At 35.6% G+C, this 144,179-nt stretch overlaps 4 protein-coding genes and 1 non-coding gene across 6 annotated transcripts; 2 read left to right on the forward strand and 3 right to left on the reverse strand.

Moving 5' to 3' along the window:
• The first annotated feature begins 14,977 nt into the window (after positions 1–14,977).
• Positions 14,978–31,326, forward strand: LOC120332728 (E3 ubiquitin-protein ligase Midline-1-like). Its single transcript, XM_039400039.2, has 11 exons — positions 14,978–15,327; positions 15,988–16,116; positions 18,756–18,854; positions 19,657–19,814; positions 20,908–21,026; positions 22,151–22,334; positions 22,772–22,911; positions 23,859–24,030; positions 26,052–26,190; positions 28,553–28,649; positions 29,769–31,326. Exons 1-11 carry the CDS (start codon positions 15,043–15,045, stop codon positions 29,930–29,932), a joined length of 1,686 nt encoding a protein of 561 aa, XP_039255973.2. The 5' UTR covers positions 14,978–15,042; the 3' UTR covers positions 29,933–31,326.
• Positions 31,327–32,317: 991 nt separating this feature from the next.
• LOC120332612 (uncharacterized) lies at positions 32,318–45,342 on the reverse strand. The gene is made up of 13 exons (XM_039399893.2): positions 45,202–45,342; positions 43,932–44,063; positions 42,067–42,558; positions 40,750–40,915; positions 39,989–40,152; positions 39,185–39,297; positions 38,599–38,732; positions 37,985–38,135; positions 37,275–37,475; positions 36,349–36,456; positions 34,911–35,068; positions 34,313–34,489; positions 32,318–33,412 (listed from the first exon to the last, which is right to left on the reverse strand). Exons 1-13 carry the CDS (start codon positions 45,225–45,227, stop codon positions 33,239–33,241), a joined length of 2,196 nt encoding a protein of 731 aa, XP_039255827.2. The 5' UTR covers positions 45,228–45,342; the 3' UTR covers positions 32,318–33,238.
• Trnay-gua (transfer RNA tyrosine (anticodon GUA)) lies at positions 42,976–43,064 on the forward strand. Its single transcript is given in 2 exon segments — positions 42,976–43,012; positions 43,029–43,064. It is a non-coding gene; the product is annotated as a tRNA-Tyr (tRNA).
• Positions 45,343–58,850: 13,508 nt separating the features above from the next.
• LOC120332346 (uncharacterized) lies at positions 58,851–78,858 on the reverse strand. 2 transcript variants are annotated; one of them, XM_039399572.2, is made up of 12 exons: positions 78,246–78,858; positions 77,306–77,710; positions 76,854–77,017; positions 76,287–76,394; positions 75,505–75,676; positions 74,194–74,340; positions 72,637–72,698; positions 66,437–66,669; positions 63,209–63,438; positions 62,287–62,401; positions 61,234–61,326; positions 58,851–60,629 (listed from the first exon to the last, which is right to left on the reverse strand). In XM_039399572.2, exons 1-12 carry the CDS (start codon positions 78,714–78,716, stop codon positions 60,094–60,096), a joined length of 2,736 nt encoding a protein of 911 aa, XP_039255506.2. In that variant the 5' UTR covers positions 78,717–78,858; the 3' UTR covers positions 58,851–60,093. The 2 variants fall into 2 exon arrangements, with proteins under 2 accessions (XP_039255506.2, XP_039255505.2); XM_039399571.2 differs by having other exon boundaries at positions 63,209–63,483; positions 78,246–78,853.
• A 20,702-nt stretch (positions 78,859–99,560) lies between these two features.
• Positions 99,561–123,637, reverse strand: LOC120332949 (growth/differentiation factor 8-like). Its single transcript, XM_039400298.2, has 3 exons — positions 122,719–123,637; positions 107,724–108,082; positions 99,561–102,709 (listed from the first exon to the last, which is right to left on the reverse strand). The coding sequence occupies exons 1-3, from the start codon at positions 123,455–123,457 to the stop codon at positions 102,314–102,316; spliced, it is 1,494 nt and encodes a 497-aa protein (XP_039256232.2). The 5' UTR covers positions 123,458–123,637; the 3' UTR covers positions 99,561–102,313.
• Between the last annotated feature and the right edge of the window lie 20,542 nt (positions 123,638–144,179).

Here is a 144,179-nt window from a genome sequence, read left to right on the forward strand (position 1 = left end):
CACATGGTTAGGGTACCATCTTAATATTGCCCCACCACACAGTAACGTAGCCTTACTTGGCCCAATCTTGACTAAAATAAACTGAATTGAAAAAAAAATATCTCAAACAGGTGTTTATTTAAAGCTGGTGCGCCACGCCTAAGTCTCTGAACCGTTATTTGTTCCTCTTAGTTTAGAGCAGTGTTTCTTATAGCCTGGGTCACTTGTTCTTTCAACAAAAACCTAAGAGTTAATGATTTTATTTTTAAGTAAATTTTATCGTTTATTTTGTATTTTTTAGAGCAAAAGGCACGAATTAGCGTCGTATTACGTCATTATTCAAAAAAATCCTCCCCCCCCCCCCCAAAAAAAAAATTGCGGACTGGTTACGCTCTCGCTCATCACATATCAAAAGCTGCTTTTACAGAGTCTTGTTCAAAGTCAATAGGCATATAAGTACTTCCTATTTACTCTCGAAGTAATTTGGATCAAATTAACTCTTTTGTCACAACCAAAAAGCTTAAATAAGCATCCTTTCATTCCGAATTTCCGTTGAAATCAACTATTATGACTAAATAAACACGTGTCGCGCTAAATAAACTTGTCAATACCATAAAAGAGAAGAGAAAAGTTTTGAACTTGTCCAACTTTGGGATTTCTATCGAAATCAAGTATTATTTGACTAAATAAACTTGTCAAAATGATAATGGAAAAAATCTTGAACTTGTCAAAGATCCCTTTCATTTGGGTTATGCGAGACTAACTTTTGGATTATGCTTGTCTGAAGAAGTCTGTACACGTTCAGATGCAGCGTTACTGGAAGTTAATTTTTGTTACCGTGCAGCACGAATCCTGAGTCTTCAGTTTCTATACGTAACTATATTGTACTTAGTTCTGACTCCTAGAGCAGGGCTACTCAACTATTTTCACCAAAGGTCCGTTTAGAAAACTTCGGACATTACAGAAAATTTATTTCATTAAATAAACAAAACTTCAAATGCAATATTAAACTAGAGCTGCGTGCAGCTTTAACAGGCTTCCCGCGTAAAAAAAATTTGCGCGTAAAAAAAAATTTGCATTTTATTGCTAGCTGAGAACTTCTGCACATTTGAGGTGAATTTCAAGTTTGTAGGACCAATTTGAAAAAATAATAATAATAAATAATAATAATAATAAAACACAGGAATACAATAGGTTCCCTGCTGACAAGCAGCGGGAAGCCTAATTAAATACAAGAGCAATGAATGGCTCACAAATATGGACACAGATATCTCACATCGGTAGCTTTGTATTTAAATTGTATCAAAATCATCTAAAACTTTAAAACAATGCTTATAATGCCAAAATATACAAGCAGACGCGGTTCAAATTAAATTGTCGAAAGGTCCGGATTCGGACCGCGGTCCGCCAGTTGAGTAGCCTTGTCCTTGCTAGAGTATGAATGTGTTGTGAAAAATATCTGATGAAAAGAGATGTCTGTCAAACTAAACCAAAAGAGCAATGCTCAAAAATATGGACACAAAAGTCATCAAGAAGCAGTACAGGCTCCAACCATTCACAGACTTTGTCTTCTAGACCTTGACAGATCACTCGAAAGCAATGATCGCGAACGCGAACTGTCACAAAGTGTGCAATTTTCAATATTGAGTCACACAAAAAATTGCTCAAAGCAAGGTCACACGCACTTACTTAGAAGTGAAGGAGATTAATATCTGGGCAAAGTTACAGACATTCACAGAAGTGCCAAGAGCTACTAAGATTTATAGAAATATAGCATAAAAGCTCAAACTAGTTTTCCATTTCTTGTTCAATCTTTATTGAATATTAAGCTGTGAAGCGCACAACTCGCGCTAGATTTTGGTACAGTTCGAACGTTTATATTTTTACTTATTCTGTATTACAGTATTGCTAAGTAAATAATATAAGTGATTAAATACAACATCGAGCCATGCTCAGATGCAGCGTTACAGAAATTCATTTGTGTTAGTGTGCAGCAAAACTTATGAATGACATACCGGTATAATTGAAGGTTCCATTACATTTGAACCCACGTACATTTGAACCCATGACAATTGCACCTGCATACTATTGCACCTATGGAAATTTTGTTGTTGTACGGATAGTTGAACCCATACTAACCCTAGTTAGTACCCAAAAAGTTGAAAACATATAGTGTTAAACTGTTTCACTCGAGTTTGGCGGGTCATATTAAATCGTTACGTAATTGGCCCGCGGGCCCCGGTTTGGGGACCCCTGCTGTGGACATTGATGAAATTTCTCTGATTTTAAACTTCATAGGAAAGTCTTGATGGCAATTTCCATCTCCACGTTTTATATTGCTGTGTATTACAGTGTTTTCAAAATATTCCAAGTATGTATTTTGTCATGGCCGTTTTTTTTAAGTTGCTTATGTTATGTCTAGGTACGTTTCATTTTTAAATGAATGTTTTTTGAGTCACAGATGGTAAATATAGAGTGCGATATTATAATATGCTTAAAATACAGCAAATTTGATACATGTTATATTTTTGAACAGTGATTTCAAAGTACGACTGAAAAAAGTTCTATGTATTCACATGTTTTTAGTTTGGATGTGATTTGCTTGATTCCTTGTAAATTGATGAGCAGGCCCATGAGATGTCTCGCGTTTTGTACTTCGGTTATAAGTCTTGCTTGTAGTCCAGTGTTTTGTTTTTATGTTAGTGTGTGTGTTTCGGAGTTTTCAAAATAATCTACCTATGTACATAGCACATAGCCCCCCCCCCCGCAAAAAAATCCTACATATTATAAATGCAATTTTGCGGCATTCGCAGAAGTAAGAAGACAAGTAAGTCTGTAGAGAGATTTGCTCCCTCCTTAAAAATTGCGGCTCGATACGCTCTTGTGTATGTATATTTTATCATCGCGGGAGTTTTCTGGGTACGTTTCACTAATAAAAGAATCTGTTCCCGTTGTATTTCTAGTACGATATGAAATTGCGCCTAAAATAGAGAGAAATATATATATATAAATAATGTTTGTTTAGCGAGATTTCTCGCGCTATTAAACTTTATTTGAAGTCTTGCTCGCTCCCCCGAATTTATATAAAAGTGTGTATTCCAGGGTTTTCAAAATAAACTGTGGATGTATATTTCTATTATTGCCAGTATTTTGCCTCCATAACCGTGAATTTACTGTTTTGGTATGTTTCGCAATCAAAAGAATGTCTTTCGAGCCCCAGAATATACATAGAACTATATTGAAGCACAATATTATTTGCTATGTTTTCACGGCACCGGCTAATCTGATTAGAATCCAAAATAGTACAGAAGTCAGACAAGAGCGCGTGGGTGAAAGTATATGTCAAAATAAATTGTGATTCATCCAGGTGTCGAAATATATGAAAAATGTTGGCGTTCCAGAAGTGTGCGTACCAATATGGAGGTAACTAATTTTGTTCGCCTGCTTTTCATCAAGTTGTGTGAATGGACTAAAACCTACGGGCAGGGGGTATATTCACCTGGCTAACACAGACAGTCCCCGAACTCGTAGTAGAACTAAAAAAGGGAAAATCGGAATGGAATAGCCCTAACCTCAACCTGGTACACACACTACGGGAGTACCAAAATTTTAAAGCAGTGGTTCCCAAACTGTGCGTTGCAAGATATTTCGAAAATGTCGCGAAATTTTAATGCTTTGCTTAAAAACTTATTTCTTATTTTTCCACATTCAGAACTTATGATAATCAAAACGTTTCAACTTATCGTTGACGGGAAAGTACAACTCGCGGTGTTAGAAATAAATTGAATTGTATGAAAAATTTAGTATGGATATGGGGATTTATAGTAGACGATTATAAGACCTTTTTGTAGAAATGTATAAGACTTGAGAGAATAATTTAGTCTAGCTTCTGAACTGTTACTGCTGGTTAATTTCGTGTGCGTTGCGAAAAATCAATCCTATGCCTAAAAGACCTATTTCTTATTTATTCAAATTCTGAACTTCAGAAAATGATTAAGATTGTTAAAATTAACGTTGAGATAGAAGTATGAGTGGCAGTATCGAATATTCACGTGCGTTATGACAGTGATTTGCAGCCAGGTTTCTGCGCACCCAGGGGTTCCTGTTCAAAAATTCAAGAGTCTATATTACTATGTATATTGGGGGCTCCCGAAGTATGCGAACCAAGATGGCGGACATCGGAATGTAATATGTGTACTAGGTTAGGGTTAGGCTATAATTTTAGATATAAATACTACGGGAGGCTCTTGGCTAGTAATAATAACTAACTAAAATAAGGAAAATTGGAAAGAAATTATCGCCTAACCCTAACCTGTTACCCATGTTACGTTCCGATGTCCGCCATCTTGGTCCGCATACTTCGGGAGCACCCAATGGTCTTTGGATTAAACTTTAAACATAATTTAAACATAATCAAATATATATTGGGGGATCTGTGAACAAGCCGACGTGTATGTTGTGCGTAATACTTACCAAGGGTCCCCAGAAATATTGAAAACGGCGTTTTTATAGAAAAAGGAGAAAGGAATAAAAAGATCCAAACAGGCAAAGTGAGGAAGATATAAAAAAAAAAAAATTTAATCTTCTGTACAAAACCTTCGTCACTACTACAGAAATGAAAGATTTGGAAAAAACCTTTTTTTTTACTATTACGGGGAAATCCAATGCCTTTGAACGACTTAATGAATTTTTATTGCTTTCCAAGTATCCATTTAAATGTCGATCAGAAAATACACAATAAAGCCTGACTGGATCTTATCTTTGTTTTTCTCTTATTGGGCACGAAATGTACATATGAATCGTTTTTATTCAAAAACATTTTCTGTGTGATGACGTCATTAAATTAAAAATTGCGCACCCTGTGGCGGCTCCGCCTTCGCGTTAGCGATCTTCTGGTCCGGTGAAGTCGTGAACATTGAGGTACCGTGTCGATAGGCTACCGTGACAGACTGTATAACCGTACTACTTTGTGTACATATATTTGAGCATAGCTCTCTTGTATTCATGTATTTTTGCAATCTCAAATCTAGATTAGAAATAATCGCGTGTATTTTCACTTGTATTCATGTGTTATCACTCGTATCCATGTAAAACCTCGTTTGAAAAGTATCACATTGAGTTTTACAATAATATTCCATCTCACAATGTGAGTTCGTCCATAAGCTAGTTTCATGACTAATACTCAAACCTTATTTGGTGTTTTGGCAATTTTATTATTTTTTGTACCGCACCGTGGTACAGACCAAAATAAATTATCATATCTATCTATTTTTTATGAAATAACGAGTTTTTAATCATTTTTCGTTCGGAACAGGATTAAGGCAATAATTATTATCAAATCCCAAGTCAGTTATCAGTCCCTCAATGACGTCACAGAGCTCTTTTGTGACCTTGCAATTGACGTTTGAAAGTAATCAAGAAAATGCTTATTAAATCAATAATACGTTGGGTTATCATATCGCCATGTTTGGACGAGCTTGAAAATGTTTTTTTATGCCCTTCATCCGTCGCAAACGATTACTTGATAGGTTAATCGATTTTTCTTTGAGCTTCGGGAATTGCATGTTTTAGATGGATTGGCTTTTAAGAAAATGCAGAGAGCAGGAGAGTCCAACTCATCAGAATACTGAATGCACGTTAGGTGTTGCTGCGCTCATTTCGAATGTTTATTCTACCGGGTTTTCGCGGTACTCTAGGACAGGGCTACTCAACCAGCGGACCGCGGTCCAGATCCGGACCTTTTGAGTAGTCGATTTGGACCGCACCTGATTCTTTCTTTTAGATTGAGCAATAGCGCTATTATATTTTGATATGTTAAAGTTTCCCTTCATTGAATAACTTTTATTTATAGTTTTAAAATTAGTTTAACCATTTTCTCATATTTGCATCAAACTATATATAGGAAAAGAACTGTGATCTGGTGATGACTTGTGGTTACTCAATTTCACATGAATTTTTTTCGTTGCCTCTCTGATCTTAATTCAGACTTACTGTAAAATATATTTTTTTAAAAAACTGGACCCCGCAAGTTTTGGAGTTTTGTACACGAACTTTTAGTAAAAATAGTTGAATAGTGCTGCTCTAGGCTCTGACAGTGCAGACCAGAGGTTTCAGAAGTTTTGATTCAAATCTGAGTGTCAATGGTATTATATGTATATTGTTTAAATATAACCAAACACATATAAGGTTTTCCATTATTATTGAACATGCTATACTTTTATAATTTAGTTTTGCCTGCTTTTATATATATTTATATTTCATACAAATGCAGGCAATGAAAGACAGTTAAAATATTCCTCAAGGGTTTCTCTTCCCTCTGGAATGTTTCATTTGGAGTTTCGCTTCTCCAAATAGGTTGAAAGCTACTGTTTTAACCTTATAGATAAGAGAACCGACCCAAGCATTTCAGCTCGGGTTCTCCGTGTACAACTGTTAAGCACACTTTTAAGTACTCCTGAAGTGTGCGCACCAAGATATCGCACAACCTGAACCTTAACCTGGTACACAACCTGAGTTCAGGCTGTGCGCCATCTTGGTGCGCATACTTCAGGAGGTCCCACTTTTAGATAGATTACGCAGATAAGAATAGATAGTAAGATATCCATTCCATTCGCTTCCCTTCAAATCCGAGAGCCTGTATTATTAAACTGTATACTTTAAATACTATCATACTTTAAAGCAGGGGTTCCCAAACCAGGGGACGCGACCCCAAATTGGGTCGGAGTGATAAGTAGGTAGGGTTGCAAACAGGTCATGGGGTCGCTGAGGTATAGTGGAAGATGAATGTACAAAACATCCATGATAAATTTAGCAGTTTGTAGCATGGCTTACTGTAAAACAGGCCCATAGGCATCGCTCTATGCTTATGCTATAGGAAATGTAGGTGCTTATTGCGACATCACTGATTGGTTTTAGCTCATTTTACTCAATATCACCACATGACCAAACTCAAACGTTCAGTGAAAGAAGCTCTAAAGTTTCATTAAAAATATATATATTGACCTGGGGTCGCACTGGTCACTTAAAATTTGTCTTTGGGATCGTCCTGAAAAGAGCTTGGGAACCCCTGCTTTGAAGCAGGGGTGTGCAACCTTTTTTATTGGCGGGCCAAATACACGTAAATGGGTGAAGCCGCGGGCCGCACCTTTTTTTAATTTTGGCTTTCTGGTAGTTGCAAGCACAAAAATTGCCTATATTTGCTATTGATCTTACGGCATTATTAGGGGTTCTTGCAGAAATAGTAGATTTAAAACGCATAAACTTCTGAAGAAACTGCTATTTAACTTTTTTTTCACACCGACTTCAAACGAATGCAGTGAGAAACACGTTTTTGTAATATAAATCGTGTATTTTGCAACAGAATTTTGCTAGCTTGTTTTGCTAATATGACTGGTATGGGCTTTGCGACGAAAAAGAATACATACTTGTTTTGCGGGTACACCATTCGAAATTGTTATTTCTCCGCGGGCCGCACAATTTCTTCTTGCGGGCCGCATTTGGCCCGGGGGCCGCAGTTTGCACACCCCTGCTTTAAAGCATTGATACTTAAACTGCGGGGCGTACCCCCCTCGTGGGGCGTAGACAATTTTTTGAGGGGGCGTGAAGCTAATTAAAAATAAAAATATTAGCTAGATTTGATCTTGCCGCGTTATTTTGGATATTTAAACATTTCTATATTTTGTATATTTACGTTCCATTCATGTCTTTTCAACGAGTTTCGAATAAAACATACTTTCGCTTTCTGTTATTTGTGGCTTAACGTTAGCTAGTTATTTTTGAGGTGAGACGCGAGAGAGATAAGTTTGGTCCCGTTACAACCGTTAAGCATCACAGATAGTAAGATATCAGAGCCTACATTGTTATTTTGACGCTTTGGTCTGGTTTTAGATAGTTTATGTTGATAAGTATAGGTTCTATATATCATTGTATGTATATCATGGTTTCCATTCCCAATCAACAGAAACCTTGCAGCACACCGACATATATATAGGAAATATAAGGCCTTACTTTCATAGCAAAATATCAGCAAGTATAGCCTAATCGTGTTAGGAATACCTTTACCTAGATTCGTAAATAATAAAAAAAAAAAGATGGTACTATTGAACGTATATTGTGTTGTATATTTATATTCATCACCTTTATAATAACGTGTATATGTAATATGAAATGCTAGCAAAGTCCTGAGCCATTCTTTAAATGCTTATTTAGGCTGGCTGGCTTTTGCCTCAGATTTTGGCATTGCTGATAACTTGGGGAAAATCACTAAAATCATTCACTATTGTAAAACAAATAATAATAATAAATCCCCTATGGAATATAACTGAGTTGTCAAATAGATTGGACTTCTATAGCAAGTATTCGTGCAATACTTTTAAACTGATAGTATACTGGTGAATGAGATCTGCGGCGAATAAAGGTAGCATTGCGGTCGTTTGAGAGGGTGACCATACATTTGAATCCACGTACATTTGAACCCATGTGTATATCCGCGGGTTCAATCTAAATGCATGTGCAATTGTCGTGGGTTCAAATGTACGGGAACCGTTTGAGAGACTAAACAACCAAATTCATATATTTGACGCGGCAGACATTTTTTCCACTATGTATCAAGACTATTTACCACAATATGATATCCGTTTTCATTTAGTCTTGTTTGCGCATCCTTGAGAATGTCGGATACGCTGAAATTAGAGAATATTTCCCGTAATCCTAATTGGCAATGAATTCCAGAATTTGACTGATTATAACCAAATTCATACCGGCATGGCTTTGTCACACCGTGAAAGATAATTAAATTACCTAATTGATTGAGTTTTCAATTTTTCAGTCTTTAGGAGAATCCAAAAACGCATTTTCGGCCCCGGGCTTAATCTTAAACTATGCAAGCAGGCCATTTCAGGCAAGTTTTAAAATTTGAATCGAAAGTTTCTGACTCGACGTGGTTTTATAACAGTTGGCGCAGTTATGATCCAGAATCAATAAGATACAATAGTGAAAAAGTTAGCGCTGTGACTGTTTGACGTGAAACGAGATTAAACAAACCGAAGTTAAGAGACGCCGGTGCGAGAGGATTGCTGGACTCCTCACCGCGGTAGGGTGGTTCACGTAACCGCTGGTAGGTTACGGCTTTCTCCACCATCAATCAAGATCATGCATCTGAAGACAAATAACTGGCTTACCAATCACATACCAGGCATGAACTGGTATCCGGATGAGAGGCCGTGCTTCGCCATATGATTAATATGTGGAAATAGTGTGACGCTCGCTTGCGCCAGCGCCTACACGACGTTACCGCTAAATTCATAGAACTGTTTTCAAAGCTCCCGACTCATTTCCCAATAGACGACCAACGAAAACCGCATCGAGACGACAAGGCACCGCATTCCCATTCCAAGAAAAAACGATTCTGAATTCAGCCGTTTTGTTTAAAATTCAGATTTGCCTTTGCCACTAGACAGCCGCTTTGGATCAATTATTCGTCGGGAGCATTTGGCTTTGCTACGGCGAAATGTTAGAATGTGTGTAATATTAGAGAGCAGTACACCCGTGGAAGATTTGCGATAACGGATTTGAAGTAAGTGCTTGCAAGGATTCAGTGATAAGTTCTGGGTTGAGAGAGATATGAAACTTTGAGAAAATGGTCAGAGTAAGCATATGAAGTGGGATTGATGTTCTGGGCTAGGAAATATATGAAACTGAAAACAAGTAAACACCGACCCTCAACTTGAACGCTCAATATAGTTAGATTTAGGCGAAACTTTTACCTCACGGTATCCAATCGTTTTATTCATAAAAATATATGAAAACATAAGCGGAATAGACATAAATGTTTCAATCAAACATTTATATATCTAAGCGGACACTCGAATGTCAGCGGCACCTGCATGTGAATTGATAATTGCGCTGCCGCTGCCAGGCTTATTCAGCGTACAAAAGTAACCAACTTTGAAATAAGCTATATTCAGGGATTCCATACCGACCTTATTTCTAAGATTTGTCCTTATTTTTGGCATATTTTTAGCTTGCATCCTTATTTTTGGCTTGCGCGTCCTTATTTTGTCATATTTGGACTTCATAAAGGAAGCTTTGTGTAGTTTGTCTTATAGCCAAAGCTTTATTGTGGCATCGTATAAGCAGCATAATCTTATTTGGAACACAAAGAAGCAAGGCACAGATAGACATGAAGCGTTGTTAGTGTGGCAATCCTTAGATTTTGTCGTGGTGGTGGTTATTTTAGCCTAAATTTAAAAATGAGCAAACGTAAAACGTTTTTCGTGGTGAGTACGGGAAAGAATTTTAAAAGTTAAACGAAGTGCTTCGCACACTGTGACGTCTGTAATTGTGACATTAACCTGGAGGCCATAGGAAAGCCAGCTATTTCTGCTCACAATGCAGAAATATTTCCAGTCGTCCCTATTTTGGGTTCCAGGTCGATGGAATCCCTGGCTATATTATTTGTTTCTTATCATCTGGGCATGTTTGGAATAGTTAATACCTCATAATTTACGAATCAGATTCGGGAATATTCAAGCCGAGCTATAGCACGTGATGTTGAATGGCTTGGTATTGCTTTTTGGACACAAAGTGGGCCTATAGATCGTTTTGTTATTGTGTTGCTGTTGTTGATTGGTCGCTATGGGGAAATTATTTATTTCAAAAGTTTTCGTGGGCTCTATGAAATTCGTTTCACACTATGAACTTTTGCGTGATGACGTCATCGAATTAAAAAATGCGCAACTTATGCTGCGCACTGGTACAGTAAAATATTAGATACCCGTACTTCTCAGTTTTAGCTTTCGTGTCCATTTATTTGAGCATTGATCTCTTTGCACGAAGGATATGAAATTGGACATGCAAAGCTTGTGGACCATATTATCCTAGCAAGCTGACGATTAAGCCGTTTCGTCGATCAGTAGCAGGCTACGTAGTATTGAATTTTAATGCAATCACCGAGTTTAATGTTCAATTTCCGTATTGATTATTTTGGTAAAAAGTGAGCTATCTGACAATAATAACATATGATGATAATCCGTATATTTCATACAACTTCCAAAGACTGTTGAGATTCCTTAGAACTGAACATAACATTCCTCTCATAAGGCATTTAATACATGTTACATTTAATACATAGCGATTCCGAGAGAATACATAAGATCAGAGGAACGGAGCACTTGCGGAACAATGGCGACTTAACAGGGTGTGTTAAAAATTTAATATATTGCAAGGGGTTGCGAGCTTAAAGTTTGGGAAGATTTGACTCCTACAATTTTATCAGAGTGTTCAGATTCATAACGGCTGATACTGTTTGAGTAGTTGTATATTGTTCAGATGTACTAATGGAGAACAAGGCAAAAATAGTTAGACATGATGTAATACAGAAGTATGCTAACTCGATGTTGATTGAAAATGCCATTTTGTTTTTGATATCAGTAATCCATGGCGATTAAGCGTTTTCGGCGATCAGAAGCAGGCTGCGGTATATTGGTTTTTAATACATTCATCGGTTTTCCTGACCAGATTACGGGTTCCATTCTTCAATCAATACACGAACCTCAATTTAGGATGTAATTTCTTCTAGCGAATATCGATTAATCGGCGATAAGCCTATATGAGCGGCAGAGCAAAAGGCTGTTAAAATGTTAGTTAAATTATTTGAATTATTAAGTAACTGATTTACGAGAAATAAATATCAGACTTGAGATACACACGGGCCACGCGTAATTGAATGTTATATCTTTGTACAAGCTTGAATAATTTATACAGCGAGGTCACCGCTGTTTATTTCTTAACTTTAATGACGATGTGTTTTTACTAATTTTGTTTTATTTTTCAGCAGTATTTGAATGGCGATTGGAAGCTGGTATTATAGCTGTCAATAATAGCTATTAGTCTCCAGCTCTGGTCGCAGATTATGGCGTCAGGGACTTAATTGAGAAGCGCTTTAAGTAATGTGTTAGTGTCAGATTGAATTGAAGGGAAGCAGCAACCAATTGATTGAATTTTGTAATGCGGAATAGTTCAGACTTTGGTGCAGGGTTTCCTAAACTTTTAAGCTCGCGACCACTTCCAATATATTGGAATTTTCAGCGACCCTTGTTAAGTCGGCATTGTTATGCAAGCAGCTTTCCTGATCCTATGTGTTCTCTCGAAATCGTAAGATTTATGTTTTGCACTAGTTTTATGTTTCGAATCAAAAGTCTAAAAATGTAGATAGTACTTTGTGTGGAACTGGTGTACTCTTTGCGACCCCTAACCCCACCCTCCTTCGGGGTTGCGACCCCACTGGATCTAGGCCAGTGGTTTCCAAACGATGTTCCGCGGCACCTTAGAGTTTCGTCAGCACAGTGCATAAGTTCCGAAAGTTTCCTGTCAAGCTAAGCATTCATAATATTATATGTATATTATTTAAATATAGCGAACTGCCTCTTCGGTTTGCCACTATTATTAAGCTTGCTCCACCCTAAAGATCATATTGTTTTGCCAGTTTAGGTTTGTTTTTATATACATTTATAGTCTATAAAATACAGGTGAGCAACTACACAGGATTTCTTTGAGCCTATGAAATGTTTCTTTGAGGTTCCACTCCGCCGAAAGAGTTGTCGACCACTCATTTAAAAAAGCATTGTTTTGAATCAGTTTTTTCAGTCTCAGAAGTTAAAAGAAGTCTATTCTATGTATAGCCATTAGAAGGTAAAAATCTACAACGTCGCACCAATTGTGATGCCACTTTGGCATGCGTTTAATCTCATAGAGACATTCTCATAGACTTCAGTTCCTAACCCTAACTAAAATCACCCAGATCTGCAACCTATACGATCGCATACCAAAGTAGCACCTTAATATCTGCCAAAGCAGGATAAGAGTCAGTTTTAAATGGTGGCGATGATAAAAGACTATAAAAGTGTCACCACATGTTCGAATTTCCGGATATTGTAGTCTAAAATGATATTGGAGTATGCTCTGTTGATCAATAAACTTCGAAGGTTTCTCGCAGTGATTTGTTTGGCAATTAATCATACTAATTAACCGTTAATCATGTCTAATCAATTCACTGATATATTTCGAAAAAGCTTTTTAATGGCGAAAATACTGTCTGAATGCTGTCAGATTTCATTGCTGTTGTCCATTTAAAGAATGACTTAAATAATGTAAATTTTACTTATTGTCGTATTTATCAAAAGCTTCACAATACAATACCAAACGCTTTCTTCGACAATATACAGAGTGTCCATTAAGATGGACACATAGCATATTCGGTTCCATTACATTTGAACCCACGTACATTTGAACCCATGACAATTGCACCTGTATGCTATTGCACCTATGGATTTTTTTTTGTTTTTCGGATAGTTGAACCCATACTAACCCTAACCCATGGGTTTTAACACCCGCATATAGATTGAACCCGTGGATATGATATGCACATGGGTTCAAATGTACGGTCACCAGCATAATCATATATTTTTAGTAAAATTAATGATAATTGGTGGAATAAGGGTGAAAAAAATACTAGTTTCAATTACATACTAAAAATTATCTAAATATTCTATGTGTCCAGACCCGGTACAGTGTATATGGTGTCTCCTTCAAGAAAATCTCTTACGCAACCCGTTAGTTAATAGTACTGCAGTACTAAGGCACATTTTTTCGGCGCAATGAATAGAAGCAGGGATGAAACATTAAATGCAACCAGTATGCTCCCAAGCTTTTCCTTTTAGGGAGAAGGGTTCCACTTTTGGGGGTGATAAATATTTTGATATTAGTGATGAAACTATTCGTAACTCATAAATATGTGTCATGTATTTGACTGAACATCTGCATCAGATATGCTCCAATTTCTGAATATTTAAATACAATTATATTCAAGTTAGGAATTTAAAATGTGGTGTCACACCTCACAATTAGAATGAGGGTGTAGGAAAATCATTGTGTGCAAATAAATCAAAAGACCTATACATATCTTGCCAGCTCATTATTTCTACCATGGTGAAGTATGTATGGTAAGCAGCATAAAATACAGTTTAGCAACATTTCGATGTTTATACAGAGAAACTTCTATTATTTTTTATATAGATTGTCCTGATGAAGTTTGTCAATATAAACATTCGAATCATTGACTAAACTTAATTATATCGTTTTTTTTCGTACTTACATAACCTCGACTCTCATATTCGATTAAACCAATCCGTTACTGACGAATATTGAGAGAGGATAATCTTTGTTCCCGATTAGCTTTTTAGTCATTTCATGCATAATTGAACAAGCTCTAGCGTTCAGCGATTCATTGAGGCAGACGCAAACGAAATCATATTTAAAATTAAAGTTTTTCGATTTAATAAGGCAGACGTACACGAAATGATATTTTAAATTAAGATTTAGCGATCCAATAAGGCAGACGCAAACGAAATGATTTTTAATCCTAAGGTTTTTGCGACCAATAAGGATGCAAACGAAATGGTATTATAAAATCAAGGTTTTAACCATTTTCAACAAGGCAGATGCAAAAGAAATGATATTTAAAACTAATGTTGAGCGATTCAATGTGGCAGACGCAAACGAAAATGTTTTTGAAATTGAGGTTTAGCGAATCAAGAAAGCAGACGCAAACGAAATGATATTTAAAATTTAGGTTTAGCGATTCAATAAGACAGACGCAAAAGAAATGATATTCAAAACTAAGGTTTGGGTTTAAGCAATCCAACAAGGCAGATATATATTCAAAGGAATTGATTTTCGAAAACTAAGGTTTTAGCTGATCAAAAGAGCTGGACACAAACGATATTTAAAATTGAGGCTTTCTAGAGTGTTCACATAGTCCTGTTGCAATTTCGGTTTTGTTATGAAGTCAGTTCTCAATATATCTTGAACACGTTAGTTTTATTTTAACCTGTGTTTGTTTGTATCGATGTAATATGTTCTTAGTTATTTAAAAAAATCTGGGATATATCTCGGCAGTTTTGTTGTAAATTTATGTTATTCATCTATTTTCAACAGATTTTAGCATAATTATCTTTTTCTATTACTCATTTACAAAGCAAACAATGACTGAGAACTACTGACAAAATGTCGAATTCAGATCGTGACGTCATACCGAGTGTGACATCATCAAATTACGTCAAAACAGACTTTCTTCCTTCACCTCGACGAAAAAGTACCGAAGCAAAAAGTCCCGGTCGTGCATCAACTTGCTCTGCAATGTCGGCAAGTTCAGAGGACACTTCCGATTCCGGGTTTTATCAGTTGGCCCCAGAAGTAAACACGGAAGTAACAGGACTGAGCCCAAGACCTTCTCCGCGGGCCATAAGAAGATTGTCAGGAATGACTGAATCTAACGACGGTGAAGATATAGTAAGTTTATAAGATTTCAGTGCATTATTATACTGATTATTTGAATCAGGGTGTTGATATGATAATTATATGACGTCATGAACGATTACGACATTGCTATGGGCAATTACTTTTCCGAGTGGGCCAGTTACAGATAATTACTGGTTACTGGGCCGCAGGCTTAAAACTGAATATGGACAACTATGAATAAGAACAGTTTATTTACAACACCTGGCCCAACAGCTAGGCTAACGTTTGTATAATAATAGAAGCACAGTGGTCAACAATCGGGTTATTATGACGTTATTTTGATTGATATTTTCAGTGGAAATTTATATCCATGAAAACTATAGTCGTAATTTCAGAAGACACAAGTATGCCGAATGAAACACTTTGATGAGTCGGATCCGGCCCGCGGGTCGTAATTTTCCCACCTGGCTGGTGCTCACATCTGGGTTCAACCATACCCACCACCTCTCTCAGGGTGCAATGAATTGGGCAGGTTGTGCCGAACCGGAAAGATATTTACAAAATTGGACCTCCTGATATATGCAAACCAAAATGGCGCACAACCTGAACCCAGGTTATTTACTAGGTTAGGGTTCAGGTTATGTGACATCTTGGTGCGCATACCTCAGGAGTACCACAAAATCTCTACAAAAATAACTTTCATGTTTTCAGGATTTCTTTCTTAAAGTTGTGAGCGAGTTCCGGGATTACGTGACTGAGAAGATCGAAGGACTCGAAGAACAAAACGTCGTCAACGAAAATCGTCTTCATGACCTACAACAATTGTTAAAAGAATCGGAGGTTTGTTACGTCATCATTATTTTTTAATTTTTCCATAACTTTTAGAATCAGGTCAAGGTTATTATTGAGCGACAAAGAAGTGCAGAAGTTTTGGTATTCCAGAAGTATGTGCACCAAGATGGCGGACACCGAAACGTAGTATGTGTACCAGGTTAGGGTTAGGCCATAATTTTATTCCAATTTTCCTTATTTTAGTTCTATTACAAGTTCGGGGACTAGCCAAGTTACTCCCGTAGTATTTGTACCTGATATTGTGGCCTAACCCTAACCTGGTACACATACTACGTTCGAGTGTCCGCCATCTTGGTTCACATACTTCTGGAATACCAAAGTTTTACTATTAGACGTAGTAGGTTAAAATCATCTGCATGTCATAGCAAAATCATGACAACTTGTGCGCCAAAGATGAGCGAATTTTATCATTTAATCTAAATCAAAATCATCCACATAACTTGCTAACATGTGTTACAAAAATCGGAGGTTTGTTACGTCACAATTTTTTCAATCAATATTTGTATGACCTTCAAAGTTGGTTCAAGGACAAATTAGATGTTAGTGAATTATTATACTGAGTAACAGTAAAATATAGATGTTGATTTAGGGTGTGGATTTGATAATTTCTTAAAAATAAAATATTTTAGAATTTTTTAATCCTCTCTTACTGTGTATAAAAAGTACTTTAATTATTCAATCTTTAGTGGATTCTTAACTAGTGTTACGCGCAAGTCGCACTCCAGATTTAGTACAATTTAAGCAGTTTATAGTATGTACATTAGTATTATCAGTAAACCTACAGCAAATACAAAGCAAACTTCCTCCTCAATATCAACAAAAATCCTCCCTGGGGACGAATTTCTCCCGATTGGGAAACGTTACCTTTAGCTTAATCAATGCAAGGTAACCTAATTAGAATTTACATTTTGTAGTTGACCTTTACTTTATAGAAGGAATCAATAATACGAGTGAATCGGACGTTTTTTCTAATATTAAACTCTATTTGTTGGCGAAACGAAATGGAGAAGCTTGTTATTTTAATCCCGCTTCATTATTTCGGCGGGAAAACAAAATTCGCGCTAATTTTGGACCCATTGTTAATCCATTGTTACGTAACTATCGATTTCTGCTTACGTCAATGAGCGCGGGAAAACACAATTGTGATAAAATAATGAGATTTTCAGATTGTTGTTCTATAAAACCAGACTGAAATCACACACCTGTCGGTTCCATGTCCCGGCTTTTTTTAGTTATTTTTGGAAACACGCTGATCAGGATGTTAGTCATTGTACAGAATGCAAAGTAGGTCTGTGACTCGAATTTGGAATCCAGGAATAATAACTAATTTCAAAACGTTGTAATATATCGCAAATGTTTAGTAATTAATAGTAAATTCATAACGGATAAGAGGCAAATGAAATAGTTTGTCGACATTTCGGATGCATATAACAGCGGTTCCTAACTGGAGCACAGAGAGAAGCCATAAAAATTTTCATTCGACTATCAAGACACATCTTTCAAACTTTGTCGATATTTTTTCATGAGAACGCTCTTCACTTAATTTTTTGATAAAAGTTTGCATGAAAAAAGTACCGGCCCTTCAACTAAATTTAAGAAACCGTAATGGCAGATAAGTGGCAATCGATAACTGATGTATCGATAACTACATATATATATATATATATCTGTAGTCAACACATATGTCAGTATGTTTTCAGAAGATTTATTTGAATTTAAGACTCGCTCAAAGACCTGAAAAAAAAAACAGGTTTGAACCGGTTCGAGTCGGTATTTTCAAGTTCAAGCAGGGTTGTGCTTCTAAAATTAAACCCATGAACTGGTCAAATGGAAATCAATTTTTCTATTGGACGCGCAACTAAGCTGACTTATGTATAATTGATTTGGCGTTTTAATGGATTCAATTGACGTAAGATTAACTTCATAATTATAACGCGATATATCGAAAACTAATCGAAATGTCATTCCGGCGATTTAATAATATGGTCAAATATTGCATTAATATGTGATCCGCATTGGAGAATTTGTCTTATTTCGTAAGCAAGGATTTCGCACTTTATTTCATTTAATTCGTTTACATGTTTCGTCTACACTACAGTCTACACCAAGTCCATGTCGTCTGAAACAAATAACTGGCTAACTATTCCCATGCCCGACATAGACTGGTAACAAGACGAGGTGCCGTTGTTCAGCATAAGATTAAACCGTCCTCTTTGTCTCATTTCGTAAGTGAGAATTTCGCACTTTATTTTATTTACATGTTTCGCAGGTACCAAGAACATGTGTCAAATAACTGGAAAGAGAATTCCATGCCCGTGGTGTGGTCTGGACCAATTGCTTTTCTTTTTATTTATTTCGAAAATATCTGTGGTCTCTATGCGATTTGTTTTTCTCTTCGAAGTTTTGTGTGATGACGTCATCAAATTAAAAATTGTGTGCCCGTGGTTTCGTGATCACATCTCAGTGATCTGGTGGTTAGACTGGAAAACTAGTGCAGTCCATGTACCGTTACCCTGATACAGTAACTAGTAAGTTACCGCATATCATTTTCGGGGAATTGATGATAAAATATTTCGTTTTGCCCTCCGTATCCACATATTTGAGCATAACTCTATTGTTCTTTTTAGGATTCCTGGACAGAATATGAAGTCACCCTTACGAAGGACATCAATCACGTAGTGGCTCTACTGCACAGGCAACAAGGCATCTTTATGGAGAATATTAAGGTATTTTATTTCGTAAATTAGTTTGAGAATGTAGCGGAATTTTTGGTTACGAAATTAATTTATGGACCATTTTAAAAAATTGATGTTGCTGTTATATTTCTGACTTGGGTAAACTACTGCCCGCGGGCCGAATCCGGCTCATTGGGTAGATCAATCTGGCCGCCTGATGCTGCGACAACCAAACTCTAAAACTAAATTTTTGATCCTTTAGCTGGAAAATAGCACAAAAAATTGTTGAGTTCCGATTAAATATTGGTTTGGCACAAAGGTTATTGTTTGCTACTTCTGCTTTTGTGACACTGTAAATATTGTTCCTGAAATGTAACTTTTTACATCACACCTACATGGCCTGTCATTCTAAGTGGGCGAAATTGTTGGCTCCTGGTTCAAAAACCTTGCTCACCTCTGGTCTAGTTTGAAGGTCTACCGGGAAATATCTAGTTGAAATTTCGGGCCAATTCGTAATTTTGCTATAGCTTGATGTTGCACCAGTCTGTAGACGTGATAGCTATTTTCTTGACGAATTATACTAAATAGTATTTCTTAAAGATCTTGTGCGTACCATAGCCAGTACTCAATATACAGGGAGTCCACAATTTCCCTTTACAATTTCAATTTTGTTAGTCAGTTTTCAATATATCCTAACCGGGTTTGTTGTTTTTTTTAATCAGTAATTGTTCAAGTATTTCTACTTCATTTAATACATCTGTGAAGGCCAAAACAATATATGGTATCGATAAATTCCCTTCGCAATTTTAAAAACTTTTAAGACTTGATGAACATCCTACGTTTATATTGTTAGAAACATCGAGCAAAAGGAACTGATTTCCTGCGAGAAAAGATGGACGTTTGTCGGCGGAACATGAAAATTATTGCCGGTGTTTTAAGTTTTGCAAGAAGAGTGAAAAATGAAAAAGACGATACAATAAGGGAACAAACTTTAAAGGAATTGAAACAAAGGTAAATTTAGTTTTGCGCAGATATCAATAACCCTCATTTTTGTACGTGCAACTACTAGAAAGACTGTGTTAAATAATGGAGCGGCCCGCGGTGTTAGCCAGTTTTTTGTATCTTGCTCTCCTGTATTAAAAGTTGCACACTGCTGATTTACACCATTTTTTAAAAAAATTATTCCCCTAGACCAGTCTATTACGACCCAAAGCGGTTACTGAAATTAATGTCGGAAATCGGGATTCGCAATAAAAATGCCATTATAATAAATAGTGCTTCTTTATTATGTGTTTTCACGCATACACTTCGAGCCAGACTCCAAAAATCAACTACCTTTACGGAAGTTGTTAGTGTTTTGGAAAAAAACGATATTTTCCTGAATTAACACTGCTAATCAATTTTATTTATTTATTGAAACCTCGTTCAAATTCCGGGAAGGGAATACGGAGGTAGAAAGTCGATGTAAACAACACATTGTGAATTGTGAAAAAACGGCAAATAACAGCTATTATCATGTTCAATAATTTAGTTATCTTTTTTAGCTATTTGAGTAGACCTTTGCAGGGGAATAAGGATGAAGTGTAATACCGACATTTGCAGTTATTTGAAACAACATGTTTTGCATTATACTGTTAGCTGGTACTTTTTATCCATTACTTTGTATTCACAGTTGGATTTCTTCAAACAAAATGTTGTACCAGCATAATAAAGTTAGCACTGTAACCTTTAGAACAGTGGTTTCCAACCATTTTGGTGACCGGAACCCGAATGAAGTATTCCAGATGCTCGAGGAACCCTTGTGCAACAGTTGAATTGTATAACTGATAAATATAAATAAACGCAAACCTAATGAGAAAGAAACAAAATGATCTTTAAAGTGTCAAGTTTAATTATAGTGGAAAGTATTCGATCATATTTGAACAATATACATATATAGGTATATAAATAAACTATAATATGAACTCTCGAATTTGAGAGGAAACTTGTGTATGAAAACCCTTTCTGGTTGAAACCACTGGACTATGCTCTATCTATGTTACCGCGCCCACAAATTGTAAACCGTGATGCGAACAGTCCAATTAACCATTCGTCTCATTTGCAGATTCACGATGGCAAGCGAAAGAACGTTGCCAGAAATTGAAGGAATGGATGTGACCAAGGAACGTCTAGGATTAGATAAACTAGACGAGATGACAAGGATATTAGAAAACATGATGTCAGGTAAAAAATATTTATATGTATGTTATGGGGTCACCGCGGGACTCACTACTTTATCCTTCTATGCTTTTGCACGGTGGATTCGTATGCATATAATGCGAGGATACAGAGGCAAGATTGAAGATAACTAACTATTATTAACGAGTCTTAAAAATAAATCAAGATTATAGTCTTTCTTGCAAAGATCGCCTACCTTGTTTATTGTACCCAAATAACCTTGTTGATGCGATGAAGGCTGATATCAGAAAAGTATATATTTGCCTTGCATAAACGATCACTGGTTTGTAAGAATGTATATTTTTAAGCGCATCAATTTGAAGCGGATTACATTGAATTTTTATTATTTTTATTATTATACCTCTTTGGTACCTTATTATACCTTTTTGGTAATGCGCTTTACATTTAAATAAAAAAACTTGTACATGTATGCCGACATTTGTGTCATAGCTAGGATTGCGGGAAGCAATGGCTCTAGATATGTAACTGCCTATAACAGTTACGTGCAGTGTTCCCTCTAAAGTGTGCGCGTGTGCGCGCGCACACAGCTTTCAGAGGCTGCGCACACGCATAGATTTACTGCGCACAGACGTATTTCGATGTAATGTAACAATGTTCTCGGTTGGCAGGTTGAGAAAGTTTGTTGTTGGCCCACCCATTACCCGGTTAGAACGCCAAAATTTCTTCATTAGTTTTTACACAAATATTAATCATTACGCACACACCAAAATTTCTGCGCACACATACTACAAAAAATTAGAGGGAACATTGGTTACATGTGTCAATTCCACGTCATAAACTTCTGGTTTTCCAGTGAGGCGCCTTGTACGGTTTTCACCCCGAGCAAATCTGTCGTTTATCTGTCAATTTTCAATCCCCAAATCACTGAAATTAGGCGTACTGTGAGATATATTTTCTTTAATGTGTGTGTGTGTGGTATGAAAGTATATGGCGCTTTAAACAAATTAAGTCTTTTGCGCCAGACAATTTAAATCAAACTTTGTATATGCCTATAGTACTCTCTTGGTAGATGATCCGCCCCCCATAATTCTGAAGCTCTGCAATAAATTCTTTGGTAAGAATGTAGTTGAATTTTTCTGTTGTAAACCATATAACTAAATTCTTTCTAGATGAACCCAATGGGAGTTCAAAAAATACTCCCCGAAATATCGCGCCAGTTATTCTTGCCCAAGCCTCTCGTAACGACATAACTAAGAATAACGTACTGGTTCGATGGACTGGTGATGACGACACAGATGACGTCACATACGAAGTTTTTTGGGAGTTTGTTAGTGATGGAAAAGTCGTGAAAAGGTACGTATTTTTACCTTTTGTGTATATATACTAATCATTTAGCCTCGCCCAGGCTAAATATCCTGTACTCCTGTAGTGTGTGTGCCAGGTTAGAGTTAAGTCTTATCTTATTTTAGTTCTATTACGAGTTCGGGAACTAGTCAAGTGACTCCCGTAGTATATGTCCCTGGAATTATGGCCCAACTCTAACCTGGTACACATACTACGTTCCGGTGTCCGCCATCTTGGTTTACATACTACGGGAGTACCGAATATCCCATATTCAAACTTCATTACACCACCAGCACGGTTATAATAAGTTTTATGGGCTTCCTTTTAATTTTCCTCAAGTTATGTTCTGGTGTCTCTGCTTTTTATATGCTTTTTGTGCTGTTTCGATTTATGTCACACTCACAGGACCGTGATAAAAAACATGATTGGTTGATTTTTCTTCTCAGAAATGCGTACGGAATTACAGAAACTTTCTACATCATCAAAGATTTGAGTCCTAATCATGACATCACAGTACAAATACAGAAACATCATCCGGAATTTTCAACTCAGCTTAGCCAATCAGCAATCTTTAAAACATTGCCACGTGAGTAGAAAATGAATGTCTGCAGACATACAATTTCAACGAGATGGAGAAATGGAAATTTTTGGGAAATAACTCTCTCTTGTGTAATAACTGAAACTTTGAAAGCAATTGGATCAGTTGTTAAATAAAATTTTATGTCTCAACAAAGACAACAATGGTGGCAGACGCGAAAGCCTAATTTTTAGAGCGTTGGATGTAACCTTTTTGTAAGGTTGTAAGGTTTTGTAAGGTTAGAGGTCGCGCCTCCGAATTCCGCGTCGGGCTAACGCTTTACCTAGGGATGTAGTAATTGGGCAGGCATTGAACTGAAATAATTCTGGCCTTTTTTAAAATAAGAGCATACTTTACATACGAAGCTCCAGAAGTGCGTGTACCAATATGGATGTAACTAATTTTGTTCGCCTACTTTACATCAAGTTGTGACTAGCACAGACAGTCCCGGAACTCATAATAGAACTAAAATATGGAAAAATGGAATAAAATTATGGGCTAACCCAAACCTGGTACGCACACTACGGTAGTACCTCACGTACTATTAAATATTACGCGATCTGTAATTGTTAGTGCAGAGACTTAATCGGAGTTCCGAAACTCAGCATCTATGTGTCGCTGAGCAATTTCCAACTATTCGTCATGCGTCACGGTACGTCACATTGCGTTGTTAATACCGTCACGTTGTCGTAGTGACGCAGTCAAAACTGCAGGATAATAAACACATTTTCCTATAAAATTCGGAAGGCTCATCCCAAAATCGCTGCAAAGTGTACATAGAAAAGATATTCAAATCCTCTAGATATATTGTCAATTTCACATTAGGTTATTTCCGTTGCAAAACGAAGTATTTTGGTATTCAATAGTTGTTTCAATTTAAACGTGTATATTCTAGTAAATTTTCTCTTCCTCTTCAACAGCATTTTATATAACAATGTTCATTTTACTTTTCTTAGAACCAGCAAAGTTCAAGTTAGACTCAGACACCGCAAATTCCAAACTTCAGATTTCTCCTGACCAATATAGTGTTCACTTTCCCGGAGAAGACAAAGGTGTAATACAAAAGTCACCTACGAGATTCACCTTCGCTCTAAACGTCTTGGGGAACATTTCTTTTTATACCGGGAGGTATGGTTTTATTATCTTAATTGGGTGAATAAATGCGTGTGGTAATTTCTTGTTTTGATTCTGTCCTTTTTCGGTTTATAATATTCAAATTTAGGAATTTGTTATAACAATAAATTAAAGTAGATGGCCGAATATAGTAAAGTGATCGAATCTTTACTTCTTTCCCTCCGCCTATGTTAACCCAAGGTTGTACAACATTTTTTATCGGGAGGCCATATAACCAGTTCCAGACATCTAACTGGGCCGCACAAAACATTAAGAGAGAAAGACAATGCGGCTATCGTTTAGCCTTACAGTAATAACGAGAATATCGCTCAGAGACCGAAGACTTATCGATCTAAAGTTAGGGAATCCCCCAAAACAGCGCTCTTACTCCATAGTGACACCTTGTGTCCCATCACTAATTAATTAATAACTCGCTAATTATACGACATAATTCATCCAAAATCAATAGGCTTCTGGTACGACATATGATGAATGCACATGCAAAATGCAGCAGATTCAATCTCGCTTTCATGAGATATCGCGTACATCTAACGGACAGACAAACAGACAGACAAACAGACAGACAAACAGACAGACATAGAGACAGACAAACAGACAGACAAACAGACAGACATAGAGACAGACAAACAGACAGACAAACAGACAGACAAACAGACAGACAAACAGACAGACAAAGAGACAGACAAACAGACAGACAAACAGACAGACAAACAGACAGACAAACAGACAGACAAACAGACAGACAAACAGACAGACAAACAGACCGACAAATACCTATCAACATACTTACCAATTAAAATCGATAACTAATTACACTGAGCAAAACAGCGGAAGATTCAACGCAGCAATAACGGAAAAACATTATGTATTATTACACCTTTTTAAACATAAACTGTCCGATTAGGATTTTTTTCTTGGTGGGGAAAAATCTGAGTGTTGACAAGGGCCACACCAAATGAATTGGCGGGCCAGTTGTGGGCCTCGGGCCACTTGTTGCACACCCCTGTATTAGAGGATCCGTATTCGCTGACTGAAGGATAGTGTAGCAAGAATTAAAAGGGCTATATCGAGTGTTTCATACGTCTTGCATCTAACTTTCGTCAATTTTACTCTGTTGCGTTTCTTCTGCAGTAAGTTAGACTTCAACAGACAAGCGATCTTACTTTGCTTAGAGAAAACGTTACAGAATCTAATTTATAATAGAGTGACGAAAGATTATTGAAAGCCTCGTAATAAATTTGGTATATGTTGAAATGAAAAGATTTTTCTCATTCGGAAAATGTAGTATCCCCCTCACATGTCAGCTATCGTTGTTTGTCTATATCAGGGGTCGGCAACCTTTTGTCGCTCGCGGGCCAAAATTAAAGGTTGCAAGTCATTGGCGGGCCGCACATATTTTTAGAATGTTAAAAATCGAATGGATGACCGATGAATCACATTTTATCACACAGTTCAGAAGTTAAATTTTAAGCAGCGCGCGAAGACTGACCATTTGAATATTTTTTGCGCCATTAAACCATTTGCACTTAGCATCAACTTTTCTGCGTTTTGTTGTCATTTGTCTAAATTATATTTAAATTATAGGCTTATTAAACGAGTAACTGTGAATTATATACTTGTTACGTTATAATACTATTTAGTCTATGCGTAAATTTTTTTGCGTTAAGTATATAATCGACAAGACAGCTATAATTTGTTACTACAATTCAGTGAAACGTCGCGGGCCGGATTATATTGCTCCGTGGGCCGTGGGTTGTCGACCGCTGGTCTATATGTTACTGTTCAGAGTCGAGCCATATATCCATTCCTGTATTCCTATCTATAAGGCAGCCCAACATTTCTCTGCAGAGCAAGCCATTCAAACTTTGGACATCTGGTTACTTATTATTCTACAAGACCTAGACTAGCAGCGATTCAAGTTTATCTAGGCCTACAACATAATTAGAAGATATTAACGGATTTCCTCTTTCCATTGATAAAAACAAAATTTGCAGCTGTAATTATAATCATTTCAGGCATTACTGGGAAGTACTTGTCAACAAAGATGGCTGGGCAGTCGGAGTAGCGTATCGTAACGTACCGAGGAACAGCTGGTTAGGAAGTAACGACTCTTCATGGATTCTTCATTACAATCCGACCAAGCGAGAATACAAGGTTCTTATTGTTTTACTTTTTTATACACATATAGGGTGAACATAAGTATTTTTTTTTTAATTGTAAAGGGAATTTGTCAATACCATATGTTGCTTTGGTCCTCACATGTGTATTAAATAAAGTAAAAATACTTGCACAATTACACAAAGTTCAAAAATTCGCCCCCTTGGTTGTCAGTTGATAATTTTTTTTAAACTGTTGTTGTTGAAATGGCATCCTTGTACTTTTTTCGAGTACAAATAATAGTTTCTATTACTTCCAATTTAAAATTATTTCATTGGAACATTTGACTTATAAAACTTTTCGGTCATTTTGCGCCCATAACACGAGCCCTGGCTAACATACGCTTTGATACTTACATAAGCAGATCCCAATTAGTTTCCGGATCGGCATTGCCCACACAATTTATTGTGAGTTGGAGAGCATGGGATTTGAACCAAAGAAGAAGTTATAATACGATGCCAAAAAGTCCAACACTCTAACCTTAAAGCCGTCTCACCCACTATAACTTAATTTACAGAGTCCCATCGAAAAGACGACCATTAATTTTTTTTGCCTTGTCTAATTGCTTAGACCAAATGATTCTCAGTTTTATCATCTTGCCTACACTTTCGGGAAATTCTGTAAACGTAAAATTTCGTAAACGTAAAATTCACTCAGGATATAAAATGCGACAATAAAATGAATGAATGTTCGAAATGCGTTCTCCCATGGCAGAGTTTAAAAATGCTGCATCTTGACAGCTGACTGACAATTATTAACGACTGCTGTTGAAATTAGATACTTTTACCTTATTATTTGAGTAAAAAAAACCGATTTTAATATTCCCAATTTGAAAACATTCTACGATTTAGCTTTTTTGCGTCCCAATCCACACGGTTGTCACACCCTGGATACGCCACTGGTTACGGGAAGAGTTACTATCGCGCAAAGTAAACGACTAAAAATCACTGTCACAAAAGCTATTTTGTGGCGTAAACACAAAAATGTTTTCTTTTACGTAAACTGAATATTTCATCACGCCGTGTGTTTGTTTACAATGCAATCAGCGTAAGTGAAACTGGCGTATGAATAAATCATAACCAATTATCTGATTTAAAACTTTTTGGCAATGTTTACGAAACTTTTACGTTTGAGAAGACAAAAACGTAATTGGTATTTTAGAGTTAATTGTGCAGCGTATCTTGGCTTCTTTAGGGAAATTTAGTAACTCTTTTATACGGCATAATATAACGGCGCACTTAAATTGGCGCTTCTTCATCTGTTGGCCACTTCTTTAGCGGGATTCACTAGATCAAAATATATTACACCGTTTTTACGACTTCACTCCGACTAATGTCATGTACGAACAGTCAACATATATAAATATAGAGCTACTCAGGGGCGTAGCCAAGGGAGATGAGAGACAAACCTAATATAAAAATGCATTTTCTAAATCATAGCTTCATCATTTCATAGCTGAAAACGTATTTTAGACCCTCAATGCTCCGGAATTCCCACGTTTTCCCGGACCCTCTAGTTACGTTTTTACATGGCAATTCGAAAATTCAGATCCCCCCAACTTTATAAAACATTCTGGATTGGTCCAAAATTGAAGACAATTATTCGCACCGACGTAACGTAGAACCGTATAACTGCTACATCTGGATTGGTGCTTCTGCGACAAATTTGAACTTCTTTTAGTCAGAACTTAATTTCTCGGAATTAAGCATCTGGTGTTTTATGTTTTCATGTCTCCATGCTATACGAACATCCACTTATCTGTAAAGGGTTACTTGCATAGGCAAAACAAACTTATGGACAAAACATTTCGCCGACGAAACGTTGACCATTTATTCTGTTTTGCAGTTTTTAAAAATTATAACGGCCTCCGTGCGTCTGAAATTTTCGCTGTCAAATATGCGTACAAGACAATCAACTAAACTTTTAATAAACTTCTTTTAAGTATTTTTGAAATATTAAACCTTTGAGCATGACCCTAAGGGCGCATTTGTGATTATTAGCAAAACATCGAAACCCCGAAGTTTTATTTACCAAACGAAAAATTGTTTGACACCGGTAGAAAATTAAAAAAAAAAGTTTTAATGGCACGCGGTCACAGATGTTCAATAAATCATGATACCAGAACAGGAGAAGTAAGTAAAATATTTATTTCATATTTATGTACGTTTCAGGAAGTTATCTCATTGTGGTTGATGGGATAAGATTTACATATTTATCCCGGGGGAGAGGAAAGCCGATAAGACGGCTTAATCATATGGCGAACCACGGCCTCTCGTCCGGTTACCAGTCAATGTCGGGTATGGGATTAGTTAATATGCAAAATGTGATTAATATTGACTTGATTATAATATGTTTTCAGGCAAGGCACGCAGGAGAATCAGCTGATGTTAAATTACCAAGGAAAAAAATTGGAGAAGACATCGCCAGAGTAGGAATATTTATTGATTACGAAGCAGGTAAATCCGGATACGAGAATATTCACATCCTAGTTACTTCGAAGTGTCATTTTATATTTAGTAAGAGTGCGATGCTCAAATACACGGACACAAAAACCAAAGAGAAGCAGTAATCTACTTTACCTTTTACAGTACGGTAATCCGGTACCGTCAAAAAACTTCCGCAGAGAGTTCGAAGTACCCCCACAAATAATCTGTATTAATTTTCAAAGGGTCGTCACACAAAATTTCGAAGTGAAAAACGATTACACAAAACAGAAAGTTTTGAAATAAATAAAACTAATAGCCTTTTAGAAAAATGCAATCTTCAACCACTTAAAATTTCAAAGCAATTGATCCAGTAGTTAATGAGAAAACCGATTATTGTCATGCGGTAATAACAAGAAGAAAAACACCAACAAGAACAAAAAATTACTAACAAAACGATCTATAGGTCCATTTTGGGTCCAATAAATGAATGTGCCATTCATACTATAGCCCTCGACACATCTGTTTTTGTTCTTGATCCCTCTTTGTATTTGTATGAGAATGCGAGTAAACATGTAATCAGGGCATCGAAACATCTATTATTCATCAAACCAACTCACCCTGTGAATAACAAAAAATTCGACAGGGACAAAACGTCTAAAGCAAGAATGTAGATGAAATAAAAAATATATTTTTATATAGGAAAAAGTGTAACACTTATTTTTTTTCCAATAGCGTGATAGCAATATTTTATATTTCAAATATTTTTGCGAAGATTACATTATTGTAGGGTTGCCACACCGTCCGGAAAATTCCGGACATGTCCGGAATCTAGGGTTAAATTTTGCGTCCGGGAAGAATTAAAAAAATGCTCAAATGTCCGGAATCCGGAATTTTACTGCATCTGCAATCGTACTGTGCACACTGCTAATACAGAACATTGTTATTTCGTACCGTGCACATATTTTTTACTACGAGGTCATGAAAATAGTCACGCATTGTCCGGAATTTTGCTTTTTCAAAAATGGTGACCCTACATTATTAGTCGTTTTCTTTTACATTTAGTAGGCCCGGGCAAGACCCGGGCAATGTCAGATTGTCTTGGTCGTTTGTCTTCCATGTATTTGAGCGTTCCTATATTCTGCATTCCAGGTATCATTTCCTTTATCGACTGCCATATGCGAGACGTTCTTTATACTTATCACACAGCAGGATTTGAAGAACCGATCTGCGCTGCCGTCAACCCATTTTATCATGGAGGAGTTCTAACTGTGATCACGGGACTGGAGATACCAAACATTGACTTCAACGTTTAAGCTTTACTTAACTACTGACATTCAAAAGAGGACGCTGTTCTTGTGGTGGTCGGATACGCTGTAGAGCAAAAACTTATTCAAATCATTTTAGTTATTAGCGTATGTTTACAAAACTAAATTTAGCGCTAAATTTACAAGGTTACCGAAATTCGGATGCGTTTTTATCGTTATCGGTTTTACAAAATCACGGATCGTGTAGAGTGTTTGACTCTCTGCACTACCAATATTGTTCAACGCACCTCAATGTCATCACAATTGTTTCACGGTACCCATTTATGCATCACAATTACAATACTCTACACTAGCCATGTTAAGGTCATTAAGGAACAGCGTTTGGGACTTGAAGTCTGTTTTTCAAATATTTTGTCTATGGTACTATCGCTAAATTGAATCGATTTATGGAAGCGTTTGGTATAGTAAACTGCATTAGTCTGTTATTGGTCAGCCACTAATTTTTTGATCTATTTTCTAGGATTGTCTTTATCTTAGGCTAGGACAATTAAGGTTACCGTTAGGTTATAATCTCACTACTAATTTTGGGTATTATGTAGTTTCCCGTGATGTGACGTCGTAGTGACGTAATATTTGAATGGCGCAGTCTGTTAGGAATGGTTAGGAATAACATATGCAAAAATGGTTATGACAAGTCCGCGAGAAGTACTTGTGGTACCAAACTACACTATACCCTACTACTGTTTTTCATATCTTTGTTTCTGTTTACCTTCGATTAGATGGCGATGAATAAGTTCAGTACGATATCACCACAATCTAACACAAGAAGACGAGAGCTCAAAATAGCCTTTCCGGCACTTGCCCGTTTATTAGATTATTCAGACAGTACAGTCTTCAGTTTTTCCTGGTGGCGTGAAGCATTCGGATGGTAACTTATAGAAAAGGGGACTAAAGAGCAAGTGGTCATTTCTCTGATATATGAACTTATTACACGCTTGGCGCTCATAACTTATTTTACTTGTGTATCTTTGTGCAATTTGTGATATATATTCTTTTATTGTATCGTTTGTATTTTATTTTTGTTATCTAAAATGCAGTTTTGTTAGTTTGCACGGTTGGGTAGATTGCTAGGTACGTTTCTGCATCATTTTTATGTTTTCTCCGGTATTTTTACTCGAGTACAAAGACATCAGGCATGTGAGTATTATTATTATTATTAGTCTAGTCCACTTGAATTCGATGATGCGTGTTGGGCAGCATATTCTCATCTAGATATAGAAGTTCTGATTCTGTATATTATGCTCGAATTGTTTTAAGGTAGATTAGACCGCTTTGATCTGTTTGTTGGATCTATTATTTTCGAATTTTTATTACGATAATACAATCCTTCTGTGGTGAACTATACAATTATGGCGTGCGAATATAGAGGTTAAATTAGTGTGTATGAATGGAAATATCGTTAAAAGGTGCTGGGCCGCCGTCAAGCAGTTCAATAGTTTTTCTAAGCATCATTTCATTATCGGTTACGTTACTGTAAAGCGGGGATGTACAGCATATGTCGGTAGGTCGTATAACCAACTTCAGACATCTGGGCCGCACAAAATATTTAGTTTTTTCATACACACAACGAATTTTTAAAAAATACCACAATGTAAGACAAGATTAAAAAAATCATTATGTATTCCTACCCATGTGAGCGCCTTTTAAACATAAACTGTCGGATTAGGATTTTATATTTGATGGAGAAAAATCTGAGAGTTGACAAGGGCCACACTAAATGGCCTAGCGGGTCGGGTCGTGACCCGCGGGCTGCCTGCTGGATCTTAATTACTACCTACAATACAATCCAGAAGTGTGTGTACCAATACCTATGGGCAGGGGGTATATTCACTTGGCTAACACAAACAGTTCCCGAACTCGTAATAGAACGAAAATCGGAATAAAATTATGGTCTAACCCTAACCCGTCACACACACACTACGGGAATACCGAATAATCACCTCTCAACAACCTAATAGCTGATACCGATGGGCGATGTAATCCAGTAATTAAACTCGGGCTGCGCATTTTCGATACAGTCTCATATTTACTTCGAATAATCCTGTTTCTCAAGACAAAAATCTTACTCAATTTACCTAGTAATTAATTTAGTCGTATTATCGGCATTGAACTCTCTTAGGGTAAATCAGAAGTATGTGAACAAAGTTGGCGGACACCGGAACGTAGATGTGTTTCAGGGTAGGGTTAGGCCATAATTTCAAGTACAAATACTATGAAAGTCACTTGACTAGTCCCCGAACTCGTGATAAAACTAAAATAGGGGAAATTGGAACAAAATCATGGCCTAACCCTAACCTGGTACACATACTACGTTTAGGTGTCCGCCATCTTGGTTCACATACTTCGAGAGTACCAAATATGCACAAAAAAAGACCTGTTGCGAATAAGTTATAAAATTATATTCGACTTCAACGCAGATATAATAAGAACACTATGTAAAAGTGAACTTGTAAGTACAAATACCTGAACACGCATTTATACTGACAAAAACAATGCAAAAATCGTATATTATGCAAATATAAATATTAGGAATAGGAATTTCCCCGCTTCTGTAGCGGGCATGCGGGCTATACCTAAAAAAGCTGGGACAGTCCGAGTACCGTTTCCAGGTACCCCGATACAGGTTCTGGTGAGTTACCGTATATATAATTTTAGGGAATTTATGGTAAAATATTTCGTTTTGGTCTTTGTGTCCATGAATTTGAGTATAGTTTCCTTCTATCTCGAATGGCACGAAATATCAAATTGGATAGGAAATTTAAAAAAAACGACTAGATGACAGTAACGGCATAATTGCCATCAATTATTGCCTTCGTTAACTTTTATGCATTTTGTGACTCGATATGAAATATCGAATTTTAGACCTTTGCTATTATGTGTATTCAGAGAGAATTCTCAAAACTCTAATTTGATACACCTATTGATATGAAGTTGCTTAGTGATTATTAACATTAACAAGTACCTCAAAAAGAGTGCTAAGTACTTTTCTATGTGTATTACGGCTTTGAGAAGAATAACTGTCCTGAAGTTGTGGAAGAATGAGTTGCGAAGTCCTCAATGTATAACTTTAATATGTTCAAACATGGATAAATTCCATCTTCCAAATATAAAAATAATTTTACGCTAATGGATTGAATGCGGCGAGTTTAAATGAATAGTTTCAAGTTAAGATCAAAAATGCAATGTTCCGTAATTTTTGTCCGGTTGGTTAATTAGAGATAGTTTCGAACCATAAATGTATATCACTTCCATTCATTTGCACGCGGATAAATGTCGTGTTCCCCAAATATATAATCATGCAAATGATATTGGATGTGGAAGTGTCTGTATTTTGCTAACTCGAGCAATTTTGATCATTCCTGCCAGTCTATTTTCTTTGTCAGATTGTCTGTGCATTTCGATCTCTGCGTCTTTCCCTTCCAGTAGTTCCCTCAAATGGGCATTTTCTCTCATCTGCTTGTTTACTCGCTTTAAAAAAAATTCAATGACGTCATATTGTGAATTGGAATTCAAAAAGTGATTCAGGAAGCCAATTTATTCGATCAAATTTGAAATTAGATAACTTATCCTATAAAGCGGGGGTGTGCAACCTTTTTTATTGGCGGGCCAAATACAAGTAACTGGGTGAAGCCGCAGGCCGCACCTTTATTTAATTCAGGCTTTCTGGTAGTTGCAAGCAAAAAAATTGCCAACTATATTGCTATTGCTAAATTGCTATTGATCTTACGGCTTTATTAGGGGTTCTTGCAGAAATAGTAGATTTAAAACGCATAAACTTCTGAAGAAACTGCTATTTAAAATTTTTTTGTCACACCGACTTCAAACGAATGCAGTGAGAAACACGTTTTTGTAATATAAATCGTGTATTTTGCAACAGAATTTTGCTAGCTTGTTTTGCTAATATGACTGGTATGGGCTTTGCGACGAAAAAGAATAAATACTCGTTTTGCGGGTACACCATTCGAAATTGTTATTTCTCCGCGGGCCGCACAACTTCTTCTTGCGGGCCGCATTTGGCCCGCGGGCCGCAATTTGCACACCCCTGCTATAAAGTTAAAGCATTAGTTTAACATCGATTTGGGTGAACATCATATTCAACTTCCACATGCCGCACTTGCCCTGCTTGAAGAAAACTTGTTCAAAAATAAAAGTAGGCGTTTCAAAACATTTATCAGAGAAAACGTTGTTACATTGTTGCTAGGATTAACTATACCTTCATTATTCATTCATTTCTACTCATGTTGATATTGAGATAACTATGAAAACGGATTTGAGTTTATATGGGTTGATATGAATTGTATATAGCATAGATAACATTTAGTTGTCTTTTTGAATTCCATTCTCAAAATTGGTATAACAAATACCCACCTTTAATAAATGTTCGTTTGTTTGACTAATTTGCTGTGCTTTGGTTTCGACTCTCATTTCCATGGATTTGATTTCTTTCTGCGCCTTCTGAACGTAACTCTGACTTGCGTTTAAATCTCGAGTCTTTTCACGAAGATCCTTCTTCAAGGCTGATATCATTCTATGTAGCTTTTGGATCTGATAAAGCATAGAATGTTCTTATTTTCAATTCTGACTAACTCTGAAGAAGAAACAAACATATCAAGCAATATTTCATATTGTGGTTACGGCGACCTAGTGGTTATACTTTAAGTCTAACCATGTTTTCGCAGCACGCTAAGGTTGTCAAATTCAAGGCGTAATAAAGCTTTTTTCATTGATCTATTAGTTTTCCACGCAATTATGAGATTTACCCTGCACGAAGGAGCGAAAACACCCCATAAATATGTTTGAAGTGTACATGCATATTATCCGTCTAAAAGAGAGAGGAAACAGATAGAATAATTAAAACACCACTGGTGACCAGATATCCCGATTCCTTGATTCGATTGAAACAAAACTGATACTATTTCAATGTGATTGGAAATCAAAAGCCTCCACTAAGAAATTACCAAGTTACCTGGTCCAATAGCACAGTTACAAGTTCTTCATTTTCCGGTTTAGTCAGTTTCGTCAAAGTATCTCGGGCTAGTCGGACTCTGCGTTCAAACTTCGCTTCATTCGGGTCGATCTGAGGGAGAAGTGACGGATCTTCTCTCTTGTATTCGCCGAAATCAACTGTAAATTCATTTAGATATTGTACAAGCTGAAATCTAACGTTAAGTAACCATTTCGCAGTTTCCCATTTTCTTAAAACAAAATCATACAAACCGTCAACAAAAATATAAAAACTTGCCTTTGGGTGCTCCAGAAGTGTATGTACCAATATCGAGGTACCTAAATTTGTTCGCCTTCTTTACATCAAGTCGTGTAAAGGGACTGAAACCTATGGGCAGGGGGTATATTCACTTGGCCAACACAGACAGTTCCCGAATTCGTAATATAAATAAAATAAAGAAAATCGGAATGAAAATATGTCCTAACCTTATCCTGGTACATACACTACGGGAGTACCTGCATTTGTTTCAAACTATCTACATGACGTAACGTTACATTATTATTGCCACAGATTTAATTCTGTAATTTAATTCTTAAGAAATTATAGAATATATTACTAAGCAATTTGAGTATATAAATCGGTTCTAGTACGATTTACTTTACACAAACCCGTATACGCTTCATATGCAAGGGCACAGGTTTAAATTTATTAGTAATTAACTAATTTATTTCAAAACTGGTAAACTACTCGGACTACCCTGTTTGAAATAATACTCATTTAAATGGTATTATTTTGCTGATTTATCAAGTACACTGGACAGATTTCTGTCTTTACAAAAAGATTGAGTCGTGAGTTGTAAGGCAGTGCTTAAAAAAGACTTGTTCGTGGTAAAGTTGTGGAACGTCTCGCGAAACAAAATAGTTAGATTTTAAAGTTTTGAGCACAATTACTCAAGACTCAATTCGAGTCATGGGTTATTCGTGTCTCGAGTTGGGGGTTAGGCGATTCCAGGCTGGAAAGACTTCTGTTTTTACAAAAAGATTGAGTAGAAAGCTATAGAGCATTGCCTGAAAAGGGTTGTTCTGAGTAAAGATGTAAAACGGCTCACGGAAAAATACACTAGAATATTTGAGTTTGGGGTACTCATGAACTATGTGAACCAAGATGGCGGACACCGGAATGTAGTATGTGTACCTGATTAGAGTTGGGTCATAATTTCAGGTACATATACTACGGGAGTCATTTGGCTAGTCTTTGAACTTGTAATAGAACCAAAATAGGGGAAATTAGAATATAATTAGGGCCTAACCCTAACCTGGTACACATACTACGTTCCGGTGTTCACCATCTTGGTTCCCATACTTCCGGAGTACCGAGTTTTGAGTTTAATTATTCAAGCCTGACAATTGTCTCTCTGTGTGTAACTTTACCATATTCAAATATATTCCATAAAACCAACCTCGAGGAAACACATGTTCTTCGTCTTCCTCTGTAATAATTTCCTTTTCAAGGTGTTTGGACTGACTCGGAGTTCGTCGCTGTATAATTGGTGTTGATATTATTTCCGCTGTAATGTGAGATAGGTAGGATATTATCAGACGATCTATTAGTGCAATGAAAGAAAGACAATTCGATTGGCATCGACATTGCATTGATATTAATGACTCAATGTGTGATCCGGACGAAGAAAATTGTGCGGGTCTCCTTCTACGATCTTTTCAGATATGTAGATTTTAATATTCGTGTTCTTCTGATTGTATTGACAAATTGTATTTGCGTTAAGTCTCGCATCAATTAGTATTTAACTGACGCGGCAGCACAGGAGCGTAGCCAGGAATTTCCAAAAGTTTTTTTTTTGAAATTTCTAACTTAGCCAAGTTAGATGCTCTGGTCCATACGGGGTGTTTAAGAGCCTTGAAGGTCTAAATGCGTTTGGAGCTACGAAAATTGCTATGTTTGATACAGAAAAATGCTCTTTCTTTTGATTTACAGTTTAAAAGGAAGGAGAAATTTCGACCCTGGCTACGGCCATGCGGTACCATAATTGCAGTGCCATCTACATAAGCCCTGGCAATCGGCCTTGTCCTTTTTCGAAGGCCCCACCCTTATTCTAGATATAAAAAATTAAATTTACCCAGGCTTGCATGACTATTTTAGTGAGATTACTTCAATCTTTATTTTGTATAGTTGGAAGGCAATAAAAAAAATTATTTTCGTTCAATAACCTCATTTCTACTCGGACTGGGCCCCGGGCAATTCGTTCCGCAGGCCGTCTTTGCATAATTCTATTCTGGACAATAAATTATTGGAACGAGGCCGGATCATAAATTGAAATTTTACACGGATCCATAAAATAGACTTATTGTCTCTAAAATTTCAACTTACTGTGTTGCGCCATAGACGTGTGTGGTAATCTTCTTTGTGATTTTTGTTTTCTTGTAAGTGGGGGGAGGGTTGGGCCCGCAGGTGCTGTTCTAGCACTTCTAGTGGCAGCTTCTCGCAACTCTGCTTCTCCTGTTTGTGTTTCGGCGGGTACTTTATCCTGCAAGTATCCCATACTTTGTGTATACTTGAGTCCGTCAGACCCTGAAAATACATTAGGTGTAAGCGAATTCATTATGATCTGAAAAGTCTTAGTACATGTCAATAAAGTGTTTCTGAGCAAAAAAAGGAACATATCAAAAATCGTTTTACCGACTGTATCTTAGGATAAGGTAACCTCGTGTAAATGTAGACCAGACTCCGTAATTTTTTGTTTTAGAATTAAAATCCCAATATAGAAATGGACGCGTTTGTCTAAGTTAAATTACAGCTCTCGCATTTGCATTTGCTCACAAATATCGGATTCCCGTTCTAATAAGTTAATCCCCCCCCCCCTCCCCATTCCACCATGGATCCCGCGGGCCGTAAGTTGCCGACCACTGTCATACAGTAACCCACCATGTCTACGGCTGCCTGAATTATAATTGAATTCAGTCCTTGCCAGTCAGTTGTCTTCAATCCCAGTCGATTATAATAAACTAGATAGTATCATACCGGGTCGGAAAGTCTTCCTCTCAGACATAGTCTCAGTTCTTAGCATTTGCACTCATTACCTGTTATTTGTACACCTTTGAGACCAAGTGACATTAGTACGGGATGGTTTCGTCGAGCGCTATTCACAATCTTCTTTGATACGATGCAGGGCATTTGCATCACTGTGACGTAACCATCATTATTTGCCGATACTTTTGCGAGATATGTAATCTTAAAATAAAAATTTAGTTCAAGTGAATTATAAGAGTTATGCGGGTAGAAGGCGGACATTTTTTGACCGGGCATTTCTATATGTGCATATCACCCTTTTTAGTGAATTACCCATACCCTCAAGTTGAAATTTATCATTTCATAACTTTTTTTCAAAGCTCACACAAAAGACTCATATATGAGCAAAGTTACGAGCCACCGTTGAAATATCCGTAAAAATTTAATAGCACATAAACCAGGGTGGTCCAAGGTTGCGAGATTGAAAGGCCGCAAAAATTTTCGAGGAGGTCTCGCGGGCCGCATTGGGAGAAAATGGTTCTGCGGGTCGCATGGAATGTGTTTGCGGGCAGCATGCGGCCCGTGTGCCAGGGTTTTGACCACCTGACATAGACTATTCAGCCCATTAACATTGAGACGAAATTGAATTTGTTCGAAGCGCTATTTTCTTTGAAAATTATTCTACTTGTGTTGGATGAATGGCCAGTAATCTTGCCAGGTCTTCTTTAACACAAGCTAGTCTCGCTCTTCCAAAGCAGTAAACATCTCCATAATGGGAAAAACTGATGGTTGTGTACGTTCCTGTAGCTTCTTCGGAACCTGCAAAAATGTAAAATAATTGTCTTTGTTAACTCTCAAGTTTTTTGAATATGTTCGCGACCCTCAAGATAAGTTGCTCAATAAACAGTGAAGTGAAATAGTCGCATACAAAAGTCGAAACTAAGTATAATACTGTGAGTATAATACTGCTACTCTCTTCTGTGATAGAATATTCGAATGTAGGGATGAGATTACCCGAATTAGAGTTTCAAATGACTGTGTAATTTAACTTGTATTATGTGGGCAATGTGCATAAATCTTATCCAGTGACAATCTCTGATGTTTTCTATGTTTTTTTTTTAAATTTAACTTCCGCGCGACCATGATCTGGTCCCGCACGTAGACCAAGTTTTCCTATCATCAAGGTTGTATTCCGGTATGAATCTGAAGCATCGCTGTGTGAATTATATTTCTCGTGCTAATGCGAATGACATAAATCAAATTATACATACCTTGTAGAAGATTGTGTAGTGTGGCAATAATCGTTGTGACGTCACGTTCTGATGACGCTGGCATGACGTCATAGTTAACGGTAGTTTTGTACTTGGCAACCTCTGGCGCAAACCTTGAAAATGAATCATAGTATGTAACTCAAAGTACTGTATTTCCCATCGTATTATATAAGCAATCAGTAGTTTATTTTCCACAATACTGAAAGCGCACTAAATATACAAATTACAATACATTATATTAAAGCATTTCAGGGTGAGGCGACCCGCGGGAAACCAGATTGGTTATCGAGCAGCGGCACCCATTTATATAACTTGGTTTGTTTTTGGCTGGGGCTACTGGGGCTAACTGGCACCAATGGGAGACTTGGAGCGTATTGGGTTAGAAGTATCTTACACATCCTGACTCCAAAATATTCAATTTGCTTGCCCTTGCATAAGCAAATTTTGGGAACATACGCTGTTGGTATAAAACTAAATGCAATGAAAGCCCTCAGATGGCTATTCTAAAATTCAGTTCAATTTCCTATTTTTTGTGTTTCGCATTTTCGCTCCGTAAATGCTTTTCACAGGTGGCCACAAAATGAGCTATTATCTTCCCCAGTAGGACCAGGATCCCTCATATATAGAATTGTGATACTCCTGAGTGAGGTGACCACTGAACCATGGCACCTATATGGCACGAAATGAACTCCATTCATGCATTTAAGACAACTCAACAAACGATTACTAAGGATATATTTCCAATGACGTCAGCAATATTCAAATAACCCGCTCCGCATCCAAAATCCCATATGTGACACTTACTTTTCTAGGAGTCCAATCTTCTGCAGTAAATGTTCCAATAAGTCTAAATCCATTCTATTAATTTTCCACAGCATTGACAATTCTTCCAATATGCTTTGTAATGAACTGAGATCCTCAATTACTTCTCTTGCAACATGAGAAGCCATTCCAATTGCTACTTTGACCTATTTAAGTAAAGCATTATTTGGATTAACAACAAAAATATACAGTCAAAACACTCATTTATTAAGCACTCGTGTGGACCGTTTCCAATTATTGAAAAGTATATACACGGTCACCATGTAAATGATCACGCCTCAACGACTGTACAATTGCTTGTGCTTAAATGTTATTTATATATGCACATTCATTCCAAAAAGCGAGCTTCTTTTTCGAAAACACTGGAATCTTGCCCGTTTGACATTTTCTACACGATTTATCACATTCTGTATGTGGGATGGTTTGTTAGTCGCTCCGTCACACGCCTATCAGAATAAGTATGCGCACGGCAATACAAGTTGTTTTTACACGAGACTTTTCCACATCTTTCACTCCAAACAATAAAAACCCTTCATAAGCAGCTACTGGCATGTATCAAAAAACCGCTTCTGGAAGTAGCGAAATCTTTACTTTTAGCATTACATACTCAATTTGCTACTCTCTGGACATTCAGTTTGAAACCGCGACGTAAATATTGTTCACTAACTCAAACTATCTAACCATTTGGCCACACATTAAACCGAACCTCAAATTTTTGAGACATAATCACGATAGAACTATACCTCTAACATTTGTTTGAAAGTTAGATTTGTCGTTTCCTTCCCGATGGCATCAAGTAATTCCCTAAGTGCGGCCATTCCTGTTGGTGATCCTCTCGTTTTATCTTCTGCATCGTGATTATCCGCTTGTTTATCCTTGATTCTGACTTTCTTTGTTCCGTGCTTTTCTCTGAAAATTATGTATAGGGTGTCCAAAGAGTCTTCTAAACATTTTTTATAATGGCAAAGGAAATTTATCAACACCACATACTAAATTAGACATTAAATGAAGTAAAAATATTGAACAATTACTGATTAAAAAACAACAAACCTGGTGAAGATATATTCAGAACTGACTTCATAACAAAATTAAAATTGCAAAGGGACTTTATAGATCACAAATTAAATATTCCCGATATTTGATATAGATTCTTAAATGGAGAAATAATTTACAACAGTGCAATTCGAAAAAATAATCATTCTAAACAATTGAAGTCTTAAAATAAAGACCTTCAATAAATTCTGTGAACTGCAATAAATTTGATATTTTATTTTTGATCAACTGATGCTTATTAAATTAAAGGCAAAATCAGTATGCCATTATATAAATCTATGCCGATCTAAGATGGATATATAGGGTGTACATAAAGTTCCTTTTCAATTTAAATTTCGTTATGTAGTCAGTTCTCAATATATCTTGACCAGATTTGTTATTTTTAATCAGTAATTGTTCAAGTATTTCTACTTAATTCAATACATCTGTGAGGGCCAAAACAATATATTGCATCGATAGATTCCCTTTGCAATAGAGAAAAAATTATGACTTTATGGACAACCAATATGTATCAGAAATAATTCAGGCATAGCATGATCATTTCAACTTTAGACCGACAGCTATCTCGGAATGTGATAAATTGAAATTGCTTTTTCTAATTTGAACTAATTATTCCTATTCTCACAACGTCGGAGATTTACGATCTCGAGCACATATCCAACCCATGCTTGTCAGAGCAGCATTAAATAGGCAATGGATTTTTGAATTACCTTCTCTCGTGTCAGCGACGGCTTGGTTAGAGACTTGTTCGAAGCGGAATTGTTTAAAATCCCTATGCAAATATTTACGTTCGAGAAGTGTGTGTACCAATATCGGGGTAACTAATTTTGTTTGCATACTTTACACCAAGCTGTGTAAAGGAACGGAAGTCTATGGGCAGGGGGTATATTCACTTGGCTAACAAAGACAGTCCCTGAACTCGTAATAGAGTTAAAAGGAAAATCAGGTTAAAATTATGGCCTAACTCTAACCTGGTACACACACTACCCAAGTACTCAAAAACTTACCGCTTTCCCATGATAGGTGCTGTAGATGGTAGTTTGTGTACTTGTCGTAGTTTTGGTGTAGGCTCCGGAATTGCTGTCGCGTTTTGGCGCTTGTAAGGCTTTAGGGGGCTGTCTATGTTACCCCGAAGTGGGGTTATAAGTGTCACAGCTGTATTAGCGGGGGTAAAGATCACTCGTTTTTCTATTTCGTTATCTCGTGTTGTTGTAGCGGGTGTTAACAAGTCTGTTCGTTGAACTGTAATAACAGTTTTCGGTTTAACTTCCGGTTCAGGGGGTGAAATTAGTTCCGGTTCAGGTTGTATAGTTACTTCCGGTTCAGATGACGGGGTCACTTCTGGTTTCTTGACCTCTCGTGCTCGAAGAAGTTTGCTTATCTTGGGCACTCCATCTCTTTTAAGGTTTGCTTTTCCGTCGACGTTAACGACACTCGCACCAGATATTATGCTCCCAGCTGGACCAAGAACGGAATTATACGGGCTTCTGTGGCCGGTTCTGGAATCAAGTAGAAGTGATTAGGATATACAGGGTTTTCATATAGTCCTTTACAATTTCAATTTGGTTATGAGGTCAGTTCTCAATATATCCTAACCAGGTTTGTTGTTTTTTAATCGGTAATTGTTTAAGTACTTTTACTTTATTTAAATCATCTGTGAAGGCCAAAACAATATATGGTATCGATAAATGGACACCCTATATATATTTAATATTTGCTTCTGGGGTCACAGAGACAGAATCGACTTTAAAATGTAATAAAGTAATTCAAAAATGTTCCAACACTGTCATTTCAGCAACTGCAAATATCATAATTATCGATCGACGTGAGTTTGTTTGTCTAGCGTGACGAATTAATTCGTCAAAGTCGTGACAGTCGAGTATTATGGTATCCTGTTACATACAAACACTCGTCTTCCTTCGATAGCTCAGTTGGTAGAGCGGTGGACTGTAGAGGTGGTTGCTCGGTTATCCATAGGTCGCTGGTTCGAATCCGGCTCGAAGGATATTTTTACGATACCCAGAATTTTTTTTTAATATAAGAAGTATATTTTATAACTCCATAATCAGTATGAAGACGATAAATAAATAATAAAAATAGGGATATGTACAGAATTGGCATTTAAAAATAAGTATTTTGGGGAAACACTTTCGAATTTTCTAAGATGTATCGAGGGCAAATGCATGTTTAAGTCGTGACACTTATAATAAGATGAAAATAATTTTTTATGTTTGTGACGCAATTGCTAGCATATTAATCATCGTCGCTTATAAAAAATTGAAATGTTTAAATGTTTTATTTTACGAAGCCCCACATGCTATCTCATAAAATATAATTTGGAAGTGTCTGCCAGTATACATATAGTGTAGAGCAGGGGTCGGCAACCTTTTTGTCGCTCGCGGTCCAAAAATAAGGGTTGCAAGTCATTGGCGGGCCGCACTTATTTTTTTAGAAAGTTGAAAACCGAACAGATGATACTTTTTAGAATGAAAATCAAGCGGTGATACATCTCTCGAATATAATATAAATTTATTTCCTCATTGCATTGTATCACAAAAAATTCAGTTCGAATATTTTAGGCGCCATTGAATCCTTTGCACTTAGCATCAACTTTTCTGTGTTTTGTTGCCTTTTGTAATTATAATTAAATTATAGACTCATCAAGCGAGTAATTGTGAATTACGTACTTGTTAAATTATAATATAATTTAGTCTGGAATTCTGGAATTCAATATACAGTAGTTATAATCTTAAATAAACCCAATACACGAAAAAAATCTAGTCATTACTGTCCTTGAGGTTCAACCTGATTCATCTATTAGTAATAGCCCTCAGATACGTACCGGAATAAATAGCATAAAAGGAGTATTTACTTGACTGACGATTCCGCTCTCGAAGTTCTTCCTCTGTTGCTTCCTACTCGGAAGACGATATCCCCAGATTTTCTCGGATTCTTCCGAACTGGTGGCGACGGAGATTGTGGAAGAGAATCTCCCAAGTCGATTCTAAATAATAAAAAAATTCGGGTTTGTTTTTACAAAAAAATTTGTATTAAAATTGGGATCTGCGCGACTTTGTATATATTTCAATCATTGTTGTAAAGATTTTGTGTAATCGTTGTACTAGATGATAATTAACTAATATTATAACAAATATTCTTAGTGGTGCTAAATGTGATAAGAATAATTTTTATTTGAATCAATATTCAACATTAAAATTCTTTCGTAGTTCATTTTTCACTGAGTATTTTGTGGTAGTTTCCGACTTCTCGCGATTTTAAATGGGTCTAGATACTCTTAGGGTGTGACTTTCTTCACCTTATATTCCTAACGAGATATTAGATTTTAGCTTGCCATATTTACCGCTTTTAATATGCACGTATTGATGTATCTACTCAGCATAACCCAACATATTGATATTCAATACATCATCAGTGCTATCAGTCTTATATTGAAAAGACACATTTAAACAATGTACCCTGTGCCTCGCCATAGTAGCATATATCATATGCCGGTATCTTATTACATAGGCCATAGTATTTAGACATAAATATGCGTCGCTGAGATTTCGAACACGGTTTTTGATACATTGTGTTTCAACCGTATCTCGTAAGGCCATAAAACAGATGTCGCGGACTAATCTATAAGTGCTATATCAGAAATAACGCACAGCAAAGAGTATGGAAATACTTTTGAATGCAAAAAAAAACAGCATCATTATTCATTGCGACTACAATCAAATTAAACTAATTTATCAATACCTCTAGCAATTTTTAATAGGTTTGTGGCCCAAATGAAAATGTTTCAATGATCCAGCAGTGGGCCAAGTCCCACCGGTCGAGAACCGGTTCCCTAGTTCTTCCAAAATCAGTAGCATAAATTTAGCTGCAACTGTCTCATAAACCTTAGAAATTGACATAATTTTTATGTGTTTTTACATCACCGCACCTATAGAATGCTGAAAAGCCGGAATATTCTTCCTTCAGCACATTACCTAATTTACCATATCTTAGATGAGATAATGAACTCGATATTTTACATTGTGACTCAAACATAGCTAAATAAACATTAGAAGCACTATGCCATCGCAATCCACAAATCATGACTCAACAAATCAGTTCTGAAAATTATTTTGAAAACGAACCTGAGTTCAAGCTTTCTCGTCGTCATTCTATAATCACGGTTCAATGCGATTCACGTCAATCTCATGACATTCGTGTGAGGGTTGAAAGTAATTATAAACAGCTTTGCTAATATGACAATAGTGTACAGCTTAACATGTATATAGATTTATATGTATTGTACAACCTGTCTCAATAAAGTCTATACAGTTCGATAGATATAGGAAAATGTACGCAAATATAAAACTAAGATACTGTTGGATAGATATTTCTGACTTTTTTTTTATCTTTGTGCAACGTCAGTGGAGATTTTATTCTCATAGATTTTCATTTGAGATCATTAGTTGACTCAAAATGAATACCCAATTAACGAGTAATGATTTGGTAATAATATTTGTATCATAAAATTACTCTTATAGAGTAAAGTATGTATTACTCAATTTGCAATCCTGCAAACGCAAGCAGAGTTTGTATGAAGAAAACTAACACTGAAAAAATTATCAAGTTACGAGCATCGTACTAAATTTCATGCAGGAATCTCATGGAAGAGCTTCACGTGTGCCTAAGGGACAACACTTTGGTAACTATTGAATTAGATCAGATGTACCATCTTTATATACTTCCGGGAAAAATAAATCTACGCATTTCCGGTAGCGTGCGGGCTGCATTGAATTCCGCATATAAACGATCGCAACAATATACTTTAAATGATGCTGCACTCGTTCCGTGTTTTGTTATCATAGTTACATGTTAATTTTTGCAAACATCTCAAATGTAACTCGTTCGCAACTCAACTATAAATTTAACCACCAGTTACAACAGATCTACTAAATCGCCCGTAACATTACTCAGAGAGGGGCATCCTTCCCTTTAGTGTGTGTGAGTGAGACCTCACTCTGAGCACATTCTCTTGAAATGTATTTGGACTCACAGTTTTATCCAGACTAGACCGGCACCTAGCATTACTCTAAATCGCGCCCGCTTCTTGGAATTTGTCAAGTTTTGCGCCCCACCTCTAAAATAACTAGATAATAATAAGCTACAGATAACAGATAGCAAGGCGAAAGTATGCTTTATTTGAAAAAAACATTAAAAATACGTGGATGGGACGTAAATATTGGAATAAATGAAAAGTTTTAAAACAAATAAGGCGGGCAAGATCAAATGTAACAAATATTTCTGTTTTGCTCCACGCCATTCATAAAATTGTCTACACCCCGTTGTGGGGCGCGCCCAACCGTTTGAGACTCACTGCTCTAAATTCATTTAATTTCACGGCAAGTATTTTATTGCAGCTCAACTATTAAACCTTTCACCTTAAAGTTCGATGCCTCAACTCATACTTATTTATTTGCATTGTCACGACAATGAAGGGTTTAAAAGCGTCAGTCACACCTTACAATGTTTACTCTAAGTACATGATTGTGTAGTTTGCGCGATTCCTAATCCAATAAATATGAAGTGCCTGACCTCGTGATTGTCAATCGTTACTCCATAGCAGGCGATCTATAATAAATGATTTTCAAGGTTGGGTCAGCGATTTTTTTCCTATCTTCCTATTCCTATCAAAGACTTGCAACCTGCCATATATTTTCCTTAATCGCGGAATACCCCATGCCAAAACATCAGCCAATAAGACCTGAGATCATCAACCTGGTTGGCATAATTAATACGGGTAAATTAAATATCAAATACGCCTATCGAATAATAAACACTATCATATTCTTGAAGTGGGGCAATATGTCAATTCTTTCGTGTTTTGCGAAGTATCTCATACAACGATCCCAGAAGTTGACTTGGAACCAAGTTTTTCAAGATAAAAAGGCTATCAGAGTATTCAATGAATAGTTTTTCTTACTGCCTATACTTTTAAAGTCGCGTATTTTATCAAATCTTTCTTATTTTGCAAAGTATCTCATACACAGACCCTTTGCTATGAATCGAACTGAGGTTTTGCGACCAGCTCGTGTTTGTAACCAAAGAGGGCGGTACATACGATGGTAACCATTGTGTATTCATAAAGAAAAACAAGATTGTATTGTTTGTGTTTTATTCGGCAACAATGCTAGCGTTGAGACGCTTTATAATGTAATAATCGAGGATAAGTACGTCAATACACAACACTTAGACGAGAATGTTTAGGGAACGTGCCGTTTTACTAGTTAAATTCACATAAATATTAAAAATAGGATTCGCATTTTCATTACGAAACCATCCTACGGGGTTATGTATTTTAGGTAATGAGCGTTTCGCTCTTCACGCGGCTGTGGGCAAGTAGGAAATGTCCTTGAGCGAGTGTATATGCCATCTGTATGCTTAATATTTTTTACAGAATATTGAAGTACTAGTAGTATTGAAGCAAGATTCGAATTTTTGTTACGGATCCATCCTCTCGGTTTATATACGAATTAATCTCAAAGTAATCTTCTGATTCCAGCGATGAACGATTTTTAAAGGTGCTTTATAAATCGAGTTACCCAGCTCTGCCTCCGATTATCATAACAACGACAGTAAATATGAAAACATGTATTAAATACTGTATATTTCACCTCTAACATGGCACTGAGATAGTAGAAAATACGCAACACATTTACATAGTTTTTCGGCTCAGAAACTCGAAACGTCGGGAAATTTTACATTGTTTTATCTAACAACGGTTGTGATTTATTTATTCTTACCACCCCTCAATCCTATATATTAATTATAAATCACGTTATCACATTCATAGTTACTGTCTGACCATCTTAAAGTATGAATACTCTTCATATTGATATCAAACAGGCTATACATAGGCGACTATAAACAGATATATATATATATACATTTCTAAGTTCCCCTCAGTAATGGTACGACAATAAAACAATTCTGAATATAACTTACCACGTTCTCGGCTTTGATTTCACTGGACAGTGAAGTTATGTGTCTTTCTTCTGGTAACAAATTAGGTTTACAATATAATGTTTAGTGTCTGTTATAGAAATAGGGGGGAAAAAAGGTTATGAATGGAAACAAAATCTGTGCTTCGTGAAGGTTTTAACCACTAGTTGCCCTATTAAATAGATACATGGGACCGTATTACTGCTTTATTGAATGTAATCTTATTCATACATCATACATAAGTAATGCACGATATGCTATAATATGCGAAGACACATTCGCAGCTTAACAATGAAATGGCCCACTTTTCTCACGGCTTTTCCTGTAAGAATATCATTATGAATATAGGTGAGCAACGACTACATGAAATAGGCTTGATTGTGAAGATGCTGATATTTTTAGAAGTCCATTAGCTTGATACATATCAGTAGGTGCTTACATAAAGACTTGCAGCAAAGGTCGAAGCCGTAATCTGTTTGAGGGTTGCCTGACAATAATTTTATATTCTGATCTTAGCAAACAATTTGATTCATCGACTCGTTTCTGGTTCCTCATGTGACAATACAGCTGTGGATAGAGGTATAGGCAACGACCACACGGAGCTGGAAACAAATTGTTTTACACTTGAATGCTGCCCTTGTTGTCGCCTTTATGAATGTTTTTAACAACTTTGCGGTTTACTAAACAAACATAGAAACGTCTCTTTGAACATGTCGTACATAACTATAAAGTTTAACTATGCCATGGAAAGAAAAGGTCGGCAATAAAGCGAGCCATTAAATTTTTATCAGAGAATTTGCTATCAGTAAGGTTACGAGCACTCGCTTAAAAGTGAAGGGCTTCAGTCTTGGGCGAGTTTAAGGGCAGACACTTAAATCCTATATGCTATTCGCACTTACGTAAAAATAAAAAAAATCTCATTTTTTAGTTAAGTCGAGAGCGATTACCGAAATGTCGTCCAGGGGCTGATTTAGGGCTTGACCATATGAAATGTAACTGTATCATTCATCTCAAGTTTTCGTTCCGCGAGCTGTTAGGGTCCAACTCGGCTATTATAAATTAATGGTTCCATTACATTTGAACCCGTGCACATTTGAACCACGTACATCTGAACCCACGACAATTGCATCTGCATACTATTGCACCTATGGAATTTTTTTTTGTTTTACGGATATTTGAACCCATACTAACCCTAACCCATGGGTTTTAGCATCCGTATATAGATTGAACCCGCGGGTATACACATGGGTTCAAATGTACATGTTTCAAATGTACGGTCACCTAAATGAATACCCAATGGTAAATACCTGGCTACGCTTAATCGCAATGCAAAAAGCGTCGCCGGGTCCAGTTACCAGATTTTCTATGGAATAGGAACCCATGTTTTGTGTGTCAGGGATGCGACGGCGAACATTCTAATAATAAACGACGCATGACACAATGAGTAATATATGAGCCAATAAATAAAAGCCTTGAGTTAGTGGCTATAAAATACAATTAATATATTTATTCCTGTTTTCATTTATTATTCAATCATGTTACGATACGGCAGTGGCCGACAAAATTTTTCAAATGAGGCCCAAATAGTGAAATGGACAACAATTCCGTTGGAAATTTTAATTTAACCACATTTGTAAGATAAAATGAACCTAATGCATGATCGTTTCATAAATGAACAAAAACAATTTGGCAAACAAATTATATAATGTTGGAATATTTTTTTTTTCACTGTCGTAATTTAAATTTATTGGAGGCCCACTAAGATATGCTCGGCGACAGTGCCGATACTGTATGCGGTTAAACCTTTTTTGAATGATTCTAATTTGAATAATTCAGAATCTAACATCTAATTAATAATACACCCCTGGTCATTGAGCGGCGAAAATTGACATCATAAGATTACGTATATCCAATATGCTAATTTATGAAATTATTGCGCACGTATTTCTGTGCATCGTCTCTGTAATGCAGCCTCGTACATACACGTTATATTGGCGAATCGTTAGCTTCGGTAACAGTCAAATTAAGATGGAAACACAAAGGAGTTTTAATTTTTCTTTTATCGTATTCATTTAATTGTTAAAAAGCGATGTCTTGTACAAGAACTCCGCCACTAATGCAAAAATGTGATATTTGAATAACAAATTGGTAATTATCCAGTTGGGGTTGGAAATGATTTAAAAATTGAATTTTCAGCCCAATCTGCATTCCTAAAGCAACCCCTTACTGCAGGGGTCGACAACCTTTTGTCGCTCGCTGGTCAAAATTAGGGTTGCAAGTCATTGGCGCGCGGCACATATTTTTAGGAGGTTGAAAAATCGAACGGATGGTACTTTTTATAATGAAAATCAAGCAGTGATACATCTCTCGAATAGATTATAGATTTATTTCCTCATTGCATCTCATAAAACTCCATTTGAATATTTTCAGCGCCATTGAACCCTTTGCACTTAGCATCAATTTTTCTGCGTTTTGTTGCCATTTGCTTAATTATAATTAAATTATATGCTCATTAAACGAGTAATTGTGAAATATATAATTTTTAGGTTATATTATAATTTAGTCTAAAGAATATATTCGTCAAAACGGATGTGTTGTTACTATAATTTAGTGGAGCGTCGCGGGCCGGATGATAGTGCTCCGCGGGCCGGATCCGGCCCGCGGGTTACCGACCCCAGCCTTACTGGATAATTACTTATTTTGAGCGTTGGCGGGGACTTTGTACAAAAGATCCGTAAAATGTACTAAAGTTCAGATGTATCACAACAAATCGTCCAAGTAAGCAACAAACGATATCGAAATATAAGTTCGCGTTCGCGATCTTATGTACTTTGAATCAGCGAATGATTGCTCTCACGTTATACCTGGTCTACAAGACTGTCTTACTGAATTAAATAAACTTTTGTAAGTACATTTATGTATATTCCCGTACTGACATGCTTCATATGCTTGCTCTTACTTATGGTACAACTTAGGGGTGGGTAAGATTTTTGGACCAGGGGGCTTTCATTTCTCTCTCAAAATGTAAAAATTACATTGAACTATGTCCATAAAAGAGCTTTTGTTGGAACGAAACGTCACTAAACGTTTGAAATTTATCAACATCAATTTGACGAACAGAATTCTAGAATCAAGAATACTAAAGTACTAGAGTATGACAACATTACCACTGACCCTACATATTATTCTCAGTTACATTATATCGAACGGAATCCATAGCGATGCTGGAATATGAGCTTAAAATCCCGCCCCTTTCTTTTTATTTCTCCTTCTTGTTTTGGTAAAATGTGATCCCGTGTTCTGTGTACATAGCAAACAAGATTCTTTAAGAATCGATCCCTTTAATCTTCTTTTGTGTCGTGTGCCCTAAATCAGATCGGCCATTCGGAATGTTGCGAATTTTGATTCCACTATATGAATTTGTTATTGCGATAGGCTATCCGTCGATCAACTATATTTGCGTCGCGTCGCACAGTATCTTAACCAACTTTTTAATTCTAGTGTGTGACGAGGGTATTTCCAACTATAGGGGTTGATAAATATTTTGCTATCAGCGATATAACTATTTCAAACTCATAATATTGTGTTATGCACAACCTGGACACAGACAGCAAAATTTCATCAACCGTTCCATAGGTCCACATCGTGCCTAAAAAAACGATTAAAAAATACTTGAAAAAATAGTAACAACCTGGTCTATACCCTCCATTTGTACCCTCTCCTGGTTGCCCAGAAAAAATATTTTTTACAATAACAGCAATAACTACGCACGGAAGAAAAAAAATGCGAAATTTTTCATATAATTCTACCTGAAATTTGAGTTTATAATATTCTAAACTGGAGGTATGGCAGACAAAAGTCGTCTTAGTGATGAGTAGCCGCATAAGCCGCTTATACGATATCCTTATAGGTTGGAGACGTCGGCGTATAAAACAGAACACTGTCAATGGCGTCGACAAAGCAAACATATACGACAATCTACTGTTGGTATTGAAGTGCTAATCCTCGAATAATGAAAAGTTTTATATCTTCAAGAGGGTTTAAATGACTTTACGTCAGTTCTGCCCTTTTTGTGGGGTTGGTAAATGTATAATCTGGCGTCTGTCCTTGAATATGTTTTATTTCTAACGTAGTCTCACAACTACATGTTAAGCCTAATTTCAAGTTTTAGCAAAGTGTCAAGTCTTGTTGTATTGTCACAATGCTTACAAGCCCAAAATCTAATTATCTATAATCAAGGGATTTGATCGGTTTTCGTATTGACTGTTCTCTGTTTAAAGCCCTGTGGTTTGTGATAAATCAATAACCCGACTTTTTCTCATAATGTAACAGAACGATAGACGTGATGAATTGCTATGGCAATACTACGATAGGAAAATTCAAAGTATTTCCGGTTTAGCATCGGCTACTTCATTTATTACACCATGGATCGTCAACTTCAATATAGTTAGGGTTTAGCCACCATGTTGAAGGTCGGGCCCCCCTCCTTCTTGTATTCAAATGAACACAAGAGAGCAACGCTCAAATATATGGACACGTGGACTAGAGCGAAGCAGGGTTTACCTTTGATGTTACCGGTACCGTACCCTCAAAAAGTTGCGGGTTTTCAGTCGCAAGAATTTTCACACTCAGCCGCCACGCTTGGCGGATTAAAAACCGTGTTCCCATAATTAAAAATTAACACAACGCAATTTTGAATGAAATATTAGATTTCATAAGATTCATAGAAAATTCAGGAACAAATGAAAGTAATAGCCTTCTGGCAAAAAAATCAAACTTGGACCACTGAAAATTCCAAAGAAATTGGTCCAGTATTCGAAGAGAAAAGCGATTTTTAATGATAATGACGAAAGAAAATAACAATAACAACAAAATTTTGAAACGATCGTTATGGCCACTAAACGTGTCCAATAATTTAAAGCGTTTTTTAGACCCTAAAGACTATTGAAAACCCGGACCCGCTAGCTGTTGAGGTTTAACTTGGCAATTAGATTTTTTCCACTCGTGGTTCCGCGGAACAAGCTCAGCTAGAATGCTGCAGGGATTCCGAGGAGTTGACATTTAAATTCGATAGTCTGTATTATTACATGTATATTGTTTAAATATAATAAAATACTGCCATCGCATCCACGAAGTTGCCATATCGGTATTTAATATTTGAAGCCATTATAAACTGACACATCTTAGATTAATGATAACACCTTATAATTTTAAATCCTTCGATTGTCCCCATGAAATCAGATACTGTTTGGATTAATGTCTGGCGCTTCGTGCAATTTATTCCATGTTTAGTAAATAAAACTAAACAAAACGGAATCGATCCCGAATAAGACATTTAAATTACATTGTATTGATTCCTGTTCGACTTTTCTGTTATTGATATGAGACGAAGCGACCTAATAAAACGCTTGTAGTATCAGATTGTGATCCTATTTGAAGTAACTAGGTGTTGGTATCGTTATATCTTTAAAGTCTTTTCTACGATGACGTTCTACTTCGATCTACTCCGAGCAAGTCTCCATACAAGCATCCCGACCTAAGAAGCTACTGATTTAAAGAACCCAAAACTGGGTCGCGACTCATGGGTTAAAAGACACTGCACTTTACACCCTCCCTGTTATTATTTTCTTTGATTGATTCAGCCGAACCAAGGCACGAAGTTGTCGCGTGCAACGTTTTGGCTAGGACCAGGGACAGCCGATTTTGCGCGAAGCACATCTGTTTGGGTTATTGTTTGCGACTTTCATGTATGTAACTATAAGCTGATTTTATCTTGTTCGATTAAAAGTAAAGTCGCAGTCGAACATTGACATCTTCCGATTTTAGCGTAGTAATGGCGTTTAGGTTCAACGTTTTATTCACATTCGCGCCCACTGAATTGTTGTTACATTTATGGACTCGCATAAACACAATACCGACATATCTTTAATTTAAACCCCTTTGATTAATGTTTCCATGAAATCAGATACTATTTTGGTTGATATCTCACGCTTCGTGCTATTTATTCCCTGTTTAGTAAATAAAATCAAACAAAACGAAATTTATCCGAATAAGACATTTAAATTGTACTGTATTGATTCTTCCTGTTATTCATATAACGCTAACTGACCTAATAAAACGCTTGTAGCCTCAGGTTTTGTTCACATTTAACTAGTATGGCCGTAGATAGGTTGGTTTTATTATGTATGGCCTGGTGTATGAGCTATATAATAGGAGATCAAATATCGAGTTCTGAGTTTTGTGACACGTGTATATAAGAAAGGTTGCAAGACATGATACGCGTGTCACATTGTTCCGTACTTATATTGTACACAGAATTTTTTTATAATGATACTTCAATATGAATACTAACAACAAAACTATCTGAAGGCTTCACCTGGGATATGTTGTCTCATACACATCCTTCTCATGCTGATGTACGCTTTATCATGCCATGCCCGGATGAAATCTTTTGAAAAGCGATTCGGCGAATTACGTAATTTTGCTTGCACCGACTGTGATAGTACACAGTCGGTGCAAGCAAAATTAATGGTTCCCAATGGTTCCTAACAATTTTTTTAGGCGACCCAAATTTAAAAATAATTACATTCAGTAAAATCTCGCGATCCAAGAACATGCTCAAATACGAAACGACTTGTAGTGCTTTTGTGACCGCAAAATTGAATGAATAATATAAAACAATCATTTTACATAGATTAAACCAGATATAACCTTAAAGTGAAAACCCTGCCATCAGCGAGTTTTTGAAAACGTGGCTTTATTCAAGCAAAATAGATGCTGCCTAGTACTGTGATATTTCCTACATATACAATTACTATTAAAAAACACTTCAATACCAAATATAAAATGAACAATAAAATTTACTAGGAAGTAAAATCAAAAACTTTCAGTTTTTTTATGAGTTGGGTTGCGCGAGACTGACTGCCTATCCTTCCTCTATGCCCTCATGCTAGGGGATCCGTGTGCGTATACTGCAAGGGTTCTGAGGCAGGAATGAACGTGACTGTGCTGGGATATTCAAGAGTCCTGCTGCACACAAATATATTTTTGTAACGGCCGTAACATTGTGTTAGTGTTCAATAGAACTCTAAATAGCATGATTTTAGATTTTTGTTTGAAAATACAAGCGACCCAAAAAAATTCTAATGTGACACATAGATTAACACTGCACTATACACCCTCAACATGTTGTTTTATCATTACGATACTATGATATACCCATACCACAACAACTACAAATTCGTCGAAATGATATTTAAAAAATGAAGATAACTATTTTGCCTAATGAAAACTCTCGGAGACTGTACTCCAACTCAAAAGCAAGTAACACCCAGAATTGTAAAAATAACTTACAACTAAAATTTACCTTGAATAGGCTCAAAGTATAACAGATGAATCTTTTGTAGAAACCCATCGCCAAAGATAACACCCCGCCACCGCTAACGTGGTAAGCGAAATCCGCAGTGCTTAACACGCGGCGGGGGTGTTTCCCTCAAATATCACTTCTTTACATCACTGGCGGGGTTTTCTACAAATGATCCCAACAAATACCGAGTTGATCTGACGGTGCTCTTGTAGTATGCGAACCAAGATGGCGGACACCGGAACGTAGTATGTGTACCAGGTTATGGTTTGGCCATAATTTTATTCTAATTTTCCTCATTTTAGTTCTATTGCAAGTTCGGGGACTAGCCAAGTGACTCCCGTAGTATTTGTACCTGAAATTATGGCCTAACCCTAACCTGGTACACATACTACGTTTCGGTGTCCGCCATATTGGTTCACATACTACGGGAAAACCGACCTGACTATACTTAATAACTAGAAATGAAGATTACTTACAATTACATTAGGTCGTTCTGAAATCCTGCATTACTCCCACGCAAATTTTATTCTGTTGAGCATACCGAGATTAGGCTTCTTCAGACAAGCAGTTCACAATGATTATAATTAATAGATAATGATAATTAGAAAAACACGACTTGTCTGATGAAGTCTGGCTTTTGTCAAACAGAACTTTGAAGAATATTCTTCTTGAAAGCTGACGCAAGATTTTTGAAATACTCAAAACAGTTTTGACGTTTGAATCCAGGATTTGTGGGCGATGTTCTGATTCAATGGTTTTCAACCTTTTTGATTGGTCGTAACTAGGGCTGGGCTATTCGGGACACTGTTTCGATACCTTTCGAAACACTGATATGTCGAAACGGCGCTGTATCGACTTCCGAAACGGATATTATGACGTCATAGCAAATGCAACCTGAAATCAGTCAAGGTATCGTTCAGCGATATCCAATTCGAATTTAATATCCGAATTTATTCGAATATCGTGACTCTCAAATATCGTTTTTAGTGTTTATAAGAATATTGAATATCGCGCACAAGTCCTGGCGTCGCCGTCCACGTTTCGAATGAAAACATTTCACAATTATTTCATTTTTATGTTTTATCGTAATCGAAGACACTCTTTGCGACGCGCAATAAATTACTGCCGACATGAGATGATTTAAGTCAGCGCCGACTTGCAGTATTTATAACAGTCAAGAAAGTTTTTGAATGAAAATATTTTACAATTATTATCGTATATTGCAACATCGTCGAGATCACCGCGGCAATAAATCTAAATTCAAATTTTGTCGTAATTAATCTTTTTCATCTTTAGTTTCGATAGTGAGCGAGCATTTCTTGCATTTACCCCGTATGAAATAGCTCTTATATTATTTAGTATCTATCGCAGATTTTGTTGTTAGAATGGCGTCGTTAATAATAATATCGTTCAGTTCAAGGTTGCGGTATTAATTTAAAACAATAATAAAAGCATAACAGTCGACATGTAATATTTAAATCAGAGCTGACTTGAAGAAAAATAAAACACGATTTTTAGTCTTAATTCTCCGTCATTGGCAGATCGAAATTTGTGAATCGGGTCCACTCATTTGATTATGATGATGATCGCGTTAAAGGCAAAATAAAAATTAAGTCCCCTCAGTAGCACAACAGTCAATATCTGTGGGGAGGGATAATTGTGGCGGAATTTAGCTCAACGATGTCGATGTCACGCTGACGATAAACAGTCAGAAATTAGCCGTGTCAAAAATCTGATTTAATGTTAATTTTACTGTATAAATTAAAAACATTTCTCTGGGCGCCTAGTTGTTCTTTTTTCTGAGCTTGTCAAGATACACCACAATTCATACCTACTGTAATGTTTATTAAGTCCATTTTCCTAGAGCCCAAAATAACTAATTTCAATCAATGATCAAAAATATTTTTTAGAATGTACTGAATCACGAGGATCTGTGGCATCGGATAAAGCAAACCCAATTAATACTGGCAAAACAAAAAGGAGCTTCAGAAGTATATGCACCAAGATGGCGCACAACCTGAACATAGTATGTGTACCAGGTTATTTTTCAGGTTGCGCGCCATCTTGGTACACATACTTCGGAGCGCCAACAAAAATGATCTTCAAGTGCAGCAGGTTTATTAATAGTGGCAAACTAAATATTTAGGTAAAATTTACAATTTAAATGTATCAATATGGACTATCGGACTTGCATGGAAACCTGCGGAACCACTGGACTGCGCTGGCTCCAAAACTCTGGCTACGCCCTTGTCCACTGAATGTCGTTTGAAGTTAGACTCAAAATAATTCGAGTCAAAATTCGAAAATTTAGAACCCGAGATATCATACAGGCAGTGATGGGATTCAAATTTACAATTTAAATGTATCAATATGAACTATCGGACTTGCATGGAAACCTGCGGAACCACTAGACTGAGCCGGCTCCAAAACTCTGGCTACGCCCTTGTCCACTGAATGTCGTTTGACGTTAGACTCAAAATAATTCGAGTCAAAATTCGAAAATTCAGAACCCGAGATATCATACAGGCAGTGATGGAATTCAAATTATTAGTCAGCCGGTTCTTTCACAAAGGTCATATTTTTCAGCCGGTATTGTTACAAACAGAACATTCACAGTAACCAGTAATGCTAACCGGTTCGCTGATCTCATAAAATTCCGTGAGACGGTTCTATAGAACCGGTGCGAATCGGCTGAATCCCATCACTGCATACAGGTATATGCACGTACATTTACCTTTATGTAAATGCTTCAAATTCTGCCCAGCGTACAGAAAGAAGCCTTTAGGTACAAGACTTTGGTATCCAACACCTTTCCGTACCACTGACTTATATATGTGAATGATTTTTTTCCCTTGTTGCATCCTCACTTGTTTTTCGACACGATGTTTTAACTTACTGCACCCAATCTATAGTGCGTTACCGGTATCGGAATATTTCCAGCACGAGTTCTCGAATCAAGTGCGTTGCGACTGTGGTTGCGAAATAGGACCATCAATTCGAAATACAATTAATTCCAGTGTCCCGTCATTTGATAATTGATAGCGGTCCAAGCAGACTTTTTCTAAGTCCTCGCACACGAGTGAAACAGACTGTTTCGTCATTTCCTTTGAGCGAGTTGTGATTCAGGTTTCATTTTCTATTTATAGGGTGTGTCCATAAAGGCTTAAAAATGTTTAAAATTGCAAAGGGAATTTATCGATACTATATATTATTTTGACACTCACAGATGTATTAAATGAAGTAAGGATACTTGAACAATTCCCGATTTAAAAACAAAAAAACCTGGTTAAGTTATGTTGAGAACAGACTTCAAATTGAATTTGTAAAAGAACTTTATGGGCATGAACTTAATAAACGCTGCGCATGAAGAACTTATGTGGCATGGTAATTGCAGGGGTTGCCTCATAACGGTAAATCAATACCAGCAAATATATAGTAAACATTTATTGCAAAAAATGGCGATGTACCTCTTATGTTATAGAAAATAAAAGATAAAACCTAACAATGACGGGATAGAAACACGACAAATAGCTCACTATAAGCTATAAATATAACCAATTAAAATATAATATAAAACACATATTGAAACTATGAGAACGTATTTTTGCGTAAAAATGATAAAATGAACAATTAAATATACTCACGCCAATATTTCCACGAAAAACCAATTTTATCGAAATAAAGCTTTTTGTTACTCAAGTATCTGTATGTTTGTTTAGGTATGGACCAAGTTAGTAGAGGAGATGAATATATTATTACTGGCTGCCATTTAAACAACATAATTTGCTATATTATAATAAACATTTTCAGATAAAATAGTGCAAACAAAATCGAAACTCAGGCTTCGAAATCGAAATTTGGAAAATTACATTTCAAGAACTTGCTTAAAATCACCTACACCTAATATTACTTCCACGAAAAATCAAATTTGCGAAGTTTTACTAAACTATTCTTTCGTTATAATAATTTGTGTACAAAGTTAGAAATGGTGAATATACAGTTTCTAATTATTATTTAAAAAGGCCTCTTTGAAAGGGATACAGGACTGGCATGTAGACAACAGGATTTGATATATTTTAACGAGCGTCTTCAGATAAAATAGTTTGAACAAAATCGAAATCCAGGTCATTTGGAAAAATTGCATTTCAATATTTCAAATTAATAAAATTATAATTTCAGTTGAGAAAATCGTAATATTATTTGTGAAAAACTTTGCAACTCTATTTTCTACCCGAAGTAATATCACCGCAAAGAACGTTAAAATCGAAATTGACTCCATTAGGAGATAAATCACAACCATGCTTTGGGAATAACGTAACACGATAACTATGTCACTACGAAACCAAGGGTAATTTTGATATAAAAAAAATTGTCTTGTAAAATCTTTACACACAAAATTATAACATAAACAGATGCAAACTCTGGTAGCACGAACGCTTGGCATGAAATTTGAAGTTTATTCCTGTACTGATCGATGATATAAAAAATAATAATTGTTGGATTACACTTATACATGTTGTTTGAGATAGGGCGGATATAATAAAATACGAGAAAAACTTAGTTAAAGAACAATAGGGGTAGGTTGTTGGCTTGGGATATAAAAATATATTGATCGTTTGAAACATTAAAATAAGAACTTAGTGGAAGGGCGTATTAATGTAGAAAATTATTGTTATTTCTGTTCAACGAAAAAATTATGACTCGGCAAAAACTGTTGATTTTGAGGGTTAAAAATATCACAAGCATTCAGTAACGACGTTTCGTCACTTCCTCCAAATACGTCATCATCAATGTCGTCATCAAAAGAACACTTCCGTTTATTTCCCGACATCATATCGTTTATATCCGCGTCCAAAAATTGTTGCAATGCGTTCGGTGAAAGAGTTGGCAGTGGGCAAGGATTAAATTGCGTCATCGATTCGGGTGATGACGCAGACGGCGCTGGTGACGTCATTATTTTTTTTGTAGCGTCTGTAATGTCATCTTTTACAATTGGTGATGTAGAAAATGCATTTGTAGCGTTAAAAGCAGCGCTTAAAATGTCCGCCTTTTCTATATTGGGTATAGGCATCACATGTGAAGCAGTCCCTGGGGACTCCCCCATTCTGCCGGGGATTGGTGACGACTCGCCGGACGAACTTGACGGCGTTGAGGTAATTGTGGTTGTTGATTTAGGAATGTAGATAACGGGTAGACTTGAATTTGAATCTGTGAAGTAGAAAGATTTATTTAATATTGTTTTAATTAAAATATATTTTCGGTAGTTTCGTTGTGTTGCAGCATGATATAAATATTAAAGTAGCCTATATAATTTGATTCAATAGTCTTGCTGCACACTAACACAAAAGTATTTCTGTATAGTTTTGTCTGAACGGGAACAAACTTCTTCAGAGGAAACGTTACAGAAATACATGCGTGTTAGCGTGCAGCAAGACTCTTGAATTAAATAGTATAGTCAACTTTATTCTTGCCATAGCATCCTTGTGTTACACGCACACGAATCCTTTCCAATAAAGTTTAATATGGCCAACTGATGGTTACGATAGCCCATAAATATGCTTAAATATTGGATTTGTTTACCAACATCTAATACAGGTTGTGTGACATTTTGGGCAATATATTAGATTTTATTCAATTGTTATAAACATAATTAAGGTTTAGCAATTGCATTATATCGCATTTCATGATTGTATAACAGTGTAATTCAATATATATATAAAAATTTGTCGCTAAAATTCACAGGTTGTGTGACTTTTATATGGCGAAGCATAGGCGTTACGGAAAAAGTAAAAAAAAATCATATAAAACGAACCTTTATTTTGCGTAGATGTGTTAGCTTGCTGGGCTGCTTGTTCTTGGTAGTAACTGCACCTGAAGAAAGTCGGTAGTTGGGTATTGGCACCGCCTGTAGATAGAAGAAATATTTGTTGATATAACTATCCTGTTTAGCTTGTACAAGTTTGGTTGTAGCGAAGTCATTAGCCCTCAAATGAAAGTGGATATACCAAAGGTACTTTAAATAACTCTAACATGGCTTGGAAAATAGCTAAATGGTAGGGGAGGCCCCATAGTGCATTATTCGGACACATTTTTTCATAGCAAGTTCACGAGTTTTCGACTTAAGATGGGAGCAAGATATTTCAAACAATGAGTTAACACCACCCACTGAACAGCTAACTAGAAAGGAATGTACAATGTAAATACCTTAACCCAAAACATACCATCAATTCTTATTTTAATTAATACTCTTAGTCTCTGTCGCAAATTTAATAGCTTATAACGCGCTAATGTTCGCTATCGACTGTGCCGTCAGTAATATTTACCATTTAGTTGACGGCTTGGGACGTTAAATTGAGACTTGCGAATACGAATGCAAAGATACAGTACGTCACTTCTATCAAATATCTTTTCACTTTTAGTTTAGGGCTCAGAACATTACTTTGAGCGAACATGTATTGTATACAAATATAAATCTCATAGCACGAAAGCTATTAGATCAGTGGTCCTCAAACGGTGAGGCGCGTCCCACAGGGGGCGTAGACAATTTTCTTAAGGGGCCTGAAGCTAATTACAAATAAAAATAATTGTTAGATTTGATCTTGCCTGCCGTATTACGAATATTTACATTTTTTATTGTTTACATTTCTTTATTGTTAAGATATTGCGATTCCATCCACATATTTTCAACGTGTTTTTTGAATAAAACATACTTTCGTCTTATTATCTGTTATTTGTAGCTTATTGTTAGCTAGTTATTTTAGAGGTGGGGCGCGAGACCCAACTAAAAAGGGGGCATAGCTGGTCTGTGGCTGTTTCCACTAAAGAAAACTTGCAAAAATAGAACTATAACTACCACCGTACGTACCTTTACTTAAAGCTTCCGTCTTCACCCGGGCCAGGTCAAAAGGTAACGTGTTGCTCAAAGGTGCAATAGCATTAGGAGGAAAGCACCGATCCACGTTTAATAATTCGTATTTGTCCTGAAATATGTAAATATGATTGTAATTGATTTATTGATTAATGAGATAGTAAAGTTTACATTTTTACATTTGAAAGTTTTCGTGAATTAAGCGTGGATTTCAAAGTAAATGCATATTGGAACTATTACAGGGTGTCCAGAAAATCGCCGATTTTATAATAATGATTAATTATAATTAAAAATTTCTCTTTATTTTATAGTGATAACAATAAAAAAAAATTGTCTGATTTTATAGTACTAACAATTGTAAGTTTAAACAAATTTTATTGTATGATAAATGGGAACTACAAGCACGACAAGAACTATTAATAAACAAAGACAAAGAAATTTTCAATTGTCATTACTGTAAAATCGGGTGACTTTTTTTGGGTAATAATGACACTGCGTAGTTGATTGATCAGAGCCGTGTGCAGAGTGACGATGGGAAAAATAAAATATCTCTTAAGAAACTCGGCTGGCACATGTCTGTATGTAGCATTTCGGTAGAATTGATCAACTTCATTTATCATAACGACTGTCGTTATGAAGCAAAATTACATTAGAATATTTTAAATCATGGCCCCAAAACTCTATTTTAAAAACGACATTTCATCCCAAAAACTTTTTGAGCCCACGAAGACAATTTTCCTATGTTACCTAGGAATAATGATCTTTTTGAAATTTATGATATAAAAGGGGAAAGCGCTGACTGCTACTTTACTCATGTATATGGATCTACTATTTATGTAGAATCTCAAGAGGCGAGAGAAAAAATATTCATCACACCAATTTTTTACAAAGTAATAAAAAAGGGCTTAAAGTCACCAACCAGTGGATTTCCATTATTAGTCTTCAATCTTTTAGCGCTCGGTGTCTTGATTATATCACTGGATACACTTGGGCCAAAATGATGAACAGTTTTCTTTGACGGATCAGAATGTTGTGTAGTTGTATCTTTTCCCTCTGACATATTGCTGAGTAATCCTTCCAATTCACGGTCAAAATCGACGTTAGCTAGACTGTTGTTTTCTTCAGTTTTCACATCAATACCCGCTGTATCTATGGTAGGAATTGTAGTTGAAGATTGGTTTGTGGATAACGCGTCTAGAAGTTTCAAGGAATATGATATAAAGTTAGTAGTGAGAGGTGAAAAGTATTCGTTTACGTTGCAAGAAGCAACTGTATTAAAGTTTATTGAATTTAAAAATCTTGCTGCACACTAACACGAATATATTTTTGTAACGTTTCATATGACCGAGGTCAGACTACTTCAGACAAGCATTTTCGAACTATGACAGAAAAGCGATAGCATGCATATAAATAACCGTTATTAATTGTCAGAATTCGTGAGTATCTTTTGTTCATCTCATAGTGGGTCATTTGTCCTCGCTTTGGGTCATTTAGTCAAAATGTCTCTGCTACGGGCGAACATACTTACAAAAACGCAACCTCCACACACAGTCGGTAGTTGAATTATGTATGTCTGAAGAAGTCTGACCTTGGTCAGACGAAACGTTACAGAAATATATTTGTGTTAGTGTGCAGCAAGACTCTTGAATTACTCCACACACAACGCGTATTTCTATCAATTTCCTTCCGGTAGCTGACTTTGCTGAATTAGGTTGACAATTATATAATGTGTGACATTTGGACTAGCTTTGCGATTGATATTAGACTGTAAGTCTACAGACATTTTACTATATTTAGCGCTTCCTGCATGACCATGTTCCACAATTTCTGATTTGAAAATATTGGTTATTTCAGCAGATTATATAAGGTGTCCATAAAGGCCTGAATATTTTTTTTTTATTGCAACAGCAATTTATCGATACCGTATATTGTTTTGACCCTCACAGCTGTATTAAATGAAGTAAAAATACCTAACAATTACTGATTGAAAAACAACAAATCTGGTTAAGATATATTGAGACGGGACTTCATAACAAAATTGAAAATGTAAAGGAACTTTATGGACATCCTATATATTTACTTACTTCAGCTTTTTAACATCCAAAGTATTCCATTCAGAAATCTTTTATTTTGTTTTAATTAGCGTGCACACGACTGTTCAGTAAAACTTTGCGCTTATATTTTTCTCAAAGTTTCTGTACGCTTTTAAAAATAAACTTACAAAATATCTGATATAAGATTTTCCTACTTTTTTTACATGTACTGTGCCTACGCCTGTTTAGTTAAACTATACGTTTATACTTTTTCTCGTAAATTATATGCGGCTGTTGTGCGCTGGTTTCAAAAATAAATTTGGCTTGTCATACACGACATTATGACTTTGAACTACAATTTATCAATTCGAGTCAAGGAGAAAAAATACGTGGAAATTATCGAAAACTGAAACTAAATAAAAAATTTCATCAATCGAGATTTGAATGTGATTTGCGTACAAGGTTTGAAAAATTGGAGATTTGCAAAAAATTGTGAATTTCATTCGAAGATAAGTTCGAAATTTCTGGAAATGTATAAAAACTGAAACTAAATAAAAATTCATCAATTGAAAATAGGATTTGCAATTTTGAGTGCGATTCGCATATAAGGTTTGAAAAATTAGGAAATTGCGGAAAAAAAAAGGTAATTTGAAATTGACCTTGAATGTCATCTATCAATTCGAGTGTTATAGTCATTAAGTGTGAATAAAGATCTTGAAATACCCGAAAATTGACAAAACTGAAACTAAAAAAAGAATTCGAGAATGAGATCTGCAATTTTGAATGCGATTCGCATATAAGGTTTGAAAAATTAGGAAATTGACAAAAAAATTTGAAGTATAAGAGACAAAATGGCGGCGAAAATCGAGCAATTTACTGAAATGAATGGTGGACAGAAAAAATTTTAACATTTTAATCGAGTTTTTCTATTTAATTCTTTCAAAATCCTTTTCATTCAAAATTTTCATAATGACTTTTAAAAGATTTTTCTCGAAATGGATAAAAACTGAAACTAAATAAAAATTCATCAATTGAGAATGAGATTTGCAATTTTGAGTGCGATCTGCATAAAGGTTTGAAAAATTGGGAATTTGCGAAAAAAAAAGTTAATTCGAAATTGACCTTGAATGTCATCTATCAATTTGAGTGTTATAGTCATTAAGTGTGAATAAAGATCTTGAAATACCCGAAAATTGACAAAACTGAAACTAAAAAAAGAATTCATAATTCGAGAATGAGATTTGCAATTTTGAATGCGTTTCACATATGAGGTTTGAGAAATTAGGAATTTGGCAAAAAAAATCTGAAATATAGGAGACAAAATGGCGGCGAAAATCGAGCAAGTTACTGAAATGAATATGGTGGACAAAAAAGATTTTAACATTTTAATCGAGTTTTTGTATTTAATTCTTTCAAAATCCTTTTCATTCAAAATTTACATAAGTGACTTTCAGCAGATTTTGGTGTTACTAATATTATATCAGAATACCGTCATTCTTGCCAATAACATTTGTATATTAATGCAAACTAAGCAAATGTGGCTAGCCTATGATGACGAGAAACATTCTCTCCAAGACACAGGCAAAAATATCTCTGTACATATCTGCGGCTGGCTGGATACAGTCTTGTTTTGAGCATATGATTAAAAACTTCTTTAGTTTTGAGGTAAAATCTTTTCAACTTTTTGGGGACAAAACTTACACAGAAGGTGGTATTTTAACAAATTCTGACATTACTAATATTATTCCATAGTGTTAGTCTTGCCTATATGTACATTTGCCCGTTTTGTAAAAAGAGAGAGAGAGAATTTATCATTTCGCCAACCATGAAACCAATACTATAAAAAGATTAATAACAAAATAAGCGAATCAAAATTTTCGGTAATGACTGGGAGATAACGTAGCTTCGGTAATGACTGGGAGATAACGTAGCGGTCATCGAGTCAGTTACCACCTCCGACTATATGACTGAAAGCAGAATTGGGCAAAACCCTTACAGGCCAGAAAAATTTAGTTCTTTCAAGAACATAGTAGCTCTTCCCATTACAGTGGACGTGGCTGTTTGTCTTGAGCTCTGCTCTGAGCAAAAGTCTAAATATCATAAAATAATCCTACCTTGAGCTCTCACGAGTTGTGTCATCGTATTTAATTGTTGTTGCATAAAGTGCTTTGCTCTTTGTAATTCCGTATCTTTAACTGGGTTTTCAACTTTGACTATAGCTTGAGGTTCATTCGCTATTGTTGCGTCATTATTTTGTTGATTCCATGGAGAGGTGACGTCATCAAGTCGTGACGAATCTGGTTCGTTTTTATCCGATGGCGACGGTGCACTTTCTACTGATCTAGGGCTTTTAAATATAGGAGAGATAATTGGTAAAACGTGACACATTGTTATGTCACAAATATAATTAGGCTCGCAGACGAACTGTCTGTCTCAGATTCGTCTGGTCTGTTTTGGATATTTATTTCTGTCAAGTCATTGACGTGTTATATTAGATTTTATAACGAAACTAAACACTGATCTTGGCACATTTATTGCCATTTTTCATATATACTACTTATATTTGAATACTTTTACATAGCACACCATAATTAATTGATAATACAGTTTTGCATGGCTGTCATGAAAATCCCACTATTTGAAGTCAAATAACCCCCTACTACTAATGTTCTTAAACTTTTTAAGCCGCGCCCCCTTTTTCGAATTTGTCAAGTCTCGCGACCCAACTCAAAAATAACTAGCTAACAATGAGCTACGAATAACAGATAGTAAGGCGAAAGTATGTTCTATTCGAAAAAATGCGTGAATGGAAAGTAAATAATGAAAAAGTTTCGAAACGTAAATATCCGAAATAGGGCGGACAAGGTTAAATCTAACAACTATTTTTATTTTCAATTAGCCTAACGCCCCCTCAAAAATTGTCTACGACCTCTTGTGGGAGAGGAGACCATCCAAATTACGACTGGAGGCAATACACCCATCTTAACATCTGCTCTTACTATACGAAAGACGCTGCTAGATATGCGTGAGATTTTGATAGAAATTCGGCTTATATACAGAGTGTCCCAAAATAAATGAAACTCGTTAATTAATTCATTTACCAATTTTGCGGGTTTCATTTATTTTGGGATACTTTTTTTCATGACGTCACACCGTAATTATTACTGCACAAAAGCTTGTATATATGTGTCATCGTTGGACAATTTCGTGTTGTCCAAAACACATCTTTTAAAGTCCATTTGGTAAAGTATACAGAGCCGTGTGCTTGCGCCTGTGTACATGCTATCAGCTTTAATTGCTTTATGATATAAGATGGGAAATTTAACCATGTCTCTCTTCCAGTCACAACTTTATAAAGGGTATTATGGCGACTTAAGGAAGTTTTAAGAAAATATTCCAGGCTAATTCTCAGAAATTTTAAATTGAGACGATTGTATTAGTTATTACTTCACAACGTAAAAGTTGGAATTTAAATATTTTTTCTATTCGCCATACATACATGTATTCAAATATATTTTCAGTTTACCACCATCCTGTTTCATATTCATTTTCTAACAGGAAGCGCGACATTTCATTTTGAAGTTTGACTATTGTATTTATACCACGACTTACCCTTCTCTCTTACACTTAACTCATTGTTTATATAAATAATATGACAGGATGCGCGACATTTTATTATAAATTTAAGGTTGACTAATACCTTCAAACCACGGTTAAATCTCCTGTTGCGCACTGACGTATATCAAAATGATATGACAGGATGCGCGATATTTTATCTCGAGATCAAGGTTGACTATTGCCTTTATATAAAGACTGAATCTCCCTCCTGCGAGAACTTATGATTAATTGTTTACTAAAATAATATGACAGGATGTGCGACATCTATCTCTAAAATTCAAGGTTGCCTATTGCCCATAACGCAAGGAGCCAACCTAATTTTCCTGCACTAACTTATGCTTACGGTAATTGCTTAATAAAATAAAGTGGCAGGATACGCGATATTTTATTTCAAAATTTAAGGATGCCTTTACATTACATCATAGCCAAACTTCATTCAACTATGGAAAGGTGCATTGGCTTATGTTAGACTTTCTTTTTTAATTTTATAAGCACGAATCTTGCCGTCAATTCTGGTCTAGACCGGTGAACGCACGTTTTAAAGAGGTGAAACATCAGACGTTAAGTAACAAGTTGAATTGAATTTTAAATATTTCTGTCTGTAGTCTAGACTCTAGACTTCTTTAAATGACAGACACTCAAGCAAAGAGCCGGCTGGGTTAAATTTACTCCAGTAGGTTCATTGCATTTAAATATCCCTTTTACCGGGCGAATACTTAAACGCCGTAGCTACCAAGAAATGATTGTATAACTAGAAAAATCGTAGGTTTTAAGTCGTACTGGTCTAAGTCCTACTATTGTATTTAATCAGTCCTTATTACGGTATGGTAAAGAGTTCATACGCTTTGACATTTCTTGGGATAATATTTGAATAAATAAATTTGAATTCTATGCAAAAAATGCGAATGGTTGCTACCAGCTAACGTACAAAAGAAAAGTATATCGTTTCGAATGTCCTTACATACACGCTTTATCGGGGCAATCAAACCATGCATAAGAAGGCCTTAAAATTATTCCTCCTATGATATATAGTCTAAGACTTATCAGTTTCTCGACGTAATTTATACGAGTTGAACGCATAGAAAAACACAACGTTGCGGCACTTTTTTTTCTGAACTTACTGCCTTATTCTCACGAGTAAATCACGACTATTGCGCTCATTGCTTGTCCAGACTATCACCCTCACGATTTCCTACATATCTGCCAATCAGGTGTAAATTAAATGACAAGTGAATTATTTCTTGAAGCTGTCGGTTGTCTCGACGGGACCGTTGCCAGAGTTTTGACTGTCCGACTGGATTTATTTATATTATTATTCACCGAATGAGACACTCACGAGATATCGTGATGGAGCGTCAGGGACGTAGGCCAGGCCAAAGGCTGTAAACGGGATTTTCAATAGTACCATCAAAGGACCCCCAATGGTCACGCTCCTGTGACGAGTTGTACGGCCGTGGGTTAGAATACGGAAGCTCCCGTCACTCCTTAATTATTATAAAACCAACTATTATACAGAAAAAATGACGCTGAGGCCAGCTGGTAAAGCGGAAATTAATTTACATATCTTCCAATCAGGTGTAAAATAAATGACAAGTGAATTGCTTCTTGAAAATGTCTGTCGTCTGGACAGAACCGTTGCCAGAGTTTTGAATGTCCGACTGGTTTCATTTATATTATTATTCACCGAATTAGACACTCACGAGTTATCGTGATGGCGCGTCAAAGCGTAGGTCAGGCCGGAGCCTGAAAACGTGGGTTCCTGAGTGTCTTGAGGGTCTAAAAAGCGTTTCAAGCTACAAAAAATAGCTATGTATTATACAGAGAAAGGATTTTTTTACATTTCAAGAGGGGGGGGGGGGTGAGTTCCCCTGGCTCTGAAGTCGTGGGTTGAAAAACGGAAGCTCCCGTTACTCCTTTATTATAAAAACAACTAAAACACAGAAAAAAATAATAACAAATTCTACTACTGAACATGTTGTGATTTTTTCAAATGTTTAGATCTTTTGAAAAACGGAAGTTCCCAGTGTTCCATAATGCTAATTAGCTAACTATACACTGAAATATCTCCGTGTTTTTGGATTTTTCCATGAGCTGTGGCAGTGAGCCATCTATCTGTCGGTCTATTCTTTATCTTAATTCATATAACTTAGAAAAAAAAAAACTAAATACCATATTACAAACTTCTGAAAATTATTTTTTTAATTTCTCGAACAATTTAGAAGTTCGCCTGAAGTCCCGAGTCCCAAACTAAAAGTAGAATGAGTACTGATAGAAGATTTGCAAAACCACTGACGCGCTATACACTATATAAAGAGTTAAAAATTTAGTGGAAAGAGTGTCATCATACCGCTTAACTAAATTCAAACCATGCATATTTGAGAATTCCCAACATCGGGAGGAATTTGGCGGAACTAAATTATTTATTTAAATAAGTTTCGGTTGGTTAAGATTTGGATTTTTAAAATAAGCTATAATAGGTCTAACGAAAATCTCCGAACTTGGTCTCTGAAAAGTCACAAAAATAAATTTTATGAACTTTAAACCAAAATTTGAACATTTCCGTAATAAAGCTATAAATATCCTTATGAAATTAGATTTTATAGACTTGTTTCGAAGATTTTGCGATTTTAAATTTATCATTTCATTTTTGGAAAATCAATATGGTGTGTTTCGCTGAGTCACAGTTACAGAGCGTGACAGTTTTGTTTATAGAAGCACGAGACGAAAATAAAAACAATACAAGATCATTCATTGAAATTCGGGTTCCTATCGCAGTCCTTATAATGAGATTTTTATATACGCTTCCTACAAGGCAGGGATATGATACGTATATGGCATAGTATAATACGGCGTTAGTTAGCCCAATTTATCGCTCTCTTTGTGAGGTACACCGAGTACATGTATTGTCAACGAGGACAAAAATTAGAAAATACTCGCAAAATAAGCGTTAAAATGTTTGCAACGGTTAAGTAATGAAAAAAAATTTTCTGGGGTCAATGTTCGGGAAAACATCCATTGCTTATTGTATATATCCATTAAATATTGCATAGCACTTCAACCGTTAATATTTATTAATAATATCAATACTACCAGTGAAAAATATCCATTTTACGATAAAACATTAACACGAATTATTAACGAACTTAACTGCACGAAAGGAAGTATTCGACTTCTTACGAGCCTGGCGTTAAAAGGAAATGAAAAAATTTCATGGAAATAAACCTCATCAAGACATGAATGACTTAACATTCAAAATATTGGAAAATTTTTGTTTGCATCTAACCCCCCGATTCCGTTTATATTTTCTATCAATAAGATTTTAGATCCTCACCTCCCCCATTTGAAAACTCCTTTCTACGACCCTGATATAGACGTGTACCAGACATTCGAAACATTACCTAACCTATATCCTTTGCTCTTACAATGCGCACGTTTTACTATGAATTACTATTAACCTTTCATTCTAATGTTCATTTCCTATCTCTGTATAATTGACTACCTAGTTCCGTGTTCCCTAACATATGGGTCGACTGAAAATCTCTCGGGTCGTTTGTTTTTCAAAAATAACTCATTATCCATCTCAATTTACATCTAATTTCTTAGAAGAGTTATAGGCGTTTATTATTTGTACATATCCTTGGGTTTCTAGATTTTACAAAACCTTTTTTTTTTTAAATTGGGTCGCTTGAAAAAAGGGTTAGGAACCACTGACTTAGCTTATGATGACGCTTTTCTCTAACTAGCCAATTCACTCTTATTTCTATGCTATTTCCATTGATAAAATGTCCAAACTACTTATACTGTCCGAACTGAATCCGTGTCCAATAGCCGTCTATCTATAAGAAACCAATCTGCCAGAAACCAGCGGAAATGCATTGCGTTGTATCGATCCTATGTCTGGGACGGTGCACAAATAGTCGTGATCTTATATTATATATGATTACGCAAACTATAAGCACGAACACAGACTGGTTTGCAAATTACACGTATATTTGAAAAATTGAGAAATGAAATTATTAAATATTGCGAAACTAAGCATTCGAGTCGAAACAAACATTTTGCCAAAATCAAATATCCGAATTTCTAGACTTTATGATTAGAATTATCAAATATTTCAGCCTGAGAATAAATATCATTCATGCAGGGCAGACAAATGTAAACTGGTATAAATTATTTGCGAAATTGCGAAGCAATTTTATTTAAAAGGTTTCATATAATCAAAAGTGTCGTCAATTCAACGTTTTGATTAACGATTTTAAAAATTGAATATTATATGATTCGATTCGCTTTTGTATAATTTGGCCGATCGTCATTGTAACAAAATGCCAATACACATTTGGATTGGTATTCGCCGAATTCCCGACTCGTCTGCGTTTGCAACCAAGGGCGTGGCCAGAATTTTTTTAAGAGGGGGGGGGGAGTATTTTTGTTTAAACCCCAAATACATTTGGCGAGTTCGATACTTTTAACCAGTCGTGACTTTGGTTCTATATCATAGTACATGCTAAATCGGTTTAGTGAGAATACTCGAAATGCTATACTAGCGCCCGCAATTAAATACGTCACTCGACCAAGTTTTAGTTGAGATTCAAATTTTTGCGACTCGGCTTATAAGCAATGGCAAGACAGTCAACCCATAGTATCTAAATATTTCATTGCAAACTGTCTAACATAACATATTAAAAACTGTACATACCTGATATCTTTATCTCTAAAACATCTTGCAAACGGGTTGAGGTTGATCTTGAGTTGAGCTACCTGTAATCGGAAGTTGAAAGTAACATTTATCAGTAAACTTAATTTCCAATCGAAGAATGAATCTAATGTTTTGGCTATGTATTATTCAGATAGTGATTTAATCTCGTAGCAATGCAAAGATTATGAAAAAGAAAAGGGGAGACAGACGATTTGATGACTGGTCAGGCTACTTATCTGGTTGGTAATAACTAGTACGTAATCAACTAATGATTGGTGCACCAATGCATATACTAAAACAATATTTTATTTTATATCAGTAACACAACAGTCAATAATGTTATTTGTAAAATTTCATCACACATCGGCTTCTAACAAGCTTCTAGACCACCTGTTTTCAACCAGTCGGCCGTGGCTCAATGCTGAGCCACAAAGCCCACAAACATATTGATAAATTTAGTTTCATTTGTGTGATTATAGTTACATTTTAAATGCAGTAGCAAAAATGCTGCTGCTGTTTTTTACTACTGAGTGGTAATTTGTATTTAATTAAATTATTAAAAGTCTAAGTGTCTATATTGCGTGAAGAATCAATTGTTTTTCCTGTAACTTTACCCTGGCATGGAAAAGTTACGAATTTTTGTGCAACAAAAATGGGCCACGACAGAAAAAATGTTCAGAACCACTGTTTTAGACAAAATGTTTCTTAAAAGGGCAGTAATATTTCCAGTTTGACGTAGATTTGCTCTAATGCAGTCTTGGGCGAAGTTTTTCAAGTGTGGCTCAATTAGTAAAATGAACAAGGTTTCAAGGCTCATCAAACCAATGAAATGAACGTAACGATCGTTTAATATATAAACAAAAAACATTTGGCAAAGATTTATATGTAATGTTTGATTTGTAGAACGTTTTGGTGTAATTGAAATTTATTGGAGGCCCACTAGAAAATTCTCGGGGATTGAACACGAGCCACGAACATAGCTAGAGCCAATTCGGTAAGCACTAAGCTAATTCTCTGCACCTTCCTGGTATTGATTGACGAATATGTTTTACCAAAGACGCATCCGGCAACGAAATTTCATGATTAGAACACGTCAATCGCACGTAAATATGTCAAAGCAATTAAACAAATTGGCTGTCTCGGTAGGTCTTGTGACATAGCGAGGGACTTTGTTGTTTTGTTGTGATTAATGTATTTTGAATTTGTAGGAAAACAACAAAATGTAATGTATCATGTTGTCTGTTGTTTGCCAAGTTGAAAGAATGAGTGGTTTTTATGGAAATTTTTGTTATTGCAATTGGTATCGACAATAAGACAGGGATTTTAAATGCTGTGAAAAGATCATTTCTTCTGACTGGAAGTCGTAATTCACAGGTGTCGCAGAACATTCCTATTTATAAGACTCAGTTATTCAAACTCATAGTTGAAAAAGTTTCTATTTTTAAGAGTGCATTAATTTTTTTCGACTAAGGTTTGACATATATTATGATTTGTTTGAAAAAATCCAAGACTAAATTCTGGAATTATAAAAGGTTGTTATTGTAAAAGTCTACTTACATCTGTGTTATGGTATAACGTTACTGTCATGAATTGTGTCTTCGGGATGATGAACGTTCGAAGATTGGTTTGAATTGAAGGGTCACGGGGGTCAACTTCTACCACGTGGAGGCGCGGTTGATATTTGTGAAGTGATTTCAAAGAAAGCTGTGAATAAAATAACAATTGTTGTCATAACGAGTTTAGCAATGTTATTACAAAAAATAGAATGCGCTCCAGAAGTATGTGTACCAATATAGAGGTGACTAATTTTGTTCGCCTACTTTACATCAAGTTGTGCAAAGGGACGGAAACCTATGGACAGGGGGTAGAGCCACTTGGCTAACACAATCAGTCCTCGAACTCGTAATGAAACTAAAGGAAAATCGGAAAAAAATTATGGTCTGACCCTAACCTGGTACACATACTACGGGAATACTAAATAAAAATGTTAGGAGCAAAGGTTCAGCTAATTCTATTATTCCCCAGCAATATTTCAGTAAAAAAACAGTTAGAAATGTGATGAGGGAAACTTATTCTTGTAAGACAGTTGTCACGCTTATGTTGTAATCATAGTATTGTCGAACTATTCAGTATCAGTAAAGGGATAGAAATATTATTATAAGATAATATCGATTTTGAATTGAAAATTATTGAATATGATATAGACATTTTTCTAGGGGTAATTTTAATTGTGCCATAACAGATGTAGATAAAAAGAACAGTATTATTATCTACTCTCTTACGATGTTTAGTTAATTTCAGTGTGCTGCCTCAATTTATACCCGTACCTCAAACACATAATTACCAAAATAAACGCGTATTATGTTTTGCTCAAATTCGTATCGTTAATATTGAAAGCGTAAATGTGGAATAGTACGTAAACAGACAGTGGGTTCAACTGTTCCACTAAGACTTGAAGCAATATAGAGCAGGGGTGGACAAAATTTTTGAACGAAGGGCAAAAAATTTTGCCTACCTTGGCTGATGGCCATGTGAGTGTGACGTAAAATGTTACATTTTATGAACAATATTTACGGTGTTACAAAAGTGAAAATGAAAAAACAATAAGCATCGTGCCGAAACTAAATTTAATCGCAATCTCAACAAAAGCCTTGAGCTATTTTTTTTTAGCTACAACATCAAAATTCGGTTTTTTGTTTGGCGTGGCAGCATCAGGCGGGTCAGATCGAAGTACCAAATAGGCCGGATTTGGCCCGCGGAGCGTAGTTTGCACATGTCAGGTATATATGGATGTATAGCCGTAATCGCCAACTATAAAGTGGCAATTGTAAACAGGAACAAATGGAAAAGTCAAATAACCAAAAATACCTTATCGCTATCATTGTGAAGATGGTTGCTCAATTTCATCTTTGAAAAACTAACACCACGTTTATTCCAAACATCCCCAGATGCGGGAGAGTCGGGATGAAGGCAAACCCTGTGGCTTTTATCGTAGAAATCTTCTTCCGGGGCAAGACCAGATGGATTCCATTTTTGTTCACTATAATAGGTTTGTATTAGAGGTTATATTGTAGAATATACCGACTGCACATAAAGGTTGACAAATTTAAACTGATAAAAAAAATTGGGAATATTGAGAATTAATGGAAATAAACATTGTTTTGGAAATACACCATTTCTTATCTTATACCAGAAAACGACATTTAACTTGTTTGGCACAACGAGACACATTCTTTCGTTGGTTTTGCCACATTCCCATCGAGAAGAAAATGGGCAGTTTGAGGACCACAAAAACCCATTTAGAAGTGAAAGAAGCTTACTAATAATTTTTTTTATTCTACATCTCAGTTACAAGGAACTATAAGATAGAGCAGAGGAGATGGTTATTAATATTTGTAGAGGCGCTATTATGTATTTGGGTGACTGTGTATCCGTGAGTGCTATCTAGCGTGGTTAGGGAGGGATACAGCTTGAGTATTTAAAACTAAATAGTCTTTTAACGAAGACTGTATGAATAGGACAAGACAAGAACTAGAAAAATAAACTCTCGAACATCATAATTATGTAATAGGGAACAAAAAGATCCATTATTAAGGAATCTATTTTGGTTGAATGGTCCAAATTTTTAGATGTATAAATTCCAAGCTTACCTGAATTTCCACACGTATTTATTTGCAAGAACAAAATCGACGAATACACTGTACAGCTTCTGTGGATGTAGACCTTTCACGTCATATTCCAAGACAGGGAACATTCGTCTAAAACGATTTAAAGAAATATGTCATGTCATTAAACTGTGGAACTACAACGTTAGAAAAGAATTATCTTTTGCATCTCTTTCCTGAGATTGGGGTCGGTGGCCTACCGCTTGGCGCACATCTAATACGACAATGCGTTTTGTCACATTCAATAGGAGAAACTTAGAATGTTTTTAAGACCAAATTTTATTCCTCAAAAGACTCGAAAGTTATCCTCAAAATCATACCTCTATGCTGATGACCATCTCAATGTAAAATACGCCAAAACAGACATAAAATATTGCTTTCCGCTGTGCATCCAAGCTTATATTTTGAAATCTTAAACTAATTATAAGTAAAAGTGGATGAATATGATTCTGTCATTGCCCGAAAGTGATGAATTACGAAAATTGCATGTAGAACTTCTTTAGAGTAACCTTCACATTCGATTTTCTCACAGCATTATCATTAAAATCCTACCTCCCATGTTTGCTGATGACCATTTCCATGACTACGCTTTCAAAATTCTTCCACAAATCGCTATTTCTTAATTTGACCTTTGCCCCCAAGCAATTGACTTCCCAATCATTTCCACTAGTTCCGGTCGTTGTTCCGGGTGGCACATCTGACGGTACTATCGGAACCTTGAGAAATAAAGATATGGCGTTACAAATATGTTTCCATATACAAAATTTAGACTTCTTATTATATATATTCCGGTATTATTACTTTGCTGAAAAAATAACTTGAATAATTTGTCCCGAACGTTAAGCATACACTAATTGTATCTACATTGAGGGTAATTTGGGACGACATAACTCTTCAGCTTTTGTAAAACAATTTCGATTTGAACGACTTCCCAAATTTTGTCAAAAATCTTCCATCTATTCATTCTCTGGCCAAAGAGCGCAAATTTACGCACTATTACTTACTTGAGGCGGTCTTGGAATTTGTGGTATTGGTGGCTGAATTCCCGGAATAGAGGGGTGAACACTAGCAGGATGTCGAAATTTAGGGGGTTGCGGTGGCTGAACAAATGGAACCATTGGAGGCGGAGAAGAGTTCTCACTTGAGATACTAGACATTGGAGATGGGGTGCTATACGGATGAGATGGATTTGAGTTCCACGCTGGTATGGCCCCTGGATTTGGGGACACTTGAGAGCCATTAAATCCACCGTGCTGTTGTTGAAACTGGTTGTTTGGGAACGTCGTATTCCCTGTTGGGCTCGGTGACACCATCCAGCGGTTGTCATTACCATGCCCTTGCATACCCGGGGTGGCGCCATAATCTGAGCTCTGTGATGAAGAGGACATTCGCCTACGCATCGTTGCAACCTGCATAACAAATAAAGACTAATTTGTGAGTTGCTTGCTAACTAAAGATTTATTATGATGGAGAACGAAAAATATATTGAAGATTCTGCATTTCGATTTCAAAGTATTTTCCCTCTGTTAGACTTAAAACAGTTTCGTATGTAAAGGAAAACGAACAAAACCATAAATTACTCAAAATAGGTCAATATATCTGATTGATATTTAGAGTGAACGTCTGTGTAGGTAAAAATCTCACATTGGCCCGAACGAGTGCGCCTTCAATTAAAGTCGACCAAGACAAAACGCCCTTTTCGTAAGAGGCCATTTAGATAGGAGTTTGGGTATGATATATATATATATATATATATATATATATAGGGTGTCCCGAAATAAATCGAATTAATGGGTTTCATTTATTTTGGGACACCCTTATATACTTTACTTTTTCAAATATACTGTCATTGCATAGTTGATAATATTAGTAATTTTGTGCTATTGGCAATAGCTCATTGAGCAAAATACCGTGCTTCATAGTCAACAGTAAAACGCTTTATACCTGGTCATAAGGGTTTGGCATTCCTTGAACGACCGGACTCGTACTTTGTCTGTACGGCTGTTGAATTGTGGGATTTTGATGTTGCATTATGGGAGGCGAAGCGCGGTTGTGTTGTTGCTGAATCCAATTTCCATGTTGCCAATTCCCGTTTGTAATCGTTATCGGCTGGGAATTTGCATTGTAGTCTTCATGCTGCTTCGCATTATTGTTGTTAAAGTTATTCCATCCATGCATTCCTTGTTGGTGCCTGTTTACCATCTGAGCTGGCTTGTAAGCCATTAAGGGTGGACTCTGCCTGTTTCTCACGTGTGGCATAGGCGGTGAAGGCCGTTGGTAAGGATTATACCTTCCCGCTCCTGGGTGAACGTAACCACCGTTCGGCACTACCCCATGGTTGAATTGCTGTATGTTGTTCAGGCCTTGTGCTGGATACCCCTGGTATTGAAAATTGCCATACGCAACTTCTGCCATATTTAAAAACCTGCTTAGAGGAAAACAAGAGCGCAATTCTCAAATATATTGTCATGTAGGACAATTTACTAATATGGCCAACAGTAAGTCATTAATAGCGCCGGATGTCATCACAAAAACAAAATAGCAATTCTCATAATATATTGTCGCGAAGGACAACCAAGTAATATGATCAATTCATCCAATGTACCCGATGTCATATGACGGTAGAAGATGAATTGATGAAACAAACAAAAATTGTATCTCTTGTACAAAGCCCCGCAAAATAAAAACATCCCCGCCAACCCTCAAACTTAGTAATTGTCTAGTTAGGGTTATGGACTTATGGTTGGGAATGCAGATTTCACTAAAAATTCGAATTTTTAAATCATTCCTCTTCAACTGGATAATAACCAATTTGTTATTTAAAAACGTGGCGGGGGCTTTGTACAACAAAAGATCCCAAAATTTTGATGAAAGCGCTACTCTAACAAAACCTTTCTCTCACATGCAGAAGTAAGTCCAAAACTTGTACACAATGTTAGCACAATGACCTATTTCCCTTTAGGTGGTGACAATTTGGGATTCTTTTATTGAGACATTATTTCCTAGGTCTGATTTACGAGTACATAAGCAAGTGTTGTATCGTAACCCAATCGCGCAGCGATTCGAATAATATAGTGTTCACTACTTCATAAAAAATATTTAGTCACGTGATATCAATACACAAAAACAAATGTTGTACAACAAGGCAACCGAGCACTGTTCGGAAACTTTGACTGAATTTTTTACAGATTTTCACTCATTTTGATGTGCCTGTTGTTAACAATTACCGACAACCGGTCTGACAACCTATATATTTTCAAAATTATACTTGTTCCAGGCATTTCCTGCGCTTTTGTTTGTCAGTTACCTAATGCTACTAACTGCATCACTATGATTAATCTCGTCTACTATGTTGATGAGCATATGACGAAAATCTTATCATAATTCTCCGCTTTGAAGACCTAACTTTTTTCAAACCTCTCGCGCCCTGTAAACAAACTCCGTCCGATAAGAGATACCGCCCTGTTTTCGACTATGTTTCTAAACTGTTCAACCAATCACGCTAATTGTTCCTGCTCGTTGATTGATCGACGCAATCTTTACGTTATCTGTGCGTGCGTCCCGCGTACGCGTTATCTTACTCTCCACCGAGGACGAAGTTATAGATAAGGAAGTTGGTGATATGTAATGTTTATCATCATTGTTCTGCATAATGATATGGATCCTACATTTTTGGACGGGATGGTACTGGCTGGGTCTCAAATATAACCTGGCATCGCTACTTCATAGGTTGATTAGTCGACTTCACTTCATTTTGGCCAAATAAACAACTCTCATTTTTTTCAAATATTTGTTTAAAGAATTTCTCAACCTTTTCAATACTGCGAACTTCTTGAGATAAAATCGGATTTTAACGCCTCTGTTGTCGCTTGATCAACAATTTCAGTGAATACGTGAAACCAGAGGACTAAAAATATTAGTGTGAGTATAGTACGCGTAGCCTTGTTTTAGACAACTGTATGTTAAAAGTGAATAGTTATTAGTTAGTTACATAAGTAGCTCAGATCTGTGAAATAAAACAAGAGAGCGATGCCTAAACATGTGGACACGAAATTCAAAACGAAAAAGTATCAGATTTTTTACAATCCAGGCAGTCCTCTCAGCCAAAAATCTTCCGATTTCACTGATCGCCAAAACACTCAAATACGATTTTAATTTTGATGAAGTCATCACATTAAAGCTAAAACGGAAAACTAATCATTTTTTCGCACACAAAACAACTGCTAGCTGGTGCTACTGAGCTGTATTTAGATCCCTTCTGTGCCTGTCAATCGGGGAAGTTATCTGGTAGGTTCGGTTAAAGATGTTGCCATGTACAAATGGTTGTCTCATATAACTTTCATGTCTCTTGGATGTTATATGTGGTTCAGCTGCCAAAGCTATGCTCATTCATATTAAAAGTGTTCTAAAAACGTCATTTCCTCAAAAAATAAAGTTGGATATTAAACCTCGGGTGTCGCTGCTCCATAACCATTCCTGGTTCCCCGCGACATCCCTTCCCCAGTAAAAATGTGTTTTCAGTTTTGTATTTTGTTAACTTTGTATGTTATTTTTTACTGAATGGAAAAAAATACACTTGACTATGACTACATGGTGATGGTACGCGGGAGAACTTTCGCGATCACGAGATTCGGGCGTTATATTATACAGTATTTCTAATCAACAAGACACTCATAGTTTGATTTGTCACTTGATTATGACAACTGCGAATTGGGTGCAACGGACAAGTAAATTCAAACTAAAAAGTTCCAATTCTGAAACAAAACACGAATTATGGATCTGTTCAATCAAAAAACGCTTGTCGTTTGCAATTTGTTCACTCGTGCCTACCTCTACTTGTGGGTATGACGGTCATGTAATTTTCTCTGGATGAAGACTGTATGTTGCACTTTTATTTATTTTGAAATTCAATTGCGCACCTCGTGGCTATTACGCGTTCGCTCAAGACTATCAAAATACAATTCTCGATGTGACTTTGATGCCGGTGTTATTGAAAGTACCGGCGTTTACTGTGTTTTTATTCAAGGATTTGATATAGTTCCAAAACAACTTCAAAACAAGAAATTATCGGGAAAGTTGTACCGTGTTTCTCCGGGAATAATCAGGGTCCTGTTTCAATTTTCTTTGAAAAATAACACTTGGGCTTACCTCATTCTATTTTATAAGGTCAGTTTTCAGGTATTCCTGATGCTATTTTTAAATGCCCACATACATCTTCGATATCACCCATGCCAAATATCCCTGGGACCACAATCAAGTAATGTTTGTTGAATACATATTTGTTAAATTATTTTTCTTTCAAAAATAAGTAAAATGAACTTGCTGTAGATGACAGACGCCTGATTATGTCAATTCAATGCTAGATTTGCAATTTTAGGCTAAAAGTTTATAATACATTTTATTGCTGCCTATGTTGTACGAGATGCCGAAGTTTACAGTGTACTTATTCAAGGATTTGATATAGTTCCAAGCCAACTTCAAAATGAGAAATAATCGGGAAAACTGTTTCGTACGTCCGGATGTTTACGAAATCACCCTGAGATTTGTAATATTTAAAAGAGTTTGTTAACTATGTTGGGCAGATATTTAATTTCCGCTTCTTTTTTGAACGAATTCACTTGAAAAAAAAATGTACGACTCGGAAACAATCCGTTGATTTACTTCATTCTATTTAAAAGGGTCAATTTTTTAGCATTCTTGATGCTATTTTTAAATTTAGTGGTGTACTTTTTGGCTTATCACGATTTTAAGGCTAAATATCGGAAGTCCCACTTGATAATTGCAATAAATTAAACTATTTTTATCTCGAATGTAGGATATCGGTAACGCTATCTCAATGAATGCAAAAAACAGGTGAATCTGTAAACGACTTCTTTTGTTTTTCCCAAAACTTGGGGTCAATTTGCACTGTTTGGGGTAGAATTACGAATTCAACCGGTGTGCGAAGGAGTTCAGTAACCCGGTACAACCTTTAGCTCCGATCATCGTATTTACCATTGTGTCCTTGTCACGAATAACGTCGTCAACTGTCAGATAAAATAAACTGATGTGATATGAGAACCATTGAAGTACTTGCACGCACACGGCACAAAACAAAACTGTTTCTTATTGGTTGAAATTGATCCATGACGTAATTTAAATTCCTCTGTAAAAGTTGAGAACCCAGATGTGTCTTGTGACGAATAATTGTTTTCAGCCTTTCCTATAAGCGACCTTTGGTGAATGAAAAATGTGAATCGGAAAACACCACCGTTTTTATAGTTCTAGAAGGAAGATCTAACCAAGAAATTATTGGTCCGCGAAGAGTTGCTATTTCGTGTAAGGACAAAAATTTCTTCAATTCGGCGTTGCCAACCAGATTTCCAAATTATGCCAACCTGTAGTAGGTCAAACTTGGGATCATTACCCTGCCATACCAGCGAAGTTGAAACTCTCGATTCACTTTCTTACAAGTTTAAAGAAAACAACGCGCTTTTTCTTACGCCATTGAAGAAAATTGACGTTTCACCCCCTCTTACTTGACTAACGACTTGTGATATTTAGTAAATCACTTTTGAGCGTAAGCTGAAAATGACCTTTAACACCTCGTCTCATTAATCTCTAATCACCAAAACAATTGTCACTGAATCAAACAATTGTTCGACTGTTTTTGTCACATCTATAGAAATTATGGAAGAATGAATGTATTTATTGAGTGAAAATCAGGAAGAATGATGTTATTTGTGTTGTATTACTTGTGAGGTATGTTTATGTCACTACATTGTTGACGATACGATCTTTTTCAGGGAAATTATATCATATTTTCGATTAAAACATATCACTGGTTGACGGGGGATTGTATCACGTATTGTTTTGTATCTCCCACCTCTAAACAGAAGTTACAGAGCTACAATTGTAGCATTTAGATGGCGTTTAAAATTATACAAAATATTTGCAAAATTAATTAAATAGTTTTACAACATAGTAAAAATAATAAAAGTTTCAAATTTTAATTCGAACTCCGGGAAAAATTCCTTCAGCGACTTTTTTTTATCGTAAAGTAAAGTTTCAGTTTTCCCCCACTAATATATGAATACTCTCATTATCCAGTTAGGGTTAGAATTTCAATTCATTCCTAACCCTAACCCTTAGTGGCGATGTCGTGACCAATCCAATATATATATGTATCTGTCATAGCATAAATCAATTTTTTTCTTAATGACAGTGAAGCGGGTGGTCCTATATTGCACAATTTAATATCTGATATGTTGTTTGATACTGAATATGGATCAGTAGCGTCGGCTTAAAGGTTGAATGCAGTTTCAAGTGTACGTGGTTTTGCCACCATGAATTTGTTACCTTTATATCGAAATCAGGTAACATTACACGCTGAAGTTAGTTTTCAAAATTGTAATAAAGAAGTTCAATAGGACGAGATCATTAAAATGATCCGACTTTACTAATCCAAGGGTTTGGGATACATATAATACAAAGGTGTGTTGTTAACTTGATGTTGGCAGTAAATACTGAGGTCGTTAAGACCAGTGGTGTTCAACTTTCTATCTCTTGTGGGCCATATTCAGCGTCAAAAAAATATCAGACTTACAAATTTCTTTCTATTTTATGAATGTACTAAAAGTGTCAATGACTAAATCAATTCTTCTGTCTATATGCATCAGCATCTCAAGTTGGACTTCCGAACCTTGGTTCAATTCAGAAATTTCCTGCTGCTGTAAACCATGCCTACCTTGAGAAACACTGATTATAGGTTTTACATCGTAGAAATTTATCGGGCAGTGCTAATAGAACGGTGAAACATTCCTTGATTCAGACTTGATTTTTACCAAATTTAAACTTAAGCATTTTTGTTCCATTTGTTTTTCAAAATCGACGATATGATTTGAATGCTACTAATTCAAAATTTATTGTTCTGATGTGAGGCACTTTTCACTCGAATATTAAATTCCAAGCGGAAAGAGGTAAGCATTTGAGTATGATCGAATCGGGAACACATACTTGGTTCTTGATTCATTTTAGTTAACCACTTTATTGCAGTAGCTAGCTCATTGTCTTTGCATTAGTGGTCTTTGGTTGCACCAAATTTCAAAACAAAGAAGGCGCAATTTCAATATTCTCTCGTATCATTACAAAAAAAGAATAGAACATTTAGTGACATTTTGATCAGGTACATCAATATTATTGATTCCTTGTATTTGCTACAAGAATTACAAATTCGTACAGTCCTGATGTTAAAAATGTGATTTGTCATATTGCAGCAGGACCTTGCTTATGCACCCATCCTGAGGGGTACGCCGATTCCCGAGTCCATCAAAAATATCGTCGATTTGTCACGCACCTGCCAAAAGAATGTAAAACATTTTGTTTCTGAAGGGAGATACGTGGCATCATCTTCTAATTTCTGTTACCGTGTCCATGTACCCCCGGAAATCTGAAACATTTTTTAGTTCTTGTTTAATAATGTCGTGAAAATGTTGACTTTTGCGCACGCTACCACTTCACAAGAAGTACTTCCACTCTGAAGAGGAATTCACGGATTTAGTATCTTGTTACAAAATTATATTATTTTTTGAATCTAACAGAGCAATAGTTCACAACCTTCTTTAATCATATGACTAAACTTTGTTTTCAATTTTTTTATATAAGGACAAATACTACAAAAAAAGAAGTCTTCGGAACCGCCACAAGGTACGCAATTTTTAATTTCTGAACACGGAATGGACATATAGGGTCGTTTTGAAATGTTGTGAAATATGTCGTTTGCTCCGAAACTAATAGGCCATTTGAATTTAAATTTTTAGAACGGAAAGGCTGAAGAGGTCGCTAGACGGCTACCGTAGTCCTACGTTGTCTGTTAATTCACCCTAAATTTTACTGTTTATTTCGTTTATAAATTACGATTCAGTACCCTAATTCTATATTAACTCTATCAGTTGGCTGGAACTTTCTGACATTGATTTTCATATTAATCATCCGATCTTCTTGTACACATATTTCAGCATTGGTGACCGCTGACGCTGAGAAAGTAGGCATGACAGTTTTATGGATTGCTTAGCTCACCCATTGTCATATAGTATTACAAAAAGAACCCATACTACAGGGGTCGGCAACCTTTTGTCGCTCGCGGGCCAAAATTAAGGGTTGCAAGGCATTGGCGGGCCGCACATATTTTTAGAAAGTTGAAAACCGAACGGATGGTACTTTTTATAATGAAAATCAATCCAGCCCGCAGGTTGCCGACCCCTGCCACACTAATACATGAAACAATACTCGAATCCGGCTGTTTTCCCGTTGTTATATATCACAATCAAAAATATACAAATCATTTATTTTGAACTCCGCCATGGTAAAAAATGACAACACATACAGTATATATATATATATATATAATAGAAGTTTAAGAAATTTGCCAAAATTTTGGTTGAGGTCTAAACATGCGAAATAAAAAACTGACAATCTAATTATAAATGAGTAATATGGGATAGTAGTCATCATTGTTCTTGCTACAACAGTGGATTGTCTCTCAGAAATCGAATCTATAGCAAATAGTAGAAATTAGCTGTTGCATTTGGCTGTCAAATATTGCATTCACCTATCTCATTGATTGCATCAAACCTACCGATAAGAAATAGATAAGGAAACAAATATTTCTCATCCGAGATGGTACAAAAATAACAACAACAAGACAAATACACCGAAAAGTTGCCAATCTTCAAATAAGTTTCAAACATGCGACACGGAAATACAGATTTTAATTGCAGCAAGCAATGCATTCCATCAGTTAAACTCCAGAAAAAATCAGGGCTATCGATCATTTGTATCCTTTGACAAGCGCCACGTTTCAAACTCACTTAAACAATAACGATAATCTAATCCTAATAAGGGTTACTAGGGATAATCTGGGATTACTTTAAGCACGCCGGGGTAATTACCCCCAAAATCTGAGTTCTCTCATATAAACAATACCCCAGAGCGTTCGGCTTCGATGCGTTTCTTGTCCAGCTGACTCAAAAATTACATTCCAATGTTTAACATTTCGTGATGGTTAATTATCGTGGTGAAGCTAAGGAAGATTACCTGATAAAAATTTGACAACTTGGCAAATTCCAATCCAGTCAGCTGGGTTGCGGGAATCATTCAACCGTGACCGAGTTGCCCTAGAAACAATGACTAACAGAACTTGGAATCGGAACTTTGGAATTGTTAATTTTAACAATTTGTATAATGAAATTATTCAAATATACAGGAAGTCAGAGTCGTCTATCTGATTTAACGCAAATTTGCTTCGGTATTTGTCCCATATATTTTATATGTAGTAAATCAGAGTCGAAATTTGCTAGATGAAGTTATGATTTCGCCATTTGATACCGCTGTATCCATCCGTGACTAAGTTGAGTAGCAGCAATTGCGATTTTGCTCTAAAAGCAATTACTTTAGTGGCTGATATAGAAGTTGTAACAATTTATAAGATGAAATCACTAGTAAAATTCGTGCATTTACCATCACATGACTTTTTATTGTAACACCCCCCTTATACACACAATAGTTTTGTGGGAGTCCTTTGCGCTTCATGGCCAATACAAGAGCAAAGTAGAATTGCTTTTCGTCGACAACAAGAGAGTGATGCTCAAATATATTGAAAAGAAGGCCACAAGTTACAGAGTCAAAATAGTGGTCTCATGAACTAATGTTACACGGCATCATTTTGAGTGAAATGAAGCGAATTCTCCAGTCTTCAATTACAGAATTAAATCGATCGGTTCAGTAGTTTCAGAATAAAGCTTTTTCACAACAATTTATCAAACTGATCGCGCGTCGTTTCTAGAGCAGTTTTATTGCATGAACGAGAGTGACACCGGGATATCCGGTGGCTAAAATGTATCTCAAAGACCGGCTTTTGTTAGTACTCTATGTTTGACTTTTTTTCTCAGTATGATTCAATGTTATACTCATTCACTCATGGGTGACGCTGCTCGATAATCATCATTGGTTTATCGCGTCTCTCTTCACACTAAAATGCATTTTATTTTCATTTTTTCTAATTATGTTTGTATAATGTGTACTTTCGGCATGTGTATAAATAAACTGCTGAATGACTGATCAACATGTGTACTTCGTGTGCAAGAATAGTCTCTTATTAGTACTTCCGTAGTGTTTGTATCAGGTTAGGGTTAGGCCATAAGTTTATTCCGATTTTCCTCACTTTAGTTCTATTACTAGTTCGGGGACTGTATGTGTTATACCACATGCCCATAGGTTTCAGTCCCTTCACACAACTTGATGTGAAGTAGTCGAACAAAATTAGTTACTTCCATATTGATACACACACTTCTGGAGCGCCCTCTTATTCATTCAACCTAAAATATCTCGTGAACATGACTCCGCGGTTCATACATAATCCGCCTTAAACTTTAGAATCTAATCAGTTCCCAAGCCTTTCGACCTCAGCCTATGTGGCACGTGGGTGTACAATTAACTGATCTTATTGGAATGTGACCCCAAAAGGATTACAGTGTTTTAAAAATGGGGTAATGTTTCTTAGTTATCCGATTAAACGGTGTATCTAAAGCACTATTGCTATTGTTTTTCTTTGATGTAAACAGATGTGTTGGGATTATCTCGTTAAGAGTTCATACTGGTCAACAGCTAAATACAACAAATCAAAACATGGGCAACTTTTCAAGCATTCATGCCAGGGAGTGTTTTAAAAGTAATACTTAGGAAACCATGACAACACTTTGTCTATATCTGAGCTTAGGAGCAGAAAAATCGTGCGCAGGTACACCGGCGCCAGTGGGCAATTCTTGAAGAGCGAAACCTGCTTGATTCGTGGTACCAAGCTATTACAGCGTACGATGATACACCATTGTATCGCTCAGATTTGAATTTGCAAAAAGCAAGCCTAGAATGAAGCTTCACCTTCATTCTATTGACATTCACAAGTAGATCTGAACGCGTTTTCCCCTTATATAAATATATATGGTGTCTATGGAGTCTTAAAAAATTTCAAAATTGCCAAAGAATAATTATCGGTACCATATATTTTTTGGCCTTCACAGATGTGTTAAGCAAGATGGACTTTTTTAATATAGAGCAGTGGTTCTCAAATTTTTTTAGGCCGACCCCCGTTTTTAGTATTAGTCAAGTCTCGCGCCCCACCTCAAAATCATCTATTCTAGCTGACAGTAATCTACAAATAACAGATAGTAATGCAAAAATATGTTTTATTCAAAAATCACGTTCAAAATACGTGGATAGAACGGAAATATCCAAAATAAAGAAATGTGAACATAAAAAATAAGGCGGGCAAGATCAAATCTAGCAAATGTTTTTATTTTCAATCAGCTCCTCGCCCCCCCCCCCCCCCGAAAAATTGTCAACTCCAACCCATGTGAGGCTCGCCCCACCATTTGAGACTGAACTGACTGAACCACTGATATAGAATCATTTTGTGGATGGTTAACTTTCTTTTTATTAATTGCAGCTTGCTATGTTTATGTAAGGGAGACACTTATGGCCTTGTTTTGTTTTTATTAAACGGATTTATTTGAAGCATCTTGACAGGACTTAACGATTGTGAAAAAATTCCGACGTGGTTTACCGCTAGATTAAGAAAGGAATACCATTGTACTACTGTACTATTAATTCCATAAATATTGATATTAAGAGCCGATAGTCGAGTTTCGATTGTATTGTATAACTCCGGCGCCTTTGCCACAGGAATGTCATTAACTTATTCAGTCTCAGGTTGATGTAATTACCTCATTTGACAAAACCACTTAGGATGAAGGATTTACCATTAAAGGTATTAACGGGCTTACATTTAGAGACAAAGATCAACTCATACCCGAAAGTTCATGATCGACGCAAACCCAGAAGTTCAACCCTGGACTTTATTTGGGGAATATTTATTTGAATAGACAAAAAAAAATATTATAATTAACAACAAGTTTTATCTGTTCTGATCAATTGATCAGACATTTATTTTGTTTCCTTGTTATACAGACAGTATCTCGTTCCCGAAATACCCAACCAAAGTTACGATAGTATGGTCGGAGGGCGACTGACATATAACACTAATGGGTGTGTTACATCTATAATAACGTGTCTGTGATCGCTTACAAAATCTTTATCCGCATTTTGTTTGAGATCTTTTGTACAAAGCCCCGCCACTGATGCAAAAATGTGAGATTTGAAAAAAACACGCCCGCCATGTTTTAAAACAAGAAATTAGGGCGCTCCTAAAGTATGTGCACCAAGATGGCACACAACCTGGACCCTAAACTGGTACACATACCATGTTCAGGTTATGCGCCATCTTGGTACACATACTTCTGGAGGTCCGAAATTAGTAGTTATTCAATTCAGGGTTAGGAATGATTTGAAAATTTGAATTCCTAACTCTACCACAACATTTAGGCGGACATTTTATAATAAACTAGTCTACAAAACTTCAAGGGTGATTGGTAATATTTGCATCGATTAATGGAACTCTATGCTACTGTTTTGGGAACAAATATTCTCCAAATCTAAAGTTAATAAGTAGTTTGCAGTCAAGCACAAAATTTCAATTTCTTGTGGTCAAATGTACGTGATTTACAATGAAAAACAACTAAATGTAAACAAGAATGTCAATAGGACGAGGGAGTGGACACTATCTCTGGCGTCGGACGCTCATTTAGGATTTGGCCACTTGAGTGAGGAGAAAAAAAATATGAATCTACATCCGGCGCCTGCTTTATTATAAAACAAATTATTGGTTGACAAAACTGACTAAAAATAGAAGATACTCTCACACTTCTTCTTTTGGTCATGTTCGGGACAAACATTCGCTTTTACCAACAGCATTTCGTTTGCAGAAGACCGCCATCAGACCAAATTGAGCAGTGTCTGAAATTTTTCTAAATAAAGTCCTCACCCAAAACAAGGCAGCGCCCAATTAGACATTAATACGTGAGTGGTTACTGTTAGTAACGAACCGTAATCAATTTATTACACCACAGGTTTAGTGTCTACGACACGGGGTCTGGGCGTGATACAATCCTGAGACCTCCACAAAGTCATACCTTACGCACTGACCACGAAGCCATCCCGACCAAATGTTTCAAATATATACATATTATATTATTTTTAGCATCATGGAGTATTTGATGGGTCATTTATGCCCATGGCGCCACTTTATCATGTTCTTTTGTTTTTTGTGTGGTCTATAGACATCTCAAGAAAACGCCATCTAGTTGCCCAATGCATATATATCATATTTGGTTAATTTTCAACAGCTTCCTTCCGGGTTGCAAGTTCAACAATATATGACAAAATGGCGGCTAGGGAGATTAAATTTCACGCTGTAACTTTTATTTTCCCTTAAAGTTACTTGTGAGAAAGAAAAGGGCTTTTGAGCATGCGAATTTAGTCATGATATTTTTTCTATATTTACAATATTATATAATGCAAAACAGATTGTAACTGTAAACGAGTGTTTTTTATGCTGTCTATTGTGGCATTGCTTCAATCGCTGTGAAACTTCACGAGTTATCAAAATATCCACATTACGTAACCGAATGTCCGCTCATGCAAAGCGTCGGATATTTTGTCATTTTTTACGTAGTAAGGCTTTAAATTTTTTTTTATTACGCGTAACTCTAATTTTCGGACAAATCCTATCCTAACCCAGGACAAAGCGTGAACTTTACTTCATATGTTTACTTTAACCACTTACCTCACAATATACATCTACTCCAACTCAAAAGTGGTACGAGTGTTAAACAACTCTGAGACAAGTGGGACACGATATTTTTGGACACCGAGTTTGGGTTGTTCCAACTAATCCTAGGTTTCTATATTATCTACAAATTAGTCATTGTTTAACCATTTTCCCACGGTGCATTAACACATACCATAACAGTATTAATGACATGTCAAAGCAATATGGAAACCAGATCAAATTGAAAACCTTAAGTGGACAATTAAGACATACATGAATGTCACGGGTGTCAAGTACTATTCATCTCCACACGATAGTGATTATTACTCGAAACTTTAAATCGGTTTAGACTTGAAGATTAGAAAATACCACACAATGAAAGCCAAATAGCTTTAATGAAACATTTCAAATGGAATTTTCGTTGTTTACTTTACATATCGGATAATCGAAAACAATGACCAAAATGATTAATATGAGGAATGCTTCGAAGCGGGCAGCAATTTCATAAGGTTTAGCTTTATTTGCATTACCTTAGAACTGTTATTTAGTGATTTCAAGTTGTTTACAAGCGAATTCGACTCATTTTTCGAAGCCACATAAGCCCTAATGTTGCATCGCAGCTAAATAACGTTGTTCAACCCGCAGGTTACGTGAATATTTTCTGTCAAAAATATGGCTGAGGAAAGTCCAAGAAATTTCACCAACTCCAAAAATACTTTAAACACAAGTACCAAACTTAAATCAATAAAACATAACTTAACATTGCTTTATCGGTGTGGTTTTGTAACCAGATTTGTGGTTAAGAAACTTTTAATTCGAATATGAAACACAATGGCATATCAAGTACCACTGTATGACGTAATTATGAAGCCATCTTTTAAGCCTATTAAGTTAATCCAAGTGGCTCCGGAACCAGTCGTTGTACTTCGAAATACCAGCGGCGTTCCCACGAAGCTATCATAGGCAATAGATCATAATATCACCCAAAACTGAAACACTATTTTTGGGTACTCCTGTAGTGTGTGTACCAGCAGGTGAGCCATAATTTTATTCCGATTTTCCTTATTTCAGTTCTATTACAAGTTTGGTTAATGTCTGTGTTAGCCAAGGAAATATACCCCCTGTCCATGGGTTTCAGTCCCTTTACACAACTCGATGTAAAGTAAGCGAACAAAACTCCATATTGGTAGACACATTTCTGCAGCGCCCTTCTTTGCACGGCGCTTGGCGTTCATGAAACACTTCCCATTTTTTATTATATTTTTCTCGAACATAGTTAAGCATACACGATGGTTTAATTACATGAGGCATTGTTCAACAGAAGACCGCGGTCGTTAGTCGCCTCCCCTGCAGTGTCAAGAGTTCAGAAATCTTCTCCCGCGCGTAATCATTGCCAAATCAGCGATGCGATAATTAGCACTTCCACTATACTCATTGCAAGGAGTCGTTTGTGACTTCACCGGCGATGGAGTTTAAGCGGGCCTATCTTATTAAAGTGAAACTAATGTTAGCACAAAATTTCTAACTCGGAACGACTTAAAAATCTGCATAGACCACACACAGCCAGTTGTTCAAAAGAAGATTTACACTTTCAACAAGGATCCAGATAATTACTGGACCTCCAGAAGTATGCGCACCAAGATGGCGCACAACCTGAACATAGCAGGTGTGTACCGGTTAGGATTCAGGTTGATGCGCATACTTATGGAGCACCCAATTACTGATACATCGCGAGCTACTTGATTTAAAAAAAAACGGAATATTCTCGTTGTTTAGTGCATCCGACCCTAGATATTGCGACATATTTTACTGTCCCGTTCCCATCCCATAGAAATTATGCTTGTCCCATCCCATGGCGTCTACTAAATAGGACTACAAGTCCGAAGAGACATGCAAAACAACAGATATTACGGACTTTGTTAACTTTATATTCATATATATTATACATGTGTCCATCAGCCCCTTCACAAAGTATATTGTTAATGCTGAATATATTTTGCTCTTTTTACCTAACAAGAGTGCTATGCTCAAATATATGGACACGATGTTCATATCGAAATGTTTTACCATTATTTCCCTGAAAATCATACGGATTTCGTGTCCCACGGGAAATCCAAATGTGTGCTGCACCATCCCATGGGACGTTTCTCATGGGAATCCCATTTCCATGGACAAGCCTGATTATCCTCCAAGTGGTGATGCAAATTTTACTGTTTCATTTCGTGTTGAATTATTAGCAAATACCAGAGGTATCAAACACCTAATTTTGACAATTTTGAAAACCTGGCTTCCATAGAAGTAACACAGTTTTTTCAAGTTGAAAAATGTAATAGAAATAAACACCGGTTCTATTAAAATCACTAACATGCTGAACTAGTTAAGCCTGCCAATTTGCGGCCAAAGACTACCGGCCTAAGAGGTTCAAGGCTTTAGCAAAATCAAATTTTGAAGTTAATATTAAAAATAACTTCTTTGATTCGTCATCTCAACTTGAACCGCAATCTGAGTGGTGGTTGCAAACGTCTATTATTAGATACATACTTAAATGACGAAACGTCTAAGCCCATTCAAGTACGTACACGCCCCCGTGGTTGCAAGCAAGCTCAAATTCAAAGAATGAATTCAAAGAAATATTAAACTAAGCCTAACTCTTAAGAGACAGTTTTCATTCGAAGCCTCGCAGCGTCAAAACGTAGGTGCGATTAGTTGAAAAATAGCTTTAATCCATATTGACGCCATTTGTTTGTTGTTATTTGTTTTCCCGAAGTTTTGATTTACATCCGAATAGATGATTGATATTCTAGAATTCGAATTTACAAATCAGTTTGACTTCGAGTATTCTAACCGCACTTTTTACAGAAAAGACTATGATAGATATATAGCAAATTTTATATTTTACTGTGATATAATTTTCACATATTAAAATAAGCCTAATTTAATTGCAAATATGTCCGATTTTAAAGAAAATGCAATTTTACCAACCTAAATTTAAGAAAAAGATAACATTAATTGATTTCGAATTTCTTTATAATGATATAAATAATTAATTTACTAATTTCATCATTTCGTTCAAAAATGTCTGGGGTTGTTCCAACTCTAGTTTGCACTGTTATCTTTAGCCTAATTCTGAGGATCGTAACTTAAATCAGACACAACAAAAAGGTTTCAAGTGGTTGTTATTCTAAAATAAATGTGTTGGAATTACATATTAAAATATTTAACACTAACACGTGAAATTTGACTCTTGTTTAATTGCTTGTTGTGCAGAATTTTTACTTTTAACCGAAAAAGTGATTTTCTCACTTTAATTCAAATTGAAATTTTAGTCTTTTATTGGCGGAGATATTCAATGCAATTGTAAATCTGCTGTTGGAGAGGCGCTCCGGAGGTATTCGTACCAAGATAACGCACAGCCTAAATAGCCCTAACCTGGTGCACATACTATGTTCAGGTTGTGCGCCATCTTGGTACGAATATTTCGGGAGCACCGTTTGACATACACCTGATTTACTGGTAGAAATACATATTGAAATAATACTGCAATCTTTGCAACGCATTTGAGACGAAGGGCACCATTTTTCAAGACATGTTCGCTAGCAAAGAGCTTGTTGCAAGACCTCCTCTTTTTCAGCTCAGCGAATAAACTATTAACCAATCCGCGTTCATATCATTTGAAAAACGAAAGAATGTTTCGCAATTGCGGGAGTAGCACTTTCCGTAGAATTGACCAATCACTGAAACAAAATTATACTTTGTCAGGGCGTAGGAATTTTTTATCAATATAACTTGAAGGAACTATAAAAATTTATCAACAGCACGCTGATTCAAACGGCAATAAGCGCGCAAATGTAAATAAGTAGTGAGATATTTATTCCTGAAACGTTTTAATCTAGAATTTTATCTTACCATCGGTATTCATAATAGTCTAAACATATTAAAGACTAAATTAAACTGCCCAACGAATGTAAAAATCCATTTGAAATCAAATTAATTGAACAAGCATTCCTGTTCCAATATACTGGTAAGTGGTAACAGGTAGGCATATTTCTAAAAGTTACTCATTTCACGAAATATGGAAATGCTTATTTTTATAATGAATTATATTCATAACATTCTCAACATAATATAGATCATTTTTAATTTTTACTGCGAAACTGACGTAAAGATCCATTTGAAATAAATGAATTGAACACGCCTGTCTGATTAAATAATCGTAACAGGTTGGCATATTTCTAAGAGTTACTCATTTGACAAAATATAGAAATGATTATTTTCATAACAAAGCAGTCATTCCAATTTCTTGACAGCGTCATCGTGTCATTCTAATTTTGTTTATTTATCTTTCGTTTCATGATATTATAAGAAATAAAATTAGAAAATTTTCACTATTACTGCCAAACGTGACATGAACGATAACGGAATCATAAGTAGTAGCTTATTGTGGTTTCGAGAAGATTGAAGTCTGGTAAATAGTTGACAGGCACGACTATAGCACACCAGTAATCCCGATGATATTCGCAGTACCTCTGACACTAAAAATAGCTCAAAACTGGTTATCGACGATCAGGCTTTTATATTTACAGCGCCGCTCAACTTCGAATCAAATTTTTGCTTCTGCTTCAACCACAGGTACTTAGGATGTGGAGATAATGGCCACCGACTCTTCCATGCAACCGGTTTTACTGAGTTGCATTTTTGGACACGTATGTGAACATAACGATCGTTTCAATAATATGTTGTTGTTTTTCGTCACCAATATGATTAAAATATCGCTTTTCTCTTCGAATATCGGACCAATTCCTTTGAAATTTTCAGTGGTTAAAGATTGATTTTTTTGCCAGAAGGCTATTACTAAAAATTGAGCCGGCGGTTAACCATACTGAACGACATGCTTTCCAGACTTGCACGAGACCTGTCCGCCTGTTTAGATAGCGAGACCTGTTCGCAAGATGGGAAAAAAATTCACTGTTGCCAAACAGTACGACCAAAATCGTCATGGCGGCCAATTTAGATCCCTGTTCTGCGGAACACAGTTTGAGAAACGCTGAGTTAACACTTTATCATTCCAGAGGCTTGGGCTTGGCGGAAGCCATTATCGACCAGCGTTTAAATGAACAACGTGATGACGAGTTGTCCAGAAACCCTTCGATCATAATCACTCGCAACAGAACTAAAACCCTGGACATACGCAGGATAATCAGCAGTGCGAAGGCAAGCGTGTTTCCTGCTCCTGAGCGTGACGCGTCAAACAGTGAGACTATTCAATTGTTGTTATCTGCCTGTTGTGATACTAGAGAAGGCGTACTGAACAAGAATACTTTTGATTCCAGTTCCCGACAGCAGTTCGGTGTGATCTGCGGCCTTTGAGATCTTTAGAACTACTAATTCACACGTAAAATGAGTTCCCGGTCCAACCAGGACGACGCAAAACGTAACTTAGGTCAAAAAATGAACACTCTTAGCTCCTACATTTAGCGTACTTACTGCACAACTTGTTTTGATCAGAATGTTATATTAGTAAATGATTTATCAGGATTCCCTTCGTTTTCGTAGGATTTGAAACCGGTCGTTAGAATTTTACTGCACGTAAAGTGTTATTACTGGGTGCTAATTAATTTTATTTCTAATTTTTAAAAATGTCACTGTGAATAAAGTATCACCGCGATGAAATCAGCCTGGTAATTTGGTAAAATAATAAACGATATTTTCCAAACTTTCACTAATTCTTTGTGAACAAAGAGTAAAGTTACGTCATAAACAAGATAGGTTATTCCCAATTGCAGAGCGTCCTTGCTAGTCGTGCGTTCACAGGTTTTTGTTGTGGATTAATGCAGAACATTTTTGGACGTATTGGGAGTGGATACACCGAATGACTCGCACGATTAGCGAATGAATTTGGTGAGTAAATTTAGCGTTTAGTTCGTCATCGACAAAATTGAGCCATACCGGTACTTTATTGTTTAACGCAGGAGAAAAGATTCTTCTGCGGGAAGAATCAAGCCTGCCCAACGCAGCATCTAATTCTAATACAGAAGTGGGGCGACAGCAGACGGGAGCGGCCAAACGTAACGAACCAATTCTGCAATTAGGATAAGCATATTCTGTCCGGCTATGCCTGATTGCGTTCATGTGCAGGAAACAGCATCGAGCGCAGCTCAGTACCGGTATCACAGCATTCCAAGTCCGGTCTGTCTCCGTAATCTCGGGGCTTGTCCATATGAATGAGATTTTTTAGTCCTTCGCTATTATTGGAATCCCAAGGCATTCGCCGCAAACAAAGTGAGAAATCATCCACTGATATCAGTACTATACATTGCGGCCTGCGGAGCATGATTCCGATGCAGTCTATTACACCCTGAGTTTGTAGACAACAAGCTGTGGCCCAAATATCATTAGGTTCAACGCCCTGGATTACATTCCACACGCGTGGTAATCAATGGTGCAATGACGTGCGCGTTTGTAACTAACTGCAAATAAGTTAGCCAACGGCGGAATCCTTTGTTAGGGTACGTGTTGAATTAGGCAACTAAGGATTGATTATTTACCATCTGTCACAACTGTAACTGTGTCATACGTTCATGGTTGTTTTTAACACCAGTAGAAAAGTAAGATATCTGCAGATATATGGTTTACTTATTGCGTGAAAATTACGCGAATTTTACTCATTTTTCAGAACACGCTCCTGACTAACTGCACTAGAGTTGATATTTTTAAAACCAAATATGAACAGTAATTTCCATATTGTGAGTGAACCAAGCCCACGTAGCATCATTATTACAGTAATCTTTCAGTTTCTTATATACTATTTTTGAGATTTATCCGATGACACATATATGCTCATACTCCGTGGCATTTACACACGTTCATGGCGTATAACAGCCCCCAGATATGCGCGAAGTCACGCTCAGATTCCTTTGCCTAATCGCGTCCTTGTTACAGCATTTCAGTTCCCAATTCGCTTCTAAACTAGGCTGAGAGTATGATTCATAAGAGCTTTTCCAAGTATTATTTCTTGATTTTACATCATGTCGCACATGTTTAAGATGTTTCTTCGACACGAATTGAGTCTTAGCATCCACGCCTTGGATTATGCAACGTTTTTGTATAAATTGCACCGACTTAGGAACGTGGCATGAATCGATTTTATTTATATGAAATTAGCATACGTCACACATGTTTTCGTCTTGTGAAAGTCCCCATGCAGCTGCTGCCTGCTGAATACCTCTGAATTCCCCCATTTCCGTACCTATTCGCATCATCAGCGAATGAGCTAATTTTCCGCATCCCGTCTTGACACAACCCACGTTACACGTATGCCGGGGTATTTTCTTCGTCCAGAATGTTTTTTGGGCAAAGTTCTGCGGCTTGGCGGGCAAACACACAAAATATTTAGCAGAAAATCGCGCTGAAACGCACGAATCTTTCAGGTTTTGAACTCTCGCATGATAAATTGATAGAACTTTTAGTCCCATTGAAAAAAATTAGAGTATCCCACGTTTCTGTCAATTCTACAATTTTTTCTTTCTTAATTTTCGCCCATCCCGAATTTACACTGTGTGGAATGCTAATTAGGGCTGTTATTGGAAAATTTGATATATAAATCAAACTTCGAGAAAAGTTTTCAGACTGATAATTCTCAATTTGAAACGTTAAAATTACCTCAACTGGGCGTTGTCTGTTCTATAAAAAATAGTATGCGTGGGTGAAGATGGGTTGAACATTCTGATTAGCTAGAAGAATTAACTATGTGTTGTAAAAGTATTCAAAGGTTCATTTTATTTTGATTGTGTTATTCAGTGGATTGCACGCTTCCTTGGAACGCCCAGCGAACTAAAATAAAACCGATGTTGATTTATTGAACGCGCTTCAGATCGTCCAAATTTAAATGTGATATTAAATGTTCAGCACCAAATTTTTCAAAGTACTTTATAAAAATTTTATAATAATTAAAAGTTCGAATTTAGGCATATATTTATGTAATATCCTAAAATCCCGGACGGACTTGCCTAAACTACGATCGTATTTCAAATCAGCATTGGTGTAATAGGCATATTTGCTATGCATTGCCTAATCAATTTGACTTTCAACATCTAGTCTACAATTTTAAATAAAGATATCTGTAGCTTAGCAGATAACTCCAATCCCATTTTGCAGTCGAGCCGGTCTTAATCACCTTCCTGTTATAGCGCGAAAAGTTCTCCCGTTCAAGTTACGCGTTTTTTAAAAGTTTTTTTTTTACCAGATAAGGTCATAATTTTATTCCGATTTTACCTAAGTTAGTTCTTAGTTCGGGGACTGTCTGTGTTATCCAAGTGAATATACCCCCTGCCCATAGGTTTCAGTCCTTTCATACAACTTGATGTAAAGATAGCGAACAAAATTAGTTACCTCCATATTGGAGGTAACACTTCTGGAGCGCCCTTTTTTTACAATATGCCGTGATTTCAAGCTACAGACATCAATTGCCTCAAACAAATCGCGACTGCTCGTCTCTACCTTCCTCTCACTGCTACAGCGCTCCGTAATCTATCAAATTTTTAATAAAAGAAGTCTTGCAACACGTTGATACCGTAGTGTATCGGCCACCACTCTTATTGGAGTAGTTATTTATTGAACTTAAAAGTAAAGAAGAAATTGCAAATAAGCGAAAACAATAAAAAAAGAAAATTTATTAAATATTAGCAAAATTTCATTACCATAAAAAAAAATAACATATTAGTTGCAAAACTTTTTGAATAAATTTTCTCTGTTAAATCTTGTACACTCAGAAATATATATAAATATTTGAATATTTTTGTGCAGTTCTATCAAGGCTGAAATCAATTACTCAAATTTAATCATTTTACCGATCATTTCTTAGATAAATATGTTTTTCTTATCTTTGTTTGCTAATCTGTGACATTCTCGTTGGCAAATATTGATTGAGTACCAATTCTTATGAACATTCAACGAAATGATCGGTCATTTGGAGATGTAAATAGTGGGCCGAACTTGCTCTGAATAAAACATTTTGTGTAAAACTAAACATAACGTTTTTAATATCTTGGAAAGCAAGAAATACGATTTTGAAAGTGTTACTAAGTTTTCAATACAGATCATACTAAGTGAGAAACTATGTTTTGTATAGGTTTTAATTGTTTAATTGATAAAGGCAGAATGGTGAAGTTTTTTATTTATTCCATTTTACCTGCTGTTAAATGATTTTTACACTTCACAAGTAGTGTAATTTTTTATGTATTAAACAAGGATGATTTCACATGTTTTCATATCTTACTATTCGTTCCCGGGTTGTTGTGAATAAAAAGAAAAAAACGCTTATATAATTCACCAAGCTTGGAAGTTTTAACAAGCTCTAGCAATTCTCACAGAGCTACATAATGTAAAACTTATTGAAAATAAATGTATTTTTGCTTGTAATATGCCTTCTGACATAATTATTTCATTGTAATCGATCGACATAGGTAAAAAATTCAAACTAAACGTTTACCCAAATCAAAAATGTAAAGTTTTTGGGTTGGTCTGCAATGCTAACATTTGGATAAATTTGTCGAAAACATGTAGACCGAAAACCTCCACTCATTGGGGAGAGTCTTATGATTTGGTGATAGCAATATAACTGAATTTCATTATCCGAATATCTATTTGCAATCGTAAATTCATAGCAACCCAGCTCAGGAAAAATAAAAGTGCATCAGATTGTAAACAAAACAGAGAAAAGCCACTTGCTCTATGAAAGCATATCACCAAAATATTAAAAAGAAAAATAATTATTTATAACGCTGAATAATATCTACATAATATGGTGACGAACGGGGTACTTCAAAATAATTAGTGATAAAATTATGCGGGGCAGTAAAATTGTTTTTTTTTTACTGCTAAGCGGTTATTTATTGCAACACAAATTATGCGGTTTGTGTCAAAACAACGTTCTGCACTGCGGTGGTTTTTGCAACGTTGCAAGACTTACAATTTCGCAATCGTTAAGGAGTTGAAATATGATATTAGAGTTTTTTCCCAGTCAAATATCTTAGCAAAATCGAGATAAAGTTGGGTGGCACATTGGTCGGTTAGGCTATAATATTTAGTCAGACCCGCCACCGATTTTATTCTATCAAAGTGGCACATATATGTTTCTTGTGATTGTGCCGCCTATGATTAATACTTGACGAGTTTTGTTCAACGAAAAATTGATTTTCGCTTGTAAAAATCATTTCGGATGAAAACGGCTAAACGTGAATTAAAGGTACGCCCAAACCTAAATTTATGTAGAAGCATGAATTAAATTCGAACGATATCAACCCAAAAACGTCGAGTAATGTTCCAGTATTGCGAATGGTCGCTCATGCTTGTCAGGCACAAGCACGATTCTTCGTTTTTCCGGAACGTACTTATGAATGCAATGGGTCCTTGACGTGTGGCGACCTGATGTCTCGTATGACCCTCACTGCTTCCTCGAGTTTGGCATAGTTTTCGGCGCAGATTTAATTAAAATTTAGACCTACATTTTAGAGGGGTTTTCGTTGTCGCTCTAAATAAAATAAACAAACAAACTTAAATAAACAATAGCCCAAACAGGTGACTCTTTCACAAATTCTACAGTAGCCACGACTTTTGTTGTGGGTGCCTATAAATTGAATTTTTGGCATGACTCTCCCTAAATAATAAACAAATAAAGCCCTCAGTTGCGTCAGCAAAAAATAATAAATTGAAACAGTGAGCATAAGTGTTGTTCAAAGCAACTTACAGCACAATAAAGCATTGTTTTCACCAAAAATTGAAAATAACTTGTTGACAAAATGGTCCAATGACTATGCTTGGTATTTAACAGGGCTTTGACACTGTTTAGACCTCATTCATCTACTTTCGAACCATTTTTTAATATTTATCCCAGATTTTTAAGAACAAACACATACAATATTACTACATAATTTGACGTTTCACCTTGCATTTTTCGTGCAAATGCCCACCTAACCAAATGATCGTCACGTTAGTTTGATAATTTTTGTGGCAATATTGTGCAGTTTTGCTCTTATCTGCATTAACAGCGATGCCATTTCAACATTTATCTGGAAATTATGCTTCATTCCAAATAATAGAAACTTAGATTTTCAATAATACCATTCCAGAAACTTCTCCTAGATTCATCGGGCGGCATTCTGCACGCTTACAGTGTTGGAAGTGGGGCGTTGGGAGCAATTGCAGCATTCAAAGCGCGCGACATCTGCGGATTCCTTGGAGCGTGTCGCGGCATTTTGCTGCCTTTTGTACTCGGCTGCAACGTTTCAATTGTAACGTTTACCAAGTGTTTCTGTTACATACACCCGCACCTTTTTACAATCATGTCCGGCACGTCGCTATATATTATATTTTCTTCATTGTCAAAATAGAGCATACTCATAGGGGCCATTTTTGTGGGAGCACAACACGGCGAAGCTGCTTTAGGTTGATTTTGCCCCGAGTGCATCGCGAGCACTTTGTGTTGATTGGTTTGTAAAAATAGCACTGGGCATTCTCCCGCGCAGTGGTATGATCGATATATGTTAGGATTAATTATCCAATCCCATCCCATTGCTCTGAAGTCTATTTCAAAATCGTATTTACAACATCTTTCTTCTCGTGACTCTTCATTACAAATCAAAGCTCCAGCATCTCGCTTTTTTCGTCTGCTGTTCAAATTGCTTGTTAGATCGACCTCGAGCATCGGTTTCTAAAAATAAAAGAACAGTATTTGAAAAATGTTCAGAGTTTATGTAGGCTCATTAAGTGGTAGAAGATGAATAAAAAAAATCCTTCATTTGTTGCTTTCTTTTACGGAAATAGAGAAAAATTATTTAACACTTGAACTTCTGTTTGTGAATAACTGTAACAAAACGTTTCAGTAATCTAAATGGCTTTGCACGAAGGTTATGTTCTCTCCAGAATATTTTCCAAATGAACGGTTTTTCGTCACCATGTAAAAAAATGTAAACAGATACTCGTGCTAAGTAAACTAATTGAATATAACCCTTCAGTCCTAGTAGTCGTATTAGGTTATCGGTCGCATATGAATTAGTGAGAGTAAACAACGAAAATTTGTTAGACGCTATATATGCTAAAATAAATGACTCGAATCGGGGATGCTCAATCCCATATATCAGCGTAGCCAACGATGTAACAGCCGTGGATAAGCTAATTTTGGGATATAATTTTAATGCGATGTTGAATTCAATATTTTTAATTTATTAGTATGCAGATTAGGTAACAACCATTCACTGTTCTATGCTATTATATCGCTTTATAAGCATGTTATTTCATATCGAGTGCTCACCCCGGCATTGCGGTGAAATTTGACCGCTGCTGAGGTGCTTCATTTCTGCAGAATTTGGTGTTACCTTTCGGCCTCCAAATTCGACACGCCACGAACGTAATATATGCGAAATTTAATACTGGGGCCGCGGTTCTTGACACCATTTTGTTTCAAATTTGTGTAATATAACAAAAGCAATGGCAAGGTCAAATTTTTGTGGGCGGTTGTAAGGACTTACGCAACCGTTGAAAAATAATACTGAATTGCTAAGTACTTGCCGCAGTTACATAAGGTAGAATTTATGCATTTCGGATTTCATTGATAGGTTACGCGTGGTGGTTTTGGCTAAATGTTTGAATGGAATACTTCTAAACCAATTTTACCCTCTGTTCCATATACAGTGTATATGTCTGTATTAAAACTTATTTTTCATGCCTGTACTGGACAATTTGGATAAATTGTTCATCTTCACTTTAGTTAAAATTGGCGCTTTGCTCCGTAAATTGATAATTTCGGGATGGTATACTGAAGAGTTAGCTACCCGAAAATCGCTCACGAATTACCATCCCGCGGTGTATTATACATGCATTTCATCGAGAAATTGCAGGAATTTCATTACTAATTGCTTTTATGATGTTTGTGTGTTGCTGTCAAATGCTAGTCACGATTTCATGCAAATCATAAACAGAAAACTTTGATGCTCTTGTCAAATAAACACCGGAAAGAGTTTCAAAATGCCTAAAGTGTTTCAGTATTTTTTTCTCTTGTATGTTTTGCCCAGCCAATTTCTAGGTATCCAGCTCAATCACGTCATTAGTAATCTAATGATAGCCACAATCTTTCCGTCCCATGTCAACAGAGGTTGATGCGGCGGATTCAAATAATTTTCTGGCACAAACCGCCCCGACTAACTATATCTGTGTACATTAAAGTATAATAGTACTAATATTTCGCCAAACGCATTTAATCATGGACAGTACAAATTCTTGGGAAATTTTAGAGCGTTTTTAGGTAGGTATATATAATTGTATTATTCTAGTTAGTTATCTTAATCCCTAAATACATTATTCAAAATATTTAATTTTTTATCAGATGACCATGGTATTGATAGAATCACGATAAGTAATAAAAAATATTTTCGTAACTCCCTTGTGACATTTTTTATTTGCTAAAAATTATTTGGAATTTGTGCTCCAATTTGAAGTTTGACATTTCATGAGGCATAAAGTAGATATGTGCATGTTTAGATATTGGCAATAAAAAAATTTGGACAATATGATTCGAATCACTGTGGGTACTCTCATTTCCAATCAGTGTACGTACTCGTTTTCGTACGGTGTGCGTTTCTGTAATCCATACTCGCGTCGGTGTGATCTGAGCAACTCATTTATTTTACCACGTTTTATCCACTTCAAGTACTGAAAGAATTTAATACAGAACACAGCGACCAAATTTACCTTGTACCATTATTCAAATTTTTTGACCAAGGGAGGAACATGTCTCGAAATAGATTATTTATTATATATATTGCCAGTTTTACCGCATTTATTTCATATAATCTGTCCGAGTCATAGACTCTATTTGATACTTTGCGATTTTAATTCAAAAATTCCATATTCGAAATATATGGCATAAATGCTTAAAAATCACAGTTAATGGCACCTTCATGGAGTTGCCTTAATAACTAATAATTTTTTTTATTAGCTCCTGAAATTCCAGTGGTTTCGCGGTGACTTTACTCTGAAATGAGCTTTTACCCGGTTGGGTACCTGATTAAAAGTAATCTATCATTTAAAAAAAATTGTCCTTTTTTTGAGAGGAAATATAAATGAAACAACCATTCGAATCATCTCTATTTGACGCAATTTATAATTTTCTCCGCTTAATACATTTCTGATGTATTTTGATTAATATATTTTCAATATTATATAATTTTAATATTTTTAATTAATAACGCTGATCATTTTTGACTGTAAGATTTCTTCATGGTACAGAAAAAACCGCAAAAGCAAGTTTGCGCCAAGCGACGCGATAAATAGCCGAAGGGAGAACCTATTTTTGTTTTGAGATTATATTGTGCGGCTTTTATATTTCGTTTTGAGGAATAACTAATAAGGGAAAATTAGTCATCATCTAGTTTGGCATTTAAAATAAATGGTCATGGATTTCCGCTTTCCATGGGAGGAGATACACATGCACCCGGTAACGTTGTAACAAGCTTACTGCGTTAAATCCTCTAAAAAGTCAATTTCTTTAAAATTCCTTCTTACATGGCAAACTTCCGATTCATGTAGAAATATAGTACGGGCATAGTCGATTGAGATTCTTCTATCTATAACCCCTATTTTAGATGAAGCTTCGCTCGCGACCTTGAAGCAAATAAAAATTATTAACTGTAAATTTTCTCTCAAAATTACGTAGTTTAGTCTAAACTAAGATAACAATACTGCCATCGTATTAATGCGACATTTTGTTTTACTTAATATATATTCATTTATTTGATTTGATATTTTCGAGATATTTATGATATAATTTTAAAATACCATGACATTAATTAAATTTTAACAATAGGAGAGATAACAATCTCTTGCACGAATGATGAAACGTTTATTTTATAACGTATTTGACGCGCGCGCCTTGACTTAATCATTCTCCCTTTCCAATACGCCATATTCGTTTTGCGGCCAATGAAGATGTTCACGGAGATTTATTTTAAGGGGGATTCAATATTTTTTAACGTTTTTACTTTTATATAGTGCAATTTTTATGTTTTTGAAAATATTTAAAATCCAAATTATTTGAAATGCAGTAATACATAATACCCAAGGTTTTTGATATGAACAGCCCAAATTATTGTGCAGCAATATGAATCAAATTTGCATTGTAAATGCTTTAAATTTGCATTTTATGAATTTACCAAACCAATTCGATTTTTATCATCAAATCGGACCCAAATTCCACAATAATAACCACACATAAACATTTCATTAACCGTGCGACTAGGGAAGAGCGCTTGTTGTCTGACCGATAGCAATATTGAAATTTTCTGCATTAACGTCCGCATAACTCCCCTACATATGTTTACAAGTTTATAAATTTAAAAATATCACCTTGCCTCCGTAATTTCTGGAAATAAAGGTCCGAAAGATGTCGTGTGAGATATCGAGCTTTTCTCACTAATTAACCTTATGTTCTATATAGTTATTTGAACCAACAAGAAGTCGGCGCAAGGGTCCAGTTGCTAGGGCGTGTGGACTGTTGTCATCGCAGGTAGGTTATCCAGAAAAGATATTCTAAAAAATACGCTTCACTTTTCAGTGGTTACTTATATAGGGTCTTGTTCAAGGTGAACAACGCCTCAAAAAATCGCGCTGAATTTTCAGATTGAATATAGAATTTCAGTCATGATATTTTTATACTGTCGAATGTCGATCCTATCATGAATCTGGGAATCATGTGTTTGCGGCGTTACGAAAAATTCTAATGGAAGAGTTTCCACGATTTTGTGTATTGTACCTGGCGTTTGAAGTAGCAATTTGTCACACTCAGGGTCGGGTAATGTGCTTGAGAAGACAAGTTTGATATTGGGAATATATGGTGACGTGACGCGGAGTGTTAGTGGCCAGTGCGTACTCACAAATTGCTGGCATCAACTCAACTATTCACCACCTCTCTGAGTGAGTGATAAATTGGCAATTCCTGAGCGGAAAAAATCCATTCGTGACATAAAAGTGGCTCTTTAGGTATCAGTAGCCGCCTGTCTTGAGTCAGGATCGGCGTGAAACTGTCCATAAAAAACGCTCTTTAGTTTTGGACTGTAAGTGTAATAACCATAATAATTCAACTTAAATACCAATCTAACAACAACGTTTTGGGGAATCTTAGCTTTATAAATCATGGCTGCTTACTGTCAATCCACAGACGAACTCGTTCTCATGCACTACTCTAAATATACATTGATGTAGCCAAAGCCATCTGATTTGCTTGATGTATATTTTGCATCGCCTTTAATTGCATTGAAGTTTTATTTTCTATGAATACATCATGAGCAACGCTAACTATGTTATCTTTACTAATAGGCAACAACGAGGGAACACCCAAAATTTAACCCTGGTTTTTCTGCCTCGTTAGAAATTGAGCAACTCGGTACGGAAATTACTTGAACTTGGTACAAAATTAGAACGACTAGGCGCATTTTGTTCAAATATTTTTTGAAAAAAATAGGTAAAATTGGCATCTATGTAATCCAGTAGTACTTTGAAGTGGGTAGAAATAGGGATTTGATTTAAAAAGCATATTTTATAAATATGATTGTGGTTGTGCACTAGGGTTTAACGATATACAGATAAAGCATGCGGACACGGGTGATGTGCGCTCGAACATACTGATGACACAACCAAGCGTTAAACGAGTAAAAGATAAGAATAGTCTTTACCTTATCCTCATGTCCTTGTTTCGGTTGTGACATGACGATTCCAGGTATCTCTGGACACCGGATATCGATACCAAGATTCGACTCCGGATTTGTGAACCACCGACTGACTTCATTTGATATTGAAAACGATTTCCATTCTGCTTTCTTTTTAATAGGTATTACTTTCCGGTCGAACTTGACTGCAATATGCGGAGAGTCGGGCTGTCTCGTGTTTTTTCTGTAGTGGTAGAAGTCTAGGGTAATGTTAGTCCGTTGTGTTGGATTTGCTTTGATATAAATCCATATTACTGCTGACGTCACCGTATGACGTAAGTCATCTTCCGTAAATCTGAAGTAACTTCCGGTTTGTTCTGGGTCCACTGGAAAAGAAACATTAATACCTTTAGTGATCGATTGTAACTTCATCAGTGCTGTTTCTGCACATTTAAAGGATGATTGTGATATATTTTATACGTCGATTATTAAAGACTTCCGGCGCTCGAGATGTATGTGTACCAATAGGGAGGTAACTAATTTTGTTCGTCTATTTTACATCAAGTTGTGTAATGGGACTGAAACCTATGGGTATAGGAGTAGCTAAACTTCCGTCTCGAACAAGGCCTTTTACAGCCGCTGATACCCAACGATATGTAACAAGCTCCCATTGTTGGACTGGAATATTTATAGTTCGTCATTGTCTACTCAAGTCATTAAAATCAGGATGAAGTAGGGGGAACGGAATTTGAACCCGAGACATGCCACCTGCGATGTTAACTTAGTTAAGTCTAATATACACTTCAACCACTACGTCATCGCGCCCACAAAGATAACGCTTAAATTTTAATAGTTTATAATGAACAATTCAAAATATGTTGTGACGTTAAAGATGTCCTGCTCAACCAATGTTTATTGCATAGGCAGTCCCTTCCGGAACAAACTGGCTTTACACAAATGAAGTCCGCAATAAGTCTAAAGATGCTTAAGACGTAATTAGATTTCTAATTGAGTTACTTCACTACGTGAGAGTGTTGTGCGAAACACAAAAGAAGCCAAATTACAACTTAAGAGCCACTTATTAAATCTTCAAATCTTATAGTTGCTACTTGCCACACAATATTATCTAATACTTGTGCTATAGGTTTATAATTATTGACACGCTTTCCATGAAGCTGGCGACAGTTCTGGTCATTAGATTAAACACCACAAACTTTTGCTTTTGTAATAAGATCGATTATTTGTCTGGTTGAACCACCGCCTAAGTGTGGGCATATGTACATTCGCGTGAGAATATATGTCGGAAAAATGAATAAAAATGCGAGAACAACTATAATCAAATAATTCAAACTATAACTTCATCTATTTATACTTTTCTTTTGGGACCCAAAAACATATTCCCAGCCTAAATTTTCGTACGCTTGCAAAGGCGAAAAACGTAACCGAATTTGCAATATAAGCCAGAACTCTGAAAACTGGATTTTTCTCAGTTATTAGCTTTCTTACATACGCTTATTCACGACTTTGGCTCCAAACCTAGTACAAGCAGGAGTATGTGAGGAGTTTTTTTGAATATTTTGAAGAACCGGAATTTTTTAACATAAGGCTGTGAAAAGTCACTGAAATAATAGACAGCAATAAAAAGTCAAGCACATTCGGCATTGAAGCTCTGAAGGATAGTTCTTCCGGCTTTACGTAATCCAGCTCAAACGATTTTGAAATGGAAATAGCTATTTTCTGCAATACAACATAATCCGTTTTTCACTTTTCCATCTTTTCGCATTTCTCCGAAGGTATTTTCACATGGTAGTCAATTTTATCATTTGATATGTAAAAAAAACTTTTCGGTTTTCTGCGAAAACTAACTATATTTCTTTTATTAATAGACTTGTTGGAACGGTGAGATTTAATTTTGCCTATGTCGTTACCTCTAACGTGTGTATGGTACCGTGGTTGTGTAGAAATATTGTTGGAGGGACTATAGCGAGCTGGAATCAATTCTGATCTCATCAGATCCCATTATGATTGTGCCTAAGTAACTTCTTCTGCAGAGCCATGCTAGGATCAATCCTACCTATCAAACCAATCCCACCTTCGCTTGTCTGTATATGTTTATAGAAAGTATGTTTATAGTTTCTCAAGAAAATTAAAACATTGTCGAAAAAAATGACTCACTAAGTTGAATATCAAATAAACTTGCCACAATCCGACGTCTTGAACCTATTGTTGTATTTTTGTTAATAGCTCTTTTATTTAGTTGAAGAAGCCCAGCGTCAAATAGTATGGATTATCTTGCATTTGGTGTAAATTTTGTCGAAGATGTTTAAACTAATCTGACAAGCGTGATAAGAAAGGAATTTTTCTGGTTTCGTTCGTTTTATTCTTTTATTCAAAATCTATAAAAATAAATAATACAAATATATATAAGGTCAAGCGTTCGACTCCTAATAATTTCGATAAATGGTATTTGATTGACATATATCATGGTCATTCCCGCCACTTTTTTTTTAACCTATTCGATATTATATAATTATAACTGTGTATTGGATATCATGTCATCGTTTATATGCGGATACAATATCTTTTCTCCTAATGTTTGAATTATATAAGAAAGATCTGAGTTTTTATTAGACAAAACATTAAAAAGTAGGATATATTCTTTGCCTTCTACACGCATACATATGCACCATAGTGGTAGAATAAGTAGTTCATTTTTGTACAATTTCAATTAACTATAATGGCCATTGGTTGCAGCGTTTGACCTAACCGTATAGGCACCGCAGGTGAAAAAAGTTCATAAATTAATTCCATGACCCCCACCGTCACCCGGGATTTAACAAATTGAACAGACAACACTGAACCGGAAATTTTCCAGTACTTCAAATATACGGTAGCTGCTTGTACAGAACCTTGTTCAGAGTGTAAAAATAGAAAGGCATTGAAATATGTTTGTTTTAGTTGCAAGTCACTTCAATAAAGTGCTTTTTTTATATTAAAAATAATTGAATGTAGTTTGAATATTCATGGAAATGCGTTACTTGAAAAATTCTAATTCGCATTTTCTAATTTATATGATTTCATCTTGATATCTCTGACACTTTCAAAACAAACTCAAAATAACATAGAAGATTGTTTGTTCTTCGAATTTCTTTTCAATAATGGATTAAAAACCTCAAGTACCATGCAGCGACTTATCTCTTTTTGTCGTTATTTAGTAGACCACCATTATACTAACAAACACAATGTATAATCAGGCCCAATCATCAAAATACCTCATCCAGTGTAAAGTATACTTTAGCTGCAAATACGAAAAGTGGAATCTGTTTTAGTGCCATAAAATATTGAATAGGCCTACGTGATAAACATTATCTACTTTATATTTTCGTAAAGACACTTTTGCTCGTTTTTCCATCGGTATATTATGATACCTAATAAAAACTAGAGTTAGAATGTTTGTTATAACTTTCATTTTTAAGGTTCAGTTTGTTAAATACATACCAAGTTATTGCAATACAAATTATGGAAATTTTATAGGACAGCCTCTTAGAAAAAATATCCATTTTTTATAATAGTATAGAACAGCGACATGAAAAATAATATTATTTCTGATGACACTATCGTTTGAATAATTGTTACTAGCTCATTCCGCAACTCATCAAATTTTTATAATTACAATTTCTACATGAAAATTTGTTTGTTGATATCTTTTTATCGAGTTATCTTTTTCTATGAAATTTGTATGTAAGTAAATGTTAAAACCAAGCTACAGGGAATAACGTCTTACTAATAATATTTGAAACAAACTTAAAAATTGAAAATGAAGTTGAGATTTTCGCTAATAGTTTTTCAAATCAATTTCTTGTAATACCTTTTTGTAAATAGGTACTTTTAGTGCGTCTCCAAAGATTATATGTTCAGAAATTTCAAAATTAAACTTGGTCACATTTTTAGACTTGTTTCTAATACTTTTGGTTAGTACTAAATCCTACTATTTATGATACTATATAGTTAACTCACAATTCGAGTTGTAACGAAGGTTACATTTCACTTCATAAAATATTATTAACAAAATATTTTCTAAATTGTTCAATTCTGAATTGAAAAATTCAAATATCCCACATTTTTTATTCTCCTTATCAATTTACAAATAACAATTAGTTTATATATTTTTTAAAACTTGTTTATCCTCCTAACCATGTCGAATTGATTATCGAAGCAAACAGATCTTTATCTATTGGATGCAACGTGAAATCATAATATGGTATTTATAGGAATTTAATCACACATTTTACATAAACAAGCAAGTAGTCATTAAGTACATACTAGGTAAGTTATAATTCGACATGCGCAGAACAAATCCATATCTCGAATTGATTACTCATTGTTTATAGACATCCGTACTTTCGAAAACTTATTAACAACTTTTAACCCCGATGGACTTTCATATAATATTAAATATTTGTAATCAATGTAACAATAATTAGTTATAAAGCTAAATATTACAAAATAAACATTTCAGCCATTTCCGACTCAGAACAATAACAATTTTGAATAATATTAACAAACCTTTCCCTTGAATTATTAAACCGACCAATAAAGATCCTATATCTTGATAGGAATGTTATAACAAATGAGTTTCGTTCTTAAATGTTTGTATCAGTAAATATAAACTAACATGCATGAATTATTTATCCGAATTTCTTTAATCTATTTTGTGAGACAGACAAACAACTTCCGGAAATATAGGATTACGTTATTGCATTTGTTATCCTGATATTGAAATGAACAAATTTAGTTATATAAGAAGTTGATAAATAGTAAATCGTCGTTTATTAAGATTTCACAGTGCATACTTGAATATAACGAATAAAAATTGGACAATCAATCATTCCACTCGTCGAAATCGTAAGAGCTCGAGAAAAAGTTACGCCGACACATTGGAAATTTTATACACCAGTTATAAAATATTCCCAAATCCTAATCTCACGAATCTTAAATAGCAGCTTAAATAGCTAAAGGATTGGATTTATTAGATCCTACCGTTTTCCAATTTCAATTTATTTCCAATGTCTGATTTTGCTTGAAATTTATTTAGATTAAAATGATAAAGGTTATCTAGATGCTTGATGGAATCTGAAATTTTTAAAGTGATTAAAATCTTCATTTAAATAGGCGACAGCCGTCATTCCACATCGCTTCAGTTTTGTTTATAATTTGAAAAAATGCTACAACATTCTATAATGTGTAGTTCTCACATGCTCCAATCACCCAGTCTATCCACATTTCGATCAAAAAAATAACTAGTGCAAGTGCAACCCAAATTGACTCTTAAAGCACACGCAAGACAACACATGGATTATCGCAATTGGTGGGCGATATTAATCAAGAATAATTTGCGGTGGCAGCGCTGACGCATATTGAGGCCGGGTTGTCAACTATCAGGCGCACTTCATTCCCTGACTCATGGTTTTATTTATTTTTAGCCCGGAGGTTACATTTGTTCCGTTCGCCTTCCGTTAACTTAACAACATTTCTACCTAAAAGCGAAAATAGTTTGACTTAGTTTATTTTGTATTTTTTGTCCTTAAACTAGCATTCGCTTTGATGAACCCGCTTGTTCTCCGTATTTTTGCCATAACGTAATATATATATACGATTTAAATTTACCAACTGTTACGCACTTGACGGCAAACTAGATAGACCAGACAGACTAGTTTTGCAATTTTGCATTGATCTATCTCACCAAGTATAAGACAGTATATAAAAATTTGTTAATATGTAAATTCGAGAAATACTTCTTCCGCGATAGAGACGGTTATTCATTGATTGAGGCCTTTGGTGACCATATGACGATTGTCCCATACATACTGTTATAAGGAACCTAGTGACAAAAAAATTGAAAACGTTTCGAAAAAATATCGCACCCGCGACACCAGCATTATTTATTGTTAAACAATTCTAGGTGCGATTCAAGCATTATATGGGGCTTTGGACGTGCGTCTTGATTCCGCGCACTGATTAAACATTCTGCCAGTCTGGGTGTGCTTACAACAAAGTCAAAGTTTTAATTTTAATGATTTAATATGGAACCATTTTCCGGTGAATGATTCAATAGATGACCTTGATATCAGAAGTCACGCGATCTTGGACAACATAGAAGCAGTTGATCCGGATAAGCAAGAATCAGATAGACAGAAGTCATTACTAATGCTGTAAACCAAAGTGACTCATATAAACATACGAAAGATTTTTAAAAATCAGAGTAAACAAAGTAATGGTTGAGGAAACGAAATGAATTTGATAATTAACAATGCAAAAAATGCAATTAGCTTTTGTTTGATTTTTTGTACAAAGCCCCATCGAAAAAAAAATACTCTCGCCAACGCTTAAAATAAAGAAATTAGTAATTAGCCAGTTAGGGTTAGGAAAGCAGATTGCATGGAATTTCAAATTTCAAAACTCCAACTAGATAATTACTAATTTGTCATCTAAAAACGTGGCGGTGGTGTTTTCTCAAATCTAACATTTTTACACTATTGGCGGGGGGGGGGTGTCGCAGGACTAAACTTTATGACACGATACACAAATATAAATATACTTCAATTCTATCTGAGGTTAGGAGATAGATTCATGTGGTTTCGAATAAAAAAAATTATTATGTAACATATCTGATCAAATCAAATTGCAAACCACTAAATATGATATTTGCAAAACAACAACAAGCCATCTGAAAATCTCCGATTTTATTTAATTAGAGTCTATCTAGGGATCAGACACTTCGATATTGTGAGGCAATATGTCGTCGATACTTGTTCTGTCCGAATTAAATAATAGACATTCATGACTATTTTCTAATTTTATTACATCGGTTCACTATGAAGTCAAAAGATAGTTTGGTTTGATTTTCTGCGAACAAGTTGTTCTCTACGCTTTATAGGTCTCGATTTTACCCATATTTGATTTTAGATATTCAAGTTTTGCGACGACCGTTTTCTTTTTAATCTCTGTCAATGGTATTGGATTACTGTATATATGAGTCTAAATGTATCAGCTTGAAAGCTTTTTATCAGTAATCCTTTTATTAAGAGAGAGTTTAACTCAAATTTATATAAAAGTCGAGTGGAAAACAACAAACACTTGCGCCACCTAAGAGTCTTAACAATTTAAACTGCAATTTGATAATGATATTGTATCATTGTTTTGATAGGACGTGGCAGGGATATAATTGTTAACAAAAATATTATGCAACAACGCGAATTCTTTTGTGGGGTTTATTTGTACTTCCCCAATATTTATCATTAAATTAGATACGGCTAATTAGTTGGAAAATAATGATATATTTCTTGTTTAGGAGTTACAATGTAAACTTGGATTTTATCATAGAAATTTTACCAAAGTATGCCTAAATAAGCTATTTTTATTTTTTGGGCTAAACAAACGGTTAAAAATTTGCATTCTAGTTTGATATAGCCTTTGGCATATTTTAGCAAATAAATTGTATATCTAGAATCTAGATGCATTAGACGTGTCATTTCGTTACATTACAATTACGTTACGTCCAGATTTTACAGTTCAGAACTGCAAACAAAATTGCAAAGTTTTTTTGGAAGGAAATAAATTAACAGTAAGTGTTTAACAGTCATATATTACTATAACATTTTTTATAAAAATTATCTAAAATATTCGGCCTGTGAGAATTGTACTCACGAAAACTCCTCTCACAAAGTTCCTCTTTTGGAGAGTTTCACCCATGGGAAATTTCTCTCGTTAAATGTCTCGCCGACCCAAAATTCGATATTATTTCTTAACCGTGACGTATTTTCAATTTCATTTTTTTTGTGAAATGTACGATTTTTCAGACTCGTTTCTGGGTTGGATTTTTCAAACGCCATTTCAAACAACAATTAAGTTCATTTTAAGTTACTAATGGGAAACCGGTTATTGCTAAACACCATCCAATAAATTGTTATAAACGTTACAAATATTGGTTACGGGGGTGGAGAGATTATTATTCCAGATATCGCAAAAATTAAACTTATCTTGCCGATATCTCAGACGTGAACTACGATTTAGGGCCCGAAGCAAATTCAATGAGAAATAGGAAAATTGCTTCATGTAAATATTAAAAATGAGTTTTAAGGTTTTATTTTCCACTGGGATTTTTTTGCGTTCTGTTATTTATTATCATAGAAAAAGCAGTTAATATGTAATATAGTACGAAGTATATTTTCTGAAAATTCCAAATAAAAAGTTCCTTCAATTTAAATAAAGACACTCATGCATATCTAGTTGAGAAAATAATCGAAATTACCCAACTAATATACAGGGTGTTCATATAGTCCTTACAGTTTCAATTTTGTTATGAAGTCAATTCTCAATATACCTTAACCAGGTTTGTTGTTTTTTTAATCAGTAATTGTTTAGGTATTTTTAATTTCTTTCAATACATCTGTATGGGACAAATCAATATATGGTATCGATAAATTCCCTTCGCAATTCTAAAACTTTTAAAAGATGGACACCCTATATAACTTGAAACGGCGGCGGTGGTAAAAACGTTGATATCTATAATTCGCGCTGCATTAGGTTAAATAATAGGCAAATTAGTTTTGAACTGAAGCAAAAATACGTTTCCAAATTTTATTGAAACAAAAAGTTATCATTCATGTCCCAGTCGGAAAAAATGAATTTTGACATATATGGGCATAATCAGACATGCTAGATTTTTTTCTTTATAAAACATTCTGTTTTTAAAAAACCTAAAATAGATGTTTCGGGTTTGTAATTTGGGTACACGCCAAATAAGGTGTCCTATGTCGAACGGGAATTTCGAAAAAAACTTTTGGTTTCCTTAAAACTTGTGAAGTATTTTCTTGGTTACCTTTTGATGAAAAAAATATTTGTGCATTCAAAGAATCTAAGACGAATGACGTTTACACTACTAACTGGAAAAGCACCTAATTTGGATACAAGTTTTTGTTGTATATATATAACATACATACTCTAAAATATTTAAAAATTATTGGTTTTGCTAAGTACTTTTTGGTACAAATTTAATATAATTCATCGAGACCCATTACCTTCCCTTTATCAATATCAAATCAACATTCCAGTAAAAGTGCAAAAATCTTGTCGCGAGATCGCTAAGTCTGTTGCCAGAAACAAAAATGCACAAAGCACCAAAAACACAGCTTTCAAGTGTTCTGTCCCTGTAAGCGAGCGCAAGTTGTCATCAGGCAAACACAGGTGGGTACAAAATTCTAATTTTCTCGCAGTGATCAAAGTTACAAGTTTATGTGTAAACAATAAGACACCTGCTGTAAGGGACGGTGGAATGTTTCACCTCCGACCAGAATGCACATATTCGTTACATTCAATTTACTTTGTCGCGTTGGTCCCTTAAAAATATCGCCAACTGCAGGTAGCAACTGGTAGAGCGAGGTACATGCAATTGAAAGTTACAGTCATCAATTTTTGTAGCAGTTAGCTGAAAAATATAAATATTGCACTAGTCTTTGTATATATAAATGTGTGCCTAGCTGTTTGTTGGGTCAATTATTGAGAAGTGCGAGTGCATGCATACCTTAAAAACAACAAAATACACGAAGATCGACAATGTTCAATGGAACTTAACCTAAAGAGGCTTCTCATATATTGATGTTTCAGATATAAGTTGCTCTAAGGTAAAATTATCGAGCACACAAATTTTATTTCAAGAGATTCTACATAATCCGAAAAAAAAAATTTCACTGATTTAATGAATAACATTAATTTTGGTCATTGTTTGTAACAAAAATTATTTCTTCATTCCTATTTTTGTCGAACTCTTTGGCAAAAAATGTTTCCTGTGTGTGGTCTTACATAAAATTATTGTATCGGAAGATTATCGAACAAACTGATTGACATCGACATGACAGAAAAATTTACAGCTTCATGAATTTCATTAGATATCAATTTTCAAACACCCAATGAATCTACCTAAGCTGGAAAAGTCATTATATAGTCACCAGTCTGGGAGAATACGCGGTACGGACCATTAGGTATGCGCCATGGTAGCATGATCTGCTTATTTTAGTCATTATAAACGGTGTAGTGGTAGATGCCTGGACATATTTCGCGCTTTACAAATAGGTTCCGTACATATGTCTGACAAGAGTAGAAATATAAATGCTGAAATGAAACATGCAAAGCTAAAGTTTTTGTATTCGAAATTTTGTTTGATTCAAGAGTCTCGCTGCACTTTGACACAGATGTATTTATTAAGTGGTTTTTGAATTAAATAGTATAATCATTTGTATTCTTGCTACGGCATCCTTTCATTATCCGCATAGTTATTAACCAACACAAAGACATACAGCAAGAAAAAGCAATTAGTCTCAGGTAGTAACCAAGTTTTTTTGTTGCGAAGTCGGGTCAAAACCGACATTTGTTCAACTTGCATTCTGAGCCAGAATGAAATACCCGCAGAGACTATTCAAGTACAAAAGTGAGCGATAAAATTGATGTAAAATAGCCCAGTTTGTGTCAAAGCAAATGAAATTCCTTTGATTTGTTTACGCACGCTTGACCTTTGCATATATAACACTTTAACGACATACCAGGAAATATTTTCTAATAAAGCTACATGGAACGTGCATGACATAAAATTACGAAACTATAATAAAATTTTGATAGCCTTCATATTAAAGGTATGCGAGCGACATGCACACACTGCTGACGTTAATACCACAGTAAAAAAAATTAGAAAATTCCTTACATTCTTGTTACGAAACAAAGTGTAATGTAAGAGATTGAATATTTTCACAGTTCTTCACAATCCTCACATTACTTTTACTATTATGCAAGTTCTACAAATCTTTTTGTATGAAAATCACCATTTCAAAAATGAAACATAATTAATCGAAATATCCCAATACAATACCTAACTTTAATTTTTACGTGTTATTTCACACATTTCTCAAAACAAGGTTATAGATAACAGTCGCTATATTGAAAAGATTAGTGAAATAATCGACTGAAAATTGTCCATATACCACATTAACTAGTATTTAATGTGCCGTTTTGGACATTCGCCCGAAACAAGACGATAGATAACAAGCTGTTACTGAAATGGACCTGCTTTTCCGATTCAATCAAATCGAGTTAGAAACACAGTATCGATATCTGAACTCGCTTTCTGGTTTATTTTATAATAATCAGGTAACAATTTTCATGTTGTTATTACAAAGTCATACTTTGCAGTGGAAATCGTAAAAGTAAAAATCCAAACCACTTCTGCAATACCTTATGACACCAGTCGTGCACTATTATCTCTGAACGGGTTTGTCATTTCAAATAACTTCGTAATGTACAGTAAATGTGTAAAATATCTCGCAATATATTGGAGGTAATCGGACGTGTGGGGTTTCATATTTCTTTCAATTTTAATGATTTTTTTTTGCCGAGTCATCCTACAAAATTTTTGAATGTTTGCGAATGAAAGTTGCTTGTAATACTTTTTAGAAACACTTTCATATGAACTTTGACTTTTGTGTTCATATATTTGAGCTATGTTCCCTTGTTTTCAAATTGTCAATATCTACTATTTGTATTTAGGGGCGAACTCTACTGACTTATTCGCGGTCCCTTGCTGTAAATTTTCAAATGTTCGATTGGTGTTTTAATGAACTGTACGATATTTCAAGTATATTTATGAAAACAGCGATTTATACGCCTGATTTTTAATCCGAAGGTTTGGACCGCTTAATATAAACAATGCAAAAAATAATCTTCTTTGTGCGTGCGACCGAATCCAAAATTTGATGTTGAAAAATGTGGGAAAACTTGTTATTAAGCCGATTAATTACAAGAAATTTTATTCTAAAGACAACTGTAAACAATGTTTTTCCAAAAATATCACTGAATTTTTAATTTATGAGATCAATATTTTTTTTGCCTTTTTCCAAATTCAACAGAATATGCCCAAAACAAATAAATCACCTATTTCAATCATATGCAAAACTTTTTGGCATTACGATTGATGCAAGATCCTAACACTACAAAAACATCAAAGGACATTCAATCATAGCATGATATTACCTATTGCATTTAAACTATAAGCAAAAAAGTTTTTTTTTGCAATTTTTTACATCCAGAATACCCAAAATGATGTCGTTTCTCATATAAATCACATGCAAAACTCTTCGGCATATCGATTGACTTAGAAACTTAACACTGCAAATAACCAATTAGACGGAGTTCAATCACAGTGCAGTATTACATTTAAACTACAAAAAAAAAATACTTATTTTTATCGTCAATAGAATCAAACACCAAGCCGGCTATCGTTTATTATGCAAAATCTTTTTAGCGTCAGATTTCATATTTAATAAGTATACGATTACACGAACAGAAATCCCCTCACCCACCTATTTCTTATATTAAATGTACTTTAACCGCATGTAGCTAAAGTTGAATACATAAATGTTTACAATGCCGTGGAAACAGTAAATTTGCTTAATATGTATCCGCGTTCATATCTCAAAACTATGTCATCTCTTTCGAAGGATAATTTCACCTGTTTACGCGAGTTATAAGGTGTCAATATAATGAAATTTTATTCCGAAATAACGGTTGCAATGTGAACTTTCTACCGGATTCTATGAAACTTGATATAGGATTATAAATGCCGCCTATTAGCGCGACAGACATACTTTCATAAATGCCCTTCGGGCCATCCGGCTACTTAGATCGCGATAACAAAAGTTTATCGATTTACTTGACACTGAACTGTAATTTTTTTCCACTATTCTCAATATAATTCAACTCACTATACGCCTTAGATTAAAAATGCCCATGCAACAAGGCAAAAGACCTCTGCACTACACACAAGGTACGTTTATAAAGCAAGTCTATTCACACTTTAGATGTCAATTTATATAAAAATATGTCACTTATGACGTCATTTTTATGACGCCACCTTTACTGAGATACATTCATAAAAGTATCACATAACAATAGTTTGATTAGGTCCACCCAATCTCGCTTTAAAACAGTATCAATTCGTCACAAATTTATGACGTCCAAGTTTGTAATATGACGTCACGTTTCACTTCGATGACAACTTCACGTGAACAACCATATATGTTACATATGACGGCATATTTGATACTACACGTGGAATGTCTACGTGACATCGGGACATTTGTGCCATGACACGGAGATTTCATTTGCCTAAAAATTAAATTTATCACCACAAATAGGAAAAGATAGGAATCTGCTATACTGTGTCACTTAAAGAACATATGAAAGTGTTCAAATCAGCGCTTTTAATGAAAATATCGATTTAAACTTAAATATATACATATACCGGTATAATAAAAACAAATTGAATATAATCATAAAAATATTTCGTAATCACCGAAAAAGACAGAAAATTATTAATAGAAATTACCTACAAAAACGCGGTTAGCCATTGTAACAATTGATTATTTGTTTTTATAGCTTTTGTTTTTTTACTAGTCCAATACCAATGTAGGAAAATAGCTGCAAGTAGTTTCGAAATATCGCATCGGAAACTTTATAATTTCTTATCACCAATATTGATACCGATATGTAACGCACCTATCAGCAGCTATAAGAATTTCTACCCACGGCTGCATCGACGAAATTTTTATATACTAATTCCTGATCTTTCTATATATTCGTAAAGTCCCAATTCAGTTCCGCGCCAAATTCATTAAAGTTAAAATATTATAATAATTAGGCCATTGTAATGATTCAACCACTACTTGTCACTAGACATAGTAAGTTAAGTTGAACTTGGGAACTTCTTTAAAGTTCAATTAAACCTATTGATAGTCTAAAGAAAAATGAGCGGAATTTAACAACCTATAATCCGGAAGGTCATCTCTATGGTCAAATTTGTACTTTTATCAAAACTAACAAGATTTTTGTCACAAGATATGGGATACGCCCAATTTGCAGTCCTAAAAATATTGTCAGAAGGCATCGCCGGTTTGCGAAAATATTCCCTTGAATAACTGAGTCCCAGTTCAAACTACATATATTTATATCGGTTTAGAATTGATCGAATTGGTTTCGGCCTAAAAAAATTCTAATCGGTTTTGCTCCGATATTGTCGATTCGAAATACTGTTTCAGCCGACATACATTAGCACTTCGAACTAACTTGCTAGTATTATTTTGGGCGAATTGAACAAATTGCCTGAAGTCTTCTCATTTTTGGTCGATACTCGTTTGCTCTACAGTAGCCAACAGTGACTAACTCTACTATTACACTTGAATCTTGATAAACCAGTTGTTTGCCTCTTATTACGAATCAAAAACTTGTTTATTTGTCATCGTGGTTTGTGTAAGAGAAAGTGATAAACACTCACTCAAAGGTTAAATCCTATTTTTTATTCAATTATTAGGTTTATTTAAATTTATAAACTATACTTCCACGAATTAAAGTTAACAGTGATTCCGAATTTTAGAATGTAACTAAACCGTAGTACTCTTGCATGACAGTTCAATGCAAGGTATCCAAAGCGACAGCGAATTATAATTTCGACATAGTCATTCATAGTTTATGTTGTTCCTCTTTGCTCTACATTACCTGGACTCTATTTGAAAAGGGCCGTATCGATTAACGCATCTGGACCTAGCAATGTAAGCGTCTTAGACTACAGTTCTTGTCATTATGCCTATCTCTCGCGACTCAAATTTGGTTGACGAACCGGTTAAAGTCTTCTTGTGCCAAACAAAATCTTTCCATACGAATAGTGACCGTCTGTATATTGTGCTGCTTAGAGAGAAGGTGTAATACACTTTATAAACTTTTTTGTTATTTTTATTTTCGCAAATAACAAAACAGACAAAAGCTTTCGATACGCGTAAATTATTGCTTGTATAGAGCCTTCTTTAATGCAAAGATTTATTTTATGCTTTCAAAGTTTCCAGTTATAAGTTACTGCTTGTATTAAGGGCTACTTGGAGTAACTTTACAAATTAAAATATTTTAAAATAGTAAAAACACTCACCTGGGGCTCTTGCATAACTGATGACTTTTTCTCGTTTTGTTTCGTCTTCTTCGTATTCTTCGTCTTCAATTTCTAATTCCAATTCGTCCAGTCTCCTTTTCTGTTTTAGTATTCTACGAATTGGGGGGGAGTCGAGAGAAATCTTTGGAACCGTGATGTTTGGGGGCGCTTTCAATTTTAACTGTTGTAGAATGTTCCTTTTGACTGAATCGACCCAAAGCGCACGGGCCTCTTCTCGGGGAGCGCAGGATTTTCCGCCGCGACAAGGCCTCTTTTCTTCGGCAGTATAGTCCGATATTTCCTGGTCGTCATAAGGGACCTCGTACGCTGCTTTCACAGGCGTATCCTGCATATTACTGTAGTCGTAATATTCAGTGTATTGATTTCCATAATAATAGTATTCTTGCTCTTTTGCATTCCGTTCGTTTTGCATCCCTTCAGTAATGGGGTCTACGCTTTCATCATACGTTTTTGCACGACTGTTGATGCCTTCCTGAGTTTTGGTCCAAAAATAAGAAGCATCTTTTTTAATAGCACCAGGGGGGATGGGATAGGAAGACTCTTGTTCTGCGTCTGGATGCTCTGATAACTGCGCTTTGTAAACTTGCTGAGCTTGTGTGCAAGCAAATAATAATGAAAATAATATAATACTAGTACATGATAGTCTTGGAAACCGGATGCGTCTCTTTGCAACACAATGACAACGACACGAATCAACGTTAGACAAATCTCCCGCCATTGCAAAGTCAATTATTCCTTTAATTAAGTTTCGCTTCTGAGGTTTTTTTTCCAGAAATTAAGTCCTCTGACGTCTTAAACCTCGGCTTGCAGCGGTCTTCAATTGTATATTTCAAGTAGCAATAATTATGGTATACTCACGCCTAGCAATTACGACTATTGGGTAATCAGATACCAACTTGTATCTATATATATATAAAAAGAAAAAAACATTCGCACTTTTCTCAAAAATTACCAATCGAACTGGAAACATTTTTTTTACTTTCGCTAATATTTGAAAGCTAAGTCATATTTCGTGTCGTTTCAAAATGACGAATAAAACACGGGCTCCGTTTCTCACGAATCTTGCACACTTGCGTTACTTCTCCTTATGGTGAGGCAACGTTTGCAAAACCCGGAAAAAAATCGACACAGTGAAAAAATAAACTCTCAAATTTTTCGCGCCGGTTGAAAACTCATTTGCGTTAACAATATAAATCCGTTACTTTGGGAGTTTAGTTACGCTGACAAGTTTACAGATTAAGAAAAAGATATCTTCTATTAATTTTAGATCATAATGGATCCATTATGTTACCACCTTCGTGACTTATATGCGGGAGCAATCTCACGGGTGAAAACCTTTAGTGGGGTAAAGTGATTGAAACGTAAAGTTTGTGGAGAAAGGATCATTATTCGATGATATTTATTAGGTTGGGTATAAAACCATACATGATATTCAATACCAAGTTGGGGTCTGAACCGCCCGTTTCCAGATGTAAAAAAGCTTTTTGTGGTACCATACATAGCAATTTTTCGTGGCTGATTTCCTTGATAATACCGATAAAAAAAAACTTCGGATATCGAGTAAGAACGATATTACCATTCGTTGTTCCTGTTTTAACATGGTGTATGAACTTTTTTTTTGTAAATATTAACAATACAAAATAATCAAACGATAAGATTAGCATACTAAGTTAAATTTATCTGACTATTGACTGAATATTCGCGCAAAAGGTTTCCCGCCTTTATATATACTAATTCCACTGTTGGCAAATATTTTCAAAATAGGAATTCAGGAAATACTTAATCATGGGAATCCCTTGCATTGTTTTCACACTCGTGATTAATAGTGAAGTAATGTTTTATTGCAAAAAATCCCATTCGAAGGGGGTATTTGTGATCAGCCTTGTTTCTTGTGTTAAGATAATATTGAAATATGATGATGTCATACCTCATGACGTATTATTTTACTAATTTACTCAGTAAAAGCCCGTGGCAATATACATTGTCATACTATGTCCATTTCTAAATTCACCCAAAAACACATTACAAACAAATTAGTATTTTACAATGTTTGATTGTTTTATGGATGACTGGGCATTCAAAAATAATATCAAAAAATATTATATTTATACATTTTCAACAATCAACATCACGTTGCGCAGGGCAACTCATTGTTGACGTTCCTGTTGTGATGTCGCCACGCTGAAGGCGACACAGTAACTTTTATTTTTAGGATTTCCTATGAATTTGTAAAAACATTCACGACAAATTAAATATGTCATCAAATGAATCATTGAGTAAACCGAATTGTGCGATTTTTAACGTAAGAGGATTTTCTCAAATTTGCGTCTTAAAGCGGGGAATCCTGGTTGACGCCCTCACTATTTATGAGCTATTTATCAACTGTACGTAAAAAATATAATCGGGAAAAATATTAAGTAAGAAAACATTTTCAAGAAATTTCAAGTATTGTAAATTATTTTTGTTGCAGAAACCCACCGACACAAAAGGATAGAAGAAGGATAAGTAGTTAGTCTCACAGAAACCAAATAATCAGCGCAAGATTTATAGTATACGTTAGTTTTAATTTCTAAATTTGTTACCTCTTTAACATCATTAATTTACCAATAAACTAAACTGAATACTTTGTGCATCAAATGACAGTGTCCCATCACACCTATCACATTTTCCAGACTAGTTATATTGAGTCATTGATTCAAAATTGGCGACTTTGTTTATTATGTTGTCATGCCAGTGACTGTACAATTTAACGACGTATACAGAGAAAGTCGGGAGAATTTTTTTACAATTATGGCACGCCTTTTAATGACGAAATAAAAGATATTGTTATATAATGATTCGAATGAATATTTTTTACGACTCGTCCAATTAACACTACCAAATCGGATTTGAATATTGGGCACGAAAGAAAATATTTTAAATTAGCTTGTTCTTCTGGTTAATGCATTACTGATAAGCGATTACATTTCCAATGTGAAGATAAAAGAACGGAGCTAAATTAATTAGCTACTGTGTACCGCCCACTAGCGAATAGACTATCGAGCGTAATTAAAACCAGATATCTCTCCTTATTAATTAACAAAGTACGTACGTAAGCAAATACGACACGTACGTAAAGACGTAAGACAACAGATAAAAAAAAAAACAGTTTCATAACATTAATACACGTCAATATAAAATTGTAAACAGAGTAACAATACAAAATGTCATACGACCAAACCCAAATATCAGAGTCGTAACCCACGACATTTTTTATTTGAATAAGTATTTACATATTTATTTTATTTTCGAAATAACCTACGGGACAGAACAAACTCGGCGAATTCCCTGACTTTTTCATTATCAATACATAATACATCGTCGACTGAAAGCAGGTAAGACTTAATAAATAACTATTACCCCAATTTGGCCAATTCTGTACATAATATCTGCCAGTTACACAACCGTGGGTCAGGGACATATTATATTCTTATAAATAAAGTTCAAATCACATCAAATTACTTCAAAATTATAATATATTTTGTGCGATTGGGGCATCGGACCCCCGAGGTTACATTTCAAGTTCGACCCAAGTTAGGAAGCAACATTGACGGTTTATATTATCCAACTGTGACAGGGGAATAAAAATCACGGGCGCAATGGCCTTAAGAGTAGTGGTCAACCATGAATCCGCGGCACCCTAGGATTTCGCCAGTACAATTCAGTGGCACCGCAAGTTTCCATTCATATCAGAAAGTCTATATTGATAATTAAATACCTGGTTTGCCACTATTATTTAAACTTCCTAATTTTAAATGTCATTTCGTTTTGCCAGTATTGGTTTTGCTTCTATATATAGTTATAGCTCATATAATTTAAACAATACAACGCAATTAAATTATTGCACAGAAACTCCTATAGTCTCTGGAATGTTTTATGGAGGATCTTATGGAACCACTGGATTAGAGCGGTGGCCGCCATGGTCGCCCCCTTACACAGGGTGTACCAAATTGGATGGGCGATGTAGAATCGGAAGTATTTTGGTCCTTTCTAAAAATAATAAGTAGTTCTTTACGTAACAGTGGAAGCCTACAGGTGCGTAGCAAAAAAATTTTAGGGAGGGGGGGGGGGGGTTCTAAAATTTCTAATTAACCAGTTAGACCGCGTGAAACCGAGTCTTAAGGGTCTAAAAAGCGTTCCAAGCTACAATAAATTGATATGTATGGTACAGAAAGATGATTTTTTCAAAAGGGGAATTTCTGCCTCGCCCCTGGATGCTTATACAATCTTGTACAGAGCGGAATCTTTTGGTGCAAAACAATTTACAGTAATAACATCTATTTTTTGATATTTAATATAAGGTCAAACAGGGTCGGTGAGTCACGGAAGCTTATCACTATCTTCTTTATGCTTATTACCGCGAAGCTAAAATTAATGATCAGATTTTAAACAATATAAACCACGGCTCCTGTCAGAACTTTTTTTTATCTGATGTATATGTTTGAAGTACACGATTTTGTACATTTCACATACAAAAAACCTCCGTTACAACAGGATGATAGGTTGCGGTTTTAGAAAACATCCTTATTAATATCATTTTCGTTCGCGAAAAAAAAATTACACACGATAAGTTTTCGAAGAATAAAGTAGTTATCAGTGTGTTAGGATGCTCGAGTCATTGATTTTTCACCGTTCGGCGCATCGTGCTAAGCGTTAGGAACCGTACCTCTAATTACCCTGTGTGGGTTCGCAGGTTCGAATCCCATGTTGGGATGGTTATGTGCGACAGGATTGCGCGACTCCTCGTCGTCTTATAGTGTAATTCACGTAACCGCTGGTCGGTTACGGCTTCCACCAATATCAAGCCCGTGCTACTGAATACAAATAATCCAATACCCGACATGGATTGGCAACCGCATGAGTGGCCGTGGTTCGCCACATGATCAAGCCGTCTTATCACTTTCCTTTCTCCGGAATAAATATGTAAATCCTATCTTTTCAAAGACTTGAAGTGACTCGAGTGATCTAAATGAAATGATGCGAACTCAGCTAACCGTCATTAAGACTCATCTCAGTGATTGACTTGACACGAGACTAAAATGAGTCGCGACTCAGGGTTTAGGGAATTCTAGGAAATTCTACTCGGAATTCTACTCACTGGTAGTAGTGAAGAGACTCTTTTTGTTGGACACGAAGTCGGTCGTTTTGTTGTTACTCGTATTTTTCATGTTGTCACCTTTTGAAAAAATCACTTTCCTTATTCACTAATGGACCGATGGCTTTGATATTTTAAGTGGTTAAATATTGTATAGAAGGTTATTACTTTTATTTATTTCTAATTTTTTTATGAATCCTATGAGTTCTGATATTTCATCCAAAATTTCGCTATACCTTTATTTGATTTGACGCAACGCTACGCGATTGGACTTCGTGTTCATATATTTGAGCATCGCTCTTTCGTTTTAATCGAATGAACGCCGAGACCTTAGCTGGGTTACCGTATTAGGAATTAACAACGAGAGAGTCATTACATTGCTGCTATCAGGTCCCGTGCCAATCTCTAAAATCGCCATTTTTTACAATAAACACAAACAGTTGCTGTTTAACTTTTTATCTGATATAACAACGTTGAATTACACGTTTCTGCTTTTTGTTTATCGGAAAAGCCCCGAAAAATATTCATAGTTGACGCATTAACTTGATGCAATCTCCATGGTGTAACCACAACAAAAGAATCCATTTTAGAGGATTCATGTAAATTCTGAGATAACTATAAGTAGCTGCCAAAAGCGTTTTTCTGTTTTGATTGAAGCGACGACATGGGCATACACAAGAAAATAAAAAAAACCTAGTAAACGTTGCAATAAACGCTGATTGCTGTAGATAAAAAGCAGTTTATATCTAGGCAGTTCGGCACGAGATAACGTTCCATTAGTCTCGGGGACGGCGTAATTTTCAAACTTTTTACAAAGTTATTTTTATAAGAACTTGCAAATGTCACTCTTACAGTTCATTGCATTAAAGAAGGACAATCTTGAATTCATTGAAGTAATACCGTAATAGAAAAGACGTCACAAGTGTCACTATCAGTTACATTTCACTGAACCACAAATACCATATTTTAAAAACGTTTCCAAAGAACATCAGTGTGTCACATTTCGAGGAAATGTTTGTTTTTTAATTCATCCGTACGCTGATACTTGCTGCACCTGGTAGATCGATTTTTACTGAGTATTCTATGAAAACGATATCATAAAATAATGAAAGCTCTTGAAAGATCACAAGCGTTTTTTTAAGCACAACTAAACAAGCGTTTCAGAACATCATATAGTTTGAGTGAGTGCCGTATAGCAAGCAACACAACATTCCGACATTGCATTTTATACATGGAGGTCGCCATCTCAAATATATATATATATATATATAGGGTGTCCATAAGGTCTTAAAAATTTTCAAACTTACAAAGGGAATTTATGGATACCATATATTGTTTTAGCCCTCCAAGATGTATTGAATGAAGTAAAAATACTTATTAAACAATTACTGAATAAAAAACAACAAACCTGGTTAAGATATATTGAGAACTGACTTCATAAAAAAATTGAAATTGTAAAGGGACTTTATGGGCACCCTGTATTTACAGTTTCATGAAATGTGCATTACAATATGAATAGAATAATACTTATTTAATATTGTCGTCATCAAGTACATTTATCATGATGATTAACCTATGGATGTTGTCGTTGAACTGGGCGCTGAAACTAAAGGTTCACGCACTAAAAGTTGTTTGTTGCAAACACAATATTTATTTTAAATGAAATTGCGATTGTCAATATTGTTACAGATAATTTATTGCCTTCATCGCGGCTCAAAGATACGCTATAGTTATATCTAGTAGTAGAATTCCAGGAACGGGTTGGGGTCACTTTTGTATTGAATTCACTAACAACGGGTTGATCATTAACATGACCGTGCTTTACATGAATCTAATACAGGCGATTACTTTTCTAAATGGGCCAGTTACGGGTAATGGAATTGATTACTGGGCCGGAGGATCAGAACTCAATATGAAAACTATGAATAAAAAACAGTTATTTTACAACAGCTAGGCTAACGTTTATATAATAATAAGAAGCACAAAGTAACAATTTGAGTCATGACTTTATTTTCATTGATATTTTCAACGGAAATTTATAAAAACTATAGTCGTAATTTTAGCAGACACAAGTGGACCAGATGGAACACTTTGAAGTGCCGGATCCGGCCCGCGGGCCGTAATTTGCCCACCGCTGCTAATACATACCTTTAAAAACGCTGAATATTAGTCGTCAGTTGCGTTGCACATCACCCGTTTACTGCGGTCGTTAATTTCTAAAAATTGACCGGTTGATTGATTATCGCGACGTTATAAGAACAGGTCCGCGCAAACCCTCTGAGTCCATCGGAACACTAACAAACCCCCTATATGTGAAACTGAACTGGCTTCAGAACGAGCGAAATACCTTGTCATCTTTCAAAATTAATCTAAACATTGATTTATTCTGGTTATCTTTATCACTAATCTGACAAACTAATCATAAACTTGAAATTCTAATATTTACGTAATACATTAAAATAATCGAAAACACATCGAGTTCTATGTAACATCGCATACACACAACAACAAGCGGCCTCAAAATACTTAGAAAAAATGCTGTCGGCAAACTCTAACGTAATTACGATAGTCAAATAGATCATCATCGGCCCTGCGGGGTATATTTCAACCTATTTTATGTATACACATATGAGATACTTCCAGGGATTATAAAATGTATGTGCAAGATATGATCACAAACTATCATAGCTTAAGTACGAGATGCATAAACAGATAAATAACGTTGTCGTCTCGGAGAATTAAACGAAGATTAGCCAAAAAAATCTTTGAAGGGCGTATCCAAATAACAGTATTTAAGCTCAATAACAAAACGGGATAAGCGCTTTGACAAAAAGTTTAACAAAATCCGTTTCTGTTTGAGTTTGAAGACTTGTCATAACAAAAGAGCAGTGCTTAAATATAACCAAGGTCAAAAGTCACACCACACAAATGTCACACAACAGCACATTTGGGATGAATACCAGTCCATTAGGCCGTAAATTCGAGAAAAAAACGACTAGCGACTTTTCCCAATTGTTAGTGCTGGAAATTTGACAACGATTTGAAACTACTTGCAGAGATGATATTTTTCCAATTTCAAACAATTCGACAAAACCATCCATAGGTACACTTCGTGTCCGTCAACAATGATATTAATCAATCCACTTTCATTTTAGAATCTTACTCCCAAATCGCCCGTATTTTATATAATACAAAACTTAGGTCACATAAGGGCTATCACTTTTTCATTTTTTACGCCCTTCGTCTCAAACAATGCTCTACTGCACTCTTTGCAAGAATGCGAATCAATTCTTAACTATTTTAATTTTATTTAGCTAATTTTTCCGGCCCTGCATATGACATAGCCAATTTGTCACTCTTGGTTTGGGATATGCCAGGATATCTACGCGTTCCTAATAGCGACAGAACCGGATGTCTCTAATTCGTAATGCCAAAGTAGTCAGACTAACTTATTGAAAACAAGGATACAAGTAATTACAAGAGAGGGATGCTCAAATATATAGACTACTACTGTACTGACTTTCGCGTAGAACGAGAGAGGTCGCAGAGCCGCTACAAATAATTTTTATCAACTTTAAACAGGTCATCACACAAAATTTTTAAATGAAAAACGAATCACATAAAACCCACAAAATTCACAAAGTCACAATCTTTATCCACTGAAAATTTAATGCAATTGGTGCAGTAGTAGCGATTTTTTTCATGACAACAAGAAGAAAAATACCAGTAACAACAACAACAACATAATAACAAAATGATCCATATGCACACTTCGTGTCCGAGAAGAAAAAGCCTGACTATATATATCTAACTACGTTTTATATATTATGCCATACTGCATGGGATCTTTTATTCGATCATAGAAAACTGCTTTAACGCACGCGATTGTGGTTATAAATACGTTGCTTGTTCCGGTTCGATTTATAGTGGGTTTAAAGTTAAATGCGAATGTTGAAATTTAGAAAAAATATTTGAAAATATTACATAGAAATAGGTGCTTTTTAATCTGGTATCTATTGGTCATAGTTGGAAGCAATATTCAAAACATTCTTAACTCTTCGAGGTAGCATGAACTTGTAAGCATTTGCTCGAAATCCCAAATCCTAACGCATGGAAAATTACAAAAAGTATAAGAAGACAACAGGTTTTGATTTTAAAAAGTCAAGAATTCCACATTCATGATTGATTTTATTTCCGTTCCAATGTTCTACATCTTGTCAATCAAGATTACCGTTGCCAGTTTTCGTATAAGAATAAAAAAATAAAAAAACTGCTTGTTTACTAAAGAAAATTGTAAAATTAACTGTAATTTTGCAGTTACACGACCCAGACATGTAGTAGTGTAAACTATTTACTTCCAACGATTTTGTAGTACTGATCATTCAGTACTTATTTATAACGGTTAATTGCCCGGTTTTTAATTTTAAAACGATAACGGCTTTCCTAAACTACATAAAATTCCCCTTACAAAATGCTTAAAACTGTTATAAAAATGCGCAAAACTAACATAATTGCACTGTAGTAAAGTTTAGTAACGCAGACCAATTTAGGATAAGAGGTCAACGTTTGCATAGATGCTGTTGTTCGTAGGAAAAGCGAGATGCATCTATAACTAACGCTTCACTCGAGAATGATCCCCATTGAAAATAAAATCATCGCCATCATCCTGAAAACACACAAATTTTGTGACCTTCTTACAGTTGTCATCAAATGTTTGGAACACTTTTCCCACTTCCACTTTCGTGACTAGTAAGGTATGAAATTTTAAATTTATTCAGGTCGCTTGGAACATTGTCTTATCATAGTTATCGTTCTACCATACTACCGAGCCAAGCTAGGATTGATTTCACGAGGAAGAATTATTACTCAAGTTAACAAAAACAGAAAAATCGATAGAAACACATGGTAATTAGATTATATGCATTTCGAAACTCAATGTGGTATTAATTTCGTTCAGTAAATTTATTAGTTATTTAAATTGGGCCATATATAATTTTATATAAAGAGGTAACTTAGATTTTGCGCTTGATAGCGAGATTGTCTCGAATGCCACACGAATAAAGCCATGGCCAACCTGTCACTGTAAAAAGCTTCAACTTTTTAGACAGAATCCTCCTCGACGTATCCGAACTCGCACATTACACCTCACCGGTTGGTCTTGCTATTGCGCGTCCCTATGTGAAATAAATTGCGCTAGATATACTGGGTTAGAGATAAAGCAATGACTGAAAATTGGGATTTTGCAATGAAAAGTGAAATCGTAATCGCATTTTAGTCTAGGTACAAAATCACAATTAGATAAGGCGAAATCATTCATTATACATATAACATCAAAATTATACAAGGTCATTTCTCCTTGTCTACTTCCTGCTTCGTATTTGGACGTTGCCACAAGGATGCGTGGATAAGATAGTATTAGAGTGATAAATAAGATTAAAATATTCCCTTTCACGAAATTACTACTAAGTGGAATAAAGAATATATTATTTTTTCTTGGCTATATTTTATATTGGGTTAATTCAGTAACCTAACCCCAAAAATAGCGCGGAGCTGTGGAAAGCGGAACCCACTGCAGGTACGGTGGCCAAGAGCGTAGCCAGCCCACAATTGGGGGGGGGGTAACTTTTTTCGTATACGCTTACTCGCGACTTTGCTTTGAACAAGGCCAAGATAAATAAAACAATATATTGAAGAATATCTCCACAGTCGCACTTTGCTGTTGAAGTTATCCGAACTATATAAGCGCGTTTTCATTTATCTCGGTTGGTTCATTTGGAAGATGAATTATAGATAGTCAGCGAAAGTAGATTTCAGTAAATCGTGTGATTATCAATGAATCGCTCAAGTATAGAGCAGAATAAATGGTGTTGAAAAATCAAAATGTAAGGCTAAGAACGGTCCTGGCATCCCATTTTGGCTGAAAAACGTAAACCAACAAACAACCACGCCCAAAAAATAGCAAACATGAAACAAATATAGTCACGACCTCACGAACAACCCAGGTTTTTCTTGAAGTAATAATTACGAAACGAGGCGTTTGATTACGATGAATGTACAGTGACTCGACAACCACTGTCGCGACATAGCAAGCTCGTAATAAGATAATATTGTACAAGTTACCAAGTCATCTAACTTCAGGTATTGTACATGTGTTGCGGTGTGATTCAGGTTTCAACTAATTCACATTTTATCTTTTTAGGATCTTTTGTACAAAACCGCGCCACGTTATAAAATAGTTAACTAGTAATTATTCCGTTAGGGGTCGGGTCAGAAATGAACCAAGTCCTCACCCTAACTGGATTTCACTATATTATTTCAAGCGGTTACGTGGTGTTTTCTGAGTGTTTTCTGTTGAATGGGGCTTTGTACAAAAGATCCTTATTTGATTTTTAAAAAGCAAAACGATGGGCGTTACGCTTTCAAACTGGTGGCTAATTTGCTGGTTTTAAAGCATTTTTTTTCATCTACAATTTGGTATTGCGTATGTGTTGCGGTATAAAACAAGTTTGTTTCGGGTTTGAACCAGTTTCAATTTTATTTCTGAATGCAAGTAAGTGAGCGCTACTGAAAACTATAATAATTCATGCTATCAGAGTGTCGATAACTTCACTAATGAAATAGTTCGCACGTACCGATATTTTGCCATAAATTCTACCTCGTCTGAGATAGGGATATAGGTATTATGGTCACAATTGTGAGCGAGCATGTCACAGTTGGACATTGAATTTTTTCGATTAGGACTCTTGTGTGTTCAAACGAAACGAGCCAGAAACAGTCGGACAATTTGTTAAAGATGTCTTAGTTCATCGTCATTTTTTTGTATACAGCTCTAACACGTTGCTAAAGATGGGTAGCGTCATTTGATTAGGATTGGATTTACATATTTATCCTGAGGGAGGGGTAAGACGGCTTGATCATATGATGAACCACGGTCTCTCATCCGGTTACCGGTCCATGTCGGGTGTGGTGATTAGTTAGCCAGTTATTTGCTTTCAGATGCATGGACTTGGTGATTGAGGAAGCCGTAATCGACCAGCGGTTACGTGGACCACCCAATTGATCTGATATTTTTATAAAAATTTAGGCTTTCGCGTCTATATTACGAGTTCGAGTTGGGTTCATTCTACAACATACGAACACGTTTACAACTTGATTCGGTGGGATGCCATAAACAGATTATAATATGCATATAAACAGTAGAGGTATACAAAACAAGTACTGGTATATTACAAATCAAAAATATTATTACATGCAAGCTTAATACTGTTACTTATAGCTCACTACATATAAAACAAATAACACTCCTTTACGAAGAATTTATCTTCGGTATATGTTTATTAAATAAATTAACGAAAAATGATCCGCCATTTTTTCAAATCACAGATGCCGTTTGTGATTATCGGGGATTCAGGGTCACACTCATTACTTGCAAGTTGCAATCCGATTTCTTAGCTTATTGCTGAGCGCGGAAAAACTAGATCTCAGAACTGAATTCGGAAAAACGACCAAAAAATTACCGTTCCTAATTGCAACTAGCAAATTTCATTATAACTCTCACCAATTCACAATACTTTGATTCAATATGTTCAAATAAGACTCGAAATACCTTTTCCCGTAGGCTACACATGTGGTTTCATTCGAGTAAGTTTTTCTTGCCACCATTTTAACATACCAACATACTCCCAGCTAAGAAAAATCACAAACAAATTTTCTATACAGGTAAAACATTTTTTATATGAAATATCTTGCAGACAGTTCACACAGATATACACCCAATTTGTAAAAGGCTGCCAATGGCCCACCCAATTATGAAGTCACAACCAATATGTAGAATTTATCATCCTGGACAGTGAGTCCTGACTGACTAACAACATACGCCAAGTAGACAAACGATTAAACCAGAACTCATTCTAATGGATATGTTGTCAAATATTTGTTTCTCAAATAGAAAAACAGAACCCAAATTTTGTAGAGCGGAGTCAGTCTTACCATACAGCAAATTAGCTTATGACATATTCGCGAATTGTAAGTTAAGAGTAATATATATAGTACAGTTTCGAGCGCCCTGAGAAAAGATGGCATTTTCGTAAGATATAAAAAATGAAATTAGTATGAATTGAACACTTTGGTTTGCTATAAAACGAAAACCAAATCGAAAACGATTGTCAAAATGAACGTGACACATGATGGAACGCAATTCACATGATGCATAGTTATTCGTAATTTACTTCAATTAGATTTGACTCAAAAATCACGAGTTATTATATGATTCATTTTACCGCAACGGCTTCGTAGCTGGGCATAGCTAATCGATTAACCGAATATATGTGGGTAACGGTAACCATTTTGTTGTTTTGTAACATTGTATGTTGATCATGCTACAACAAAATAATTTTAAACAAAAAAGCAAGATTTAGCTCCGTTTTACACGAATGAATAAATATGGCGACTTTTTTTGCGAAGTTCCGCCGAGATTCCGTCGAAAACGTATTAAATTAAGTGTACAATTTTGTTGTTTTAACTTCATAAAGCGTAGTTTTGGCTCATTTTTGAGCGCGAATTAAGCAAATATAACTTGAAGTGTTCTTTTACGAGGCAACGAAACATATTTCAACAATAGCGCTGAGTTTCTATAATCTACCACGTTTATAATACATCATATAACAGATGCAAACCAGTTAAACATACATCCAGCCCCACCTGAACCTTGAAATGTTACAAACTTGAAGCCTTCATATACGCTTACAAGTTAACTTTTTGTGACAATCTGTCCCATGGAGAATAATGACCAAAATATCAGTCTGGACAAAAAGTTTCCATGCTCGTTTCAAAAATTACAATTCAGTATACTACAGTGCTAGGTATATAAAAAAAAACAATATACTTGAAAACAGAGAAAGACTGAATAACAAAATACATCATTAGATACTCCCGTAGTGCGTGTACCAGATTAGGGTTAGGCTATAATTTAATTCTGATTTTCCTCATTTTATTTCTATTACGGGTTCGGGGACTGTCTGTGTTAGCCAAGTTAATATACCCCCTGCCCATAGGTTTCCGTTCCTTTACACAACTTGATGTAAAGTAGGCGAACAAATGTAGTTACCTCCATATTGGTACACACACTTCTGGAGCGCCCATTATTAGGACGATTTTCAATATTTTTCAGGCGCCTCTCTTACCATCTGACCCTATCGACGTGATATACGGCTTGTTAAATACGAAGCACCCTAATTTCGTAATATTTCCCGTTTACTTATCACAGGTGTGCTGGTGCCAGCTCGTAAAAATATTATTTCAATGTTTACAAACGACATTAGGATTTCGTCAGCAACAGCTGTTACGCATTTCGCAACAATCGCGCACGCGAAGTCAAAATGGCTGAATAGCCTCGCGCGGAATAGCCCGCTCTATTTTGGCGTCGTTGGTTAGGGGCCTGATTAGGACAAAAAAGATTTGTGTCTTGCTAGACTAGGTGTGTACAACGGGCGACCATCGGGCCACAACCCTGCCTGCCAAGCCATTTAATGTAACCCTTATCAAGTCTCAAACTTTTCCCCATCTAGCATAAAATTATAATCCGACAGTTTATGTTAACAGCTGATATTAACAAACTATGCAAGAAGTCGAAATTTCAAATGTCCCACTGAAATGTTAATAACTAATATTTTGCTTTGTGAGAATTTTTTAAATTCTTTGTGTGCATAGAAAAATATTCTATTTATTTGGTGCTAGATGTCTGAAGTTGGCTATATGGTTTATCAACAAAATGTCACACATCCTGTTACAGACACATGGTATCCTCCTATATTTATTTATGGCTGCCTATGAAGAGCCCTGTTCGGAGCAAGAACATGAAACACTTTATTAACATTTACGATGTTACATTACAGGGAAGAACCATAATATTCCAAGAATTTTTGCCCAATAACACAAAATAAAATGTCAATTCGGAATACATAAATCAAACGGCAGCTGGTCACACACTGATTCTGTGACAGAAATGTAATTACCAACTCGTAGTTTACATAGACACACTTGATATTTATTCGCTACTGTAATAATCGTTTTAACAACCCCACCGCACCCGATAAAACAACAAATTTACGAGAAATCCAGAAATTGTCAGCACTGTCAATAGGTCAATATATACGTCATGATTTATAGGAAATATTTTGTCCAATAAATGAAATGCTCACAACACAGCCTTTTGCAAAAGGCAACGTGATTGGGGACACGAAATTGACCCGTATTTGTATTGATTTGACCCCATTTTTCGCTATATGATGTCTGCTGCGTATTTCCGTATTTTTAGCATGTTAAGGTCAAATCTATTCGTTTGAAGATGGCAATTTTTCAAACATTTCTCCAAACTAGTGGTTCTCAGTGGCTCTCCCATTTTTTAAAAATATGTCACGTCTCACGTCGCACCTCAAAAATAACTAGCAAACTAATAACAATGAGCTACAAGTAACAGATAGTAAGGAAAATGTATGTTTTATTCAAAAAATCGTTGAAAATACGTGGATGGAACGTAAATATCCAAAGCAATGAATTGTGAATTTCCAAAATACGGCGGGCAAAATCAAAATCTAACAAATATTTTTATTTTTAATTAGCTGCACGCCCGTCCCACTGTTTGGGAACCACTGCTGAACCATTGGGTTTTAATTATTGCCGTAGCTAAAAGTCTGTATAAAATTAACACATAAAAGTCATTCGGACGACTATGACAAAAGAGTTCAATAGTTTATAGCTCCGTACGTGTCTACGTTGGGTCGGACTAGCGCTGGGTAACTTAGGAACGATTTCGATCCAAATTTCCCTCCTTTTTGGTGTAAATTACTCTTCAATTTTTGAAAATATTACAGTCAGCAGACATCAGCGTAATACACGATAATGAAGTCCTTTTACAATTTTGTTATGAAGTCAGTTCCCAATATATCTTAACCCTGTTTGTTGTTTTTTAATCGGTAATTGGTATTTTACTCCATTTAATACATCTGTGAGGGCCAAAATAATATATATGGTATCAATTAATTCCCTTTCCAATTTAAATTTTTTTTTAAAGACATTTTGGACACCCTATATACGGTATATGTGAATACGCTATAAAAGCTGATGTGAACTAGATATAAATTCGAATAATGAGATGATCGTGAACAAAGACTAATATGTTAGTCGGACAAGCTGATTATCATATAGATCTTCAAATGCCCGTTTCGGGTTGTCCGCTCATCTTATGACACGTCACACATTCCCGCTACTTATTTTGATCGGTGCTCGTTTTTATGCTGTTTATCCTACCTGTCGCATTTGAAAGTAGCGGTCAACCGGTCATTTTCATCTGGTTAACGGTGAAAGGGATTTGAATATAATTCACTGTCCTAGTAGTACCCCGCAGAATGTTACGGCGTAACAACACGCATTAATTCGCAAATCGCAAGTGGAACGTGGCCAATTCCATCCTCTTCTACATTCATTGAGTTTTTAATACGAGCACGCATTTCTGCGTGCAGTCATTAAAAGTGTATATTAATCAGTATATTACTAATTACTCACAATGTTACTTCGTGTCTCTTTTTAAGTAGTTTGTAATGTGTGCATAAATAAGCACTATAGTAATGATAAAGAACTGAAGAATGTTAGTAATACTGCAGGAAATACAAAATAAACTTCCTCGTCCGCGGTTGGGAAATGTGGTACCATCGTAATCATTGAGTTGTTAGTTCAAGCATGCATTTTTGGGTACATTCAATGAAAGTGTATGCTAATTAGTTTGGATAAGTTGGTCCGGACCGTAGCGTTTGTCAGAAATTTAAAAGATTTCGTGTACAAGAAGGAAAGAAACACTGATCTAATGGATATGCGAACAACATAAAACTTCGCATTTTTAATTATTCCGTCCCAAGTTCCGACAAATATATGAACAATATTTATACTTCAGACATTGTTAAACATATAAATATCCACACTGTTATCTGTTGTCATTCATAAATATGGATTTGCATACTATCAAGTTACGTGAGCCGAATTTGTAAATATTTACATTACTCAGGTAACTTATGGGGTAAGAATGTCAAATTAAAAGCGTAACATTCTTTATAATAGTAACGAGACGAGCGCGATAGCCTATATAGCCAACATCGGAGTTCAAATATTTTTGTTCCAAACCCGTGCAAATTTAGTAACTCAGGGTGTCACAGATAGTTTCGTTAATATTCGCGTCTTTCCGCAAATAGTAACTTCTTTTATATCAGTGGTTTCTAATACAAAGACTTGGGACCTCCTGAAGTATGTGCACCAAGATGGCGCACAACCTGAACATAGTATGTGTACCAGGTTAGGATTCAGGTTATGCGACATCTTGGTGCACATACTTCAGGAGCACCAAGTCTTGTTCGGAGAGCGGGAATGTGAAAGTCGCATATAAGAAATTTTACTGCTACGAAACCAAGAGCCGATGACGAAAGAATTCAGAAGATTCCTGCTGTATACATTTATTTCACTCGAATAAAAATTATATAGAATTAATGTAAATATATTGAATCTAATTATATTAAAATTACTGTATACTTCTGGATAATGAAACAATTCGGACATAGACATCGCTATAATCACGATTACGTTATTTACTCTGTCCACGATTTTCTCATTGAGCACTCATAGTCAACAGAATAGCAGATGGCGTTCAAGGTCTTTATTTATTTTCGGAATCGAGAAAGGGTCAAAATTCAAGTTGGAAGTGGCGAGTGTCACGTTTACTGTTCCTATAATTTTATATACAAGGTGGCCGTAAAGTTTTTACCTTTACAATTTTAATTTTGTTATGAAGTCAGTTCTCAATATATCTTAACCATGTTTGTTGTTTTTCAATCAGTCAGTAATTGTTTAAGTACTTTTCATTGTTTCATTTTTATTGTTTCATACTTATCATTACAACTCATTCAATACATCTGTGAGGGCCAAAACAATATATCGGTATGCCTTTATATCGTATCGATAAATTACCTTAGCAATTTTAAAAAAAATTCAAGACTTTATGGACACTCTATATAATTCTTTCCTGGCTTCGCTGAGAGCTCACTTTTGCTTTCGAGTGAGCGCGCATTACTTTGTTTTGAGGATTTTCTTATACAGTAAATCATTCAAAACAAATTCCTAAATTAGTTCGTGTCATTTGCAAGGAAATCGTTTATGCCACTCATCAACTTTAGTATTAATTCAAATTTATATACGTAGGTCTCGTAGGACAATCATTTGTTTAAAGATCTGTGCTTATCACAGCCTATGCAGTGGTCCACAAACAGTGGGGCTCGAGACAATTTTTTGAGATGGCGTGAAGATAATTAAAAATAAAAATGTTTGTTAGATCTGATCTTGCCAGCCTTATTCTGAATATTTTTATTTCTTTGTTGTTCGCTCTATTGTTAATAATGTACACGTATTTTCAACACGTTTTTTGAAGAAAACATACTTCCGCATTACTATCTGTTATTTGTACCTTATTGTTAGCTAGTTATTTTTGAGGTGAGGCGCGGCTTCAAAAGTTTGAGGACCACCTGCCTAGTGTATTATCAAGTCTTATTTACACTTAAGCGCGGTGTTTCAAATCGTTAGTCCTGCTTTTTTTACAAAAAAAAAATCGATATTTTCCCAGTAAATGTCTTCAAAAATAAAAATTCAACCGTGACGATATTTCGGGTAAAACAAATATTTTTCTAAAAGAAGGTCAATAAGTTAGTAATAGAAACGAAATATTTTTCTTCTGCGGTTACTTAGGTCATGGATTCCTAGATAAAAAAAATTACATTGGCGACAAAGTCATCAGTCTGTTTCAACTCACCCGAATTAGGACTTAAAATAACAAAAGCAATGACTAAACTAGTAATTAAGGTCATCGACGTAAAATTTTTGAAGGAGAAATATTAGTACTGAACATAGGAATGTAATGAATGAATGTAAACGCTATAATGTCATTACTGTTGTGTTTAAAGAAAAAGGGCCGCCTACGCGCCCTTTAAACTAGCGTTATATCGCAAAAATTATGACACTATATATACCTGACATGGACAAACTACGGCCCGCGGGCCAAATCCGGCCCGTTGGGTAATTCGATCTGGCTGCTGCCACAACCAAACTAAAACCAAATTTTGATATTTTAGTCAATAAGAAATTTGTTGAGATTGCGATTAAATTCAGTTTTGGCACGAAGATTATTGTTTTCCAATTTTGCTTTGTAACACTATATAAATATGGTTCATAAAATGTAACTTTTTTCGTCACACTTGCATGACCTGCCAGTCTAGCTGAGCAAAATCCTTGCCCACCCCTGCTATATACCGTTATAATAAATATTGAAAAGTTAGTGGTAATGTGTAACCACATTTTGTACTTGTTTCATAATGTCCACATCTCTCGTAAGTTTGATTCAAACCGTTACAGACTATAAGTCTGTGGTATCATGTAGTCATATTTTTCTTACCTTAACGATTAAAAAATACTAATTATCATAAAGTTCATGTTACTATAATATCAACTTTTGTTATGACACTTCGCACAACTTTAATTGTATATCAACTTCACGAAATTGGTGTCCATAAAGTCTCTTTATAATTTTAATATGGAGTCAGTTCTCAATATATCTTAACCAGGTTTGTCGTTTTCTATCAGTAATTGTTTAGGTATTTTTACTTCATTCAATACATCTGTGAGGGCCAAAACAATATATGGTATTGATAAATTGCCTTTGCAATTTTTTTAAATGTCAAGACTTCACGGACACCCTATAAAACAATCGCCCTCGAATTCCTAAAGGCAATTCTATACAATGTCTATATGTACTGTATTGCTTCTAGCCTCAAAAAAGTATCACTGAATTATTTGCAATGATAGCCAGCACGTCTGGGCGTGTCTGCTTACCATATTTTATAAATGGGAAAAGCGTTTTTACTTGTATTCGACTTGGATTCTGGAGCTGGAAATGTTTCATATTCTATTGCGAAAGATTAAAGTTTACACTGATATTGCTAAGAGTGTTCGATGACCTCTAACTCACTAAAATAATATAAACTAAATCAAATTTACTTATAATATTCTGCAAGTCAGCTGTTTAAAATAATACTGTTTTCATCAAACAAAGGATGAATATCTGCGAAAGTACTCATATAGTTTACTTTACAATGTTTGACAGGTTCTCCTCCGAATGCCTCCACTAACAATAGGCACCTGTCCGCAAAACCTGGCACATATCGCTAAACAGAACCCCAAAAATATCTCTAAAATTAACCACACGAATGTTACATTATAACAACACCTTACATTATATTGTTATTTTGCTTCGTTTCTGACCTTAATTTCACCATATCTACCATAATGACACGGAAATACTTAATAAAGTAACTTAATATAACATGTAACTACAGCTTGTGTATAAATTTTCATATCTTTGTATCGTCTGTACAAAGTATTCATGTAATTTACAGCCCCAGGGTCGGCAGTTTAGGTGATAAATTTGATAAAACATAACATATACAACGATATTATAAATTTGAATTTAAGAAGTATGTAGGGTTAAGTATTCATGGTAAATATCTGTCATTATAAAGGACTTTGGCAATATTTCATAATAGTAATATGGGGAAATAGGGATTAATTTATCCCCCAAACAGCAATGTTACGCAAGAATAACAGTGTGTATAAAGTACAGTAATTTGTGCACCATGGTGTCAAAATACGAGTTATACGACAGACAATTTTTTGAAAATTTAACTATTTTAAAGGAACATCGGTCATTATAAAAGAATTTAGTGATATTTTACTTGAATCTAAAAATAAAAATTTGATCAATTTGATGAAAAAAAATACTAATATTGAGCCCGGGCAACAGTAAAGAATTACGGTCTTAAATGCAATAATTTGCCCAATATGGTGTCAAAATATGGGTTAATACGACGAGACATTTTTTGTAATATAACTATTTAAAAAAATATTAGTCCTGAAAGAATTCAGTTTTATTCCACGTGATAGTAATATGGGGAAATATTGGTTAATTTATCTCAAAAACAGCAATGTTACGCAAGAATAGCAGTGAATTGATCGCCTAAACTAAAGTACATCGATTGCGCAACATGTTGTCAAAATACGAGTTAATACGACAAGACATTTTTTTTGTAATTTTACTCTTTTAATTAAAGGAATATCAGTCATTATGAAAGAATTAAACGATATTTCCCGTGATAGTAATATGGGGAAAGATGGGTTGATTTATCGCAAAAACGGAAATATTAGGCAAAAATTGCAGTCA

The sequence above is a fragment of the Styela clava genome, chromosome 13 (assembly GCF_964204865.1).
Source record: "Styela clava chromosome 13, kaStyClav1.hap1.2, whole genome shotgun sequence".
NCBI lineage: Eukaryota > Metazoa > Chordata > Ascidiacea > Stolidobranchia > Styelidae > Styela > Styela clava.

Bases quoted from the DNA above. Each gene is read 5' to 3' on its own strand.
- LOC120332728 (XM_039400039.2), top strand. From the start codon at position 15,043: ATGTCGAATTCAGATCGTGACGTCATACCGAGTGTGACATCATCAAAT. The intron at 16,117-18,755 runs GTTTGTTACGTC...TGTTCTTTTTAG, and splicing joins AATTGTTAAAAGAATCGGAG to GATTCCTGGACAGAATATGA. The intron at 21,027-22,150 runs GTAAAAAATATT...AATTCTTTCTAG, and splicing joins ATTAGAAAACATGATGTCAG to ATGAACCCAATGGGAGTTCA.
- LOC120332612 (XM_039399893.2), bottom strand. From the start codon at position 45,227: ATGACGACGAGAAAGCTTGAACTCAG. The intron at 39,298-39,988 runs GTAAGTGTCACA...TTCATTTTCAAG, and splicing joins AAGATTGGACTCCTAGAAAA to GTTTGCGCCAGAGGTTGCCA. The intron at 34,490-34,910 runs GTAACTTGGTAA...ATGCTTTATCAG, and splicing joins TAACTGTGCTATTGGACCAG to ATCCAAAAGCTACATAGAAT.
- LOC120332346 (XM_039399571.2), bottom strand. From the start codon at position 78,716: ATGGCAGAAGTTGCGTATGGCAATTTTCAATACCAGGGGTATCCAGCA. The intron at 66,670-72,636 runs GTATGTACAGTT...TATATTTAAAAG, and splicing joins TTTAGAGATAAAGATATCAG to CCCTAGATCAGTAGAAAGTG. The intron at 60,630-61,233 runs GTTCGTTTTATA...TCTACTTCACAG, and splicing joins CACATCTACGCAAAATAAAG to ATTCAAATTCAAGTCTACCC.
- LOC120332949 (XM_039400298.2), bottom strand. From the start codon at position 123,457: ATGGCGGGAGATTTGTCTAACGTTGATTCGTGTCGTTGTCATTGTGTT. The intron at 108,083-122,718 runs GTGAGTGTTTTT...TTTCTTTTCCAG, and splicing joins CAGTTATGCAAGAGCCCCAG to TGGACCCAGAACAAACCGGA. The intron at 102,710-107,723 runs GTAAAGACTATT...TTTTATTTTTAG, and splicing joins AACAAGGACATGAGGATAAG to AAACCGATGCTCGAGGTCGA.